This window comes from Chrysoperla carnea, chromosome X, assembly GCF_905475395.1.
Source record: "Chrysoperla carnea chromosome X, inChrCarn1.1, whole genome shotgun sequence".
Lineage (NCBI taxonomy): Eukaryota > Metazoa > Arthropoda > Insecta > Neuroptera > Chrysopidae > Chrysoperla > Chrysoperla carnea.
The window spans coordinates 20,934,074-21,078,252 of record NC_058342.1 but is presented as its reverse complement, the minus strand read 5'-3'; the positions used below and the strand labels follow the sequence as shown (position 1 = coordinate 21,078,252).

The following is a 144,179-nucleotide window of genomic DNA, read 5'->3' as shown; positions in this document are numbered from 1 at the left end:
TATTCAGTTGATTTATTATTTGTTTATTCTTTCTTGGACCTTCAAAAATTCGTCTTTTACTGCGCAGAATAGTCTATATGCATTTTAAGGTCAAGGGCAATAAAAGTGTTAGCCCGCCCAAATAATATATAATCTTATTACAAGTAGTAGCTCTCAAATAAGTTCGCTTGGAATTTTTATTATTCTTGTCAAAGATAATATTTTGTATTGGATTTACTTTAATTTACTTTTGCGAATAAACTGTGCGTTGTTCATTTATTGTTCATTTATCTTTTGTTATCTTGCTCAATTTTTTTTATTTTGGTTTTAAGTCTCAAAATTCTATTAAATTCAAAATAAATATCTAAAGTCCTCAATTTATTTAAAATAACCATGCCTTATTTATATTATTAATGAATTTTGGCCACTGGATTGTCGTAGGTGGATGTAAAACTAATCATAAATATTTTATCCTTTTCCTAAACATAATAAAATGATTGTCTGTGTTTTGTATAAATGCCATAAAACTCAGGGTACATCCTTTTCGTAAAAAATTTTTATTTTACAAATTATTATTGGTTTAAGAATGATGTATTAATTATTATTGGATATTAAATAAACCCCCCACTCAATTTCATTTTTCGGCCATATCCTGCGCTTGGGACCGACATTTTTTTTATCACTATACCTCTGTTCACGTATTATATGTATATGGTTTCTACTCGTATTTTTCATGATGAATTTTCAAATAATTTTTAGATTTTAAAGATTACGAAAAGTCAATTTGTTTAATTCATTTAAAATTTTTCTCAAATTTCTATTATCTATTTTCAAAGACTTTTTAAAAAACCACTTCGAAAATTTCCAATTTTCAACTGTAATTGATTCTTTATGTCTCTTCAAAACGTTCATATTAAAATACTTGTACAAAGCTCGCATTTTTCCTTATTTTTACAAAATTTTCACTTTATAGAAATAATGCTGATGAGATTTCTTCAAATTTTTGTCGATCCTATCAAATAAATGTCACAAATTCGACAATCGTTAACTTAAAAGTGCCTTCGAAATTATTTTTACAGTAAACGCCTATTTTTCGATATATTAATTGATAAATACAGAAAAATCTAATTACTTCGCTTGCGTTTGTCAAATAACTATCGAAACTTTCAAATAAATGTCAAAAAAGGCCATTCGTCACTTTATTGCTATTTTCTTTAACAAAAAACGTAAGTGATGATTAAAAAAAAATCTGAAAATTTTAGATAATTTTGAGATTCTGGAAAATTCGTGAATCTTAGTACCATTCAAGGATAAGAAAACATTTCGAGTTTCTAGAATTGAATTCTGCATCAATTTTCAACCATAAATCTCCATTTTTATGTTGAATTTACCCTAGTCAATGATTTTTATTTCAATACAGTTCAAAATCTGGGCTTCCCAGTCTGGGAATTTCATAAGAACAATTCACATGCGAAAAATATCCAATTTTTCACTTAAAATTTAATAGAATATAGAGGTCATATGATGTTTCACACCAGATTAATTTTTTTTTTTTTTTTGGTGAAGGTCGTTCAAGAGGAATAATGTAATTAGAAAGAAAAAAAAGTTTAATTAGTAAAGTAACTCAATTAGATATGAACGATGCTAATAATTATAATTTGTTGTAACACATAGCCATAACACCATATAGAATGCAATAGAATCTATCAATACATACATGTAGTTACCTATCTACCTACCTAGCTAGTATGTATGTGATCTCACATATGTGATGTGTGCATATACATGTTGTGAGTATATTTAAAATATTCATCATTCAATGGGTTAGTAGGACAACGAACTAATAACTTGGTTCTGCTAAAGATATTACTATGTATGTATAACTAACTATAAATATGTATATAACATATACATTCACTGGTGTTGTGTATCGGTACTATGTGGTAACATGTATGTATGCTTGAATATGTATGTGGTACCCTATGTTTACTATTTATAATTACTTGAGTATATAATCATTATTTATATTGACGGTAATATACAGTGTGTCGCCGCATTTAAACTGATCACATCTGGATTTTAATGCTAAGAAAGACTCTATCTAGCGATAGAAAAAATAACTATTGTCAGAACGCCCATAGAAACATAAATCTAAAGGAAATGTTTGTTTACAATCTTGAAACTATTCGCATATAATAAAGGTTATTGCAACAATTTTTATTAACACAACTATGAACTTAAAAGTCAAAAAGTATACAAATTTAAAAGTTCAAAATGTAAATCAAAACCAAAAAGGTTTTAAAATAAGGTCCAAAATTTGTATTAAAAAATTTATATAACAACACAAACTACTTTTAGTTTTAGTTTAAATAAAAAAGTAGGGATGTATAATAAAGCATATATCTCCTGCCTTTTTAATAATTAATAATCAGCTGATTGTAACGAGAATGGTTTACATTTTCAATAAGATTATCGATTTAAAATTTTTCACAGCCATACAAGGTGATGGATGACATTTTTTATTATTCTTAACCGAAATCATAATTTTAAGCCCAGTCTACAAAAAATTAACAAATAGGGTCCTAAAATATACTTTAACTAGTGTGCTATGGAATGTAGAAACTGGATAAATTGATAATTTAATAGTGTTATGTATGCAAATATTTCAATAAACTTGTAATAATTATGATTGTGGACCAAAATAATGAAATAATACGAATTTTGTCATGAAAATGGGTATATGGGTATAAAAAAATATTCTAAGCATCTTTTTCTCATAGTTTAGACGCTAGGCAAAATATTAACAATTGGCCTTATTTGTCAAGTTGTTATAGGCTGAGTTTAAAACATTAAAAAATGTGACCTATCACTTTGTGTGACGCAAAATTTCAAATCAATATGGCTATAAATAACGAAAATACAAAAGTGTCTATCTTAAATGTGACACACTGTATGTAATAGATAGAATAAATATATTATATATGAAAAAATAAATATTTGATTTTTTTTATATAATATAGAGAGAAGTCAGCATTGATTTGTTGAAATTATTTATATGAGATTGGAGTGATTTGGAATGATTGATGTTTAAGAAATAGTTAAGATGGAATTTTTTTTACTAACCTTGAAAAATAAGAAATGGTAGAAAAGAGAGATTTTTTAAAAAATACTAAAATTCTTTTCAACATACTGTTCTGTATCTAGACTTCACGAATATAGTAAAACCTCGATAAGTTAAGGATGCGAGCACGTGATTAACTTTCCTTATTTTGCATATATAACTAAATTTCGTTTCTTATCATAAACTTTATTCACCAGAAAAGAGTAAACAGACCAAGAGTGATCCAAAAGGATCAATTCTGATTTTTCATCTGATTTACAAAATCGGCGTAAATTATCAGCTCAAAAATGAAAACAACGACTTATGAATCTGTAAAATCTTAATTCGAGGGACCTGAAACATTCAGTTTCTTTTCTCTCTTAAAATAGATTTTGTATGTGCATTACAGAACCTGGTATTTATCGCCTTCTTCTATCTCCAATCTAATCAAGGCTTGGATAAGCTATTGTTGCTGATCCTGGTTTTACTATGAGCGGAGGACGAATTATTTTATGATCCGAAGAAGAATAGTGGAAGCTTAAACACTTTATCTAAAAAAATTAACACTTTGTTTATCTTCTTGTTTAAAAGCTAATTGCAATTTTTTATTACTACGTTACCTTCAATGTTTTGTAATCTCTCGGTATAGATAAATGTTTTTACTGTTAGGTAAAGAACCTGAGGACTGACCAATTTCAAAAATTATCACCAATTACAAACAAATATGAACTTAGGGACCTAATCAAAAATTAGAACTTAGGAATATATTTCATGAAATAATCGAAAATATGTTAGATATTAAAAAAAAAAATTGTCCATCTTAATTTTACACCTTTCTGATATTAAATCCACCCCTGTAAGTAATATAACAGTACACTTAAAACATTTGATATATATTTAACTCTTTCCTGACCAAATTTAAATGACACGCATCTGCCTGATGATATCTGAAAGTATCATCAGTTTGAAAGTCGTTATTTCTTTTTCAAATTATTATTTTTTTAGACAACCACAGACTTAACGGTACTTTAAGGGCTAGTTCACGATTCACATAATACATTTTGGTAATATTGAGTTTTGTTTTGTTTTGTTTTTTTTTTTCATACATTAAATCGTTACGAAACTTATACAGCTTTGCACATAGTAGTCACGTGTATAACGACAAAGACTGTTTTAAATGACTCGGAAATAAATTTTTTGTTTGGAGTTTTCCTTAAGAAGCGATTTTCAGATAAGCACCCGGTTTGAATCAAGAGTAAAATCTAGTGATCAAAAGACTTCGTAGCTTTTTTGGTGCGCAACTTATCACGCGCTCCTTTTACTTCTTAGTAATACGTGTGCAAGCGTGACAAAGCATCTATTGTTTGAAACTGGCAATAACCTGACGAACACATCCCACAGTGTAGTTGTTACCCACCAATACAGAACCTGACACTTGGTCTAAACTACCGAATGACTGCATAGCTACTCAGCCAACGTATATCGTATCTCTTCGAGTTTTTTTGGGTTACCATGTATAAATTATACTACATAGTACGTATAATAAACAAAGCATCTATTGTTTGAAACTATTATATTATATTGTTTGACAATAATCTGCCGGGCATTTAAGAAGTAAACTACAGTCGTGGGTCGGACCTGAAACACACAATTTTTGTTTAATACCTTGAATGAGTAATTGAGAGAGTCAAAATATTTGTATACAAGAAAATTTGAAAGGAAAAACAATTTTTTATAATAATCAAACACAAATGATAGCTACACTGTAAAAAAGAGTACTTGTTGCAATAAAATATGTTCTTAAGATTAACAGGAAATAATTAAGGCAATGCACAGCTAAAATTTTTTGATATATCATTAATTACTAACTTTTGACTTGAAATTTTTGAAAAGGGGGATAATTTTATAAGCCTCATGTCCAGCCTCATGTCCCCAAAATTTTATTTACATACAAAAGTAAATACTATTACAAACATTTTAATGGTAACAAATTTGAGACTAAACTTATAATATCCATTACACCATGTATACAAAATTTCTATAAGAGAAATTTTTAACAAAATCACTCTGATTAAAAATAATTGAGGGGGGGGCGAGAAGGGGAGGGGTATTATGCATGTTGAAGAAAAAAAAGTGGAGTATTTTCTGTTCAGTTCAGGGACAGGAAAGGAAGTGTAAATATAAATAATATATAATAACAATCAAGTATTTTGCACTTGAAAATACACTATGCGAATAAAAAGAGTATGTGATATGTGTAGTGTATAGTGTGTAGTGAGTATGTAGTGGTCTAGTGAGTAGTTTATGGTTTAGGTTACTTAGGTATGTTCAAATGGTCAATCAATCAATACAATGAACATTGATGTCAATGAATGTATGCTCTATATATATGTATATATATAATATATATATGCAGTGCAACCTCGATATAATAAATCGGAAAGGAACAAGTAAATATTCCTTATATTAAGGAGATATGCAAGGATTGAATAATACTAGGGATTTCAATAAAACTTTATAAATACATTTTTTGATTAACAAAGTTTACAAAAACTACAAAAAATTTCTAGGTCATCGGGCTTATTATTATTATTTGAATCGTTCAAAGTTGGCTGAAAAAATCATATAGGTTACCCTTTTCAATTGGATATTTCTATATCAAAAAATCTAGAGAGTGTGAAAAAAAAACTATCTAAAATATTTAGACAATCTTGTAGTTTATAATAATACCATTAAAATATAAGGTTGCCGATGATATAAAAAAAAATTTCGAAGGTCCATGATAAACAGAGACGCATGTAGTTAGAGTATTGATCATTGAAGAGCCATATCTATATTATCAAATTTACAAGCATCATTTGTGTACAATATATTATATATTTTTGTAGTTTCGTGGTATTGTAAAGCTAAAAATAACACATTATTTGACTACAAAGCATGTATTTGGTTTATATGCATGTACCGTTCAATAAAGTAAAACTTTTTTACAATACTGTAGGTTTACCATCATCTTAAAGTAATTCGTTAAACTGAGGCTTGTTAAATTGAGGTTAGGTTGGTCGAATATTTGTTATAAATAGGTAATTAACGATTTTTCACCTTTTACGTTTCCGAGCCATTGCAACTAGAATTTTTAACCATAGTGATTGTTTTACGACCATCAATGTTTGTTTTACGAAAAAAGCGTGTCGGAGCCTGTCGCGACATGAATCACTTACTATGGGATTAAGGGTCATATATTGGTGGGAACGGTATATAAAGGTTTGGGTTGACAACATTCGGTAATTAGAGGTATTTACACTTTTTTTTGATAGTAAATAGTTAGTTTTTTTGAAGTTAAAGGTATATTTTACGTTGACCCTTATGGACAATTCAAGGGTATTACGAAAAATTTGTTAAATCTAGGAATTCGTTATATTGAGGTACGTTATATTAGGGTTGCACTGTATATATATATATAAATATATATAAAGGTATATTAGTAATTAGTATAAAAAGATTGTATATTTTAAATTAATTTATTATATAAAATGTTTATAATTAAATAATTAATATGGTAATTAACAAATTAAAATCTAACATTTTAATACTTACTATTAAATTAAGTGATAAAAACCTTTTTTGACATCTGAAATTTGATACTTTTCTCTCAAGGTCATCTTCAGTTTTGTATGTTTAATACATTGTTAATGTTCATTAAAGAAATTCTTAAAAAATTCATCGATTTTATACTACTAGATGTCAAAAATAACCATCGTTAAAATGGACATAATTTATAAAAAATCGGATTTAAGCTTGATACTTGGATCTTTTTTTGGTGTTTTTTAGACCAAATGGACTTTTGAACAATAAAAACAAATTTAAGCTCGATATCTCTTTTTGTTTTTGAGTTATTGTGTTGATGAGCAGACAAACGAAAATGGACTAATTAGGTTAATTTTACGAATACCTATATCAAAATTTTGTTTCTAGCATCAATATATCTAAGCGTTACAAACTTGGGACTCAGCTTAATATACTGTGATATATTTCACATATAGCAGGCATGGGCGAGTTATTTTAAGTCGAAGTCACCATAGTTTTAACTTTATTATGTGCCATAAACTTTATTGTGTGTTTCTTTATCCAAGACCGCATTGCTCATAGATGAAGAAGCGAGGCGGGTATACGACTTTTCTACCTATCTCAGTTTCTCTGTAACTGGTTAGATTGTCACTGTCTTACTCGTATTTTAGATACAGAAGTTTGAGGGACTCCTCTAAGCCACGTTTACCCATTTCTGATACATAGGGTATAAAAACTAAATAAAATCATTCTTAAAAACAAGTTTTTAGTATAAGATGAAAGGGGAACAAAAGAAATAGCAGAAAAATAAATTTTTAGGTAAACGATTTGAAACCCCAAAATTTAACTCTAGATCCATACCTGTTTTCTGATAAATTTATGGTTAAATAAGTCTAATTTTAAAATAAAAATAAATTTTGCATTTTTCTCCTAATTTGTACTTGAACATACCTAGAATTGTATGATAAATCTTATTGCCCCCCTATTTGCCATCGGCTGGCGGCGCCCTTGGTTGGCAACCGTTTAATTAATGTTTAAAAAAGAGTAAATTTTTAATTTAAATATCTAACGATTATTTTTTTTATTTATTTACAGATTTTGTTTTAAGAAATTAAGTGGACTCAATCAACATCAAAAGAAGTTTGGAATGTTATTTTGATACAACAAATATTATTTATTATTATTATTTTATTTAATACAACAATTATTTATATTAACAAATCATATTAATAATAATAATAATAATAATTTCAAGAACAAGTACATATCAAAACAAGTATACAGCAAAGTAAACAAGATAAAGAGAAAGTTGTGTTGTCAATCCATCGGCATACTAATCCAAAAATGATTAAATTTCTACATCTGGTATTTAATTCATTAATTATATATGGCGTTATATTACAAGTAAGGAAATCAATAAATTATTAATATTTATGTATAATAAATATGTGTTTTATATAGTGCGGACAGGGTGTGCAAAGATTTGTACTAGCTTTCAGGAAATCCCATTTATATTTTATATCCGGTATTCTGTGTTCAAAGTATTGTGGTCATACTTAATTTTTCTTAACTTTAGAAATTATTTATGTACGATTTTTTTAACCCATCAGCACTCCCGTTATGGCCATTTTGCTCACGTTCGATTTAAAACATCAATAACATTTATTTTTCAATATCGTATGTAGTTGAAACTTTTTTTATTTTCATATAATTTTATCTATTTTCGAATTAGAAATTTTTCAGATTTTTTCAACCTATCTACAATTTTTTTTAAACATATTTTTTTTCAAGTCGTTCCGAAATTGTGAGAATTTCTCTCATCACGAGAGTACCTAAAGGTGTAAGCGAAAAAATATTAACTTCGGAAATTTTCGGTCCTGTTTGTGTACTTTCGTTAGTTTAATATAAATCGTACTCAGTAAATTTGTGATAGAAATATGATGAAATTATTTAAAATGAATTTAATAATCAATAATCACGTAATCATTTTTAATTAGCTAGTGCATTAAAAATAAATTTATATAAAATTAGGTAGAGGTTATGATTTACAAAGTAAAAGGATATTTAACGTACGTAATATTTGTCATCACGCGACTAAAGATTATCGAACGATTAACGCGAGTGCTGACGAATTTACCGGGGCAGGAACTTGATAATGGCACTCCTCTCAAATATAATAATGGGTTAAATAAAAACCCATTTAAGGGTTTTTGTGGGAAAATAAAAACCCGTTAATAACTATTTTCTACTAATTTACATGAAATTAAACATAGGAAACTAGGAAAGACAACTGACTATTAAGATATTTCCTTAATCTTTAGGACCCAGCATTTTTTCCTCTCTAATCTTACTATAGTTTTACTCGACGTGCTTTTATCTCTGCGAAATAATCTATCTACTTTTATATTTAATGGCTAGAAACGTGAGGCCAATTAAACGTTATCGTTGGCAATGTACAGTATATTCTTAAAGCTGTTCTGGCATTAAGAAAAGATCTTTCAAGTCATGATTGCAGAGACGTCGTCAGTTCTTAGTCAAAATCAACTGCATTCAAGTCTTTTGAATATTTTTGTGCTGGGTCGGCTTCATTTTTCTGCGGATCCAACATGTGGTACTTTTATAACTTTGGATATGTTGAAAAACCAACTGGGTTTTGTTAAATCTTTTTGTTCAAACAAATTACATTACGATTTCCGAGACATGTGTAAAAGTTATTTCAATCACTGTCTGAAATTTAGCAAAAACTACCGAAGATATCAAGATAGTTTTTTTTTTATATATTTTTTTAATAATTCAGTGATTATTTTAAGCTTTATTTGATGGAAATAAGACAGCAAAAATTCACTAAATTCTCAAATTGCATATGTATGTGCATTGATCTCCTCGTTTCGATTCTATTTAGATGCGGTTTTTTTTCCATTAGTAAAACTCTAGTCTAAACTTGCCTTGGCGCTCACACTACCTTAATAGGTATGAGTTAGCATTTAATAAGATATCAAAAATTCAGATTTTTATCTATACATTGCTTTAATGCCCGATCAATCCTAAATGTGGATGAAATTTAATGATTTTGACTCCTGAAATTTAAGTGCATTACTGTCGAAACACCCTGTACTTGAATTTATACTACTCTAATTATTTCATTTTTTATTTTATAGAATGTATATTGCGATGCACCTTTAGTCGATTCCGCATCTTTGCCATTAGAACATCGGGGTCTCTATGGTCCACCAGCAGCGTCACTAGGATCCTTGGGATCCTTAGGAGGTACACATTTACAATTACCAGCTGGATTATCTGGTATTGGTGGAGGCGGCGGTGGCGGTATCGGTCCAGATGATCCATGGCCATTAGCCACTCCAGATATGCCCCAAATCAAGAACTTACAAGTCCAATGTGAAAAGACACATATGCGTGTTAACATCGAATTCGATCGACCTTTCTATGGTATGATTTTCTCGAAAGGATTCTACAGCGACTCACATTGTGTGCACTTGAAACCCGGAACTGGTCACTTGAGTGCCACTTTTGAGATATTTTTGAATAGCTGCGGTATGTCTTCATCCGCAAACCATAACGCCGTTGCCGGTAATTACGGTCATGGAAATAGTCCCACTCCAAGTGGAAGTTACGTTGAGAATACAATCATTATCCAATACGATCCATATGTACAAGAAGTTTGGGATCAAGCCAGAAAATTGCGGTGTACTTGGTATGATTTCTACGAAAAAGCCGTTACGTTCCGACCATTCCAAGTGGATATGTTACATGCAGTCACTGCTAACTTTTTGGGTGATAACTTACAATGTTGGATGCAAATTCAAGTGGGTAAAGGACCATGGGCTTCTGAAGTAAGTGGAATTGTTAAAATTGGTCAAACCATGACAATGGTCTTAGCTATCAAAGATGACGAAAATAAATTTGACATGTTAGTACGTAACTGCGTTGCTCATGACGGTAAACGTGCTCCAATTCAATTAGTTGACCAATATGGATGCGTTGTACGACCAAAAATTATGAGCAAATTCCAAAAAATCAAGAACTTTGGACCATCTGCTTCAGTAGTTTCATTCGCTTACTTCCAAGCATTCAAATTCCCTGATTCCATGAACGTACACTTCCAATGTGTGATCCAAGTATGTCGATACAATTGCCCAGAGCCTAAATGCGCCGGACACGGTTTTGGTTTAGTTGGAGAATACGGTCCACCCCCACCTTTGGCTGGAAACTCACTTGGAACAGGCGAATACGGCCCACCACCAGTAGCTAATGAATACGGAGGTGGTGAATATAACTTCCCACAAGGATACCCAGATCCAAGACATCCTTCAGGACCTACAGGAGCATATTCAGAACCAAATGAGAATGTTGTTCCAGCACCACAAGCGCAAATCTCACAATCTTCAGATTCAAAGGATTCAAAATCGTCTTCCTCATCAGATTCAAACACACCAAATCCAAATCAACAACAACAAACAACCGCAGAAGGACAATCAGCATCGTCTTCATCTTCATCCTCAAACTCAGGATCATCGGCGCAACGACAAGAACAACAACAGCAACATGATCATCAACAAAATAGTCAAGAGCGTATCAACAACAACGAAATTCATTTGCCCCCACCACCTCCTCCAGGACATCACGGTCAATATAACACTGTCCAACGGAAGAGTGGTTTAGCCGATGAATTATTAGATAGCCATGGTGGTAATTTAGCAACATTAGGCGGTCGACCACGATCAGTTGAGAATCTTTCCGAAGAATTACGTGGGGCACGAAGACGTCGCCATAGTAACGAACCCTACGAAACAATGACAATTGTAGTAAATCGTGTTTATTCTCGAGAACGACGAGAAACTGCTCAAGAAATGACTGATGTAAATACAAGTAGAACAATTCAAGTAGTCGCACCAGGTGATGTAAATTTCGCCTTAAACTCAGCACCAAATAACGAGACCGTTGTCATTCAATCCGCTTCATCGAATGTCAACGATTCAGAAACAATTTGTATGTCATTGCCAAGTTTCGTAGCTGGATTAGTAATGTTATTGCTAGTACTTATCGTAGCTAGTTTAGTAGCCGCATTTTTGTTTATCCGTGTACGTGCTATCGATCGCAAAGGTGCAGTCACAACATTCGTAAATGCGAGACCTTACGATAATGCCGAATTTGTTAAAGTTACGAATTAGTCATTTTTTACAAATTTTTTAATTCTCAAACAAAATTATTAATTATTTATACATTTACTCAACAAAAAAATAATACGTACTATTAGAGTTCCTCAAGTCAGAGCTGGAACAATATGATACTTGCCCTAACTCTCACTAAAGGAACTCTAATTATTATTTATCTTAATCATCATTCACTTATATAATAAGTACATACTTCTCCAGTCAAACACGGGGTAGCGCAACTAAAAACAAATGCAGATGTCAGCACTGAGAAAGATAGAAATCGATAAAGTGATTTTAATAGTTAGAAAGAGTTAGATTTTTATATCTCGGTTACTTCGATCACAAGATGTCAGTAATTTTAGTTGTTAATTATTAGAATACAAGATCTCCCATAACGGATACATCAGTAATCCATTCTAAGTTTAACTGAAACAGGTTTGACTGTAATTTACTATAATTGTTGGAAAAGAATTACAAGGACTGAAATTGTAAATATAGATGCTCAAACTACGGGCACAATCGTCTTAGGCGAAAAACTTCATTATTAAGAATTATAACATCGAAAATCAACCCTTAATAGCGTTAAAAGTATGAAAACCCACAAGACGAACGTACCCAATTGTAGATTTATCTTTAAAAAGGTCCAATTAAATAAGGTTTGACTGTAATTTTTTATAAGTACTCATAAAAAGATCTATCCAAGATTCAAACCAAAGTAGCTGTTCATTTTAGTTCATAAATACATTACTAGATGGACCTATCCAATAATTATATATGTATTTTCATATATTTATTTTGAATAATATATATTCAAGATAAATATATTAATTCATGAGCGTATTCAATGGGAGCCATGAGTGGACAGCAGTTGTCCTCTTTTAGATCTAGTTTTCCAAAATGCTGATTTGCTCATTTGCCCCCACTTAGGCCAAAAGATGGATACGCTTATGTATTAATTAGTGATTGATTGATTGATTAATTGATGAAAATGTTAATAATATAAGTGTACAGTAAATTTGATAAGATATAATATACATTAATTAACATATATTATATTTTATTAATATGTTTAAAATTATTTATTTAATATTAATGAATGTATGGTTAATGTGTATGTTAAAAAATACAATTAAAAAAAAAAGCAAACATGGCCGTATCTACAAGATGGGCGAGGGGAGAGATCCTTCTTTCTAATCTTCGAATACAAAATAGATACGGTCTTGTTTATGAAAATAATTTGCACATGTCACAATCACACATTCATGTATGCAACACAATTTTTCCAATTTTATTTTTTTTAATTTATAAATTTCCCTTCTTTAATTTAATTTAATATTTTACGTTTAATTTATTTATTTATTTATTTTTAATAATTAATTAATTAATTCTATTGTATATTATTATTAATTATTTTATTATTTTGATCCGTTTGTATTAAGAAAGAAAGATGGAACTCAATATGGTGGGGAGGAATACTGAGATCGAAACATCGTAGTAAAGACTAATTAAAAAGTATTCTAATATTATTGAAAATACATACAAAAAATTAATAATTATAACATTTGTTCTCGAAAAGAAAACCCTCGTTTTTTCTTAGCCAAAGGTCTGGTCACAAGTAGTTCATATTTCACCAATTTATATAATCATTCAGACATTATTGGAGTCTCTAACTCCAATCACATTCACTTTTTTAGCAATTCAGACTGTTGTCTTTCGTACCACAATTACCTCATGCTGTTGCGCAAGCGCCAAGAGCGAAATTTTAAACTTTGTTTACACTATGTTTACGTGTGAAAATACATTTATTCATATGAAAGAATAGTATAATAAATTTACTTTTTATTAAATGTTCTGGATAGATAATGTCATTGATAAAATATATTATTATAATAATAATAATTAGTTATCACATTACGGGGATAGTCGTAGTATAACGAAGCTATTCGAATTGAGTTTTCTTTTTCGTAGTATAACGAAGCTATTCAACGAGTTTATTTAATTGATGAGAAAAAATCTCACAGCTGTTATTAAATTTTTTCTTTTTGCTTTATATTCTTTGTCTGAAATTTTGTAATGGTAAAAAAAAATTTTCAAGTGGTCATTCAACGATAAACTTACCTTACGCTCCTAGACATTAAAATACAATAAAACCGGTTAATACGTGATCACTTTAAATTGGTTGTCGGGGATTTTTCTTATCCTCCTATGTGGTTTTAAGATATTTTGAAAAAAATACATCTTCTTTACGGGCGCTTAAAATCTACCACTTTAAATATCTTTAAGAAGCGTTGCAAAAAAAACTTTATGAATGTGTTTCAAATTCATATAAATCATTTCCCAAACTATATAGGCAATATGTATTATATTTAAGTAATGCATATTGCCTACTCATACTGAAATATGACGTTTTTTAATTTCTTTGAAATATTTGATAGATCTTTTTAGTAACAGTTTTCAATGACAATATGACCAGAGGATAAAGAGAACGCATACTTGGAATTATCCAGTGGGGAACGGGGAACATCAACTGACAGGTACTGGTTAGTAAAATGTTATAATTATGTATTCAAAATAAATAATTTATATGTACATCTTCATGTTGAAGACAATTAATGTATGGCTGTATGGCTAAAAAATATTCGAATTGTATTAGAAAGGACCTCGCATAAATTAAATTTAATCTGCTTTTCGGTCAAATTTTTTCAAATTTTGGGAAATGATAGTTTAAGTCATTCTGAATAAAAGTTGTCATGGTCACAAGTAATGAAAATCACAGGATTTCAAGTTATCGCTAAATTAAAATTGGAAAATGTACTCATTTATATAAAAAAAAAAAAAAAATTATTGTAATTGAATTGTCAAAAATCATGTACGTTTATATGTAGAGGAAAATATTGATCCAACTTTAGCTATAACATGAAATTCTGTCATTTTCATGACTTGTGATCATAAGAACTTTTCTGTAGAATGACTTAAACTATCATTTGCCAAAATTTGAAAAAGTTTGACCGAAATGCAGATATATAACATCTAATTCGTACGAGGTCCTTTATATTTTTTTTTTGTAGAATCTTAGAATAGATATTCATATATTATATGTAATTATATAATTTGATAGAAAATACAAAGAATATCAATTTTTTTATTTAAAAAATCATCCATCAGTAGACAGTCAAAAAAATTAGATTACAGACATATTAAAAAAACTAGTCAAACGGATTGTAAAAAAAATTCAGGGACTCTTTTAATTTTTTTTTGTTTTTTTTCAATTTTTGCACACATATTCACACATACACATATTATGACGAAGTATGCTTGAGAGAAAAATTTGCAAAAACGAATGATTGAATTTTTGAATGTAATTAATTTAAAACAATAAATATTTTTATTTTATTTTTATACAATAATGATATAAATATTTCTAAAACAAACTGAAAACTTACCTATGTTGTTTTTTTTTTACTAACAATTCAATGTTCTGTTCACCTTTAAAATAAAAAAATTCACTCAAACTAAAAAGTACATCTAAAATTCGAATCTATTTTGTTATTATATAAATATTTGTTCAATCAAATAATACATATATTTTATATGAATATAATTACAATAATTAAATTTGTTTTGTTTAATTTATTACCTTTTTTACATCAAACTTGAAAATCAGCCTACAAAGCTTTCTCGTCCATGTGAAGGTAAGATAAATACAGTACCCGATCCAGGGGGTCGGCAAATCCTTAAAATATTGGATGTGTTCCGTAATATTCACCAGTATACTGGTCAGGGCGCATGACGTCCGAAATCGACTCCATATTGTACTGGTAAAACGGGCATGATAGTGTACATATGTTCATTGAGTGTTTGTGCAAGAAATTTATTTAAAGGAATAATGGCGTCTGAAAAAGACTTACTCGTAATTGACGAATACAGTAAGAATATATATACACGCACTAGCCAGTATATTTCGAAAAGATTCACCAGTATGGCGTCGGTTTATGGCGTCAAATTAGCACTGGCCAGTATACTGGTGAATATTACGAAACATACCCATTATTTACAGTAATATCGATAATCTCAATAAGACCAGGCGAGCTATTCCGAAGACTGGGATTGTAAGGAAAAAGTTATTATAATTTATAAATAAAATTAAACACTGATGAATGTTCCAGGGGGTTTAAGGAATACGTACCAATAAGAATTTTTGAAATCGGTGCTTCTATGCAACTTTTCCTGATTTTCCAGCTTATTTACTGCACTACAGGCCTATTCCGAAAACTGGGATTATATGGAAAATTTACAAATAAAATAAAAAACTGGAAAAACACCATTGGTGAAAACATAATAATAAACATAATGGCGAAACTGTATATATACCCTGGTTTTTTTAAGTTAACATTTGCTTAGGTTAGGTTGTTTTATATTGGCTGTCCACGAAGGATACACTTAGGCTATAGAACCCATTGTGATACCATTTATATGTTTTACCACCTTTCCGCTGATAATTTCATTTATCAGCTCTTCAACTTCAGAGGCTGAGTGCACCACCTTCATGCATATACCATGCGCTTCACCTGCAGCCCATCGCAACTATTAATTAAATTAATTTTGTTGTTTTCCGGCAGGAATCGAACCCGCTACCCTAAGCTTACCGCGGACGGCTTTAGTTACGCCTTAACCAACTAACTGAGCTAATAGAGCGACTGGCATATGCTTGAAACTCGAAAAATAGCTTTTTTCGATAAAAAAGCTTCAAACGAAAAATATTGAGTGTGTAGGCACACATCTTACGCAGACATTAAACTTGACCTAGATTTTCAAGCTCACTCTACTCCATAACTGGTAATCGATAAATGAACACTTTAAATTAGAAAGTTGTTATTAATTAAAAAAGTAACTTTTTTTAAAAACATTTCTCCGTACAGTTTTCGCAAACCGTACAGTTTAGGCAAAAATGGAATAAAAATTTTTACACAAAATTGTTATTTCGTATAATTATTTCTTCGAAATCTATAAAGACTTTTCTAGTTCAAATTGAATGAACAATTACATTTTGCATTATAAAAAAATATCTTGAGCGAACTTGCGCCTTTTCTTTTAAGACTAAGGATAAGGATAGAGATTAATAATATAGCTTAAGTCAAAAGTCAAAAAAAGGAGCAAGCTTACGTGGAAACAAAAGCAAACATAGATGAGAAAAAAAGTGGCTCAGAGCAAAAAAACTTTTTTTAAAAAAATGAAGAAGAAAATGGAATAATTGGGTTTGAAGACGAATAATTTTTTATTATTGCCAAATAAAAGGTACTTTTACGTCTAAACAGTCTTTTGAATGAATTTTGACCATAAAAATCCCTTCATTACATTTTGTCCGAAAATTTGGTATCTATCGGTAAAACTATCGACCTCTTTAGATTCTTCATTGTATTACATTTAAGAAACAAACCAACTGTAAATATAACGACTGCATCAAGTGCTGCTAGTGAAAGAAATTAGCAACAAGAAAAAAGAATCAATAAAATGACTCATGATAAATTCAATGAATCATTACTTGAATCCCTAGAGTTCAATCCAACACTAATTAAGATGTACAGTCATATTCACTACGTCATATGCATAATTAATTATTATTTGTAATTATCTTTAAGAATTTGGAACATTTTAAAAAGTAATTAACAAATATTTTTCTCTCTCATTATTATTTTAAAATTTCGTTCAAAGTAACTTTAATAAAACATTTTTCTGCAAATCAAAAAATATATATTTTTTAAATAAAAATAAATTTGATTTTTTAAAAAAACCGGTGTTATAATAGAAAGGTGATGCACACCTTAATTGCCACTCCCTGAAAAAACACTCATTGCTGACCAACGATTCATACCAACGGTTAAAAAACGTCACTAAAATTTTACACCAAAGTGGTTGTGATTCATACAAAAATATACACCTTACATTTAATTTATAACATTTAAAAAAAAATGCTTTTTGTAATTTAAGTACCTAAATTATTTAAAAATTAGATTAAAAATTTTTTTATTGTAACATAAAGCTAAGTGAAGTGTAATTTAAAGTGATAGATCAAGTGATTTCGATATGTAAATAAAAACAAATTCGATGTAAACAATATTAAAATTGTAAATATAGGCGTTGATAGGTGAAGTGGTACCTTGAGTATATAAAAAAGATTTATATACTTTTTATTTTAAATGATGACAAATTCTACAGGTGTGTTTATTTTATTTGTAACGATTTTTACTTTGCTTTATCGAATTATGAAAAATGTTTTCAGATACTTTATTTTCTCTTTACTAGCAATTTATTCGAATTTTTTATTTTTTGGTTAATTAGAGTCTAAAATATATGAAATTTTTATTTTTGCAAGAACAGCCAAAAATGCGATTATAATTCATATAATTGATTACCAATTGAAAAATTTGCGATATTTAGGGTGATTAGTTAACGAAATAGAATTTTATAGATAAATTTATTTGTCGATGATATCGATATCGCATTTATGAGGATTCTACTGTTCATACGGTACTATTATTTGACACAGTGTGGTCTTCAGGGTGCCGATCTGGCGATCGACTTGCAAAATCTAGAAATATCAAAGTATTTCTGGTTTAGTCAGAGAATTTTTGTCTTGGTGAGGGTTGTAGGACCCTACTATTATCGAAGGTTTAACTTTTAAAGACGTTAATTTAATAGGCGAGACAACATAACATTAAAAACGCTTTGAGATCAATTTTGCATTCAATTCAGAAAGTTATTTATAAAATTTATAACCCATTTTGATTCTATACAATCCTTGAACAATTTTTTAGCATCAATAAAAAGGACACAAATTTTAGAATACTTCCCGAATCGAATACAAAAAACCAAATCTCGATTTGTCTTCCCCTATAATGGAAGATTATTTTCTGAAAGTTTCTGTACTTTTATGTAATTTACATGGTGTTCCTTTATTCATGTTTCTTTTTGTTCCAGATAATTAAAATAAACGAGAAGATTTGAATTATTTAAATAAAATGTATGACAAACCCCAATTATTGATATTAATATTATCAATAATAATATTAAACCTAAATATTCGGCAGACTGAGAGTCAGCAACAGCCTAATTATTATGGAAATCCGAATCTAAATGACATAAATCGAGACGGTGATATATACGAAAAACCAAAATGTCCACAAATCTGGACACAATTTGGTTACGACTTATGTTATCGATTTATCAAATCACCTCTCCGAAATTACAATGATGCTAGAAAAGTTTGTCAAGCCTATGAAGCCGATTTGGTTTCGATTAATAGTTTAGAAGAACACGGTTTTATTGTACGGCAGCTAAATAAAATCGATCCGCAACATCGAAAATGGTATATCGGGGTACATCAATCCACCCCTGGATATTGGATGAATGAGGCAGATAATTCCCAACTAATAAGTATGGAAAATGCATTTTTGCCGATTAATTACAATAATTTGGATCGTGATAATCGTCGAGATTCATTTACGTACAATCAAGCAAACCCCCAACAAACGATTCAACAGAATCAACAAAATCAGCAAATTATAACGCGTGATCGTGATTTTCTAGCGTATAGTTTTTCGAAAAATCTCATGAAATGGGGATTCGAACAAATGCACGGAGACGAATTACTGTGTTACATTTGCGAAGCGCCAGCTGGAAAACTTCATTATTTGGATGAAGATGAGCATCGAACATACGAATATGGTGTCGATATCGATAACCCCGAATTAGTACCTCGAGGTCCATACTTTATTCGTCAACCAAAAGATAAAATTTTTGATTTATCTACGAAAACCGAATATGATGTCAAGCTAGGTTGTTTGGCCGGAGGTTATCCAACTCCAGAATACGAATGGTATAGAGAAGATTTCGAAAATGATAAATTCATTTCGAAAAAAATTGATCCATTCCAAGATGATCGAATAACAATCAGTGGTGGTACCTTGATCATATTTAATCCAGATAAGAAGAAAGATCGTGGTTGGTATCATTGTAAAGCAACGAATAAATTCGGAACGATTATTTCGGAGAGTGTACAATTAAATTTTGGTTTTATAATGGAGTTTAATATGATGCGAGCGGCTGAAAGTGGTAATCAAAATTGGGGTAAAGCTATTTATTGTGATCCGCCAACTCATTATCCCGGTGTTAAATTCTATTGGGCTCGTGAATACTTCCCGAATTTAGTTGAGGAAGATAAGCGTGTGTTTGTGTCCTATGATGGTGCACTGTATTTCTCAGCTTTGGAGACGATTGATCGGGGAAACTACAGTTGTAATGTTCAATCGAAAATTTCTGTTACTGGACGTAATGGACCTACATTTGCACTTCGTGTAAATCCGCACTGTAAGTATTTTATGAAAATTTTCATCTGCCAAAATTCTTAATGAATCAATCAAATTAAACATGCAAAGAGCGTGAACGTTGCATTAATTCAGGTATGTTTGTTATTTAGACAACATTGCAATGGATCATACCGAAAATAAGAAAAACCTCGAAAATTTTGATCTTATTTCAGTTTTTACCGTTTTTGATCTAGAAGGGCTGGTTTCATGTCATCAAACACTGTAGTATTTATTTTTTAAAAAGGTTAATTTTGCAACAATTTAAGATCATTCCTGTTTTTATATGATGGATAATTTCGGAGATACATCTTTTCAAAATTTGTCTATTTTTTTCCAGTTAAACGATTTTTCGCAAAATTTTATTCTGTAAACCGTTAGAGATAGAACAAAAGTTTAAATGTAAAAAATGTTCCGTATGAAAAAATAAACAGCATTTGTTTAAAATATTTTTTCGTAAACTTGAAAATTCAAAGATCGAGTTTATTTAGCGATTAGATGAATAGTTTCCGAGATATCACGAAAAATTTGATGTTAAAATCAGTATCTTGAATCTATTTCCGAAGATTTCACAGAAATTACTCATCCAATAGCCGAATTATTTAGGTATTTGTGTCTTTTCTGTCTTAATTACTCTATATAATAGAAAAAACAGAAACAAAAGTTATTTGAAGATTCAAGGAGTAAGCTCCGAGAAATCGTTAATTGACTGTATTTAAGTTGTATTTGTTTTTAATTATTTAATTTTAATGGTTTTGTATTTAATTTTAGCCAATTACCAACAACTGAAGTTTCCGAATTCATTCCCAAAAATATTCCCAGAAGCACCAATTGTTGGACAAGAAGTTCGATTTGAATGTATAGCATTTGGATAGTAAGTATCAAAATTTTCGGCTACTTTAAGCCCACATCTATCATAATAATAATTCCTAAATTAGAGAGAAACTACCAAAACCCTGCCCTCTTTGTACATAGCCCATCTTTGGAAACTTAGGATAATTCCTGATGATGACGGATTCCATTGAGTAATTGAGTCCCCATTCGCTTTTCACGTTTCTTTCAGCCCTAATATGCACTTTCAAAAACAATTAAAATTAAATTTTAAATTTGAATTATTTTAGCCCAGTTGCAAATTACAATTGGACCCGTAAGGATGGAGTCTTACCCCGAGGTTCTTATCAAATGAATTACAACCGAGTCTTAATTATACCCCGCGTTCAAGTTGAAGATCAAGGCGAATATGTTTGTCGTGCATTCAATGATCGTAGTCAATTAACACATTCGGTGGTGTTAACCGTTCAAGCCGAACCAAACTTTACAATTCCATTAGTGGACAAACATGTGGACCAAAAAGCTGATGTAACTTGGACTTGTGAAGCTTTTGGTATACCCGATGTCAATTATACGTGGTATCGAAACGGGGTTGAATTAAAAATGGAAACACTTGAAGAGGAAGATCGAGATCGATACAAGATCCAGGATAATGTGTTAACAATTCGATACTTGGATGATAAACGGGACCCTGGAATGTACCAGTGTAAGGCGAAAAATCAATTAAAAGCCCGATATTCCTCCGCCCAACTGCGAGTGTTATCGTTGAAACCATCATTTAAAAAGTTCCCTCTAGAATCAGAAACATACGCGGCCGAACAAGGTAACGTAACGATTAAATGTAATCCCGAAGCTGCCCCAAAACCAAAGTTTGTGTGGAAGAAAGATAATAATGTGATTGGTTCCGGTGGAAGACGGATTATCTTACCGAATGGTAATCTTGTAATTCGACCTGTATCTCGAGACGACGCTGGAATCTACACTTGTTCAGCATCGAATGTTTACGGAGTTGGCGAATCTAGAGGGCGTCTTATTGTATTACATTCTCCAAGACTTGTTGAATCGTTACAACCCCAAATACAAATGTCAGTACGAAATAATTTAGCTTTACGATGTCAAGCTGATACGGAGAATTTATTGGATGTCGCATATATTTGGAAACATAATGGAATTCGAATTCGAGATGTCGATGTTTATAATTCAAATAACCGTATTGTAAGTATATTTGAAATCTGTAAAGAAACTTTTTAGATGAAAATTTTGATTAAAAAGTGCCGAGCACCTTCGAGGACTTTCAAAGAAAGACATATTTAAAAAGGTTTCACTGTAAATTATCAATAAAATTTTCTTGTTTTTTTTCTTCTAGAAAATGGATCGTGGCTTTTTAGATATCGAAAACGCAACATTCGCCGAAGGTGGTGAATATGAGTGTATTGTAAAATCCGCAGTCGGATTAATATCCTCAAAATCTCATGTCATCGTTGAAGGACCACCAGGTCCTCCAGGCGGTGTCCAAGTCTTAACTGTTCAACACCGATCAGCTACATTGCAATGGACAGATGGATCCGCTAACGGTCGTCCAGTTGAATATTACATAATAACTGCGAAAACAAATTGGAATCAAACATGGCATACAATTTCCCAAAATGTACACGCACGGGAAATCGATCGTTATACTGGACGGAAGGAAGTGAAATTGGAAGCAGAATTTGTTCCATGGTCGACATACGAATTCCGTGTGGCAGCTGTGAATGCATTAGGAGTAGGTCCAGCTTCGTTACCATCCCCAAGACATGCAATTCCACCAGATCGTCCATACAAAGCACCAGATAACATTGGAGGAGGTGGCGGTAAGATCGGTGATTTAACAATCACATGGAAGCCGCTAGTTCCAGCTGAACAACATGGACCTGGAATTTACTATAAAATCTTCTGGAAACGAGATCATCCTCAAGAATTGGAATATCAACAACTCGATTTGAAAAGTTTTGGAAACACTGGCATGCATGTCGTCCACATTCCAATTACCTACTATTACACGAAATACTTAGTCAAAGTTCAAGCGTTCAATGAAATTGGTTCAGGTCCAGAATCGAACCCCGTTGGAATTTATAGCGCAGAAGACATGCCCCAAGTTGCACCACAACAGGTTTCTGCCCGATCATTCAATTCAACCTCGTTGAATGTTACTTGGCAACCAATCTTAGAGACTCGAGAACGCGTTCGAGGTAAATTAATAGGACATCGTTTGAAATATTGGAAGAAAGATAACGATGAACAAGATTCCATTTACTATTTATCTCGAACACGTCGTCCATGGGCCTTAATCGTGGGTCTACAACCAGATACCTACTATTTTGTAAAAGTAATGGCCTATAATTCAGCTGGAGAAGGACCTGAGAGTGAACGATATCTAGAACGTACTTACAGAAAACCACCACAAAAACCTCCGTCAGCGGTTCATGTATCTCCAGTCAATCCATCAACTGTAAAGGTTGTATGGCGATATGTCTCACCATCGGCCGAAGAAGAACCACTCTCTGGTTATAAGATTCGTGTATGGGAAGCAGATCGAGATATGAGTACGGCAAATGATACAATCATACCTACAGGAGTTGATCTGCAAGCGTATATTGATTATTTATCTCCGGGTAAAACTTATCACCTTCGTGTTCTAGCCTTCTCAAATGGTGGAGATGGTCATATGAGTTCACCAGCTCTAACCTTCCAAATGGGTTTGTAAATATTTTATTCTTATTAATTTTTTTTTTATAGCAAAATGTACGATTAAGGATGTACGAGCGCCAGGGCAATTTTGGACTAAATCAATTCTGAAAATTTTAGGGGAGGAGGTTAGCCTATCTCGATAACTGGGCTTGCGACAGGCTAAACTGTGTATAAACACAGCTAGGTCATTCAACTTTACTTGCCTGAAACTCACTAGAGCACAGTTGTGAAGGGTGATAGAATTCTTGACAAGACACTGTCAATTCAACTACCACCTTCATAATTTGGGGATGTGATGGTTCCACTTGAAGGAATCCCCCCCTAAAATTTTCAGAATTAAGATTTTTATTAAAAATTGCCTTGGTGCTTGTACATCCTTAATGGAGTCTGAGATAATTTCTATATATAAATTTTTGCCAAAATCGTGGAAAGTCAAGAAATTTTCAATTCAGTGGCCACCTTGATATCGCTTTTTTAGCTTTTTCTTTTATTTTATATAATTTTTTTATTTTAATTTGTAGGTGATGCTGCACAATTTAAAAGTACTGCCGCAGTAACGCATCAAACATCAGTCACATTGTTATTATCATCATTTTTATTAATTATTTATTTTTTAATTAATAAATAATTAATTTATTTAGATGATTTAAAATTAAATTAAATTTTTGAACGCATGTACAATTGTTTTTAAAAAGTAGTTCTATTTTTTTAATTTTGATACATGATTTTTAAGTATAGGGATTTTTAATTTAGGTTTTTTATAATAATTACAGTTAAACTTCACTGTGTCGAATCTCATTGTTTAATACTCATTTTAAAAGGCATTTATCTTTGCCAATTTTGTAAATAATGTTTTTCGTATTAAATTTTATTTTATTTTTTTTATGTGGAAATTTCCTACTAAAGGTAGTTTTTCATGACATTTTACTTTTAGATAACAATTTTGAGTAATTAATGACAAATTAAGTTTTAAAGATCTTATTTACATATTATCTCCCTCAGAGCCGGACTAACCATGTCGGAATCCTTTGTCAATGTAATTTTTAATCAACTGACAGCATGCGTCGAAATAATATCTATTGTTATTGAGAATCCAAATTAAACATTTTCAATTTCTTTTGTACGCATGATGGGCCTTAATTCGAGTTAATTCGACTTTGATCTCCATGTATTTTTATATTTACAATGTTTCATGTGCGGCCTGAAAAAAAGAATTGTATCTGATTGTTGCCACCAAAAATACAGTCTTTGATTTCCACTCTCTATAATATAGTGTCTCTAAACAATTGATCGCAGTAAAAAGAACAAGTTTTAAAAATCGCAATTATAAAAATAATTTTAAAGAAGTTTAACTGTAATTATTGATTGATTTAGTTACAAAACTATTACGTACAAGTCTCACCTATAACAAACACCTCTGCTGACATCAATCAATTGATTTTAGATTTTTTGATATATTTAATTTTGTAATAATAATTTTATTTTTAATAATATTTGTATCAAATATATTTATTATAAAAAAATGATATGAATCAATTGATTTGATTTAGAGAATCTCATTGGGTCTGTTTGACAGATTATCTGCGGACATTTTCAAGTTATACGTTTGTAATAAACATCCGGCATTTTTTATGCGAGCTAATGTTAAATTCAATGAATTTTCCACAAATTTAAGCTCAATTTAGTATCAACAAGATATTAAAATTTTTACCATATTTTATTCTGGTTTCGTGAGAACATTTTGCTAAAAGTTGGAAGGGCTAATTATAAAAATTAACTCATAGAGAAAGAGTGACAGAGAAGACCCGGGTTCGACTCCCGGCTTCTGTGTAATTTTTTCGATTCTTTCTATATGTTCAAACGGAATGCATTGATAACTTAAACGAACGTGTATGTAATGCGCTTATGATCTGGCAAAAAGACCCAAAATATAATTACCATTGACACACAATCATTGACAATAACAAAATGTATATTTAGTATTTTTGTTTTTAATTTAGTTCGTCTTTTGTTTTTATGTTTTTTTTTATTAATTTTTTTTTTAAATATTTTGAACATATTAAATGATGACTGTAATATATAAATAATATATATAAAAATTTATAAATTTTTTATAAAATCCGTCCAATTATAAGATTTACTTAGACTTTACAATATTACTACTGACAATTTTATATTTAAAAAATAGAGTTCAGTTATTAAATTAAATTAAATAAAAAAATTTTAAGAAAATATTGTATTCTTTTAAAAATAAACAAAATAAATATATAACATTTTATATTTTAAATTTATTTTATTTATTATCAAGGTTTTCATTCAATATTAATTCTTAGCATACTTGGAAAACTCCTTAAAACCTGAAAATATCCTGAAATTTCATATTTATATTGAAGTTGTCCTGGTATAACACACATATGGGTCAAGAAAAGAATAAAGGAATCAATTTTTCTTGGTCAATACGCCACGCCATTACGGGTTTTCAAGCAGAAATCTGTAACACGAAAGATTACAGTCGAATAGTTAGGCCATATTTCGGGCTCTTGAGGCGTCAAGATTCCAATCAAGGATATTTAATGAATGCTTGGAGGAACTGAATCGCTCTGAATAATACAGTCAAACTGATCTGGGTACCAGGTCTCTTTGGTGTTTAAGAGAACGAATATACCAAATCAAGTGGCTACGACAAGCCCGTTTGATTACTGGAATTTTTCTCAGGATATGCGACAGGCTAAACTATGGATAACTACAACTAGGGTATTTAATTGTGTTCGGTCCTAAGATTTTTCTAAAACTTCCACTCATTTGGCCAATGGCGGATTTAGGCTTAGGTCTCTGAGGACTGGGCTCGCATCCACTTACAGGCTAGCGTTCTCTATCTATATTACGATTACATCTATGTTTGTTGTTACTTTCATAGTAATTGTAGGTTATGTTACCATCAACTTTATTTATACAGTCAAACCTGAGTTAGCGAGAAAACTATAAGTGAGAATATTTCTCAGATCTCGGACTTTGACCTCTCAAAAACCTCCATAAGTAAGAAACGAAAACCTGTATAAGTGACAGTCGTTTTTCTTACCCTAGCCTCTATAACTGAGAGTCACTCTTGCCTGTACCTCTATAAGCGATAATTCAACATTTACTATGTATGACTCATTCTTTATTTTCCAGGAACTGCGTGTGTTTTTATTTACTAAATATTTTGAATATTATTTATAGACCTCTGTAAGAGAGATAGATCTCTCCCCTGTATCTATATAAGCTAGAAACTCGAATTAGTGAAAAACCTCTATATACGAAAATAAAAACTTCACGGTTCCTTCAACTCTCTCTTAACCAGGTTTGACTGTATATATAATACTGCATACACGACTGTTGTTTGACAGCGTTTTTGCAAGCATAAAAAAATTTTAAAATTTAAATTAATTTTATAGCAAAAAAGCGTGTTTATTTTGCTAAAATATATTTTTTCTGGCTTTTTATTAGCAAAATCAAAATTTGGAGATACTTTTTCAAACATAGTAGAATATCCTATTCGGAGAAACGTCACCATTGCTTATTATACACTTTAATGGAATAATAATTTTCCCGATATCTACTAAAACAATCGCAATATTTAAATTTCGTTTTAGAACATTTGCTAATAACCCATAAAGTTCACGCAATGAAACTGCGGGTACAATTATTACCGCCAATGTATATTCAAAAAAAAAAAAACAAAAGCACCAACTTATAACAAACAAATCACCCTACCACTACAAATAAAAACCAAATTATTTGTTCAGTGTTGGTATCTATTTCAGTGTATTGATTGTTGTGATTTTAAAGTGTTGAACGTCAAGGTAATACAATAAATACCTACATATGTAAATGTTGATTGACATAAATTTTGTAAATTCACTTTTACTTTATATATTACAAATAAGTAACAATGTTTAATTATTATCTAACATCTAATCATCAACATACACACTAGATACTAATTAGATAATAAGTATCAAGAAAAAACAACTAATTAAAAACAAAATTGAATTAAATGTTATAAAATAATAGTTAATATATCAAGTGCTTGGTACTAGTCAAATTTAATATAACTAGTCACTTTTAATTATTTAATGAATTCCATTATACACATTTTTATATTTATTATTAATATATTTAAAATTAATAATATTGATTAGTCATAATTAATTATTAACAAAACAAGGTATTTAAAATGAAAACAGTTGAGAGTTGTGAGAATAATACGATAGAACATAAACCAATTGTAAGTATAACTTTTTGAATTTTGTTTTATTTAAATTAAATGTTTCCTGTTTTTACTCCAGTAGAAATTCCTTACCAAATAAATATATCCTATCTCGATTTGTTTCTACTTGATTACTTGACAGGGTGTTCAAATGATTATTGTGCAATTGGCTGTTTTTTATCCCGATTATTCCTGTATATAAACAATAATTTTAATCCTTTTAGATAAATTTAATGAATTTTAGATATCTAAAATCGCTTTAATATTCAATTATGTCTATTTTCTAGAACAAGCAGGAAATTTTTGGTTAATTACTTTCATCTGTGTATAAATTTCATAATTGACAGGGTGTAACAAGTGATTGTTGTGTAATTCATGTATTTATCCCGACAATTCCTAAATAAAAACAGTATTAAATTTCTATTAGATAAATCTACTAAATTTTTGATTTATGAAATATGAACATTAGCGACTTTCCTTTAAAGCTCATAGAACGTCAGGGTAAAGCTAAATTAAAGCATTTTTTACGTAGATTACGAATTCGTTGTCTAGCTAGTGAAAATTTAACAATTTTTCTTTCATTAACGAAATTTACAAATTTTATTGTCAATAAGTTAATTAAAAATAGGTTGTTAATTACTTAATTAATTATAACATGTTACTATAAAATGTACAAAAAATGGTCGCGGAAAATTAATGCTTCAAATTTTGAGGTTATGGTGTCTAATTTTGAAGCATTTCAAGCATCTTGAATCTTCACTATGAGTGTGTCTATCCTCTGATCCACGAGTTGGTCATGCCTTTATCTGATGGGGTCGAGTTAGCACGGGTCTGCGTGTTTTTGGCCCTTGCGTTCATCCTGTGATCTACGAACTTATTTATTAATGGAAAAACACTCTAGGAAAATGCGGTATTTTCGTTAATTAAAGAAAAGCTATTATTTTTTCACTAGCTCCGACGACGGATTTGTAATCTACGTAAAAATGCTTTATTTTGAAGTTCTAAGAGTATTTATAAGTCGCTAAAGTGCAAATTTACCTTGATTTGACTGAAATTCGAAAATGTTGTATTTTGCTCATAAATGGTTTTCACATCCGATAAAAAATTTCATGATTGACAGGGTGCCAAAGGATTGCGGTGTTATTTTTAATTGTATCCCCATTAAATTTTAGGTATCCAAAATCTTTTTAATAACAAACTTTTTCCTTCCAGTTTTCAATGAACAATAACATAAATTCCCGGTTTCAAAGAAAAATATTTTTTGATTAAGTGAATTTTCGGTTAATCAAAATTTTAAGGCTCCTTTGACATTTCGTGTCTGTAGCAACGGAAGGTTTTTATTGGGTGATGAGTTCTCTCCTACTCTAAACCTACGACGTAGGGACTTCCGTGCGTGATAGCAAAAATTTTCGCCTTATATTATCAAGTTAAAACATAATTCACCATCAAAAATGAAAAAAAATAATTTTTTTAAATTGTGTCCACACTACCGTGCTCATACAACCTTAACTAATCGCACACAACGGGTTTTTTTGTTTTCAATAATTAATTTAGATTTTAACTTAATTTCAATAGTATTTTTTAAATTTTCACCGACTAGTTTTGGAGAAATCTATGAAACCAATAAGTATGCGCGGACAATACCCTCGCCCTAAAATTTTCAGAATTGATTTAGACTTAGTCAAACTTTATATATAAAAAAAAAAAATCAAGCCTTTTATCCAAAATTACCCTGGCGCTCGTACACCCTTAAAGTCCCTGCTTATCTGAAGTTATAAATTAAAAAAAAAAAAAAAATATCTTTTAGATTAAGAAACGAAAGAATTCCTTAAATGAATCAGTACAAGTTGTGGTACGATGTCGTCCAATGTCCACAAAAGAAACTCAAAATGGGAACAAAAATGTCGTGGAAGTATATCCAAAACGTGGTGTTATAGAAATCAAAAATCCAAAGGATAATCATCATGGCGAACAATTAAAAAGTTTTACATATGATGCCGTTTACGATTGGAAGTAAGTTAAACTGTTTAATAATAATAATAAAACAAAAGAGAGGTACCGCAAGTGGGTCTCTAGCACCTAGACCAAGAGTCCTCTGTGCCCTCCTTGAGAACAACGTGTCACCCGAAGACGAGACGTCTTCGGATAGGAGGCGCTATTAAAATCGAATGAAGCTAAAGGATTTTGTCGAGGCCAGACGCCGAGCAGAAAACCCACAGCTTCTCCGTCGGGATCTCTCCCAGGATATATGGATCCAAAAGTATACTGACTCTTTATTAACGCTTTGTTTTTTTGTTAATTTAGCTCGACGCAACAAGATATTTACGACACGACAATTCGTCCATTAGTTACGTCTGTGTTAGAAGGTTTTAATGGCTGTGTTTTTGCATATGGACAAACTGGTACCGGTAAAACGTACACGATGGAGGGAACTCAACAATCTTCAGAGCATATTGGTATCATTCCAAAAACATTTGGACAAATATGGTCACATATTAATCGTACCAAAGATATGGAATATTTAGTATCTGTTAGCTACTTAGAAATTCATTTAGAAGAAATTAAGTAAGTATTCATTTAGAATTTAACGATTCTAATTCAGAAATTGATTCATTAACTTAATTCACAAGGGGACTTTCTCATTTAGAATTAAAGTTTATAAAAACAAGTGATAATAAACAATTAACTGAGTTAATTGTTGAAATACCCTGCATAGAAAGTGGTGAATACCAGGCCTTGTATTATTTTATAAAATATGTGACCTTCTGGACGTCTTTTCGAAATTTCGATAAATCGATCTGTCGCATGTTTTCAGGAAAGTCTCAGTAATCAAGATGGGTTTGTCGTAGTCATTCTTTGATTCGTGTAATTACGGAATATCTGGCTATAGCAATGGCAGGCTCAGGTGAAAGGGGCGCTTAAGACGACCTCGTTCGTGCCAACAAGCCCGCTGCTTGATTATCTTTAACTTCAGAGTGGTCCGGTACCCAGATCAGTCCTACTATGTAATTCAATGTCACGCGATTCAGTTCCTTGAAGCATTCATAGACTCATTTCTCGGGGGACTACGATTACTTGTAGTAAAATGCCCGGTGATATTCAGGCTTCAACCTTATTCAACTATGTTAAGGCTAACCAGGAAACTTGAAAGAGAGGCTTTGTAATTTTTTTTTTGCGATTCGTGAAAATCAATTCTTGATTCAAAATTATACAATTCAACATCACTAATATTATTGATTTTGATTAATTTTTAGGGATTTATTAAAACGTGACCATACCCATAAATTAGAAATTCGGGAATATATTGGGAAAGGTGTAATAATTCCCGATTTACATACAATCACGTGTAAAAGTGCTGAAGATATGTTGTACGTTATGAATATGGGTAACAAAAATCGGACTGTCGGGTGTACCAATATGAACGAACATAGTTCCCGTTCTCATGCGATTTTCTGTGTTACCATTGAAATGTGCAACACTGCGGATGATACTTTTAAAGTAGGTAAATTAAATTTAATCGATTTAGCTGGTAGTGAACGACAATCGAAAACCGGAGCAACAGCAGAACGTTTAAAGGAAGCTTCGAAAATTAATCGTGCTTTGTCAGCATTAGGAAACGTTATCTCCGCTTTAGCGGAAAATTCACCTCACATACCGTATCGAGACTCGAAATTAACACGATTGTTACAAGATTCCCTTGGAGGTAATTCGAAAACGATTATGATCGCTAATATTTCACCTTCTTCATATAATTACGATGAATCGTTAACGACTTTACGATATGCCCATCGGGCCAAAACAATCAAAAATCGTCCGATTAAAAATGAAGATCCTAAGGATGTTAAACTTCGTGAATATCAAGATGAAATCAAGCGATTAAAGTTGTTGATCGAACAGCGGAAACAACAAGAGAAAACGATTATTATAAAGAAGGTTAAAAAAGTTAAAAAGGAAACTGAAGCTTCTTCACCATCACCCGGTGCTAGCGAGGATATAAATAAATCCACGACAAGTATAAATAACGAAGAGAATATCGAGGTACAACTGAAATACGAACGCGAAAAAACTGACGAATTAGCAAAACGATTACAATCATTAGAATCCCAATTAATTCGAGGTGGGAAAAATATTCTAGATGAAATGAATGAGAAGCAAATTCAATTAGAACAACAATTAAATGAGATTGCAGAACGTAAAAAGCGAGAAACAGAAATGCAACAAATGTTAGAGCTCGAGGAAGAAACGAATATCGAATTTCGTAGTGGTTTCTCAAACTTACAACAAGAAGCCGAATTAAAATCACGTAAATTAAAAAAATTATTTCAACGTTTACAAAACATGAAACAAGAAATAAGTGATTTAAAGTTAGAACATAATCGAGATTGTCGGGAAATGGAAATCACACAAGAATCATTAGTTAAGGAATTAAAATTGAAAATTATGATAATCGATAACTTTGTACCGATCGACGATAAGCAATATATGTTGAATAACGCACGTTACGATGATAATTTAGACGAGTGGATCCTACCAACCCAGCAAAATAATTTACAAAACACCACTAACGATCAAGTTATCAAAATAACACATCGTCCGTTAGCGAGACCTGAACTAGATCGACCTTACTCGGAGTACGCACTTAATAAGATGCGTTCCTTCGATTGCCCTTACCGATTCAAATCGGAGAACATATTAAACTTAAATCTAGACATGCCTCAAAAGACGACTTCTGTTTATAAGCGACCTGATGTGTCGCCAGCACTTCGAGCGGTTTTAGATGAAGCAATGCAAGTGGAAAGTGATTTAGAAATCGATGATAAAGATCACAGTCAAGCTTTGATTAATAACCAGGTGAATAACGACTTGAACAACAGTTTGCATCACATTCGAATTAAAAGTGGAACGGTTGGAACGGGTTCGGCTCGAACACAAGCACAAATGGATACAATTGCACATAATTTAGCGATGAAAAAAGATACAACTCAACGGCATAATAATCCAACGTTGCGTAAATCGCTGTCTGCACACGGCACGAGCAGTACTGGAGGTAGTAGCAACAATTTAAAGTATAGTAATTATAAAAAGGCGGCGTCGTTAAATAGTCATTATTCATCAAATAGTAGTATTGCGAGCACTAGTAGCAATACATCGACGAAATCGAAAGCTAGTGATCATTTTACTAATGAATATCAACGTCACCATTTTTATCATAAGTAACAATTTTTACTTATTTACCTATTTATATTCAAATATTAGTGGTGGGATAGAGTGATAGAGTGGAGGCTTTTCTAAAACTTCGCCCATTGCGTGGCGCCGCATTAAAATTTTTTTTTTTAAATCTATGAAATAACCATGAACTCCAAAAGCTTGTCTTTCTTGAAAAGGTATATTGAAAGCTATAACTTCACCCGGTTGCCTTATGGATAAAGTTGGTATCCCAATATAGTATTACAAATTTCCCCCCTGCTCCCCCAATCAGGTAGGGTTGCCATTGTCCATTGCTTTTACTGGCTTAATTGCCGCTTAATTACAAAGTTTAAGCCGGTTACCGGTCTAGTGATTTTGCAGTTCGCTCCCAAATCATAAGAATCGTGAGGAACGGTGCCGTATTTACCAAAAAAAGGGCATCCAACACTCTCGTGTGAAGCTCCTGGTAGATTTATGAGGATTATAAAAAAGAAAAAAGTTGGCAAATAAAGGGAAAGTGTAAACGAAGTAGGCATACTTTTAATCAAACTGTCTAGGAAAAAGCTAAGCCCGACTTTGCTAAAGTGGGTCTCAACATTTGCAAATGCGACACTGCTGTGGAATTCTTTAAGAGCTTCGTTTATATGTTCAAAAAAAACTTGATCGCTTGATCCACTCAAAAAAAAAAAAAATTAACCAGGTGCTGGATGATTTGAGGACAATGCGAGTCACTGGGTGCGCCCTGGAGTTGTGGAGGAGGCCAAGGCCCACGTCGGGCTGTAGCGCCTATTGTTGTTGCTTGATCCACTCATGCGCAAAATAAGAAAAAATGCATACATCATACCGGTTCACCTTGTTTTCTCATCCATGAATTGGGACTAACATTGTATACAATAAGTTTCATAGAAATCGACCAAATTATAATATACAGGGAGTTTCATTAAAATTAAGAGTCGATTTTTTTTAGAAAAATAACCAGATCCTATTTTGCAAGGGTGTTTTAGATCAAATATTTATTTTTTAAATAGCTATAATCAAACTTCCAAAGACTAAAATAAACTTTCTTGCCCCCACCACTGATGTCAAATATATAATTAATATTGTGATCAATTATTATTAAATTTTTTTTTTAAATCTACATTCCATTTTTTGTTATGTTTTTTTTTTGATATGTTACCAATTTGTTATTTATTTAATTTTTTTATTTATTATATTAAAAAAATATTAATTCATATTTTAATTTTGATTTAAATATAGGCGAAATATCATTTAAAGCCAGTGTATATACTCTTTTATTCTCAAAACAAAAAAGGCAGGATCTCGTTGAAAACATGCTCCTTAACATAAAAGTATAGGTTGCCGGTGGGTAACCCGGTAGGATATTGTCCAAATATAAATTATAATCAGATGCAACGAACAAAAATGGCGACTATTGTGAAAACTTTTCTCAATAGACCTTCATACAGAGTATACTAACTCAAAAGAATTATTGATAGTGAATTTTTTAGAGTATTTTTAATATATCCATTGGTTTTGAATAATTTAAAATTACAGCGCCAATATGGTTATCAAACGAACTAAAGGAAGTCATCTCATTTTAATATATTTTTTACAATCAATTTTTAACGTGTTTCAGTTCTTGGTTGTATGCAATTTTTTGGAGCTTACTTCTTAAAACTCGATTTTCATAAAAGGCGTCCGGTAAAAAAAAATATGAGTAATATAACTTTTTAGTAATATAACTTTTATACTTGTGTGCTGTCGACAAAGCATCTATTGTTTGAAGCTGACAATAGCTTGACGGACACAGCGCACAATGTAGTTTTTACCCACCGGTACAGCTTTTCTGGCAACCATATATAAATTATACATAGTACGTATAACAGTCAAAGCATCTATTGTTTGAAACTGACAATCACCTGAAGAACACAGCACACTATACAACACTTAAGGAGTAAACTCCAGTCGTGCGTCCGAGCTGAAACACAATTTTTTTTTTATTCAGCTTTTCAATAATGTATAAAGTATGCAAATTTGGTGAATTACACAAGTAAACAAAGTCAATGTTTAGAAATCGCACTCTTTTTAACACGAATTCTATACTCATTTCAGACATTTGAAGGCAATTTAGCTTTCCTTGAAGTGATTTTTGGATTCGGCATCCATATCAGGGTGTTATTGATATTTTTGGCAAATTATTTAGAGAAGATAATTAGTCTCGACCTTTCTAAAAACTTATCTACCGAGTAAAAAAAGACTTGGATATTTATGTAAAATTACATATTCAAAATTAGGTTAGATTGAATCAATTAAAAAGGTATTTTTTTACGTTTTAAATGTGCATTCCATTGTGACTTACTTTAGTTCGAAAAATTATTTCGAAAATGATACAGATACAAGCAAAGCGGGGCGGTGAATAGAGAGATGTCGCGTTTATTTTAGGACAGATCTTGCCAGTAACATAATTCTCATATCTTCAACTTGCTGAACCAGCAACTTGTTTCCATCTTTTTTCTCGAAATAATTCGAGGATTTTGGCTTTTTATTATCTCAGAAGTCAAAATCGTTAGCATAACCATCCAAAGCGTCTCCCATAGCTTTTATTTTTTCGCCTATATAATAATTGTACTAGTCAATCATCAGCTAATTTAATTTACTACTAATTATTATCAATAAATAACATCATTTACTAATTAATATAAATATATTACTATTAATACTAATTAATTACAATTAATAAATAAATAATTATAATAATTCCGTCCTATATTTCATACGCAAACAATTTATTTACTTATTTTTGCAACTCATATATTTTTCAATATATAAAATCAATTTTTTTTACTAATTTATTAATTTCATTATTTTCATTTCTTATATATTAATTATTTATTTATATTAATTAATAATAAATAGTAATATATTTTATATTAATAAATATTATATAGTTATAATATGTAGATGATTTAATAATCAATACCCAATATTAATGATTTTGATTAATTATTCAAAGAATGCATACTATATTAATTAATATATGATTAATTAATTAATTAATTAATTAATTAAAAACAACAACAAAACAAATGAATTAATAATATTGTAGTTTAGTTTGTTATAACAAAAAAAAATTAATAATAATGTAATTACTTTCATTATATATATTATTGTGATTATTTTTATTTCATATGAGTTGATACTTTCTCCCTTCCCTCTGTGTTTTACCAGGCGTGGATTCAACTCTCAAAAAAGGTTGTGGTCACAGCCATCCGAAAATTGGCCAAATTAGATTGATAACGAAGGAGATGTTTACATAATATTTGACGCCCTAATCAGAATTTTGCACAATGTATAGTTCCACATGGATAAAACCATGGGGCGAACACTAGTAAATAAATAAACCTGTAAAATGTAAGTTGCTTCGCTCACGAAAATTACAAAAGTAAACGTGTGTTTGTACTTTGCTTGCACTCTAGCTGATGGCAAAGAGAGGTGCAAGTTACTTTATAGAGAATCAGGCGTGGATCTAAAGTAAAATTTGGGGGGGGGGCACAGACACTGGAATCCGGATGTATACTTCTGAGAACCATGGACTTTTTTTTGTGTTTTCGTGTGGAGGTTCTACTATTCGCGCCCTCCTTTCATCGTATGAGCGCCCTTTTCCTAAAAACTTGTTGTCAAAAATAATTTTATTTAGTTTTTGTTCCCCATATATATGAAATATATCAAAGTGTAATAAGTTTAATCCCAAGTTTGTAACGATTAGAAATATTGATGCTATAAACAAAATTTGGATATAGGTAAGTATTCATAAAATTAACCTAATTAGTCCATTTACTTTTGTCTGTCCGTTAACACGATGAGAGTCTAAATTAGGGCAAAAATTGAGTTGCCTTTTTCTCAAAAAATATAAAAGATAGTTGAAAATTTGTAACAACAACTGAAATTTTGAATTCAGTAGAATTTTACTTTTTTAAAAGCAAGTGGGTGCTTTGAATCATTTTTGTGAATCTCTAGAGAGGGGGCAGCTGCTCCCTACCTGCTCCCCCTTGTGTTAAAAAAAGAATATAACACCGAATTGTGTTAGAAACTTTAAAATTGAAGTAATTGAACTTACCAGATACGTACTACTAACATAAAACTAAATTACTTTCCAAAAAATTTACTTATTTTAAAAGATCTCAAGAAACGTTTTAAACTTACTGATTTGTCATAGTCACAATTCTGGAATTTTATATTAGTAGGAAAAATTATATACATGAGGATATTATATACTTTGTTCGGAAAAATGTAGGAGAAAATGACAAATAAGTTTAACAAAGCTGGTCACACTTAATTACTTGTAGCATTAAAACTATGTATTAATGTAGTTAGTTCATTACTATATTATCAGTATTATTTATATTAATTAATTCATATTCTCTTATCATTATCATATAATTCTATAGGTTGTCTCAGAAGCATAATTCTAGAAATAACAGATATACTTTTAAAATAAACATCTAGGGAAGAGTGTACCAAAATGCAAACTGTTCGAGATAACGTCGAAATATTTTTGGTTTCTTTATTCAAGTGTTGCAATATTGCCATTTCAATTTCGTTTGATTTGTTCAAATTTTTAAAACTTCAATATTTCTCAAAAGGAATCGTTTTACCTACCTTGTAAGAAAAGTAGGGTTAAAGAATTTCATTGTGTTTTTTTCAGTTCATATACATTATTAATTTTTCTTTTACTATTGCATCAACGATTGGTAAAAACACAAAAAAATTACTGGTTAAATCATCTAAATCAAGACATTCATGACCCGCGACACATGATGGGGGATCATTTTCACCTATTATAATTTTACACGCAAAATAGGGATCATTTTAACCTATATATAAAGGAGATCATTTTACCCGTAACAACATATTTGAATATCGTCATAAAAACTGACTTTAAATTATACGCCTATCAAAATGTGTTATAATATTATTAAAAGTCAACAAAAAAAAAATAAAACAACCAGCCCGTGAAAACTAACAAAAAAGAAATTTTACATCGAAATTTGTCTAACCATAAATCATAAGCAGTAAAATTAATATTTTTTCTACGAAACACGAAATAGCTTTTACATCGCCAACTGTCGATAAATATAATACATGGGCTTTAATGGTTCACTTAAAACAATGAGCGAATATTTTACCTTCAGGGATCTTTTTTTTTTGTACAAGCTCATTATTATGGAATGTAAAGATAAGGAATACAATCTCTATGTTAAAAAATTGGTGTTCCAGAACAGACCATGCAATACATGATAGACATAGGAAAAGTAGGGACAGAGTATAAAGTTGTATAATACTCTCTCACTCTCTGGTACATAGACAAGATTCATGAAATTTTTTTCCCGTATTTTTTAACAGAATATGAAAATACCGTAAAAGTGATGACAAAAAGTGAATCTTTTTGTTTGTGTGCAATAAATATTTAAATTTCTGACCATCCAGTAAGTACAGAGAATCTTCGTCATTATTAAATTTTCTAAATTTTAGTAAAATTTCTGCTACATTATAATTAGGTTTCAAATAGGTAGATAATGAGCATAGATAAAATCATTGACTTTATAGTATGCATACAAAGACTAGGCATCGCCTATTTTTCCGTACAGTGTGAAGCGTGCCATTATCTGATGTAAATGTTTAGGTCAGCTGTGGAAATCTTTAATTTATCAAAAAAATACATTTATCAAAAGAATATAGAGACATTTATTTAAAAAAATATACATTTGAATGTCAAATTTTCATATCACATCATGATATCACTAAAATTTTCCCTATTTGACTTAAAAAAATTCCTATCACGTAACACTTTACATTTTTTCTTACGAATCTACAATGGATTTGACCTAAGCAATTACCTCAGATGTTGTTTAAAATCGTTTGATAATCAGTCTATGTAACTTATTATGTCAATGATTATATCACAAGCAATAATCAGAGACTATATCAGTAAACTAATAAACTTTTATTATTTTGTATCACAATCTAGTCTAATTTTCAGGAGAAGGATCCCTTTGTAGATTTAGGAAGGCTAAAAGAGAGAAACCAAAAAAACGGATATAATCTCCGGATTTATTCGGATTCGAATTCCGAATTTTCTGAAATTACTAATCTTTTGTATGAATGTTATTTTCAAATCACAAGATTTCCAAGTTATAAATAAGCAATCATCTCTTCTTCAAAAAAATCCAAAATTAAAATTTGTTTATCAAAGATGTTCCCCCGCTTATTGATAATAAAAAAAGAAAAACTTCTCCTACTATTTATAATTCTTATCAAAATTTAAATAACCATAAAGAGGTTGTACTGTTCTTATTATTGTTTATTTTAAAACTTTTATAATCATAAATTTAAATAATTATTATCAACAAAATAATAAGTTAACTCATGGCCTAATGAATATTTTAAAAATAACATTTACAAAACTTTAAAACTTACTTAGAAATATGGCACTGATTACAATCGGCAAATCAATATTTACTAGATCAAATCAATTTTTTATAAAATCTGTAAGTATGGTGAACAAAATAATTGCCTAAAATTAATTATTAATTAATTAATAATTTTATAGAATTTATTAAAAAACAAATTTTTTCAAACAAGTTGTTCAAATAATGCGATTGTACCGTTTAAACTAAGTGATATCGGTGAAGGTATCCGTGAAGTACAAATCAAAGAATGGTAAGGTTAATTAAGTTAAATTCATAAATTTTTTTATTAATTGAGTTAAATTTTAAGGTTCATTAAAGAAGGTGATAAAATATCACAATTTGATAATATTTGTGAAGTACAAAGTGATAAAGCCTCAGTTACAATAACAAGTCGTTATGATGGGGTTGTCCAAAAGATATGTCATGGAATTGACGATATGGTTTTGGTTGGTGATACGTTAATTCAGATTGATACTGATAATGAAAGTACGCAACAAGTTACATCATCTTCAGTGAATGATCAACAAGTTGCATCAGAATTACCACAATCGTTATCTAGTCAATCAACAACAACTTTCTCTACGCCATCTTCGTCGACTATAGAACAGGAAATATTGGCGATACCTAATGTTCGAAAATTAGCTAAAAATATGAAAGTATGTATGCTATTTTTTTATGCTATTACAGAGTTTTCTAGTTAATCAGGAATTGCTGGCTATAAGTATATATAGGTATAATATATTTTGGGCCTTCAATTGCTTAAGGATGTCGACCTTCAAACAGGATTTCGAGCCGTATCGCAGAATCTACTAGCCTTGTCGTCAAATGAATTCGATTTTTGTACTTTTTAGATCAAATTAACCTTATTAAGTGACTTTTATCAAATTCCAAAATAAACAGTTTTTTCCTTATCTTTAAAGAAAACTGTCAAAAGTTGGAGACAATATTTTTGACCCAAGTTTCGATGAAACTGAAGATAAGCTAATTTTAGCCCAAAAATTATGAACATATCGGGTTCAATTTCACATCACGGACAAAATAGGCCAATAAAAAAACAGACCAAGGAAAAATAGATCAAGTAGATACACCCGGAAAAAAACAGCCTTAGAATTAATTAGAATCAGAAAAATGTAAAAAAGATAGAATCAGGAAAATTTGTTTAGTGATTTATTCGATTTCTTTAAAGATTAAGTAATTCAATTTTTGTAAAAGGTTGATCTAACTGCGATTAAAGGGAGTGGAAAAGATGGCCGAATATTAAAAGAAGATATTTTATCAACCTCAAAAATGGTGGACAATTTATTAAAAGAAGATCCAAATCAGACAATAACAATAAAGGGATATCGAAAAGCAATGTTTAAAACAATGACTGAATCCATGGTAGGTTTATTACAGTAAAACTTGGCTAAAAATGATCTGAATGAACACACTTTCTTTTCGATAACATGTAATGGGGTTTAGTAATAATAATAAATAAGAGGGGTACCGCAAATGGGTCCCTAGTACCTACACCAAGGGGTCCTCTGCACCCTTCTTGAGAACAACCTGTAACCCGAAGACAAGACGTATTCGGGTAAGAGATGCTAATTTAAGCAGATGAAGCTATAGGATTCTGTCGAGACTAAACTCCCAGCAGAAAGCTCACAGCTTCTCCGCCGAAGTTTCTCCCAGGATTGATGGATCCAAGGTTTCGAACCCAAACAATCTAAACCTGACGTCCTGCAGGTTCAAATAACATTTACGGAGGTTTTATTGTCCTCTATAATATACAGGTCCTACAAGTGGGGATCATCAGAAACCTCCAAGTTATTAAGGTTGTAGTTTAATCGACAGTGTCCTGTCAAGTGTCAAGAGTGCTTTAGTAATTTTCAGGCGAGCACAGTCGACTAGTCGAACAAAAGTCCCAGTAATCAAGATGGGCTTGAAGTAGCCATTTCTTGATTCAAAAAATTACGAAGCATCTTGCTATGGGAATGACAAGCTCAGGTGAAAAGGGCGTTGAAGACGACCCCTTAGTGGCCCGGTACCCAGATCAGTCTGATTGTGTTATTCAGTGCAGTTCCTCGAAGCATTCATAGATTATCGTATAGATTTAACTGTAATCTATTTTCTTTCAGAAAATACCACATTTTGTATACAGTGATGAAATAAAATTAACAAATTTAGTAAAATTACGTCAACAAATCAAAACTGAATTACTAAACGATAAAAATAAGCTTCAAACAATCGATAAAAATGTGATAAAACAGCTAACATACATGCCTTTTATGCTCAAAGCAATTTCGTTATCGTTACTTGAATATCCAATACTCAATTCATCGATAATCGATGGCGAGAAGATCTTATTAAAATCTGACCACAATATTGGGGTTGCAATGGACACGAAAGAAGGTTTAGTTGTACCAAATATAAAATCAGTTCAAACAAAATCAATTCTGAAAGTTGCTCAAGAATTGATACGGTTGCAAGAATGTGGAGCGAAGACATCGTTTAGTACGCGTGATTTATCGGATGGGACGTTTGCGTTGTCAAATATAGGGGTCGTTGGTGGTACTTACGCAAAACCATGTATTTTGCCACCGAATGTTGCGATTGGAGCTATTGGACAAATACAGGTAAACAAACTTATTTTATTTATTCAGATATTGTAATTTGTGCTCTTAAAAGTTGGGCTAGAGATAGAAGAAAATTATAAAGACAAGCGAGACAACCGTCAGGAACGAAGTTCCTTACAAAGTCTGTAAAAAAACATGTAGTTATAGTTGGCGCTGCAAATGACAAATAGGAGACGTTCACTAAACTACGATAGGCTAACGATTTAAATTGATATATTACAATTTTCTTGAAAAGAATTTCACTGCGAGCTCACCTCACATACAAACGTGACGATTTCTACCTATTCGATCACTCCCTCCAGCCGCGTTAACTTCGTTCCTAATATTATCTCCTTTTTTTAAAGCAAACAACTTTTGCTTCAAAGTTTTTCGAGTTTACTCTTTAAAAATCGATTTTCATATAAGGCACCCGGTATGAAAAAAATCTAACTTGAGAGTTAAGAGTAAAATCTAGTGATCGAATGACCTTGTTACGTTTTTGGTGCACAACCTATCGTGTGCACCTGTCACTTTTAAGTATACAGTGTGAATAACTTGTATACTTTTATGCTGTCGACAAAGCATATATTGTTTGAAACTGACGGACACAACACACATTGTAATTGTTACCCACCGATACAGAATGATTACATAGGTATTCAGCCAACGTACATCGCTGGCAACGTACATTATACTACATAGTATGTATAACAGAAAAAGAATCTATTGTTTGAAACAGACGATAACCTGACGGACAAAACAGACTATACAACACTCAAGGAGTAAACTTCGCCGTGCGTCAAAGCTGACAAACACAATTTTTTTTTAAACTCGATGGCGTTGAAGACATTCAGGGTATTTAAAATGTTATTTTGTTTTAGAAATTACCTCGATTTAATGAAAATAATGAAGTAATTGGTGAACATATAATGCAAGTGAGTTGGGCTGCGGATCACAGAATAATTGATGGTGTAACAATGGCGAAATTCTCAAATCTATTTAAATATTATTTAGAACAACCAAATATTTTATTATTAAATATATAAATTTGTTTTTAAAATTTGTTAACAAGAAAATATATTTTTTTTTTTTCTAAATATATTACACAATTTTTTTAAATTAATTTACAACATAATTTACCTAAATTTATTACAATAAAACCTCGATAAGTTGAGGATTTAGGGCTAAAGTTTAAATTAAAGCTTTAGTTTGTAAATATTATGTAGTTTATGTTACATGTTATCGAGGTTCTACTGTAATTATTAACTACTATGATTAATCATCATCATCTGGCTGTATAGTCATGGTTTGTTGAGGTATTTGATTATCAGCTTTCATTCCTAATGAGTCGTAGATTTCTTTTAATATTAATAAAATTGTGTCTTCGGATTCCCTGTAATTAAAAGATTTATTTATTTATTAAAATGTATTGAAATTAATTATTTTTAGTACAAAATGGTCCACGAAAAATTAAATGGTTTAAAGTTATAAATTGAATTCTAGTTGGATATCTTTTACGGAAACCTTGAATGAACAGAATTGTAATTTGTGCAACATACCAATTTATCCAAAACCTTATTACCCAGGGAATCACAATTTGATATTTAAATATTAATTTATAATTAACGTAAAAATTGTACATTTACATCTGAGTTAAGAGTTTCATAATCATCAGCAGTTTATAATCATCATTAAATTGGTTTTCAGCCAATCGACCTATGTTCCTCCTTCGAAGACATCTCCAGGACACGAGAAAAAATTCTTGGCGATATTATTGATTAATTAAAAGATTAAAAAACCAATACGATTCTCAAAAATTGATTTCGTTATATGTACTCGCAGGGCGTCAGGTTAAGAATGTTTGGGCCCGAAACCTTAGATCCATCAATCCTGGAATAAATCCCTACGGAAAAGCTGTGGTTGCGTTCTGCGTGGCATCTCGCCTCGATAGACACTTATAGCTTCATCTGCTTAAAATTGAATTTCTTACCCGGAGACGTCTCGCTTTCGTGTGACAGGTTGTTCTCAGGGAGAGTACAGTGAACCCCTTGGTCTAGGTACTTGGAACCCATTTGTCATATCCCTCTGTATTATTATTATCACTTTAAATTTATACCATTTTAGTTTTAGAAGGGCCCCCTATATTTCAAGTATATACTTACCAATAACATACATGGCTTTGTAACGCAAACAAATACTCATTAAAGAACTCAACCGGTGCTTCTTGTAAAACATGATCAATCCTTCGCCCCCCATTCAACATTCCTAGATCGATATTCTCCTTATGATGTGCATTATTTCCATCATTATCACTGTTATCAATCACATTTTCATTCTCATTCTCAGGTATCGCTGTCGCCTCAAGATTATACTGACTTAATTTATTCGACGACGACGATTTAAGTACCGGAGCTGTTGGCGCAAAGAACGAATTCCATGTATTTCGTAACGAATACATAAATTTCTGTTTTAAATCGGTCCCAACTCGCAACATCGTTTCTTTTAATTCCAAATGCATCCGTTTACGTCCTTTATGATGTGGTATCAAAACGGGTTGTAACTTAGAAGCCGCCGGATTGACTAAGGATTCAATTCGATACGCAACCGGGTCGTATGGATGAAAAATATGGAAGAATTTTTGACATGTTGGAAATTTAAAATCGACACCCAAAGTATCAATTCCTCGAATTGTAATAAACATAGATATTGGTGATCCTAGCGCAAAGAATGCGAGTGGCTCGAAATTTAGACGGGGATAATTTAATTCCGGTAATTGTACTTTGGTGTTATTATTCGATTCTCCGTTGGTTTGATTCGATAGGATATCGAAAATGATCAGCGTACCAAGACTATGTCCAGCTAAGGATACTCCCCCATTAAAACCTCGATTCCTTGACATGAATAATTTATGTAGCCGATTCATTTCATCTCCTACGCATGAAATAATCGTTTGGGAGTAAATAGGGGACGTATAACAGAGAGCATCCAAGATTGTATCATTCGTGAAGTCTCGAAGTAACGGAATACTTTCTAAAGATATATTTTTCATTTTTTGATCGATACCCGTTTCTTCATCCGAATGTAATTTATCATGCCAACTAATCGGTAAAATTTCAATTCGAGATACACTTCCATTCTCGTACGATGTCTTATAATGAGATTTAATTAATTGGGATAAAATTTGTCGAAAATCATTAACGACTTGAACTAACGATCGAAATTTAAGATCACATCGTGATCCAACGCCATGTACCATAAATATTAAGTGATCTATATTATCATCTTCCCCTACTTCGTCTATGTCAAAAATATCATCGAAAGCACCTCTTTTTACGACCCGGGGTCGCGTGTACGATACGTCTGCATTATTTACGTTACCCGTGTCAATTTCAATATCGTTTATTAAATTTATATTCGCCGTAATCGCTTGATTCGCTTGTTGAGATGGATCAACGTTGATTTGTTTAATAAAATGAACTAAAATATCAGGGCCGTGGAATATAACAACTTCCCCATTAAGTAAATTAACCGTATGATGCCATTCATTTGCCTGATATGCTTTTTTGTATTCGGTTTCGAGTTGGTCACCGATATCTTCGGTGTATGGGATGAAGCGGCCATCTATGTTACCTTTGTAGAACCATGAACAACGCCTCACTTCTGAGACGGCTTCTTTCCAATAAACACTTGTGCGGGTGCGTTCTTTTATGTTTACGTCATAACGACCACCATTTGTTTGAATTATGTGTGTGGAAGAGCCATCTATAAAAAGGACAGACTGATCAGTAAAAAAAAGCCTATTGGGATTGTCAATTTTTTAGTTAAATTTAACTTATCCCTAAAGATGCAAACTCATGTTGACGCTTGATTTGACAAGTTTTTAATGTTGATATCTCAAGATATACATATTAAAAGTTATTTAGTATTCCCACAATATCAGTGCAAAAAATAATTCGTATAGTGCAAATAAAAAAAGTTAGGCGTAAAATAATGTGCTCTGTTATGCAATGAAATAATAATATAGGATTAAATGTCAATTCTGAAAATAAATAGATAAATTATGTTATGCTCTTCACGATGTGACGCTGCCATTTTTTCCCAGATGGCAGTACTGAGCACGTGACCCAATTTGACGGTCAATTTTATAGATTTTGGGAACACTTCTACATTTTCTTTAAGGGCAGCGAATTATTAACATCAAAAATCAAAAATTTAACCCAAAATTAGCGGAATTTTAAAAAAATTTAAAATCGCATACCATTTCGCTAAATTATTCAAAAATTCAATTTTTTATAAGTACTTGATGGCGTCATCAAAAACAAAAAACAAAAACTTTTCTGTCACAAAGTCAAATTGTACTCGATTTTCATGAACCAAATTTGCAATCCTCCTAGCTTTGGTTAATATTTTTTCAATTTAGGAATTAAATTTGACATATCCCTTATGAATTTTGAGAACACTATTACCTTTTTTTAAGTACGCTAATTCAATATTATGTGAATCCTTTTTGGAAAATGCGTCCCATGTAATTTTTCCATCAGTATCTGTTTTATAAAACCAATGATATGTAATTGGTATGAATTCTCTATTATTAATATCCTCCTAGAACAGAAAACAGACAAGTTGAAATGATCGAATTTTGCACTTTGGAAAGGGAAATCGGATTGTGGTACAAGACGAGATATTTCTATTTATAAAATGTAGTATTATTATAGACTTTCGTATGTAAATCGCTATTGCAGCCCATAAGTTTTGTATTGAACACAGAGTTGTCAGTCTATATTTAATATAGGTCTCTGGAATTTCAGTCTTATCTTATTTTATCACTTATATAGTTATATATCTTGTAATCTTTTTCAGGCGCTATAAAAATATTTTCTACAAAAATTTGCGCTCATTTTCAACTTTATTTTAGATTTAACGCTAATTTCGGAAAAATTTTAAAAAACCTTAAAACCTCATTTTTCTCACACGAATTTTTCAAAATATATTTTCTTTGGTGTTATTTCAAAGAAGAAAAAAACTTTAGAAACTCTTAGAGTTTATAAAGAAGTATTATTTCAAACTATATACTTTATATATTATATAAAAAAGTTAATTGTTTAAATATCTTCTTGTATCTTGCATTTAAAAGCGTTTTCCTTAAGTTTAAGAGGTATTGTAGTAGAAAATTAAACTTACAGTTGATGCCGTTATATCACTAGTTAATAAATTACTTTGATTTGATAACATTTTTAATAATTATAATAAAATTTAATACATTCATTAACAAAAATATCACAGTAATTAAATAATAAAAATTATAAATGATATTGAAAAGTTCTCATCTAATCATTCAATCACAAACTTTTATTTCTTTAATCTTACGTTTATTTTTATTCATCTCTTATTATTACTAATTAATAATCAATTTTAATATTTTGTGTTATTATCAATTCTAATAAAATACTAATACATTTCAAAAATAAAATATTTATAAATATTTTAAATAAATCTTATCTATTTTATTATTTATATTTCTAATTTTAAATAAAAATTCATAGTTTGTGTGTTGGTAAAAGAAGGTTAGGATTTTGAAGATTGTTATGTCATATTTTATAATAGCATAATAACACGCCACATGACCTCTATATATAAGAACCTGTTTATAAATTGCATCATTTCGAATTTTTACGTAAACTATTTTCGTGAATTCAATTTAAAGTGACTTAAACAAGTATCTCTTTCATTTTTACGCGATTTTTTTGGATTATAAGTCTATCGTGTAAAAAGATACTTAGATTCATATCTTCATTCCTTAACATTGAAGTAAAAAAACAAGCTATTTCCAAGGTTAATCAGACATGAAACCATTTACACAAATAAATAATTTTTATAAAACAAAGTCCAATTTCAAGAGTTAGTGATGCATTCTATTGATTAGAAAATAGTACGAACGGGTACCAATTTGGAAAATATGGTATAATGCAATGACGTAATTAGAATTCCGATCTAGGAGGGGATCTAAAAACTTCATAATTTGTTTTGCTTTACCTGTTTATAGCTTAACGAAGGTACGGTTATTAATAATATTAAACAACAAGGCGGGTATTGCAGCAATCTACAATCTGGAGGTGTACACATAGACTTCCAGATCACCTGTGTCCTCCTGGAGTTTTTTTTATCTAGTTGAAAGATGCTGTTATAAGTAAATGAAACAAGATTCTTTCGAGATTGGAAGCAACGTAGGAGTCCATAGTTTTTGTAACGGAATTGCTCCCAGAACAAATGACTGCTAAGTGTCGAGCCCAAATATTCTATACCAGACTCCCAATAGGCTTTTACAGGTGCAAATAGCAGTAATGGTTATATCTTCAAATTATGAAGACGCTAATTAAGGGATCCGGTTGAGAGCATCAAAATTATTTAGCTGTGACTAGGCGTAGATTAGAACCCTATGATAGGGTTAAGCGGAAGGAACACTTGAGATAACTGATCCAGTATAATTCAGTATCCAAATCAGTCTTAATGTGTGTTTTCAGTGCTGATAATGCTTCTCAAAGGCAAATTTTAGATTAGTTTTTGAAGAATAAAATGACGCGACCGTGCAATCTCTCTTAAACGGTTTTCTCACTCTTTAAATTCCACTGTTTACGTATTATTAATTTGCTATACATTATATTATTGTTTATCTCGTAAACAATTTTTGTTTTTCTATTTATTCCGTCAAAAAATAAATTTAAATCAATTAATTAATTAATCTTTTAACCTCAATGACGTGTTCAAAATCTATAAAAATGAAACAGTTAATTTGATCTGATTTCAATTTATAAAACGACATCACAGATAACCCCAAAATGTAAAGATTTCATAAACTTTAATATTAAACCCAACACCTCTAAGCTATATACTACGTTATAATCTTATATATTGAGGTAAAAAAGGAAGAGAAAAAGAAGGTTATGTCATTAATAACCAAAACAAACGTCACATTCATGTCATGTCAACCGTTTTATAAATATATTTTAATTTCCCAAAATAAGTTTTTTTGATTTTATACATAATTAATTATGTATAAATATTATATATTAATTGATAGTTAATAATGTTTTATTTAAATACAATATTGTATTTTTTTTTAATTAGTCTATTCATTAATTTTAGTACAAGTTTATTAGATTTTAATAATAATAATAAACATTTGAATACTAAATCAAAATTACAGATTGGTATTAAACATCGCGTTCAAAATTGTACACAAAAAACAAAAAAAGGTGATTTTTTATGTGTTTATTACACGGTATGCATTTATTTTATTATTTATTTAAATTACAGGGTGTAAGAGAAAATGGGATCTTGCATTTTGAGTTACTCAGCCAACGTACATCGTACGTCTTCGGGTTTTTTCGGGCTACCATATATAAATTATACTACATAGTACATATAACAGACAAAACGTCTATTGTTTGAAACTGACTATAATCAGACGGACACAGCACACTATACAGCACTTTTAAGGAGTAAATTCCTCTCGTGCGTCGGAGATGACACACACAATTGATTGTTACTATTCTAGCCGATCAAATCTATGCGCACGTCCCTATATTCAGGGCTGACATTTGGTGGAGGTACTTAATAAAGTTCAAGGAGGGAGGTAGGGAGGGAGACTCTTGGCATGTTAATCTGACGCGATCGAGTTACTTCTCAAATCCTCTTCCCATTGGGCTCTCCTACTATTAAATACAATTTCTTAATATACAATTTTATTTCGAGTATCGTGGTATTTATTTCCATGACTATGATTTTGCTACTTCTGTATTTAGGAATTATTTTTTATGTAATTTCAGGGATATCTTGATAATGGTACAATATTTGATAGCAGTTTACGATCGATAAATAATGAAAATGTCCCATTAACCTTCGCACTGGGATCTGGACAAGTTATTAAAGGATGGGATCAAGGACTTATTGGGTAAATATCTAGCTTAAGATTTTAGTGCACCAACTACCTTAACAATTCTATGACATCAATAGAACCACTTTTTTTTAATCAAATAATGCATAGGATCATTTTATTTTGTAATCAATAATTTTATTATCAAGTAAATTTGATCAACGATCAATATGACGCCATTTCCCCCTACGATGTTTATTTGATCTTTGAACTTTTTTCTACAAAATATTTTTAAATTTTACATGAATTTTGTACTTTGTAATATTTGTACTGAGGGATTTTAAATGATTGATAATTATGAAATAAACAGTATTCTACTTTCGATGTTATTCGAATTTTACTATTTTCAAAAATGAATTATTGCTGCCCCCTTCTCGATAGGGTAGGATTTTTTAACACTATTAATTGCAAACAGAAAACCTATTAACTTCTTTTTATTAACTTTACAAATTGAAATCGAGATATCTCAGATGCCTTAAGAATCGAAAATTAGCTTGGAACGAATAATTATGTGTCTAGAAATAAACTGAGTAATTTCCCAAGCGGAAATCTTTGCTCTATTGAGATGTCGATAAATTTGTAATACAAAAAGATCAATGAGACACGTATTATAATTAAATAACATTCCGAGCCGCCAAGACTTAAAGATTCTGCTGGAATTTTGTCCTCTATCCTTCTTCACGGCACTTAACCGCTTGAAATACAGTCTGATCTAGGTTTCTGCCGCGATGGAAATCGAGGCAACGGACTTGCAGTATAGGAAAGGTCATTCCAAATGCTTTTCATACAGTCTTTGAGTTCGTCAGCAAGATGCAAACATTTCAAACTAAAGTTTAGCTACAACGATATCAGCTTTATTGGGATTTACTTCACAATCAGCTTTTATTAATCACTCTGTACTTATTCATTTGTATATTTTATTTTGCAGCATGTGTGAAGGGGAAAAACGTAAATTGATAATACCATCTGAATTAGCGTATGGGTCAGTTGGAGTTCCATCAAAAATACCACCAGATGCTACATTAATATTTGATGTACATTTAGATAAAATTGAAAGGCGAAAAAAATCTTAATTCTATCTTATTTTTAAACAAATTTTATTTATTGATCATTCCAAAATCATTGCTTTTAATTTTTTGTTACTGAACATACATTTTTTATTTAATTTCGACGTTTTTACTGCCTCAAATCAGGGGAAAATAAAATCTAATTTGGATTTTAATAATTGTTTAAAATATATATTTTTTGAATTCAAATTGATTTTAAGGTGCTAAATAAAATGTGATTTAAATCTAAGGTTTCTTTTGTTTAATATCTCAGAACCCCTTACTTCCTTATTCTTAAAGTATGCTTACACCAGTAGATAATAAAGTAACAGCGCATGCTACACACGAGGAACACAAAGTGACAACGAACTTTGGAAGGAACACAAAGCGACAAAAAATATGCCTCTTTGCCGCATGCTACAAGTTGACTGTTGTTGCGTGTCGATTACGTCATCTCTCGACATGATTCAACGTATCGAACAGTGTGGTACCGACAGTCAACGGATCATTTAGTGGATGAACAGAAAAACTACGCCTTTGATTGACGATTACCATAAGTTGAAACAATTATTGGGTAAATATAATTATTGTAGGGTGATGTAGGTAAAAAAATCAAGAATTTGCGATTAGTATTTCAAGCGATGGATAGTTATTAACCGCAGCCAAATATCTCAATGTCACGGGAGGTGTTATTGCTTCCCAAAAGTTGATATCATATTTTTTTAATCATATTGGCAGATTTTCATAAGTACTGAAAATCTTCTTTACTCATCCGTGTGAAATTTCTGTTTTTAATGACATGATGTACCAAACTGAAGTTACCTAACAACAGCGCTTGAAACTAGAATTTCCGATCAAAGTCATACACACAGGTGAATGTCCTCTATTGCCCTTGACACTTTTTGCTAAATATATTTTCTGTTTTCTTTCGATTAAATGCATTAATAACATAACATTTTTTCCATAACATTTTTTAAGATGCATTTCCTTTGAAATCTTACGATTTTCGAAAAAAATATTAGTTTTTATATGAGGATCAACTTTCTAATTTAAAGTGGTATTCTATCTTTTACCTTTCAGGATCTAAATTTGACTATTAAAGCAACTTGAAGAATCATGTCCAATCTGATGTCAGAAGATGATGTCTCCCATCAAATTCTGCAACTTTTTTTAAAGATATTTTTTGATTGGTTAACTACAAAACGAACTGTTAGCCATAATAGATTAAAATGGTCTACCCTGTATAAATAAAATCAAAAATGAACATTATTATGACAACCAAACAACCTATGGACTAGAAATGACGGATAATTAGTTCTCTTCTTAAACAAATAGACTCTAAGTACGGGTTACAAATCATGTTAACTTCTAAACTGAATATCAGTGCGTCAAAATCAGTGCCACAGATGCATCATAATACCTAAAAATATTGCCTGTGTTTTGACGATCCAAGCACTTGGTACAGAAACAAATACAGACTTTTCGAAAAAAAATAGATTATCGATAACATTAATATGTCTCTCTGGAAAAAACGGAATAAAGAATTAAAAAAATGATAAGTAAGACAGAATTTTTTATGAACAAATATATTTAAAATATTGATATAAAACTATCCCAATAAAATACGAATGAATTTGATCAAACTATATGAAATTTTGCGTCCAAAATCTGAGTGAAAAAACTTCAATTCAAATTCAAAAACAATATTCAATATTCAAATATTAATATTCAAAAATCAAATATCAATATTCAAATTATGTGGTCAGAGGATACTTATTCTTGATTGCTTTGCATTTTTTAAATGTATTTTTTTTAATTTTTTATTTGTTTTTTTTGCTTATTCCACTTTCTTAGCACCACGTGATTTCCAAGCCGTTATCAAATTCCACGCAAAGTACAATGAGAATAAATGGACTTGTATTGCTAATAGTATAAAAGCATACCAAAGCATTCCATATGGATAGCCCTGCAAAAAAAAATCAAATTATAATTTCAGTTTCACCTCTTTAAATTGTAGACTTGTCTATAAAAGCGCAAGAAGTAATTTATTAAAGAGGTCTATAAATCAAAATATAGAATGTCTTACAACTTGAATTAGCCGTAAAAATAAAATTTCTGTACAGGGTGATGATCGAATTTTGAAGTACCATAATTTGAAATTTTTCTTATCGAAAAATATAGAAATATGTATTTGCGTCATATTCCGATAAAAATTGAACCCAAAACTCGGAGATATAAACATTTCGAGATATCGATGAAAAATCAAGTTTTCAGAATATTTATTTATTTATTTTTTTTTATTTATCATTTTCCCTTACTATTTACATGACAATTTATTTTCCCAAAATTATGTGATACTTCCAGATCGATGACCAGATTCTAATGCTTTTTTATTCGATTGACTTCTTCTGTTACAAATTTAGTACAGAAATAGAGGAAAAATCCACATACTTCAATGTCAATCTTCACGAAATTGAGACACATTTATAAATATAAAATCGAAGCTGTAAATTGGAAAACAGTAAGTGGAATCAGTCATGCCATGGTACTTGTATGCCCCGTTTTGGTTTTTGACAACATTATTCCTATGGCAGTGTAATAAGAATGCTTTTTTGTTGACCTCGTGATTCGAAATTCGATAAAATTATAAATGTTTGCGATGTCTTACCTGCCAGAAAACAATTTCATCCCAATCTTCTCCAAATAAATATTCGTAGGAATCTGGTAAATAATAGATGAATGCGTACAATAATGGGCAAATACCAAATAACAAAATGCAAATCACATATCGTTGCATAAATTTAATACGATTTTTCCTAATTGCGGCCAAACCCAAAAATGATACTAATAAACTGATACACCAAATATATTCCCACCAAAGAGGCTATAAAAAAAATGTATATCATTATTTATCGTCGAAATTTTATTATGAAATTAATGCCATACTATCGAAGTTTAAAAAAAGAAATTGTGTGCATCAGTTCCGACGAACAACTGGAGTTTACTCCTTAAATGTTGTGTAGCGTGCTGTCAGTTTCAAACAATAGACACTTTGTCTGCTATACGTACTATGTGTGCTGTGTCCTTACTAAAACGTGAAAGGTGCATCCGATAGATTGCGCACAAAAACGTAACGAAATCATTCGATCACTATATTTTACTACTCATTTTTTTTTTCAAACCGGGCACCTTGAAAATCGATTGTTAAGGAGTAAACTCCAATTATCTGTCTTCATTTGCATTAATTGTTCAAAGTACATAAAATATTGTACTAAAAGGCCTTAAGGCATAGTCTCATAATATCCAATGGAAAAGACGTTTGTCAGATCATTTTAAACAAAGATGGAGTACGTCCTAAGCACAGAAATCAAAGGAGATCTTTTAAAAAACAAACTTCTATATATATTCTATCGAGCAATAACCTTTAATAATTCAGCAGATTTTAGCCCACGCTGAGGAATTTCATATTACAAAAAGTTAACCCATTCGGTTTTTCAACGCGATACTCAGAGCCGTCTTGGTAGGCGCATACCATACCATGCATTATAGACAAAGGAGCGCCAATTAGATTTACGAAGACCAGTTTTAAAAGCATTACGATATAAGTGGCGAGGCCTAACCACAGTAGTAATTTTTTTAAATCTAGTTGGAACGGAACCCCTTTCTGTCTAGAGTCCCTGTTCATTTACCTAGAATGTTTTTCATTTTTAATTATTAATTATGCAGGCTAAACATTTTTTGTCAATAGAATTTTTTAAATTTCGTCTATGTTGGGCTGTTAACAGAAATTTTCCCCCTTTTCATATTGACATTATACACAAATTTCTAGGTCTTATAGAACTCCAGCTAGATTACTTTTTTGGTGGGCTTGAATGAAAAAAGGCGTAAAAATTAGATTCCAAATCAGCAATATATTTCGTAAAATGATTAAATTAAATCTTCGATAATTTGGGCGTAGAATTACTAAAAATTACCTGAGGTATTTCTAATTCTTCTATTTCCAATATAAATATATCCAAACGATCCAGAATATCAGCCGATAATTTTGCTAGCATAGCAAAAAATAGTAAATAATGAAAAAATATACAATATTTAAGTCTTGATTTATTAAGGGCACTACAAAAAATGAAATAAAAATTTAAAAGTAAACTAAAAATTTTGAGGCTATGTTTGAGATGAAAATTACCTAATTTGATATTGTTGAGCAATACGTTGACGATGTGCAAAATCAGTACCGTCCGTACCAAGAGCCATAGGCCCTCTTCTTGATGCCATGATTTCTTATTTAGCTAATTCTATTTATCTAATCCTAGAAATTTTGGCACAGAATTCTTGGTCACTTAACATGTTATTACTATACATATAGACAGCTACACGTTACCTTACAACACATCATGATTATACACATGTCTGTGTACACATGTATAATATGAAATTATCTACAGTCAAAATCAGCTATTGTGACATCGCTTGCACCACAAACCGGTTATTTGTTATTACGACCTGTGAGTGCACAATGAGAAAAGACCCCGCAATATCAGATAAGAAAATCACCTCTAAGAAACTGTTTCTAACTCACTCTAAAATGGTCTTTGAATCATACTGATCAATAGCTCTCACGGCCACAAAAGTTTTTAACTAGTATAGTTTTCGAGCTACGGACGATCAAAGTTACATTTTTATTATATTTATAGTACCTATATGACTTGGAAAATGGCTTTCTGTAAAATTTTTTCAAAAGGCTGCCAAAATATTCTTCAGATCGCTTTGATCGAAAGCTCTCAATGTCACAAAATTTTTAAACAGTAGTTTTTGAACTACGGGCTATATAACTATAATGTATGTGTAGCTTTGATTGCCTGTAACTCGAAAACTACCCGTTACGAATAACTATCCCGGCGCAATGAGAAGGTGACTAAATTCTTGTACGCAAATACAAATGATAAATAAATAAGTTAAGATTGACTAATTATAAAAACAAAAATTCGATGAGTTGAAAAAAATACAGTCTGTGCTTAGTGCTCGTATGACCGAACTGGGCAAGACGCTTGGCATGAATCCACGAGGTCCGGGTTCGATTCCTGGTGCGGGTGTATTTTTTTCAATTTTTGATTTTTTTCAATTTTAAAACTGTTCTACATTAACATAAAATCTATTTAAATGATAAGGTATGACCTCTCTTGAACGCACGTGAATATAGCAGCAAAGTTAATGTGGACGAAGAAGTTTTGTGATAACATCCAAAGCTCTTTTCGAATTTTTCCCATGAGAATGATAGTTGTTGATGTTCTAGTAACCAAAGTAACTCTTAGGGACATTTTTCTCAGAAGATAATTATTCGTAATAACAGATGAAATGTTATTAGTTTATATTGTTTATTATGATCATACTTGTAGGTCTCTTCCTTCAATGTCGTTATAAAATGTTTCAGCTATATATATTAACACATAGGTGCACATGTATGTGATATTAGCTATATATTCCACCTCCTGTCTCCTGAATTTCAGGGTTACCCTTCCTAAAAATAATACATTATGTAATTAAGGTTTACTAATTTACAGTTTTTTTAAATTGACATATGGGAATTTCTATGTCGTCATTGGAATACATCAATGAAAAATTTGTCTATAGGGAATTTTAATTAATAAAAATGAAAAACTAGTGTGAAATTCTCAATTGACCTCTGTATACAAGTATCGTAGAATTGTATTTCTAGATGCTTTGGAACCTTAGTTAAATATTTTCCTGCTAGGATTGCTACCTCTTCAGAATTGACCGGGAGACTCTAGAAATCGTGTTTCTCCCAAGTTCCGATAACAACATAAATCCTCCAGAGTTCAGTAAATACAAAGGTTTTTGGATTATTTATTTCACATTCAGGCTAATTTCACAGTTCGAGTAGATTTTATTTTAAAGTTTTTGAAGGATATTTATTTAAATTTTTAATTATGGAAAAAATGGATTTACAAAACATCAAAAATATCGCACAGTCTTATCATTGTGCCCACTGTTTTTCCAAAATAAAATTCGCTGAATTTTTCAGTTGAATAATTCAAAAAACAAACACATTAAATACTTAAAAAGAAATTAATACTTTGAAAGAAAGCAATAATTTGCTAAAATTGATTTGAAAGTGGAATGAAAATTTTACAAATAACATAGTTACGAAACTAATAAAATTTCCTGACTTTTCTCTTTTTTACAGAATTCCCTGACTTTTCGAATAAAATTTGAATTCCCTGACATTTCCAAGTTTTCTAGAAATGCTTCCGCCATGATTATGATTCGGTCGGTATAATTCGGATATAATTAGATTAATTTCTGTACCTCCCGACTTTATCATTTATTTCCCACTTTCCTTCCCGGAAGTTTTAGGTAGCAACGCTAGTTTATCTTAATGAGTCCGGTGATAATTAATGCAAACTAGCATATTCTTATGATTCAATAATCTCTTTGTCCTTCTGTTTCAATCTTCGACTTTAATTTTCGAGCAATGGTACAATAATCTAGATCCTGGAATAAGAATTAAAAACAGGATGAAAGTTGATGAAAAAGGGGACATCAAAATAAAAAAAATAAAAACATTATTTGATTAAAAATATTTATTTATTTTTCATTTATTTTATAACTAAATTTGATTTTGTTCGAAAATATAAATTTAATTACTCTTTTTTCTTTATTAAAAAATTTATTTAGATTGTTCATTAATTAATTATTTATTTATTTGATCACTATTTATAAAATCACGTCACTCAAAATAAAAATATCTAAAATAATAATATAATTAATTAATATTTTAATAATTAATAATATAATATAATATATATAATATGTATAAAAATAATATTCAATTTACATAATACATGAATATGAATAATTTGAATATGTATATATAAAAATATGTTGTGTTTTTTGAGCGCGTTCGTCAAACTATAATCATGTATTATATTTTATTCAAGTACACATTTTTTTTTAATAATAAAACAAAGGATTTTTTATGAATTCATTCGTTCAATATTATTTCACTTAAAAAAAAAAGCAAAATTATTAACAAATTAGCTTGGAAAATTAATATACAGATTGTAAATTAAATTATTTTATATAGAAATAGGGGATTTTATCAAGGCCGGATTCCAAAAGTATAAAATTTTCTCAACATTTTTCTTCATGCCTAAGATCAAATTCACATATACGTAAAAATATTTTGACCTTTCGGTTAATTTACCGCCAAGGCCATGGCCCATCTAGCCCAATATGTAAATCCAGGCCTAGACATTACACTTAGGGATGGTAGGGAACTTATCTTTGATTAGAATCAAAGTCTTTGTTTACAATTGATTATCGAAAGATTTTCCAATAAACCTTATGAAAATACATTTGAATCATACATTTTTTAATTATTAATCATAATCAAAGACTTTAATTACAATAATAGTGATTACCGAAAGATTTTTCAATAAACTCTATGAAATTACGATTGAATCATATTTTTAAATTATAAATTTTCACATATAAGATGTTCTATTTTCGATGTTATTTTCGAATGTGCTTTTGGTGTTTTGTACTAGAATTTCCTGTATTTCGGTTAACGAAAATGACGGTTTGGAAATCGAATAATCTCTCGTAAAGCAGATGTTATTGATCGCCTAGATCTTGCGATTTAACACCTGTTAACTTTTTTCTTTGGAGTTATTTGAAGACAAAGATATAATTTCTTACTTTATATGCTAAATACTTCCTATACAGTTTGGTTTGGTAACCATCTCGTTACCCATTTAAAATTTATGAGGTAAAAAGAGTTTTTATGGACGTACTTATGTATAAAACAAAGAAGGAGTCTTCAGATAATGTATTGTGTTTGATGCGTAGTCATATCATTTGATATGTAGTTATATATTTGTATACATGAACACATCAGGTCAGTCTCATCACTTGTACATCACTTAAAGTTGTAGGCATACGATAAAGTGCGCATCACACACAGTACATTGTCTGAAGACTATTTTTTCGTCTTACACATACAAACGTCCATAAAAACTCTTCTTACTTTATATATTTTAAATGGCTAACGAGATGGTTGCCAAACTGTATAATAATTTCTATATAAAAATAATTTTATTCATAATGTGTATAAATTGTAAATATATCAAAGGGTTCAGACATATCGAAAAATAACCCACAAGAACCTTTTTCAACCGTGGGTTTTGTTTATATTCTGAATTACATAAAACGGCGAACTAGAGTCTATTCAATTTCTATACGTCTGATAAATTGGGTTCTTTAAAATATGCTCACTTTAAAACGCGTTATGGGTTAAAAAATTTGGACAAATTGTTGAATTCGCGTACTGTGTACAACATATACAAAATTAAATAGAAGTGATTAAACTCCGTTTCGAATCATATTTGAATATCAAATATGACATATAAAATTTTTTTAAGTTGATTATTACATTTAATTTCAAGTCACAATTCACAAGACACTTAATTTTCATTAATGATTCAAAAATCATTACTCATATGACGAATTACAGATAAAGCATCCCTTACATGGTCAAAAAACGTTAACTAAAGCAAGTCGTTTCATCTGATTTTTATCATGAACACAAATATTTTATTTAACAAATTTAAGTTTATTTTCATGTGTTTCAATTTATCACTTTTGTTTACAAAAACCAGTACGTTCAGATGAGCGTTTAGTTAACGCGCGTAGATGGTACGTTTAAAAAACAGTAAATTCGATAAAAATAATACAGTAGATCCTATATTCGTTTCTTACCAAATAAACAAAATTAATAATTCGGAAATTAATGCTACAAAATTACAAAAATTGTTTAAAATTAAATTCAAAATATCCGTCGAGGTACGAAAGGTAGTGCTTTAGCATAATCCTTCATTAAAAAAAGGATACAATAATTAAAACACGATAGGTCTACGGGAAATCTAGCAACACTGACTACATCCTCATGTTTTACATTAACTCGCGTTAACATTTGGACACTTAAAATAAAATCTCGTCTAGTAATAAACACGCGTTCAACGATTATCATGTGAACGCACCCTTAAGATTGCATTGAGACCACCGATCGATTAGTTAGCAATCAAGTTGTATTTTTCTGAAGTTTGAAATGATTCAAACTAGTTTTAAGTGATTTGTTTAAGCCTGTACAAAAAGTATTTACTTTGCTCGTAAATAATAACAAAGCTCAATGATCTGAAAGCATCCATTTAGGATTGCCACCTTTCCAGATTTGATTTCAGAAATCATGTACTTTCGCACGACTCCTGATGTAAAAATTAATTTTAGGTGACAACAATACACCCATTATGAAAATGTAATAACGACTTTCTTTAAATAAATTTTTGTGACCATGTAAGCGCTGCCATCTTAAAACATTTCGCCTATTCTTAAATTAATTTTCATATGAAATATGTATAAATATAAATATTTAAAAAAAAAAGGAGGGATCAAGGGGAAGAAAATGGAATGTTATTTAAGTAAATTACAAAAAAAAATTAATATTATTAATATTTTATATACGAAAAATGGAATGTGGATTAATTATTTGGAAAACTATACATTTTTTTTATTTAGTAGTAGTTGGGACATTCCATCCTTATTTTATTATTTACTATCATTTTTCTTTTTACTATTGGCTATATATTCTAATTGTCTAGTAAGTTGTCTAGTAAACATCATCTTTTGTTTTTTTGATATTAAAATAAATATCTTATTCTCTGTCTTTTTATTAGGAATGTATGATGTTTATCTTTGTTTAAGTGCATAACTATGATTCATGAATTAATTCATTTGATTTAATCAGAGATGGGCATTATTCAACTAATTTTTTATTCGAAGAAACAATAGTTTGCGTAATTTTTAATTTTCAAGTCCGATATATCGATGAAGAAGCAAAACCTCAAAATTCAATTCTATGGACTCTAATTTATCCGCAAATAAATAAACCATTCGACCATTTTTCAAATGACGAACGATTTATTCAGATAAATTCACGAAAAATGATTCTCTTTTCGTTCTAACACATTAAAATATTTTCAGTAAATATTTTTCGAGAAAACTTAATAAGGTATTCCATTTGATAAATTAAGTCGTCATTCAGAAAATCTTTGGTTATTTTTATTCGAATTAATTTTGCCCATCTCTGGATTTAATTCACCCCAATGAGTCATTTAACATTTTAGTCGTAGTAAATTCAAATTTCGATCAAAAGAATCGAAGGAATATTTTTAGTAACGCGGGTTATTTTGATAAAGCAATCTCATATCTCAGAAAATTTAGGTTTATATGAGAGAGAGAGATACATATATTCTCCTGCAAATTTATCTTTCCTGAGAACCGATATTTCGTCTGAGATAAGAGGGCTAAAAAAATTTTAGCTTTGAAATACAAATCTTGAAATATTCGGTAATTACCAGTTTTATCGGCCAATAAATATTAAAAAAACTCACTGTTTTTTTACTGTCTGAAGTAAATTTTCCCCTTAATACAAAATGGTAAATCAATTTAATGATTAATTCTTGAATCGAAGTTATTCAATTTAACAAAACGAATTGAAAATTATTCAAAAAAAACAAAACAAAACAATAACAAAAATGATGAATACAAAAAAAAAGAATGGCTGCGTTTAGCGGATAAAATAGCTCATAAACTTTGACTGAATTATCGGCCACGGTAGACATTTTTAGGAAGCACATATTGATTTTTTTATATTTTGCTTTTTACACTTGGATTTTAATCGGACAATTGACGCAATAGAATATTGGGCTATTGAGTTAATTGTCTATGGTTTAATAACCTTCCTTGTAGATTGTCAATTACTAACTAAATATCAATCGATATCGATTGAGATACGTCATCTCATACCCTTGGTACATGGACCATTCAATCAAATTTTTTGAATTAGAAAAGAATCAGTCGAAACGAATATTCTGTTAAAATCTGCTGATCTACAAGAGGCAGGCTTTTTAATGTAATTTAGCAGCCGCCATTTTGTTAATAAACGCTTTTATCTACAAAACGTAGCCATTATAACAAAAAAAATAATATGTAATGAATATCTATTATCCAAAAAAAATACTAATTTTACTTAATAATATTTACGTGTTATGTGTCATACAGGTTGTATTTGTTAGAACTGTATATACATTTTTCACATATTTGTAGTATACTACAGCAAACAATGAATTCCACGATACTCGAAATAAAATTGTATATTAAGAAATTCTATTTAAAAAAATATAATTAAAATACATACAACAGACTTACATTTCGCTAAATATCGATATTTCGATTGCAACGCAATCATCGTCAGTAGTTAAATTTATTCATATAACACATTACAAACATTATTTTGTTTAACTTTGTAAATAATGTATGTAACGTGTTATATGAATAAATTAACATACTGACGATGATTGCGTTGCAATCGAAATGTCAATATTTAGCGAAATGTGCATCTGTTGTATGTTTTTTAATTATATTTTTTAAATAGAATTTAAATTTATTTCGAGTATCGTGGTATTTATTTCAATAACTATGCCTCAACTTAAAATCAACATTCATTCTTAAATAGTAAGATATTCTTACACATTATGTGTGATCAATATATACAGTTCTAAAAGATACCACCTGTATATTATACAGGGTGTTATTTTTTATATAATATTTACATTTTGAATTAATTCTTGTTTTTTTTTTGTTTATTTTAAAATGAAAAAGGTGGGATTGTTCTTCATTGTAAATATAATTAATTTTTTTGATGTAAACATAGTTGAAGATCCAAGCAAATCATCAAATTCCATTTTATACACATATTGAGATACACTTAAGTCGCACATATATCGATTTTAATCGCTTGTTTCGGTAGTAAAAAAACAGTTTCTATTAATTTTGGATCTACAAAACTCGGAATAGCTTCTAAGGGTTAAAATAAAGTCCATTTTGCATTTGGGAAACTTCTTTGATTTTGTATTGAAATCTACGGAGAACCAAATACTGGATATTTCAAGATCCCATTCGTTTTAAATCTTTTTTCAAGATTGCGATCGAATTTTTCGTATAGACTTTTTCATTATTATAACAAAAATTCCCGACAAACTATCATAATTTGAAATTCATCAATTCGAAAAATATAGAAGAAATGTTTATTTGCATCATTTTCTGATAAAAAAAAACTTCCAAAGGTAAAACGACCCCAAAAATGGATGCTTGCGGGCAATAAAATTGCGACACTTTGCCGTACATCAGCTATATTTAGTGGAATTAAAACGAACATTAAATAATTTATGTTTTTCAACTACCAAATATATCTGATATATAGGTTGGGTTGCAATTTTATTGCCCGCTAGAATACGTTCCAAGATATCGAAGAAGAAGTAGGTCTTCAGAATTCAATTCTATGGAGAATATTTTTTTATCATTTTCCCTGAGCGATAGTAAAATTCCCTGAACTTTCTAGTTTCTCAAAATTCTTTGACATGTAGTTTCGTTTACAGATTGTTTGCCATTCTGAAAAGAAAACTGCAGAATCCAGTTGATGCCAACGACGATAATGAATGAACATTGAGAGTATGTTCTGGACATTGATTCATTCGAAAACTTCAAGTTGTATCGTTTCTGTTTATTTACTACCAAAGGCACTAAACGAAGTATCGTCTGTTTTCAATTTTGAATACGAAAAAACCTTGTACGATTATTCTATCGTGTTCAATGTCTAGAATATATTTTAAAAGCTTTATCTAAAATCAGCAACAGTCGGTCGATTGTCCTGAAAAATCGTTAAGGCGTACATTGAAACATATTCGGCAAATGTTGTTGAAAAAAATGGCAGTGAGATGACAGAAAAATGACGATACTATTGCGGTTATTTAGAAACAATTGAAATCGATATGTGTACAAGTAGCTTGAATTGATCACGATTACAACTAATTATTAAATAAATATAAATTAATTATTGATGATTTAATATACAAACGTAGACACGTAGACGAAACGTAGACTAGTTGTAAACACACATTTACACATTTACAAAAAATACATTTTTTTTTTTTGAAAATAATGCATTTAAGTGTCAAAATGTCGATGATTTTTTGTTACATGGAATGTAAAATGATTGAGTTATTGAAAATATTCTGTCCAAAAAATCGATATGTAATAAGATAACGTAGTTACATAAACCCCTTCAAAAAGACACCATTGTTTACATGGCAGACATTTAATTATTTTATAAGTTTTTATTTCAGAAAAGAGTGACTTTTTTAAGGCGAAAATTAAAATTAGTTCTAGGGAAGAGCACCCCACGAACTTCATGGCATTACATAGCGAGTTTATTTCAAAGGAATATTTTCGATAACCTTTTTTTAATGTTCGAATTATATTTATTTACGATGATTTACTTCAACACATAAATTACAGTAAAACTTCGATAGATCAAGATGTATGCAACTTGAACCAGCAGTCAATTAATTAAACTAAAACCTAAAATTTGGCCTCTGTTATTCGAATTTCTTATCATCTAATAACTTGAAATAAATACCTTATTTTAGTTGCCTGTAAGAATCCACAACCTTTTGTAACTCGAATGAGTATATTTTCAAGGAAAAAGCGTCTTTGTTACCTCTCCTTTTCGCAAACACAACCTTTTTTTATCATAAAAGTTTGGTATCTATAAATCGCATTTCCTTATCGAAGTTTTACTGTAATCATAGACTTCAACAAATAAGTTTTTTTTAAATCTAATTTATAAATAATAATACGGGGGGTTCAAATTTTTTTTTAAAAACTTTTTTAAACAATAAAATAAAACAATTTGAATTCATTGAATACGTTAAAACAATACATATTGCAAGGGTGCGTTCACATGTACATGATGGCATTAAAAAGCGTGATGTGAATTCACCCTTAACTAATATAAAAATAAAAAATTACTCAATTAAAAAAAATTATTCAAAATGAATCCAATATTCTAAATATTTGTCACTTTGTTGTGTGCCTCCAAAGTGGGCGTAGAATTTTACACTCCTAGATAAAACTTCGGGGCTTTTACCACCCTAACTGAAAATACATATAGACAGCGTTTATTAGACAATGTATGCCTGCGTGACCCGGGCACCCGTAAACCATAAAATTAATTGTCGGATAATTAAAATAATTGCGTATGGATGTCGAAAACCATTTGCAAAACTATTGCAAGTCCATTTGTTGTCGATAAATAATTACGATTTTCTTAGCGGTCAACGCGTAATAATTTTATCAATAAATTGTATTCTTGTAGTAGTCTGCGTAACTGCGTTTTTGATTACCGAATTGCCCAGTCACTCTTGTATTATGGAAGGAGAGCAAAAGAGCGCAAAAGAAAATCGAGCCTAAAAAATCGAAAAGCACCCGGATGTTCTTAATTATTTATCGACAACGAATGGATGTGAAATGGACACAAATAATTTTGAAAAAGGGTTTTGGAATGCGGCGTCCATGCGCATATAATTTAATTATTGAAACAATAAAGTTTTTTGTTGGCGGTTGCCCGGATCACGGAGGCCCAATGTAGGCATTTTTGGAGGGAAAATAACCCTAATAAAAGTTGTTCTATTGAAAGTGAAATATCTAACATTGATTTTGAATTTCACTTTTGGCGTTAATTTTAGAGTCAACTCATACTAACTTTTCTATTCTTGACAATCTAGAGACTCAGTATTTTTTAACATTTTCTCTGACCTATATTAAAATTTCCTATTTTTTCTAGAATTTCAAAACTCCATGACATTTCCAGGTCTATTGCCACACCTGTGTAATATTCTGCAAAATCGGTTTTTAAAGTTTTATGTATATTAAATTATCACTAACAAAAAAAAAACAAATAGCTGCCTTGATTTATGGTCTCAAATTTTGTGAAAAAAACGTGAACAATTTTTATCGCATCTTAGGCCTGATCAAAATACCAAACAAAATTGAGAACTTACATCCAAAAAAAACCGAATTCTGGAAAATATTTACGAATAAAATACCATTACAAACTTATCGTATTAGGATTATTACCTGTAAATTTTTATGAAAATACATCATTTAATGACCTTTATTATCACTGGTTAATATATTTTGCACCAATTTCCCCGAACACTGTTTACATTGCTATATCACAATTTCAATTCAATCAAATTTTCGATCTAGGAGTAATAAGATCTCTAAGACCCAAAGATCCAAAATGTATTGTTTACGTATCCAAATGAAATTTTTATGGCATATTATTTGCAATACAAAAAATTAATACCGAGTGATTTTAATTGATTGAAGCCAATAAAAACACTTGATTATAAAATGGATATCAGTTTGTTTATTAAGTTAAAGAGGGGTGGGGAGGCGTTGATGAATGTCATAGCTTCACTCACTTCTTTAAAACACTCTTGTCGCACTGTCCTCACATTCACTTGCACTTTGAAAATAGTTCATTAAAAAAAAAAAATACATAAGTTTTTGTTACGTAAAAAGAAAAGTTAAATTTGTTAACACCAAGATTCTTCCCCACCCTCTTGACTATCAATTTCACTTGAATCTTCGCCGTACATATCAGCCAATTTACGAAATCTTGGTCCGAAATTTGATAAATAGTTAAATTTGAGATCACCGTCGTCTGTACAGGAGGCCAGCGATGACAGCGACCCACTTGTACTTCCATCACCTTCGTATGCGTAATGGCGAACATCGTCGAATGGACTTGTTTCTGGATCTTTATCACAATTGTTCTTTTTGATGGCTAGGAAACCAGGTATGTCGGGTTCTTCATCTATTGGTGGGGCTGTAAATTCATTTCAAATATTATTAATACAGCATCTTTAATAAATACTAGTAAAATAAAGGAATTCGAATTTTTATCAGAAATCTTAAGATATATCCAGAACTGCAACACGAAAGATTACAGCGGGGCACATATCAACATCTTCTCAGATAGTCAAGCCAAACTTCGGGTCCTTGATGCGTCAAGATTTCAATCGAGAATAGTCTATGAATGCTTTGAGAAACTGAACCGCCTAGCACTAACACAATCAGACTGATCTGTTTGTCGGACCACTCTGTCGTTAAAGGGAAAGAAGCAGCGGCCTTTTTGACACGAGAAGGATCGCTTAATTTACCAAATCAAAGAATGGCTACGATAAGCCCATCTTAATTAATGGAACTTCCCAGGGCATGCGACAGGTCAAACTGTGTACAAACACAGCTTGGCCATTCGATCGTGCTGGCTTAAAACTCACTAGAGCACAGTTGAGAAGGGTGGTGGGACTCTTGACATGACCCTGTCGATTGAAACACCTTCATAATATGGGAATCTTTGATGATCCCACTAGTAGGCAGAAGCCTACAGGGCGTCAGGTTTAAAATGCTTGAGTCCGAAACTTTGGATCTGTCAATTCTGGGACAAATACCGGGACAGATCCCCTTATGAATTTCTTTGGACAAGACAAGTCTAAACTTGCCTTGGCGCTCGTACTACCTTAAAAGAGTTGATTTTTTTTTGATGCCAAGTAAATAAATACATGAATTTTTCCGCGAGTCCTAAATTTTCTTAATTACTTATTCTATGACCATTTCAAGCTTTACTTAATGACGCTATGAGCATAGGACAGAGTTAAAATGAATGAAAAAAGAAAAATACCTTTATCTAATAGCTGTTGTTTATTTGTAGTGGGTAATCGATCTGGTTTTGGGAAAACGTTTAGGTCATAGCTGGTATCAACTTCACCGCCTCCTTCATCTTCGTATTTAATAATATTTTCACGAATATCATCCAAATCTTTATCGTGATATGGATCTTGTCGACGTCGATGTACAACCACAGTCAATAATAAAACTATAAGAAAATAAAAACGAAATTAATAAATAAAATAACACTTAGTATTAATTAATTAGAAAACTTACTCAATAATAAGGCGATACAAACTAACAGTGCCACTAAAAAGTTTGAATTGATTCCAAAATGTACACCAGCGGTTCCAACAATTGTTTTACAGAAGGAATTTGCATTTAATGCATATCTTGGTTCTAAATCGTATGTCTGTAAATTGAAAAATATAATTGATTAAGGAATTACTAAAATTAACATCGGTTATTTCAAAACTTTTGTCCGTTTTAATGCCATGTGTTTTTGGGACTATGTTCCTTATAGCACGTATAATTGTTTCCTCGTTGGGAGGAAAATTCAATAAATGTACAACAGTTTAAAACGACCCCAGAATTCGAAGATGCGTTACCAGAAGAAGTTAAACATAACAGAGATAATTTAAAGAACAAGGAAATTTTATGTTTTATCATAATAAATATCTTGATCAATTCAAATGAAGGTAATGTAATGTGTCGTGGTACATACTGATTGATATAAAATTTTGTACTTTATACATTGATCCTGTTCATTTTTTTCCCAAATTTTAATTTTTTGTCTCTTGGATGGTTTAAAATGTATTCGAAAGTTGTTAAAAATTTGTACAATATAACTTTCTGTAACCGGGCCAAATCATCACAGCAGAGTCCTTTTCACATCACAGAAGACGATACTGTCCCACGACAACGCCTGTGCGCACGTTTCAAAAATCACCGTCCGAAAATTAAACAAATTGAGCATTCTGCCTCGCTCACCATAATCCTCAGACCTCTCCCTAACCGACTAACATCTTTTCAAGCATTTCGATAACTTTCTCATCGGTAGAATCTTCGCCAATCAAGATTAGACAAAAAATGATAATTTGATCGAAATAAGCAAAAATAATTGCTTATTTCGATTAAATTGAAGTATTCACTGAGATATTACAGTTTAAAGTAGACACATAAAAGCGGACAAAATACAGGTTGATAAAGGTATATGCAAACTTGGAATTTAATTTCCGTTGAGTGGATATCACCTCTATCAGAAAAGGGTCATGAAGGCAAGCAAAATCAAGAGTTTCGTCCTAGAAATCTGTCTTGCAACTTTAAAATCTTTTTGGGGACGAAATTATAGCTTAAATTTTATGTTTTGAAAAAAACGAAAAATGAGCTTATGAGATGTATAAGGCGTTCAATGAGGGTTGAAATAGCGTCACCCAAACTCATGATGATGATCATTGTTTTCTTCGATATTCGTGGCTTGGTTTATTGGGATTCGTCCCAGAGATTCCGACGTTTAATAAAGAATATTATTTTGCCGACCTGAATAGTATAATTCGTATATGAAATTCGTACAGTGATTCACACTGTATATGAAATAAATTAAACAAACTCACCTTGATATTATTATTCATACTAATCGTCAAATTTCGTAAACATCCAGCAAAATTAATATTCGTTGGTGTTTTTGTCCAATTTAATGATTTACCAATTTCAGCAAATGATGTAATCGAACCACCTAATTGTAAAGGTCCATTCACATTTAAATGATTACCGACAGGTGAGCCAGCCGTAAAACATTCACTTGTTCGACACGAATCCACAATCATATCGACATTATTGATAGCAAAATTGATTTCAATTTTATGCATTTTTCCATCATTTAATTGAATCTGTTTGTGTCGAACTTCGCTGGTCCCAGATCCATAATCGACCATTAACACGGGATAACCATCTTGAAGTTCAAGGGCCAAGAAATCGGAGATTGGTAAAAGTGGATTAAATGCAAGAGGACCCATATATAAAACCAAACCGTAGGATCTTAATGGTAAGATTTCGAAGGATAGTTTAAGATCCGTACATAGTGGAAGTGTTGGATACATAGCCCACCCATCTCCATTGAAAGACACACTTAAAGACTCACAGAAAGGACCTTCATAGCCTCGTCTACATTTACATGTACGATTAGGCAATAGTGTACCATTATTTAAACATACAATTGGAAGATCTTCAATGAAACATTGACATTTAGGAACGACTTCGGCGCGGACACCCACAAATGATGTTAAATTCGTAAACACCGCATATGGACGGGTATCTATATTTAAGAAATTGATGCAAGAATCTTCACAGTATTGTCTTTCCATTACACATTCATCAATTGGGACCATCATGATTTTTGCATTTAATTTCATTTCTAAGCGTTCAAAATTGTCGATGATTAACGCGTTTAATTTTTCTGGTGGGTAGTAGGGTGAACCATGTGCGGAAAACCTTACATCCAAAAGTGTGTCATTGCTATGGATTGAAGAATGTAGAACTGTGAAGATATCAATGTTCTGCGATTTTGCGTTTAATATATCAGATAATTCTTCAAGAAGAATATCTTTCTTACTCTTTCCAATTGCACTTGGATCATCTTCTTCTTTCATTATTTCAACGAATTGTTCAGCTGACATGTCAATAAATCGTATTGATCCCGATTTATCGACAGCTTCCTGTGGGATTTCTCGAACTGTTACATTAACGAGAGCGTAAACTTTATGTCGTGGTATATTTACAGATTCTTCTACTACTTCGAATTCGAGAATGTAGTCATTATTATTTGCACCGTGTAACATTGTAATCATTCCATTTGTTGGATTTAATTCGAATAAAGGATGAGCACCTTTTGATCCCCATGAGAATCTCTTGTCTGGTAGATCCCAATCATCTGGGTCGTCAACATAAACTCGACCTATTTCTACGTTACCAGTTTCACCCTAAAAAAGAATAAAATTGGTTAATTAAAATTTAAGATACAATTTAGGAAAAATAATATTCGTTCTGAATTTTGTCTTGGTGAGATCCTCATGTCATGACGGTGGAAGTTCAATCGACAGTATCCGCTCAAAAGTCCCACCACCCTTCTCAACTGTGCTCTAGTGAGTTGAGTTTCACTCAATCTCAGTCGAATGGCCCAGATGTGGCTATGCACAGTTTGGCCTGCCTCATGCCCTGCGCAAAGTTTCCGTAATCAAGATGGGCTTCTCGAAGCAATTCCTTGATTCGGTGAATTACGGATACTTTGTCGAATGTTAACAATATTTTTGTACCCACCGCCCATTTGTTAACCGTTTTCAAAAAGGGATAAATTTACCTTATAATTGTAGACAAAAATGTTACTCGATCCATTCTTCATAGCATTATCGTTTCGATCTCCAATAATCACTTTGAGTATGCTAACGCCAGTCATCATAGGAGTACCACTATCGCTCACTTTAATCGGAATTAAGTAAAATTTCTTTTCTTCACGGTCGAATACAACATTTGCAAATAATTTGTCATCAATAATGTAAAATTTCTGTTTGATTTCAGGATCAGCATTTTCATCTAAGGCGTACGTGAACGGAGCACCATTTTTATCACTATCAATATCTTTGGCCGTTAAAACAGTGATTACTTTATCGGAAGGTTCATTTTCGTACCAAACCACCGAATACTAAAATTGAAAGATCGAATTAGTCTAGTTAAAGAAAATTTCATTTATTCAAGCCTTTCAATTCGATTTAACCAGGTTTGACTTCAGGTTCGTAAATAGAGTATTAGTTCGGTTATTTTGTGTTTGCAAAAATCTAATCGATTTTGGTAAAGAGCCGTGTTGCCCAAAAATTTATGAAAAGACAATCCCTTATCCAATACTCTATTAACGGACTCTAATTTGATAATAATAATACTTACAATATCCAAATAAGGTGCGTTGTCGTTGATATCATCCAAATAAACATTAAAAACGACACTAGTTTTTAGCGCAGTTGGACCTCCATCATCATCAGCCAAAACAATAATCAGTTGACGTTCTGGCGAATTTGGAGGATCACGATCCAATGGTCGAATCACCCGTAAACATCCAGATTTATCAATTGTAAAATATTCACTCTGTTTTTGATCCCAAATAATAAATAAAATATGCTGTGGAGCATTTATGTCCTTAATATCCGGATCGAATGCATTAAACTGGGCAATACAATCTTGAACAACCATTTCTTCCTGGATCCTAGTATAATTTTTGAAGTTTAATAGCTCCGGTGGATTATCGTTAACATTAGCGATTTGAATTTCGACTCGACATTCATCAGCCCAAGCACCATCAAATGCTCGAACCGTTAACGTGTAATTTGTGATTTGTTCGTAATCGAGTTCTTTATCTGTTCGGATTTTTCCGGTATTGTTTTCGATTTTAAATGCATCTCCTTCGTTGCCATTGATAATACTGTATACTACAGGTGAAGCTGTGTCGTTATCTAAAGCTAAAACTTCGATTACTACGGTATGGATGTTTGCATTTTCTGGTATTGGATTCGATACGTAGACATTCTTTGTAAAACTAGGTTTATTATCGTTCTTATCAGAGATTTCGATTCTGAAGACCTGTTGTCCTTCGTTATGTTCGCCCGTGTCAAAGAAAATACTTGGCGAATTATCCGTGGCGATTACTTTAACACTGTAAACTGATTGTTCCTCACGATCAAACTTTACCAAGGTCGTAATATTACCATTTTGTGGATCGATCGTAAAGAGATCTTTATGGTCATCTAATCGATACGTTACTTGATTATTTGCTGAAGTTCCATCCAAATCGATAGCTCGTACTTGCATCACAGCCGTTCCAATTGGCTCATTTTCTGGAACGCTTCCTGAAATAAGTTCTGGAAACGCTGGTGTATTATCGTTTACATCCAAAACATCAATCAAGATTTTTGTTTCAATTGCCAAATTATTTTTGTTTTGAACACGAATCGTTAACGTATAATCTGTGACTGTTTCATAATCCAACGATTTACCCAATTTCACATAAGCTGTATCCCCAATTGATTCAAGGATAAATGTATTTTGCCGATTCGATTGCTCGATACGTCCAGCAACGATGTGGAAAATTAAATCACTTTGATTTTGCATATTCGATTGAGCCCGTAACACTGCGATTGGTTCTTTGAAGTCGCGATAATTCTCAGCAATTTGAATTGGACCGCTTGGTTTTTCTATGAAGCTTGGTGATTTTTTATTTGAGCCAACAACCGTGATACTGACATCCATTTCAGCCCACAATGGCACTTGACCGTGATCCGTTACGATGGCTTTTAGTAGATAAGTGTAACCAGGTTGTTTTTCGACGGGGGTATTTAAATAGATAACCCCAGTGTACTCATCCATGCGAAAAGTGTGCTCTTCTTCAGGATTTTGAGCGGTTATTTTGAACGATAATAGTGAATTGTTACCATTATCGAAATCGGTGGCTGACATTCGCATTACTTCGTTACCGATTGCTAAATCTTGTGGCATTAATTCTTTATAGGACTGAAAGAGAAACAAAAATATGAAAATACATTAATATGTTAATTTTCTCGAGAAAAATCAGAAATTAAAGAAACAAGCTTAGCAATTACTCAATGAAATGAGTGAAAGTGCTTTGAAAAAAAAAATGCAACAAACGTGTAAAAAGTAACGATTTTGGTACAAAATTTGCTGTGGTACCACTGATCAACCATTTTTTTTAAGCCTCAAATAAAATCTAAGGAAAGTTTAACTATAACTCCAGCCAATTCGACATAGTTGTCGATTTTTATTTCATATTCCCTGAAAATTCCCCGACTATTCTCTCGCATATTCAGGTTTTCAACGATGGAAAGAGAATTAAAAAGCGATGGACATTCTGATACCTTTCCAAAAGAAATATTCTTCGAATTGCAGCTTCAACTTAAACAGATTACGCCTCTAAATGAGAATTCTCAAAAGGTTTTTTCTAAATGGTAAAATAATTCTATGCCGTACATCGTTTTAAAGAATTCGATATTCGAGATTTCAATATCATATAATCTACTCGAAAAGTTCACTTCTAAATCGAGATCTCTCAGGTAATATTAAAATAGAAAAAAAGAGAAAACTAATGCCTTAATTCGATCTTCGTTTTCCCAAAATCATTTCCCTGGACTTCCAGCTTCTAGAATATCTCGAAACGCTCAGTAAATAACGAAATAAAGCTGACAGGATTTAAATTTTTTAAGTAACTAAAATCATGTTGACCAGTGTAAATTAAAACAAACGAAAAATTTTAAAATATGTTCAAAATTTCAAATTTTAGTGTCTGTAAAAAGTGTTTTAATTCAGTCAAATTATACAAGAAAAGGGGGTGAACCTTGCATCAAATCAGGTATTTTTATTTTTTTGATGTTATTTGTAATGAAAAGGCAATGCTACATCCAAATATGCGACCTCAGGAAACGACCGGATCATGTCGAAAAATAAGAAAAACCTCGAAAATTTTCACCTAATTTCAGTTTTTGCCGATTTTGACCCGAAAGGGCTACAAAAACCGGCAGCTTGAATTCAAATTATTGCAAATTTAATCTTCTTTAAAAATAAATAGTACAGATTGTAATGAAAAACCATTCCTTCCAGATTAAAATCGGGAAAAACTGAACTAAGGTCAAAACTCTCGAGGTTTTTCTTATTTTTCGGCATGATCTGGTCGTTTCCAGAGGTCAAAAACTTGGATTTAACATTGCCTTTACATTACAGACAATATATCAAAAAAATAAAAATGCTTGATTTGATGCAAGGTCCAATGTTTAATTTGATTGAATTATTTGGAAAAAAATTTTAAATAAACAAATAATGAATGTTTGGTGATGTGAATTATTTTGCTGATGAGAACACAAACCTTGCAGGTGCTCCTTCCAGAATTAAAGCAAGCTATTGAGACATATGAATTTGTGGTGAAAATTTTGTTGTATAATTTTTAGACATTTTAACACGCTTACTAATATTATTAATATAATTACTAAAAAATTTATGAATATAGACGAAAAATCGCAACACTATTGTGGTCGTAACACTATCTAAAAGAAAGCGTCTTACAGAGAAAATGCTGTTATATGCCCAGTGTAATTATAATAATAAAACAAAAGAGGGGTACCGCAAATGGGTCTCGAGCACCTAGACCAAGAGTTCTATGTGCCCTCCTTGAGAACGACATATCAACCGAAGACGAGACATCTTCGAGTAAAAGGCGCTATTAAAATCGGATGAAGCTAAACGAGGAGAGACGCCACGCAGAAAGCCCACAGCTTCTCTGTCGGGATCGAGGATAGATTGGTCCAATGTTTCGGACCCGAACATTCTGAACCTAACGGCTTACAGATTTCTGCAGGTGCAAAATAACATGGATGGATGTTTCGTCATCCTCCACGCAAACTCTACAAGTGGGATCATTAGATTCCCCTGTTATGAAGGTGATAATTCAATCGACAATGTGTCCTGTCAAGAGTCTCACCACCCTTCTCAACTGATCTCTAGTAAGTTTCAGACGAGCACAGTCGAATGGCCTAGCTGTGGTTATACACAGTTTGGCCTGTCGCATGCCCTGCTCAAAGTCTTAGTAATCAAGATGGACTTGTCGTAGCCATTCTTTGATTCGGTAAATTACAGAGCATTTTGCGATGGAAATGACAGGCTCAGCAAATCTGCTGCTTCATTCCCTTTAACGCCAGAGTGAACCGAAACCCAGATTAGCCTGACTGTGTTGTTCAGTGCCAGGTGATTCAGCTCCTCGAAGCATTCATAAACTATCTTTAATTAGAATCTTGATGCTTCAAGGGGCCGAAGAGCGATCTGACTGTCTGAGAAGATGCTGATATACCATTTCCACAAGTTAGGTCACAGTTTCCAACCTAATCATTATACTCTCATGACCTGTGTTCAATCATTAGTTGAATTGGTGGGATGCCTAAAAGGGCACCCAGAGCAGCGGTAGGTGTTGATGGCATGGCTCCAGTAACACTAAGGCATACCACCCTGGGCAGGTGGTCCAATTTTTTTCTGGGTACGGCCAGAGAGGTTCTTAGCCACCAAACTATACAGTTAAATACGAGCTCCTAAGACGGTTACCTTTAGTTACACTATTTATCCACAAAAAGTGTTTTTATCGATTTTTTCATCGAAATTCGCCTATTATAATAAAAATATAATTCCATATTCACCTGTTTATCAAACCATGGTTCGTTATCGTTAATATCCGTAATCGTCAATTTAATCGTGCATACATCCGATAAAGGTGGTACACCATTATCCGTTGCTTGCACAATAATATAGAAAACTTCTTTACGTGATGGCCAATCTCGATCGATATTATGCACTGTGTAAATATCACCCGTTATATTATCGATTCGAAAAAATATAATTTCGGTGAATGCATTGACGAGCTCGTATGTAACACGACCACCTTTATCGATTGGATCAATATCGTATGCACGCACATTCATAACAAATTTATTTCGTCCTTGTTCTTCGGCAAATTGTGGATTGTATTTGGAACAATTTACAAAACTTGGTTTATGATTTTCTTCACTTGCCACAACTCTATCCAGCGTATTCTAAAAAGCAAAACAAAAAAAAGTTTAATAATGATTGATACAAAAATTCTGATTAATCTAATTATTTTTTTGATCAGGAACTATGAATTAAACAAGTGAAAAGAAACAATTGACTGAGTTAATTGTTGAAATACCATGCATAGTTAGTGATGATTTCTTTATCACGTAACACATACAAACATGTGACACATACATAACTGATAATCAAGTATAGTACATATTATAAAATTTCCGCCTAATTGGCGCCCTCACGGGTAAACAGTGATGTTTACGAAAAAATGTTTCAAACAAAAGTTGTTTAATTTTTGATAAGGAACATTTTTTTTTTACATTTGAACTTTTGTTCTATCTCTAACGGTTTACAAGATGGGTCCTATGTCCCAAGACCCAATTGACCTATGATGCTCATTTACGAACTTGACTTTTTACGTCCTGAGTACGCTGTAAAAATTTCAGCTCGATACCTTTTTTCGTTTTTGAGTTATCGCGTCCACAGACGGACGGACGGACGGACAACCGGAAATGGACTAATTAGGTGATTTTATGAACACCTTTGACAAAATTTTTTTCCTAGCATCATTATTTTTAAGCGTTACAAACTTGGGACTAAACTTAATATACTATGTATATTTCATATATGCATGGTATAAAAAGACAGGGATTTTTCTGTGGGTGTTTGATTTCCTATAAATGGAGTCGAAAATGTTTTGAGTGTTGTTAGTGAGTAATATTGACGTTTCTAGAATTGCCATCGCTCCGGTTTTTAGACCGGAGTCTCTGCTTTCGAAATGTGTCTCCAATCTCCGAATAAAGGTATGGATTCTCCGGATTGAAAAATATAAATTTTGTTCTTTTCAAAATAAATAACTTTTATTATTGTCAATTGGGCGTTTTCTTACGTTAAGCGCTCGCTTACGACTTATAAACTAATAGCGGGCCGTAAAAATGATAAACCTACTGCATAAAACGTATTTTTATGTGCATAACATTAAAATATATACTCAAAACTTTAAAATGAATAACTAAAACTACAAAAATATTATTTATTGGCCAATCTACGGACGTTTCAAACCAAGTGCTGTGCGCCGACCTTAAGTAATATCATTTTTGTTTACAATTTTAACCATGTCTCCAGTTCTATTGGTCGTATCAAAACGAATAAAAAAAAGAAATATGTGTTTTTTCATGTAGAACAAAATGAGACTAAGTTGTTTGCTAAAATTTTCTTAAGTTTAGAAGCTATGACCGTAAAAACAATTAATTTGTTTATAAAAAATTTCTACCATCTCTGAGCAAGTTGAAAATTCGGATTCAGCGGGTCAAAATACACTCCCTGTTCGGTAGGACCTGTAATTGCATACTAAACTTACTCAGCGCCTACACTATATGAGAAAACGGTAGATAAATGATGTTTTCTTAGATTTATCCAAAACTAGTCGTTGGAAATTTAAAAAAAACGATTTATTAAGGATGTATGAGCACGGTAGTGGGGACACAAATTTAAAAAAATATATATTTTCAATTTTGATGGTGAATTATGTTATAACTTGGCAATATAAGATGAAAAGTAAAACTAAAATTGTTCGATATCTGGAGTAATTTTCAAAATATCAAAAATTGGAAATTTAGTTTAATTATTTGGCTTTCATTATTTCGAAAACCAAGGCAGATATCGAAAAATTTTATTCGTATTTTTCGTCTACATTCATGAAATTATAACAAAATTCATCATCAAAGTTGAAAATAAGATACAAATAATCTCAGCCACAAGTGTAAATTTGCCTTGGTGCTCGTACTATCTTAAATATTAAAGCGAGGACTCCGGATTACAAAAATTTTGAAGTTGGCAATCCTTGACGTTTTAAAATTTTTCATGAAGTTCCCGAATCTGCAGGAATATTTCGAAAGGTTTTAGGAAGTTTTTAAAGGCTCCCGACTGTTTAAGAATAATCTCGAATGCCCTAAAAATTTTCAGGCAGGTGTATAGAGTGTACTTAAATGTTCCAAACTGTTCAACAATACAAGATGATTTGAATTTTTTTAAATTTAATAAATTATATTTTACTTACCAATCCAGAGTCATTTGATAGGGATACAGGAGAAGTAAACCTACTACTCATGTCACCTGGAACAAAAAAAAAAAAAAATTATTAATTATTTGTCATTTATTCAAGAAAACAAGATGATCCAAGGATTTAAATTGTGGCATAAATTAATTAAAATAGAATCTCAATACGTTAAAATTTAATGAAAACCTTAAAAAATTTGAAATACAAATATTAACTTTCGAGGTTTTACTGTAATTGGATCTTGTTTGTTATGAATGAAGGTAAAATAAGTTTAGAACTGTTAGCAAATTCATGTGCATACAATAATTTAAATAATATAAATGCATTGTGGCATGAGGCACGCTAAAAAACTCTAGTTATTCGTGTGAAAAGTCTTTCGCAATCAGTCAACCAAATTGTAAGTTGACAAAATATTGTAAAACGCACATGTTCGTGATTAACAACAGTTATTAAAGAAAATTGTGTAATTAATAAAAGACAATAACTTTTTAATAAAAATATACAGTTAAAAAAATTAAATAAAAAAACTTTTAACAAAAACAAAATCGACTTCAAAAAACAAACTATTCCAAAACAAATTAATATGCACCAAAAAGTAAAAAACGAATTTTACAATTACTGTAATTTTTGGAGTCGGTATCAGTCAAGGAAACAACTATGACAGAAAAGTTTGCTACATTAACTTGGCTGACACCGACTACAAAAATAACAATAATTGTTTTTTTATTTTGTGATTTATAGTGAATCTGAAGTACTAAAACTAATTTGTCACTAAAAAAAAAGAATCATCGAAATCGCTTGGTGTGATATTGAGTTATTCGTTACTTTGTCGCACATATACTTAATGCAAATCTAAGACAAATATGGTTTTCTTATGAATGCCATTGTCAAAACTGGACCAAATTGAAATGGGATCAAATGAGAAGCACCAGCTTTGAAATAAAAAAGAATCATCAAAATCGATTCACCCAGTCGAAAGTTTTGAGGACAAACATTAAAAAAATACATCCGAATTGAGTACCTTCTCTTTTTTGAAGTCGGTTAAAACCATAACTGCCTTGCCAAAAAACGAATTAAAAAAATGTATTAATTAATCTGTATATAAATAAAATTTTCATTGCAATCGGGGGAACCATTCTGTGGAACACTTTTAAATCTTAGAGATCCCTCGACTATTCTAACAATATGTCATACTTCCAAATTGGCCAGGCATTATTTTATCTTATATATTAAAATAATACAAGCAGGGATACTCAAATATGTCGTTTTTTGAGATTTCTCCATAAGAGCAATGCATTTGATATCGATTTTCAATGATTTTTTTCTTAAAAAATTTGCAAAGATATATAAGCTGAAATTTTAACCACATATTCTTTGAGTAAAAGTCTATCTATAAAGAAAGGACCCCGCATATAATACATAATTTATTTTTTGATTTCGGTTAAAATTTTTTGAAAACTATGGATTAAGGTAGTTTCGATCAAGCTGATTGAAGGGCTGTAGCTCGGAAGGGAAGGGTTTTGAGGGTTGAATCCATAATAACTTTTGATCAGCCTGATTAAAATTACCTTAATCCATACTTATCAAAAAATTTAAACCGAAACAAAAAATCAATATCTCATATAAGCATAACCTTTGAAAGGCCGTAGCTTGGAAGGGAAGGGTTTTTGAGAGTTGAATCCATAAGAACTTTTGATTTGCATGATCAAAACTACCTTAATCCATAGTTTTCAAAAAATTTTACTCGAATCAAAAATGAATGAATTGTGTGCGGGTTCCTTTTGAGCTTTTAAATTAAACATCCTTAAAAAGACAATAGCACGAAAACAATGCATGCGATTTTTACATTTTTGGTAGTAGAATTCACCCGGTGTAATTATACCATGTATATGAAATATATCAAGGTATACTAAGTTTAATTCCAAATTTGTAATGCATAAAAATATTAATGTTGCCAACAAAATTTTGGTATATTTGTTCATAAAATCGCCTAATAAGTCCATTTCTGGTTGTCTGTGTGTCGCCTGTCATCACGATAACTCAAAAACGAAAAAAGATATCAAGTTTTTGCTCAGGGCGTAAAAAGTGAGGCCGAGTTCGTAAATGAGCACATAGGTCAATGGAGTCTTGGGTCCGTAGAATCCATCTTGTAAACCATTAGAGACAGAAAAAAGTTAAGTAATTAATTAAAGAGTAAAAAATGTTTAATAAAAAAATAAACAATAAAGAAACATTTTTTCGTAAACATCATTGTTTACCCGTGAGGAAGCCAATTAGGCGTAAATTTTATAGTATGTATTATATGGGAATATCAGTTATGAATGTGTGTCATGTATGTATGTGTAATGTGATAGAGTAATCAACACTGTCTATACATGGTATTTCAACAATTAACTCAATCAATTGTTTGTTTTCACTTGTTGATAGTAGAATTCACTCGATGTAATTATTTATAAAATATTATAAAAGGGTAAATCATGTGTAATGAAATGTACGATGAATGTTTATACCAAAATATAACAACCAACAACCCCTTCATTGTGTATCAGTTTTTAAAAAAACTTTAAACACCTGTTGTTATTTGAATAATGTTGGCATATTCATTAATTTTAAAATATGCATTCAACAATATTCACCCTCTCGACCCCTGTCTAGTGTGTACACCCTTCTAACTTGTTGCTGTTTTTATTATAGTTCTTTATTCAGATTTAACTAAGTGATGATTGATGCAGTCTGAAGTGCTTATGTCTGTGATTTCGACTACAATTCCCTTCTTTTCTTGTAAGCCCATATGTTTATTACACATGATACTAAAAAAAAATTCCAATAAAAAATAATTTTTTAAACGTCGAACTTTTATTGTACTAAAAAGTAGAAAATAATTACATGAATATTTGTAAAAGCTAGAGGCGCTCAATTTAAAATATCAAGGATGTATCAGAGAGCTTCAAGCTTTTACAAATAATAATCATGGGGTTTAACCTCCTTTTCTCAGACCATGTCTATAACAGAGGCCACCCACATCATCATTTTTAATCTTTATTTATTTCTTAAACTACAATATTCAATTAATTTTATGATGCGGGTGGAGTCGGTCACTTCGTTCTTATCTAATCGACGACAGTTTGATCAATTTTATGATGTGGGTGGAGTCTGCCACTTTGTTCTTATACAACTCACGACATTGTGATCAACTTACCGCCACATTAACTTTTTTTGTTCATACTGCCGCTGCCTGGATTCGAACCCGCAACATCTCCGTCAATAGTATAAGCAAGTTAAGACGCCTTAACAAGTTCGGCTACTAACCGATTTAGCTTTTACAAATAATCATAAAAGAGTGACTCATAGAAATGATTATAATAAAATATCTGCACAGTTTTCAATCTTTTAAATGTAAAATAATTCATTAAGTATCAGCATAGATGACCATGATTTTTTTACATTTGCTATTTTAAATTTTTACAGAAATCTTTAATTTATGATTCAAAATGATGATCATAGATGGAGTAGTAAAATGTCAAACTATGGAGTAGTAAAATGTCAAACTAAATAAAAATTTTTTTAAATATATCTTTATAAATTATAGAGCATGTGTTATTCTGATGTATGAGCTATTGTTGTACAGTTTCATCCAATTCCATTCGGTAGTTTTTGCGTGAAAGCATAACAAAAAAAAAACCCCTTACTTTCACATTTATAATATATAGGGATATATCAAGGTATACTAATTTTAGTCCCAAGTTTGTAACATTTCGTTTATTTTTTTTATAAAGAACATTTTTTACATTTAAAGTTTTGTTCTATCTCTAACGGTTTACAAGATGGCTCCTACGGACCCAAGACCCAGTTAACCTATGTTGCTCATTTACGAACTCGACCTCACTTTTTACGTTCTAAACACACTATAAAATTGTCAGCTTGATATCTCTTTTCGTTTTTGAGTTATCGTGATGGCAGACAGATAGACAGACGGAAATGGACTAATTAGGTGATTCTATGAACACCTATACCAAAATTTTTTTCGTAGCATCAATATTTTTAAGCGTTACAAACTTGGGAGTAAAATTAGTATACCTTGGTATAATAATGCAAGCACTGACATTCAACACTTTCTATACGGAGTATTTCAACAATTAACTCAGTCAATTTTTTATCGATATATTATAGAATTAAAATTATCATGTCTATAATTTCCAAGATAATGAACTTAATTACCTTGAAAATAAATAAATAATTCCTCATAATAAAAAGGTTTGTTATGGAAAAATTCTTTAGGTTTGTCCTTAATTATCACAATAAATTATTAATAGAATGTCAAAATCGATTAGTTTAAAATAAATCAAAAGAAATGACTCATTATTGATTATAAAAATTCAATTAGAAATGAATCAGAAGTATTCAAACTAAGACGTGTGAGGTATTTCTTTTACTTTTACTTTTTTTTTTGACTCATCAAATTCAAATGAAAGCCAGATAAAATAGAAATGTGTCAATGTGTGCCCATTTCATGAACCGTTATTACTTACACGTGAAATATTGAATTTGTGGCGTCTAAAAAATTTGACTCATGTCAACTTACATAACATTCAATTATTTCTTTTGTTCCGTTCGTTTTAAGGTATGAGATTATTTTTTTTTGTTAATAAAGGGTACTTGATTTTTTTCTTTTAACCAAGCGACTGTTTTCGAAACAAAAATAAAAACAATTTTGTTAGACAAGGATATAAAAACAAATTTTGTTAGACAAGGATGAGACTATCTTCTCACCTTCTCTTGCGAGATGTTATCGCAAATTTTTTGAAGAGAACCATTCTCTTTTGCATGGAAATTTTGTCGAGTCAACTGCTCATCATTAAACTTGAGATGTATTAAATTTTGTTTGGATTTTTATTTGCCTAAAGTTTGGGAGACGGTCCGCTATGTGGTTTAATCTATTTAAAAGGAAAAAATCAGGTATTTTTTGAATCAAATAATGTAACACAAGGTAATATTTTCTTTTTAATACAAAATAGTAATTATAATATAATTTAATAATTATACAATTATATGTAGATGATGTTTTTTTTTAATTTAGGGTCGTTTTTGTTGCTTTGGGCAAATCAATATTAATTTAAAAAAAAAAAAAGGGTTTTCTAAGTTGCCTGTGTTTTGAACTTGAGTTGATAAATTTGTTGTTTCCATTGTTTTAATGTATTATGAAGAATCTTTCATGATCCTTCCAAACATGGACACTATGCTCCTCATGGCAGTATTTTTTGAGTGTCAGTTAATCCATTTTGAATTATTTAACGGTTTATTCACAGTAATTTAATATTTTGTATATTTTTATATTTTTCCAAAGTATACACTGTTCTGTGGTACAAACCTTTTAGGTTAATTAATTTTTGATACCTCTAAACATAAAAAGTATCACTAACTGTGGTGACATTTTGTTTGAATGTATTATTTTCTACATTTTATTTATTTTTCTTGAAAACAGTGGAAGTACGGTTTATCACTTCAATTTTCAAAATACTACGCATATTTTTCAATTGATTTGACATTTGATGTTCATAGAGGTATTTTAAAAAAAATAATAGACTTATATATATTTATTGGCAGAATTATGCTTAAAGTATTGTACGAGAGTTTATTTTCAAAATGATAATAAATTTTCTATTGTGATAAAGATAGATTTTTTTTTGTATGTAGTGATAATAAACTATTTGTAATAATAGTATTTATATTTGTAATAGTATTTTTGATGTAATAATAGTAAGACTGTTTAATTCAGATTTTTGAAGTTATTAAATAAGACTGAACTTTTTATGATATTTTTTTTTTGATCATTCCCTGATTGACAGGATTTCAGGAACGCATAGACAGCCTAAAACGATCTACTTAATTCAAGGGCCCAGCATCTCTCCATATTTTTGAGTTTTAAAATATATTTTCACATTCTAATAAAATCCTTTTATGTAATATAATTTTATATTATATTTTGAAATTTTATTTTCATAAAATATAATTTTCACATATTTTCAAATTTATTAAATAATATTATTTTTTATCATATTTTTAATTTTATTTTCACATGGTAGCAAGTAAAAAGGCTTCATGTAATTTCCTTTCATTAAAGTTATCTTGTCAATTGGGAATTAAATCAAACTCTATTATATCTTTTATTTATTAATAATATTTATTTACAGATTTAATATATATATTTTTTTTTACATATTTGGTCAAATATTTCTATCTGTCTTTACATTTTATTAAAACACCATGCCAACGACAAGAAGAGGTGCTGATACTGCTGGCACTCCGCAACCTTTACCAGGTGGTCAAGGTGGTAATCAACCAGGTCCTTCACCAACACGGGATGACTTGTTCACAACACCAAGTGCTGCGTCAGCAATCAACATAGCAGCAATTTCGACTCAAGTGGCGGCTACATCGCACATACTGAATACTTCGGCAAACCAAATGACAGTGATGCAAGACCAAATTCTTCAACAAAATTCACAGATAAGTCTATTAACTCAAACTTTATCCAATTTAACGATCAGTTTATCAAACAATGCTTTACCTTTAAGACCAGACCAAGCTAGTCATCAAACTAATTTTTTTGCTAAGCCGAGTATTGACTCGTTCATTAATAAAGTTACTATTCTAGATATATCGATTCCAGAAAAAGTTGTGGAATTCATAGTTGATACACAACATTTAATCGACATTAATTTTTTACCGTTAGAAATGCTCTTAAAATCATTAATAAATAGATGTGCGTTAAATGCACAAGCTTTCTGGGCATCTTGCATAGCTCGTTCATTAGACTGGGAAGCAATTAAAAACAACTTACTCGAAATTTATATCCCACCTTTGACGAGGCAACTATTGGTTGATAAACTGGTACGGCGAACTCAACCTGATACAGAAAAGTTCTCCACTTTTGCTGCATCCATTATAAAATTCAGTAAAATACTACTAAAAGAATTATCTGAAGCACAGATAATTGAAATTATTTTTGCTCATGCCAATACGGCTATCTTGACAATTATGGGTTTAAATCAAATACCCGAAACTTATAATGATTTGTCAAGGCTGATCACAAAAATGGAAGAAATTCAATCTAGAATGTTGCCACCAATTCAAATTGCAAATGCTTCAACTCAACAAAAAACTAATTCTACAAACAAATACTTTTGTACATATTGCAAAGGCACTAATCACGATTTTAGGCATTGTTTTAAACGGATCAACAAAGATAATGGATCACCAAATATTTCAAAACCAAAAAACTAATAATAGACCCTAAATTTTATTTATTTAATTTAAATTTAAATTCATCTTCTTTACCTTTACAAACTATTTTTATTCTAGGTTATCCCATTTTAACACTGTTTGATTCAGGGGCTTCTATTAACGCGATTAAAACCGCAACCCTAAAAAAATTACAACTTATTGATAAAAATATAATCACTAAATCAACTAATAAAACAATTTCATTACCTGGTAATAATTTTTTAAAATGTTCCTATTTGGTCAATCTACACTTTAAAATTGACAAATTCTCTTGGAACCAAAACTTTTACATTATCGACAGTCTCCCCTTTGACGCGATTTTGGGTGTTACATCGCTAAAACATTGTAATATTATTCTCGATTTTTTCAAATCAGTTATTAAATTTTATTTTGAGCCTAATATCGAAATTCCCTTTGCTGGTTTTAACAGTAATAATCGAATTATTAACACGATTTGTGAAGCCAAAATTAATATGAGTGCCAAACAAACTAAAATGTTAGATTCTTTAATAAAAAAATATAAATGTATTTTTTCAGAAATCCCTGGCCTTGCTAAGGATTATGAATATAAAATTAAGTTGAAAGATAACATTCCGGTTTGTAAAGCACCATATTATTTAGCACCTGATAAAGCTAAACTTTTGGATCAACATATACAGCAGCTAGTGAAACAAGGAATTCTTTCTGTTTCAAATTCAAATTATAGCTCACCTGTATTTTTTGTTAAAAAAAAAGATGACTCTTATCGTTTAGTCGCAGATTACAGATTCCTTAACAAACATATTGAATTTGATCCAATGAGTTCAGCTAATATTAACCATATCTTTGCCAGTTTAGGTAATTCGAAGGTTTTCACGCTTTTGGACATGAAAAGCGCGTTTCACCAAATTAAATTGTCAGAGGACACGAAACATGTTACTGCAATCGTCACGCAATACGGTACTTGGCATTATAATCGCTGCCCTTTCGGTTTATCTGTCTCAAGCCAGGCCTTATCAAGATTTTTGAACTCTAGTTTAGCCGAATTTCGGCATAATTTTCTTTTAATATATTATGATGACTTGATTGTTCATTCTTCGGACGTCGAATCTCATCTAAATCATTTAAATTTGTTATTCACTAAAATTAAAACACTCGGTATCACAATTAATTTAGACAAAGCTCGTTTCTGCATGTCTAGAGTACGTTTACTAGGTAGCGTTATATCCGCTGAAGGTCGTTTTATTGACCCTTTAAAAGTTCAGGCTATTAATGAAATGCCTATACCTAAAAACGTTAAAGAAGTTATGAGGCTCGTAGGAGCGGCTGCGTTTTATGCCAGATATATTCCTATGTTCAGTCAGATTGTAGCACCACTGAATGATTTAAAGAAAAAGAACATCAAATTCAAAATTACGAATGTGCATCTGGAAGCTATTTCAACACTAAAAAAAGCTCTAACTAATGCTCCAGTTTTAAAACATCCGGATTTTGAAAGAACTTTTGTGTTACAAACTGACGGTTCATCGACTGGACTGGGGGCAGTTTTACTTCAGAAATATGAGGATGGTTTACATCCAATTATGTACTGCTCTAGAAAATTGAATTCTGCAGAATTAAGGTATAATAGTCACGAGTTGGAAATGTTAGCAGTTATAACCGCTTTAGATAAATTTAAAGATTTTTTAACAGATCGCCACTTCATTCTCCAAACTGATTGTCGTTCTCTTCTTTGGATATTTAATACACCAAATAAATTCAATAAGCTGTCCAGGTGGATTCTTAAAATATCCCGATATGATTTCACTCCGGAACATATCAAAGGAGAGCATAATAAAATGGCGGATTTCCTCTCTAGACTATACGAATCAAATGATACAATAGTGAATAGCGAGAATAAATTAGAGCAAGAATCAAATGATAAATTTGTTAAAATTAAAGAATTGCATAGCGCGGACCCAGGTTATGCAATTCTAATTAAAAAGATAACCTCTTCTCTGGATTCATCTGATTTAGATTTGCTTAGTGAACAAATTCGGAATGATGTTCAATTGGACTCTTTGAACGTTATAAACAATACGAATTTTGATTTTCTATCCATCAAACAAGAACAACGAAATTCACCTGAATGTGAAATCATTTATCGCAACCTTAAGGCTAAGATGAATGTCCCTAATTTTTGCATCAAGGATGGATTAGTTTTCAAACTTGTGGGTAGGAATCACCTAAAACGAATTTTATTACCCGAGTCATTATTGAATTATGTGTTGAGATATTTTCACGACTCTAAATATGCAGCGCATTGTTCGGTTATTAAAACGTTCCGTGAAATTAGTAAAATCTTTTATTATAAAAACTTGTATGCAAAGGTTAGGGATTATGTCAGAACCTGTAAAGTCTGTCAGGCGATTAGACCTTATACACGTAATGATAAGGTCCAATTGAGCAGTTCCATTCCCGAATTTACCTTTCATACTCTTTACGTTGACTTTATCGGTCCTATTATTAAATCTCCCGAAAATTACAAATATATTTTTTCTGTTGTAGATGGGTACAGTAAATACGCTTTTGCATATCCGTGCAAGAAACAGACGACGGATACGGCTATTTCGATGATGCAGAAGATATTTCTACAAAATGGATACGCAACGGTGGTGGTATCTGACAACGGTCCTGCGTTTTCGTCTGTGAAATGGAAGACCTTCCTATTCAACAATGGAATCAGAGCGTCCTATTGTTCGAGTTATACGCCATCATCCAACAAAAGCGAATGTCTTAATAAGCAAATTAAGTACAACCTGGGGTGCATTCTTAAAGAGTATTCGATTCAACACAAAAATTGGTCGAAATTTCTCAACTTTGTAATATTTAACTACAACAATTCATTTAAGAATACTATAAACACTACACCAGCAGAAGTTTATTTCGGAAGAAAATTAATAACGCCATTTATTATCATCAACGAGCTAACAAATTTAGTCACAAGCTCTGTTAAACCGTCGCAACAGCAAATTAACGATGCATTAAAACTCGCCCATCAACAACGTCTTAACAGAACTTTGAACAGACCATCAGTTTCAAAGTACAGAATTGGACAATTGGTGATGGTTAAAAATTTGGCGCCGAACATCAACAAAAATAAATCAGCCAAATTTACAGCGAAATACAACGGACCGTATAAGATACAGAAATTCACATCTCCAACATCGGTTAGATTAAAACCCACTAACAGCAATAAGTCAACTTTTGGAATGTCAATCTACAATCTTCGGCCATATTATAAATGAGGTCATCATCGAAGTGGTTGTATTCGTTGACGGGTAATTTCTCATATTTCTAGTTTTCTAACTGCCTTATTTCACTAAGCTAATTTAATTTCTATTTAGTTTCATTAATAATTAGCATCTCGCTAATTTTTTTTTTGCCCCCTGGGGTGAGATTATTTTTTTTTGTTAATAAAGGGTACTTGATTTTTTTCTTTTAACCAAGCGACTGTTTTCGAAACAAAAATAAAAACAATTTTGTTAGACAAGGATATAAAAACAAATTTTGTTAGACAAGGATGAGACTATCTTCTCACCTTCTCTTGCGAGATGTTATCGCAAATTTTTTGAAGAGAACCATTCTCTTTTGCATGGAAATTTTGTCGAGTCAACTGCTCATCATTAAACTTGAGATGTATTAAATTTTGTTTGGATTTTTATTTGCCTAAAGTTTGGGAGACGGTCCGCTATGTGGTTTAATCTATTTAAAAGGAAAAAATCAGGTATTTTTTGAATCAAATAATGTAACACAAGGTAATATTTTCTTTTTAATACAAAATAGTAATTATAATATAATTTAATAATTATACAATTATATGTAGATGATGTTTTTTTTTAATTTAGGGTCGTTTTTGTTGCTTTGGGCAAATCAATATTAATTTAAAAAAAAAAAAAGGGTTTTCTAAGTTGCCTGTGTTTTGAACTTGAGTTGATAAATTTGTTGTTTCCATTGTTTTAATGTATTATGAAGAATCTTTCATGATCCTTCCAAACATGGACACTATGCTCCTCATGGCAGTATTTTTTGAGTGTCAGTTAATCCATTTTGAATTATTTAACGGTTTATTCACAGTAATTTAATATTTTGTATATTTTTATATTTTTCCAAAGTATACACTGTTCTGTGGTACAAACCTTTTAGGTTAATTAATTTTTGATACCTCTAAACATAAAAAGTATCACTAACTGTGGTGACATTTTGTTTGAATGTATTATTTTCTACATTTTATTTATTTTTCTTGAAAACAGTGGAAGTACGGTTTATCACTTCAATTTTCAAAATACTACGCATATTTTTCAATTGATTTGACATTTGATGTTCATAGAGGTATTTTAAAAAAAATAATAGACTTATATATATTTATTGGCAGAATTATGCTTAAAGTATTGTACGAGAGTTTATTTTCAAAATGATAATAAATTTTCTATTGTGATAAAGATAGATTTTTTTTTGTATGTAGTGATAATAAACTATTTGTAATAATAGTATTTATATTTGTAATAGTATTTTTGATGTAATAATAGTAAGACTGTTTAATTCAGATTTTTGAAGTTATTAAATAAGACTGAACTTTTTATGATATTTTTTTTTTGATCATTCCCTGATTGACAGGATTTCAGGAACGCATAGACAGCCTAAAACGATCTACTTAATTCAAGGGCCCAGCATCTCTCCATATTTTTGAGTTTTAAAATATATTTTCACATTCTAATAAAATCCTTTTATGTAATATAATTTTATATTATATTTTGAAATTTTATTTTCATAAAATATAATTTTCACATATTTTCAAATTTATTAAATAATATTATTTTTTATCATATTTTTAATTTTATTTTCAGGTAGTATGGGTCGTTAACAAACAATCTTTTTTTTTCAAAATTTTAAATAGCGTACAAAATTTAATACACACATTACTATAATTTATCATAATAATTAAACTAATTTTATAACAAATATACATAAAATTCTATTACAAAAACAATAAGTACTATTTTGACCATTCATTTGATTAGTTATTGTAGTTATAATTTTTATATTATCGACATATTATACTCTAGAAATCTTCTGTATCATAATGAAAATAATAGATTTGGCAACGTTACAGCGGTTTAAAGCGCCGAGTTATGGTTCTTTAAAATTTTCGGAGCCGATTGTCTATTTTATAAAAACAATTTTTTGTGGCATATTAATTAAACTTGTCAACCGATGTCAACGACATCTGTTAATAATTTTATGATTTTTAAAGTTATCATACTCATAATGAAACTCACCCTAATACAAATAGGGCCGAATCTCAACATTTTAGTTAGCGTCATCTGTTAATAATTTTATGATTTTTAAAGTTATCATATTCATAATGAAACATACGTAAATTACAATGTGAATTATGATTAACCGTTAAAACCAAAAAAAAGCTTTTTTTTGGTGCATTATTATGTGAACACAGTTTTTTGGAAATATGAGAGAATTTTGGTCTTGTATAAAGAATAACGCACGGGATCCCATTTAGTCAATGTAAAAACTGCGATTTTTAATTTTCAATATTTCATTCAAAAAGTCGATAAGGCATCCTCAAACTTGAATAAAACATTATTTAAATGTTTTTCTTTAATATAATAAAAGACTAATTGTTCTAAGTTTATTTTTATATTTTACCCATACTACCTTAAAGATGCAGAATCATTAAAGAAGAAAATTTATGTTATGATGATTCATTTGTTTATTTCAGTCATGAGGAAAAAACACGTATTATAAATGTGAAAATGATTCATTTTATTTAGAAATTTATTCTGGTTTTTCCTGAAAAGCTTATGAGAAAATCACGTTTGTGAATAAAATTGAGTGTTGGAATGCAAATGCGGGTGTGTCTTCAAAAAAGGTTGACAGCGAATAAAATAACGTGAGTCGGCAACCAGAGGCAGATTATCGATAAGGCTAAGTTGGCACATTTGACGTTGACACGCGCGTGGAAGTTTTTAAGCAGCATAAAGTTAATAAAAGCACCTGTACAGTTATTCAAATATACAGTGTGTCACATTTAAGATGAAGACACCCTCATATTTTCGTTATTTATAGAAATATATATCGATTTGAAATTTTGTACAGTCATACAGGGTGATGGGTCACATTTTTTAAAATACTTAACCGAAATCTAAACTTTAAACTCACTCTAATACAAATAGGGCCGATTCTCAAGATTTTACCTAGCGTCAGAGATGGCTAGAGATATCGAAAAAAAAACTATTAGAAAAAGTTCTTAGAATATTTGTTTATACCCATATATTGACTTTTATGACAAAATTCACATTTATAATTTTGTCAAATTATCCAATAGAAGCACTGGCGTCGATCTGATTCTCCCTAGCATGGCTACACTGGGAGTGAATACGTACACTGAAAAAACATTTGTTAATATCAACCGATATGAGGTTGTCTCAACCTCATCGCGAGATCAAATATGGCAATTGGAGCCATGAATGTGATACAACTACCGGACGCGGTTGAGTGCTGAAGTTGACACAAACGCATAAATTGTTTGTATAAAAGTAATATAATAATTTTGTTTATTTAATTTTAACTTCAATGATTTTGTATCAAGGAATTCATATTTTAAATTAAATCCCATTCTATTGTAAGTACAAACATTTTAACTGTAATTGTTCCAAACATTAGGAAATTGTTTGAAAGTATTTTTACTTTATTTCAACATGTAACGGCCAACTTCGGGATGAGGTGTTCATTATTTTAATTTTTTTTCTTCAGTGTTTAATCTCATTCAACACAATGAATCACAACCTCTACATTGTTTCATAACTACCAATTATTTATACGGTTTCCGTACATAGATATTATGTTTTTATGATATTTAGGTTCAATTAATAAAAACAAAATGCATTAAGTTATTTAAATTTTTTTTTTAAATAGCCTAGAAAAATAAGAAAAAAAACCGCCGATCTGCTTATAAAATCCAAGTGATATTTTTTCACCGGGATTATCTTTATTTGGATTTAAGAAATGCACTAAAAAAATTATAAGGTCAATGGACGCGAAAATAATTTTTTTCTTCATATATCTCGTAAATTATCAAGTTTATGGCAGCTACAATAGGGTATTCTACTATATTTGAAAAAGTACTTCAAAATGTTGATTTTGCTAATGAAAAGCCACAAAAAATTTATTTTGGAAAAGTACACACGCTTTCTTGCCAAAAACTTAAATTAAATTTTAATCCGTTTTTAAACTGTAAGAAACGCGCGCATCCAATTTGGTGACGTAATATCGGTATCATTACACGAAATAACACAGGCAAGTTTGACAGATATATTCATAGACAACTAATTATAATAAATATAAATACTTATTATCTATGGATATATTATACCCAGCTGTCTACACTGAACTAACTGATGGTCTATGGTTCATACCGATATGACATCACATCAGGGCTTGCCCGCGTTTTATGTCACGTGATATACAGTTTAAAAATTACGATTTTTAATTTTAATATTATAAAAGAAAAATTTGCTTTTATGACTCGAAATCAGAATATTTAAGTTTATTTTTACATAAATTTTAACTTTTTGAAATTTCATAATTTATTTTTCACTACCGAAAGTACCCTATCGCCATAAACCTAATTTTTTAAACAGAAAAACTTTGTTTTTTCCTGGGCTAAAAGTATAATAACTAAGTAATTTTAAATATAATTAAGTATGCTAAAAAGATCAAACACAATGAAAACAAGTGACTTAGCTCAGTGGACGCAGACGGATGGACGCTGGTACAAGTGAGTGATTACTAAAGCGTAACCAAAAAAATTATTTCATTTCTGTGAGAAATGCACTCATAAAAAAACAAACACTTTTACAAAGTATACAGTTGATGTTTTTAATAAATTTTTTTATGAATTAAAAATGAGTACAGTAGCTAATCTATGGGAAAACGCGGAGGGGAGATTATTATTGAATTCTAGGCCATTCCTATAAAAAAAGATTGCAAAAATATGATAGTCTTTATTACACATGGGGCGTGTTCCGTAATATTCACCAGTATACTGGCCAGTACCGATAACGACATAAACCGACGCCATGCTGATGAATCGTTTCGAAATATACTGGCCAGTGCGTGTATGAATATATATTCTTATTGTATTCCGAAATTTGAGTAAGTCTTTTTCAGTCAGTCTTTCACAATCACCCGGTGAACTCATGTACACTGTCATGCCCGTTTTACCAGTACAATATGGCGCCGATTTCTGACGTCATGAGCACTGGGCAGTATACTGGTGAATATTACGGAACACACCCGAGATAAGTGTACGTTCGTATTAAGGTATTTTTAACGATATGATAATATTTTTGCATGAAAAATTGCAAATTGTGTTCGTTTTTGCCTCAGCGTATCCACCTTCGTATAATGTAATTCTTCTTTTCGAAAATTGTTTAAGCTAGCAGACATTTCTAGCAGAAAAATTTATTCTCCTCTCATGAATATACAAAACTTCCTGTACATCAATATAATTTTGAAAAAAAAAACCCAATATTATTGAAATAAGAAATTTTTTTGAGTTTATACTAGGTTAGGTTATATTGGCTGTGCACGAAGGACACACTTAGGTTATAGAGCCCATTACCACCTTTCCGCTGATAATTTCATTTATCAGCTCCTCAAATTCAGGGGCTGAGTGAACCTCCTTCATGCATATACCATGTACTACACCATCCCATCCCAACTATTAATTCAATTAATTTTGTTGCGACGGCGGGAATCGAACCCGCTACCCTAAGCATACCGCGGACGGAATTGGTTACGCCTTAAGCAACTGGTTAATAGGGCGACCAGTTTTAAGTAAAAAAGTAGTCTTCTTGAAAAATTAAAAATGCTATATTCGATTTTAAGAAAAATTTGTTATTTTTTTTCAATCTCTTAAGGAATTCACTTAGCTGGCGCAGCTCCTGTGCTACGAATATTTATGGTTCTACAGTCGTCACTGATGTATTGCATTGCATCAAATGTCATTGATACATTTTAATTAAGCTTGATTAATTAATCAAGTGATAAAGTGATCTCAAATGATCAAACAAGATGATTAGTAGCCCACATAAATAAAACAAACAAAACAAGAACATAATACACAATTGAATTGATTCTCTATAAATAATATTTAAAACAAATAAATATATATATTTAAGGATGTACGAGCGCCAGGGTAATTTCGGATAAAAGGCTTGATTTTTTTTATATAAAGTTGGAGTAAGTCTAAATTAATACTGAAAATTTTAGGGGTGATTGTCAGATTATTTAAATAGTAAATGACTTCAAAAATAGGCATATTTAACATTGGTTTTATGGAAAAATGGTAGATGGATGATAAGTTTTCATAGATTTCTCATATATTTAGAATTTTTACTGAATTAATAAAAATGGGTAATCAACTAGTGCAAATTTTGTGACGCAGAGATTTTTTGTATGGATATTTTGCCACCCTCTTTAATCCCATTGATTTCTAAGTATCCGGGCGCTCAACCAATAATGATTTTGTTATGTTTACTCATATTAGATTGAAAGATAAAAGCAGGCATTCTTTATTTTTTCTTACTTTATAGAACCATTTGTTTAATACTTCTAAACTACAGATGGCACAGTCCCAGTATTTATAGTCCTTGGACCAAATCCTTAAACCTGACCCTATCTAACCTAACCTAAATATGAAAGATGTGTTTGTTTACTATACAGACATGAAGTCATAAATATTTTTAAATAATCTTTATTCTTAATTTTTTCTAAATATTTATTATAAAAAAAGTTATAAACTTGCCTTGGCGCTTGTACTACCTTCAAAGAATAATATTCATATTCATGAATTTAAGTTATTGAGTGATGATTCATCATAAAAATATTAAAACTTATTATTATTGTATTTATAATTCTTACATAAAAATTGTATGTGTATTTTATTTATTATTAATAATAAACATAATACTTGAGACGAACATTTTAGAAATATGACTATATTAGGTACTAGATAGTTTAGTCCTGGTATGTGGAATATACATTTTTATTAGGAGATCGGTGCTCTATCTCGTTAATTTTCATGCTATTTTATCAAAGGACCCCGGACACAATACATTGATTTTTGATTTCGGTTAAAATTTTTGAAAACTATGGATGAAGGTAGTTTTGATTACCCATATGGGGTGACCGAGCATTTTGCCGAAGACCGAACCTTGGGCGATCCTCGGTTACCTCTCTATATTTTCTAATTTTCTCTATAGAGAGTATACTCGAGTCACGGCTGACGTTCGTATGCCTAACCTTACTTTATTTTTTATTTTTTAAATGTCATCAAATGTAAGTTTTCAAATGTCAAGATATGTTTAAAAAAAGGACCATAAAAGTGAGGTTAAAGCGAATAAGTGCACTTATCAATGATAATAATAATATTAATATTAATAATAATAATAATAATAACGTCAAAATTTATATATTAAAAAATAACGTCCGTCAAAATTTATATATTTTTTAAAAATTGGATGTTGTTTTACAAGAAAAATTTTTTCCAATGAATAATAAGAATGACATATTTCTGGAGTTCCTAGGACCTAGATAAGAGTAAAAAAATCAAGTTGTTTAACAAAATTTATGTTTTTTATTTTGCTATTTTAAAATAGCTTATCTTTGGTATCTTTATCTAGTGTATTTAAAACTTCAAAAATAATACAACTGGCAATTTAGGTTAATTCAGTAGATTGGTAATCATACGGTAAATGGACAAAAGAACATCGGCCATAAGCTGCTAATGTGCTCAGCCGGAATTTGGCCGAGGCTCGGAAGCTCGGCCACCGATATTGGCCGATGCACTGCCCAGTGGTAAAACCCCATATGGGTATGCTGATCAAAAATTATAATGGACTCAATCCTCAAATTGAGTGATTGAATCATTTTTCAATTTTTTTTAAAGATCGCTGTATCTGTAAATTTAGACCTATTCAATAATAAATTCATTTTCAATTCAAGAGCCTAAATGACCGAGCGATCTAAAGCGTTTGCCTTTGGCTGTTTATCCATTTAGACTTAGGTTGCGGGTTCGAATCCAGGCAGCGGCAGTGTGAACAATTTATAATTAATGGGAGTGCAAAATTGGTCACATTGTCGTCGCTTGAATAAGAACGAAGTAACCGACTCCACCCACTTCAAAATGTAATTGTAAATATGTTTGTAATTAAATAAATAAAGATTAACAAATAATGATGTGGGTGGCCTCTGTTATAGGCGTTTATGTCAGAGAAACGGAGGTTAAACCCCATTATTATTATAAATTCACTTTCAGTTAGGCATTTGTAATCCAAAACAAGTAAAATTTTGTCAGTTGTTTAAAAAAGTTGCAAATATATTCCCTTGTGTTATTAATAAGGTCCTCGTGTCCTATTCTGTCTAGATCCGAGTACTGAAACGTCTCTGGATAAGAGATGATAATTTAAGGGGATGAAGCTATAAGATTTTGTCGAGACCAGACGCCACGCAAAAGTCCAAAGTTTCAGACCCAAAAATGCTATGCATGTCTGTCTACACTAATTATATAAAGAGAAAAGATTTGATTTTTTGTTTGCTTGTTTGTAATGGATAAACTCTAAAACTACTCGACCGATTTTAAAAATTATTTCGCCAATATAAAGCTACATTATCAGCGAGTACATAATAATAATAATAAATTACTGTATTTAAATCCATTAGATTATTACAGGAGATGACATTTATTATACAAAAAAGATCTATTATTGCTTGATTAAAAAAACCAGCAAAAAGAAAAAAAAGAGAAACACAATCATATATTAATCCTATATATATATATATTTTTATTGCTTGATTTTTTAATCAAGCAATAATAGATCTTTTTTGTATAATAAATGTCATCTCCTGTAATAATCTAATGGATTTAAATACAGTATATATATATATATTTATAAGAATTGCTCGCTTAAATATATAAGATTAATTTCAGACCACCAAAATGTGATATTTTTGGAATAATTCTTTGTATTCTCATAATTCATGAATAAAATATTCTTAGAAACACAAGACATTTTCAAATTTAAAAGCCACAAACTCTTACAAAATCTAGATATATTATTTAATATAGGTTATAGAACATGTAAAAATTAATAATAAGTATTTCTAGGAAATCCTCAGGTAATTGTAAGAGTTTTTAAGACCCCCTTTTAGATATATTTTTATTTCATTGAAAGATATTTCATAGATGTGATGTAGTACCTATGTAGTAGGTAATATATATACTAAATATGTAGTCATAGTAACTGAAATAACTGCTGAGTTCAGCTCTTACATGAACAATGAATGCAATATAAAAATATAAAGGTTGTAGGTAAATGGAAAGACTAAGACGTGACTATGTACCAAATATGAGTCATTTATATATCACCACAATACGTCATCAAATCTCATACATTGCTTATTGCATTCTATACATGCGCGTCTCCATCATTTTTTAAGAATTGGGCAACAATTTTAATTTGATTCTATTGGAATTTTGAAAAATTAGACGAAAATACATAGTAAAATTTTTCGATATTTAAGGTAGTTTAGGTCGTCAACAGACCATCATTTTTTTCAAAATTTTAAATAGCGTATAAAATTTAATACACACATTACCATAATTTATCATAATAATTAAACTGATTTTATAACAATTAATAATACATAAAATTCTATTACAAACAAAAATAATAATATTTTGATTATTCATTTGATTAGTTGTTATAGTTATAATTCAAATATTATCAACATATTATACTCTAGAAATCTTCCTTATCATAGTGAAAATAATATATTTGGCAATGTCACAACGGTTTAAAGCGCCGAGTTATGGTTCTTTTAAATTTTTGGAGTCGATTATCTATTTTATAAAAACAATCTTGCCAACTGCTGGCAACGACATCTGTTAATAATTTTTAAAGTTATCATACTCATAATGAAAAATACGGAAATTTCAATGTGAATTATGATTAATCGTTAATACTTTTTGATAATGATCGATACCATGTACTTTTTCTTATATATAAATATATAAATTCTTTGAACTTTAAGCTTTTTTTTGGTGCATGAATTTGTGAACACAGTTTTTTGGAAATATGAGAATTTTGGTCTTGGATAAAGAATAACGCATGAGATCCCGTTGAGTCAATGTAAAAACTAAGATTTTTAATTTTCAATATTTCATTAAAAAAGTCGATAAAGCATCCTCAAACCTGAGTAAATCATTATTTAGATGCTTATCTTTAATATAATAAAAGGCTAACTGTTATGAGTTTATTTGTATATTTTACCAATACTACCTTAAACCATATTTCAAAAACCTACGCAGATATCGAAAAATTTTATTCCTATTTTTCGTCTACATTCATGAAGTTATAACAAAATGCATTATCAAAGTTCAAAATAAGGTACAAATAATTTCAACCTCAAGTCTAAACTTGCCTTGGCGTTCATACTACCTTAAGAGTCAAAAAATCTGTATAATACCATCCTTCCATGGGAGCATATAGACATTACGCCTATGACTGTATATGTATTACTAGTATATATAACTATGTGAATACGTATTCGTTGTGTGCGTAGTCATGGTAGGGATAATAAAATCGATGCCAGCGCTTTAAGTGAAAAATTTTGGAGATAAAGTGGGCTGTTATGACTAATTTGCAATTCTTTACATGTTAATGATATAGAAACTGTCAAATTAAAATGATTGAAAAACACTAATTAATTAAACTTAATGCATTAAAAATTGTGAAAATAAGAAATCAAATTGTACAAATATTATTTTTCAAATGTTAATTATCGTAATTATTTATTTAAATTTGTGAAACAAGAATATTAAATTTTAAATGTAAGTTTTCAATGCAATCCACACAATTATATATGCATCCATTAATTCTATAATTAAAGTAGTGTATCGTTGTCATGGAAACGAAATTCACGCTCGGAGCGAATACCTCTGTATACGGTTCTCTGTATAGACCGGAAATGCAATAAATATTTTAGTATATGTCAGCTAAACTATAAATATTATTAATTATTAAATTAGTACGCGATTTATTATTACTAATAATTTTATACGATCAATTACAAATTATTATTAATATTTTTATTATAAACATTGTTTAATTACTAAGTATTGTAAGGTACTTTAGTTGAGTCAAGTGTTGTAATATAAAATAAATACACGCAGAAACACTTATCATTCAAACTTAAGTATTCAAAGTGATTATTTTGAAATTTGATTAGTATTTGAAATTAAAAAAAATGATTTCTTAGCAAAAAAATGATTCAAAGGAATTTATTTTATATATAAACAAGTGAAAACAAACAATTGACTGAGTTAATTGTTGAAATACCATGCAAAGACAGTGTTGATTACTCTGTCACATTACACATACATACTTGTCACACATACATAACTGATATTCCCATATATTACATACTATACAATTTACGCCTAATTTGCGCCCTCACGGGTAAACAGTGATGTTTACGACAAAATGTTTCAAACAAAAGTTATTTATTTTTTTATAAGGAACATTTTTTACACTTAAACGATTGTTATATCTTTAACGGTTTACAAGATGGGTCCTACGGACCCAAGATTCAATTGATTTATCATTAAAAAGTAGCCTTTGTTCTTTCTCAGGCTCTACACTATCTCTGTAAATTCATTTAAATCGGTTCAGTAGTTTAGGCGTGATTGCGTAACACACAGACAGGCAGACAGAGTTATTTTTGTATTTATCTTATACTAGCTTGATACCCACCCGCTTCGCTGGGCTTAAAAGTAAAAACCACCGCTTTATTGATCTCACTTATCCCCCCCCCCTCCATAACCCTGGAAGGGATTGTTTTACACAATTAAAATATACGCAGTTTTCAATTGTAAAATAGGCATAATTCATTGAGTATATCAGAAAAGAAGGCCATGAATTGTTTGACGTTTACTATTATAAACTTTTACAGAAATCTTTAATTTATGGTTCAAAATGCCGATCATAGATGGAACAGTAAAATGTCAGATTAAATTTTAATTTTTTTAAATATATTTTTATAAATTATAGGTCATGTGTTATTCTGATGTATGAGCTATATTGTTGTACAGTTTCATTCAAATCCATTCGAAAGTTTTTGCGTGAAAGCGTAACAAACAAACAAACATCCTTACTTTCACATTTATAATATATAGGGATACGTTTTTTATATTTATGTAAAATGAATGGTCTTCCCAAAAAATAAAAACTCATTAAAATACATGTTTTTTGCGCTCGCAACTGGATATAATAACCCCTTAAACGCACGTTTATTAGAACATGCATTTACATAGAGTTAAATAGTTCTCTAGGGTACGCTGACATTTACTTACGAGTAAATAAGTTCATTTAATGCAACGTACTGCTATGAATCAAATCTGTGAAGGTTTAAGATGAAGTTGTTCTCTCTCTGTGAATGAAGTATAGTTCTTTAAGATGAAGTTGTTCTCTCTCTGTGAATGAAGTATAGTTCTATAAAAGTTTTATAAAAAAGTGAACAAATTATAAATAATTGTTCTGTTTGCATACATGCATTTAAGTAATTTAAGTGTTACTGTCACGTTCAGGAAAGAAAAATATACAGTCATGCTCATATTAAAATTCTTAAAATCATTTATTTTGACATTTTTGATAAAGCAAAGAGAAGGAACTGTCTCGTTTTTAAGACAAGAACGTGGTATTTGTTGAAAACATGCATTTGTTTTAATGCTCGTGTGACAGAAGCCTAAAATGTACATTTGAAGCATAGATACTAAACCATGTTCATTTTTAAGAAGCAGGGGCTGCGTTAGCTAAGCGAATTCCTTCAGAGATTGAAAAACACATTTTTCTTAAAATCGAATATTGCATTTTTAATTTTCCAAGAATTTCGAAAACAAAGCGTCTAGGGAAAAAATCATAAGCGTACTTTTTTGCTTAAAACTGAATAAAAAATAATTTTGATTTTGAAAAAATTCAAAATTTTATACTTGGCGCATTCCCCCTTCGGTCGATTTTTCTTATTAACGAACTTACCAAATGCCTCAAGTACCAAATGCCTCCTTTGATAATTTTATTCAAATCGAACTTCAATTGTGAGCGCTTGGGAGCTTACAGACACATTTAATTAAATTTCTGAGGGGTTTTCGTCGAATCTAAATAATCGTGTTTCAAATTAAAAAATATTCCTTGAAAAGTTATTTTCATATTTTTTCACAAAAATTTTTCTGATGGAATTTTAATCAAAAATTTTTTTGGATAATAAAAATATTTTATGGTTTTTAAAATTGATTTTAGATTAAAATAAGTCAAAATGTAACTGAGTTCTAGAAATGATATGAAAAACTAAAAATATATGGGTATTATACAATTGGATGATCTGATATTTGCATTGCAAAGCATTTCAGTTGATATCTTCGCTACACAGATGTTACTTAAGTCTTTTAAAGTCAATGTTTTTGTTGACTTAAATCAATTTAAATTTATTGTGATGAACGAGTGATTCAAAATTAATGATAGTTATAAAACACCATAAATGATAGTTATAAAACATCATATATCTAGTATATACGAAATATATATCAAGGCATTATTAATTTTAGTCCCAAGTTTGTAACGCTTAGAAATAATGATGAAAAGTTAAAAAATAAAATAAAATAATGAACATCTCAATACGAAATTGATCGTTTCATATTGAAATAAAATAAAAATACTTTCTAACAATTTCCTAATGATTGGAACAAGTACAGCTAAAATATTTATATTTACAATAGAATAGGTTTTAATTTAAAATATGAATTTATTGATACAAAATCACTGAAGTTAAATAAACAAAATCATTACTTCTATGAAAGAGATTGATTTTAGTTTAGAGTCATGCATTTTATTGATGAAAAAGAAAATTGTACTTAGTTGGAATATATAATCGTGTAAATAAAGCAGACCAATGAATTAAAAGAAAATTTCTTTGCGTTTGCTTTAAATATAGGATTTGGTTATTAAGAACACATACCTGTCATGCCTAGTCAATATGTGATTGTGTCAACTACATGACGATGGTTGGTACTAACTCACAGAAAGTTTGAAATAAACTTATTGATAATTTTTATAGTATATACCACATTATTTGGTATATATATATAACAAGCATCGGTATTAATCAATAGTAATTCATTTGTCGCTGGTTCAAATTCGACTCGAATAAATCTAAACCTACTCGTGTGGTTGTGACAATCACATATCAGTCTTTTATTATAATATTTATAAATGGTAGAACCAATCAAAAAAAGATTGTTTAAAACTAAGTTTCATTTCAAAACAACAATATTTGAAATTTGTTAGACAGTATATTACTTTCATACAAACAACTCATGCGTTTGAGTCAATTTCACCACTCAAATGCGTACGGTAATTGTATCATATTCGTGGCACCATTCGTCATATTTAATCTCGCGATGAGGTTGAGACAACCTCATATCGGTTGGTATTAATAATTTTTTTTTCAATGCATATTAAGAATATATTTTCTTGAAATTAGTACTTTTTTTTACAGTGCACCCACCGTTCTATAAATATTTAAGTTATATAATAATAATAATTTATTTTATTTATTAGAAATTAATGGTAATTATTGATTGTGGTCCATCTCCATGTACTGTAAAGCAGGAATGGGTGAGTTATTTTAAGTCGAAGTCACCATTGTTATAACTTTATTGTGTGTCATAAGCTTTATTTTTTATCTCTTTATACAAGTCCGCATTGCTCATAGAGGAGGAAGCGAGACGGGTATACGACTCTTTTACTTATCTCAGTTTCTCTAATAGAATGAGATAGGTAGAAAAAAAATGTTGTCTCTCTGTCTTACTCGTATTTTAGGTTGTCACTGTCTTACTCGTATGTTAAGTTAGGAGTTCGAGGGACTTCTGTAACTCACGTTTACCCATGCCTGCTGTAAAGTGTAAGATTTTTAAATTAAGAAAAAACTGTGAAATCCGATATTTTAATGAATTTATGACTAATAAAACAGAAAAAAAAAGAGGGGGGGGGGAATATGCAATGAAATGTCATAAAAAAATATAAGTATTCATAAAAAATATAAATATAAAATGTTTAATTTTTTATTACTAAAGTTTATTTATTATTATTTATAACTTTTTTTTATAATAAACATTTAGAAAAATATCAGAATAAAGTTTTTTTTTTTTAAATATTTATGACTTCATGTCTGTATAGTAAACAAACAAATGTTTCATATTTAGGTTAGGTTAGAAAAGGTCAGGTTTAAGGATTTGGTCCAAGGACTATAAATACTAGATTTGTGCCATTTGTAGTTTATAAGTATCAAATTAATGGTTCTATAAAGTTAGAAAAAATAAAGAATGCCTGTTTTTTATCTTTCAATCAAATATGGGTAAACATAACAAAATCATTTTTGGTTGAGTACCCGGATAATTAGAAATCGATGGGTTCAAAGAGGGTGGTAAATTATCCAAAGAAAAAGTTATCTCTGCGCTACAAAGTTTGCACTAGTTCATTATCCATTTTTATTAATTCAGTAAAAATTCTAAGGTTTCTAAATCATATCAAGGTATACTAAGTTTAGTCCCATAATATACTATTTAGTATATCACGGTATACTAAGTTTAGTCCAAAGTTTGTAACGCTTAAAAATATTGATGCTAGGAACAAAATTTTGGTATAGGTGTTCATAAAATCACCTAATTACTCCATTTCCGGTTGTCTGTCTGTCTGTCCGTCTGTCTGTCAACACGATAACTCAAAAACGAAAAGAGATATCAAGCTGATTTATAGCGTGCTCAGTGCTTAAAAAGTGAGATCGAGTTCGTAAATAAGCAACATGAGTTAATTGAGTCTTGGGTCCGTAGGATTTATCTTGTAAACCGTTAGAGATAGAACAAAAGTTTAAATGTAAAAAATATTCCTTATAAAAAATAAACAACTTTTGTATGAAACACTGATAACCCGTGAGAGCGCAAATTATGCGCAAATTGTATAGTATGTATTATATGAGAAAATCAGTTATGTATGTGTGACATGTATGTATGGTAATGTGATAAAGTAATCAACACTATCTATACATGGTATTTCAACAATTAACTCAGTCAATTGTTTGTTTTCACTTGTTTTTAAATTAATATTTTCAAAACAGTGTTTTTTCGCATTTCTAAATGAGAAAGTCTCCTTAAAAAAATGGCTCCTCAAGGATATAGTCCTGTCTGATATGGTACACAAATATAAAAGCATAAAACAAACAATTGATTGAGTTAATTGTTGAAATACCATGTATAGACAATGTTGATTACTCTGTCACATTACACATTCATACATGTCACACATATATAACTGATATACACATATAATGCATACTATACAATTTGCGCATAATTTGCGCTTTCACGGGTAAACAGTGATGTTTACGAAAAAATATTTCAAACAAAAGCTGTTTATTTTTTTATAAGGAACATTTTTTACCCATATACCTTTGTTCTATCTTTAACGGTTTACAAAATTGGTCCTACGTATCTAAGACCCAATTGACCTATATTGCTCATTTACGAACTTGACCTCACTTTTTACGTCCTAAGCACGTTATAAAAATTTCAGCTTGATATACCTTTTCGTTTCTTAGTAATCTTGATAACAGATGGACAGAAATGGACTAATTAGGTGATTTTATGAACACCTGTACCAAAATTGTTAGTAGTATCAATATTTTTAAACATTACAAACTTGGGACTAAACTTAGTATACCATGGTATATTTCATATACATGGTATAAAAAAAATTATATAAGTTTGAAATGGTATTTAGTAATTATATGAATGATTGATGCATATTACATGTGAGTATGTTAATAGATGTGAGTATGTTAATAGATGAGTATGTTTGCAACACCTAATAATAAATATCATGACATCCGGTCATCATTTATATTACAATATTACAATTTTATACATCACATGGTCATAGAAGCGGGCGGCTTTATGGCGCTGTTTTAAGTAGCGCTATGTCTGTTGTAATAATTATCACTACATATTATAAAACAAAGTCGCTTTTTCTGTCCCTATGTCCCTATGTACGCTTAAATCTTTGAAACTACGCAACGGATTTTGATGCGGTTTTTTTTAATAGATAGAGTGATTCAAGAGGAAGGTTTTTATGTATAATACATCCATATTATAGTAGAGTAAGGGGTTGAAATAGGGGTTGAAAGGGATATGCTTCAAAAACTAAAAAAGTTGTGCATCGATTAAGCTCAAATATTGACACGATATACAACCAGCTTCAAAGATCTATTGTTTTTATCTAATTTTAACCTTCGGAAGGTAGAAAGGTGTAGCGAGAAAGTGGGAAGGAATTATCGAATATTTACAAATATACCTAAGTGGGGTATCAAATAAAAGAGCATGACGTGTACATTACAAAACTGTTATCCCACGCAAGGAAATGTGGAGGGAGGGGTGCAAGTGGGGATGTTGCCCAGCAAAGCGGGTAGTTCACAGCTAGTTATTCATAAAATAAAAATATTTATAAATATAGTAAAAATAGTAATTTAAAATTTAAATGAAAATAGTAACAAAGTAATGAAAGTACTCAATGAAATGTTTTTTACAATAATTACTTCGAAATTCAGGTTTTTCGATACCGAAAAAATAAAAATGATTTCTCAAAAACCGTACAGAGAATTGATATGAATTTTTTTACAAAAGATCTATATTAAATATAAATACTCTTTAAGGAAGTTCCCTCACCAGTAATAGAAAAAAATAAATTAGTAGAAAATGATCCAAATTTTTAGTATGTTGTAGTTAACGATACATATTATTAAATCAAAAAAAAATTTGGGTATCTTATCGATCAATTAAGAGAGTAATTAATTAATTAAAAATACACTAAATAACATAGCATGATATGAGGATGGTATGTTATTTAGTGTATTTTTAATAAATAAGAACTCTCTTAATTGATCGATAAGATACCCAAATTTTTTTTTCATTTAATAATATGTATCGTTAACTACAACATACTAAAAATTTGGATCATTTTCTACAAATTTATTTTTTCTATTACTGGTGAGGGACCCTCCTTAATTGACACACAAAATTTTAGTTTTTACGTAGCACTTTCGTTTTGATATCGAAACGCCTTGAATGATAGATTTTCTGAAAAACGGCGAACTAATATTTTATCGTTTTTTATAAAGCATTTTAAAGATTGCTGTTAATCGATCGGAAGTTAAAGATGTTTTAGTAAATAAAATTTAACCAAAACTAAAATTGTTAGTACGCTAAATCAATAAACTAATATTATAAAGCTGAAGAGTTTGTTTGTTTGTTTGTTTGTTTGAACGTACTTATCTCAGGAACTACTCGTTCGAATTGAAAAATTCTTTTAGTGTAGGATTGTTCATTTGTCGTGGAAGACTATAGGCTAAATGACATCATCCGCTAACAATTACCCACTCGCTTCGTTGGACGATTTCGAAAACTACTAAATGAATTTTAATGAAACTTTACAATAATGTAGCTCATACCTCAGAATAAAATACAGGCTAAAATTTATAAGGATACTGGCAGTTTCTCGCCTGAATGGATTTCAATGAAACTTTATGACGAAACCTGCATACATGTTATTTGAACCTGCAGAAATCTGCAGGGCGTTAGATTTAGAATGTTCGTGTCCGAAACCTTAGATCCATCTATCCTGGGAGAGATTCCGAAGGAGAAGCTGTGGGCTTTCTGTGTGGCGTCTGGCCTCGACAAAATCCTTTAGCTTCATCCGATTTTAATAGCGGCTCCTACCCAAAGACGTCTCGTCTTCGGGAGACAGGTCGTTCTCAAGGAGAGCACAGAAGAACTCTTGATCTAGATGCTAGGGACCCACTAGCGGTACCTCTTTTTTGTTTTATTATCATTATTACCACAGTTTAAAAAAATAATTTCACGAAATTTTAAAATTTAATATAAAATAAATAAATTTTTGGGAGGGGTGCCGCTCTAAACCCCCCTCCCTTCCGCCTACACTCTTTACCATTTTTTAAATGAATAACAACTCAATTTTTTTCAAATTCTTACGGCAAACACTTGCCTTTGTTTATCCCTTTGTAGCTACGTGCTTAAAGTAGACAGATGTTCATTATTTTTATAAAAAATGATAATAAAAAATCAGTAATTAATATATGATTTAAATTAATTAGTTCAATAATAACAACAATAATGCTATTGTTTTGATGATTGAACAAAAGTATTAAGTATCTATTTTATGACCGAGATTGTGACTCTTGGTTATGGTTCTTATTAGTCATTCTATTCAATTTTGTATAACACAGTTACTTAAGGATGTGTAAGATCCAAGGCAATTTTAAATAAAAAACTTAATTTTACTTAATTATGAAGTTGGACTAAGTCTAAATAAGTTCTGAAAATTTTAGGGCGGAGTTGTCTGATTAAAATAAATAAATGACTTCAAAAGTAGGCACATTGGTCTTATGAGAAAACGGTAGATGGATGGTACATATTTCAAAGACTTCTCCAAAACTTATCGGTGGAAATTTAAAACTATTAAAATTAAAGTTAAGTTAGGTTAGGTTATATTGGCTGTCCACGAAGGACACACTTAGGCTTAAGAGCCAATTGTGATACCATATATGTTATTTACCACCTTTCCGCTGATAATTCCATTTAGAAAGCTCCTCAATTTCAGAGGCTCACTCCTTCATGCATATACCATGCACTACACCAGCCCATCACAACTAAGCATACCGTAGACGGAATTGGTTACGCCTTAACCAACTGAGCTAATAGGGCGACAAATTAAAGTAAATACCTAAATAAATTATTGCAAACAAACAAAAAACACAAATGTGGGGACAAAACTTTAAAAAAAATTTTCAATTTAAGAATGATGAAGAATAAAATTTTTCGAATTCTAGAGTAATTTTCAAAATATCGAAAATTGAAAATTTTCTGTAATTATTCAGCTTTCGATATTTCGAATACCAAGGCAGGCAGATATCGAAAGTATTTTTTAGAATTTCTTTTTCGGTTTTCGAGGGTCTTTCATAATACCACTATAGTTGAAGACACCTGAATATTTTCAACTGCCTTATCTTTTACAATTTCAGATAAAATTTTGTATCGAACCCAAGACACTATTGATCTATGTTACTCATTTACGAACTCAAACTCACTTTTTACATTCTGAGCACGCTATTAAAATTTCGGCTTGAAATCTCTCTTCGTTTTTGAAAGGCAGACAGATGGACATCCGGAAATGAACTAATTAGGTGATTTTATTAACACCCATACCAAAATTTTTGTTTAAAAATCCTATTTCAAATATATCAATTTTCCTGTTAAGTAATCCAAAGTAAAATACTTGAGACTGCATCAATTTTGAAATAAGACAGTATTTTTAAGAATTCATTCAAAATTCTCATTTACCTCTTTCATGTTCAAATCTCTAAAGGAAACCACCTTTATCAACATTTAATAAAAAATTCTACGAACAAATTTCTGACAAAAATAAATTTCTAAGGAATTGCTCGATAGTTTTAAAAATCAGTCTCATTGTCTCATAATTATCAATTAATTTGCGGTTTTCCTGCCACAGTATTGCTTAATCATTTTGTTTTAATAATGAATACGAGGTTTTGAGGTTTTTAATGATCTATTTCCAGTTAAATAAACAGGGTGTCCTAGGAGTAAAATACGCCCTTGTTGCATCAAGTAGAAAGTAAAATTCGAAGACGAAAAGTCCTTTACCGTTTTTTGATCTGATACACGGATAATTAGCTATTAATGAAAGTAGACATAGAAGTGTGCTACAATGGCAAAACGTGGGGGGGGGGGGGTATTAAGAAACTGAGATATCTTAAATGTTACGTTGGCGTGTAGGTATGCATACTTATGTATGTGCATCGAATCAAAAAATGGAAGAGGGCTTTTCGTCTTTTAATTTTATGTTCTACCTGATGCTACAAAGACGTGCGTTACTCCTGGACCACCCTGTATATTCATTAAAATATAAATCCGAATGAGATCAAGAAAATTTACATAATTTACGTAACTTAAATTTTTTACAAAACAAGTGAAAACAAATAATTGACTGAGTTAATTGTTGAAATACCATATTTAGACACTTTTAGATAGCTAGACATACATACATGTCACACACACATATCATTCCAGTATAACACGTACTATTTTTTAGATTTAGTAAAAAAATGTTTCAAACAAAAGTTGTTTATTTTTTTTAAAACTTACATTTTAACTTTTATTCTATCTCTAACGGCTTACAAGATGAGTCTTACAGATGGGTCCGTAGGACCCATCTTGTAAACTAAGACCCAATTGACCTATGTAACTCATTTAAGAACTCACTCTCACTTTTTACGTCCTTAATACGCTATAAAAATTTCAGCTTGATATCTTTTTTCGTTTTTAAGTTATGGTGTTTACAGACGGACAGGCAGACAACCGGAAATGGACTAATTAAGTGATTTTATGAGCACCTGTACCATAATTTTGTTTGTAGGATCAATATATTTTTAAGCTTCACAAACTTGGGACTAAACTTAGTATACCTTGATATATTTCATATATACATGATATAAACATGACCTTCAAGAAATCTAAACAGAATCTTTGGACGTTTTTTATCACCCCTAGCTTTGATAGAATCCTTCGTTTCCACGAGTAATCGATTCCGAAATCGCTTTTAATAAAACCTACCTTTGGGAAGCGCCTACAGTGCGGGTATCGAATTTTTCTAATAATATTCCCTGACTTTTCTATAATTCTAGCAAAAATTCACATGAAAATAAAAATTATTCACTTCAATCGAACCCCAAAAAAGATTTTGCGGTGGAAATTGACGCAGAATTAATACATTCGGGAATACTAATAAAAAATCAGGTCTTTTAAATTCAATTCTAGAGGCTCAAAATTTTTTTTATTATTTTCCCTTATCGATATTAAAATTCACTGATTTTTCCAGAATTTCCAGGACGATATGAAAGAAGTAAAGAATCCGGTTGAGACATTTAAGAAATTAATTTTCCAAAAAAAAATATAATTTTCAATAAGGAATATTTTTTCTTATAATCCTGATTCCTTAAAAACAAATTTTCGTTCTTAAAAAGTTAATTTTTGATGAAGATAAATTTGGCAACCACGAATTTTTGCATGCCTTGTCAATTGAACTAATATTTTAGATAAAAATATTGCAAAAAAAAACATGAACAGGTACAAAACTACTCCAGGTTCTACAATATAGGTGCTCACTAATCAATAATACTGATAAGTAAATAAAATTTCAAACTAAAATAAATATTCATAGCAGTTATCACCGACTCACATGATTGGTTCAAGATAGCTTATTTATTTTAGAATAACTGAAAAAATATAAGTAAACCTAAGCGAGAATAAATTGGAAGTCAATGAAATGCGGATGATTCATCACACAAAAATACCTGGCTATCATTTTTCTAAGAAAAATGCATGAATCAAACAAATTGTGATGAAATAATTTTTGGAAAAAGTTTTTGGAAGTGCTTACCTTTATTATTCCCATACAAAGAAGACGTGTTTTCAATAAAAAAATCACAGCTACAAAGTGCAATACAAAATGCACTTATTATATAAATAAAATTCATTTTGAAGAAAATTTTAAATATTTTGGAATAAAATAAATAATACTTTTATTTTCAGGAGTTTATTAATTTTCAGGAATGTTTTTTTTTTTACTTTTAATAAAAAGATTTCATTTTTTTTTTTTATGTAAATTCATAAATCTTTTCACTCTTCAATTTTTTACAATCACAAATTTTAATTAAATAAACACAAATTTTGAACATCGTTAATCACAAACTTAGAGAAAACTTTTCTTTTGTTTCGATTTTCATTTGTTTCTTTTTTTTCACTTAAAAATCACTCACGACCACACCAATATAACTCTTGTGTACAGTCATATTTAACTTTTTAAATTACACTTAAAAAAACTCTCACGAGTACCTGTATGAAGAAAAAAAACTATATGTTAAGTGAAATGTTTAATTGAAAACTTTCAAGTTAATACTGGATGGTAATGTGATGAAAACTGAAGAAAAGTTTTGTGGATACAGACGCCGAATTTGTTGAACACAAAAAAAAAATTGTTATGAGAACAACGGACTGAAGTTTACTGCAATTAAATAACACATATACATATATAAAGTGTATACACATGGATGGTACACAGTACACTCCACTCCCTGAAGTCCTACCTTAGTGACGGACAACGGGTAACCAATAACCATAGACTTATATACACTAACACTACACAGATATCAAACTATTATCTATAGAGTTTTATACCTACCTAGATTTCTTGTCATCTATTGTGTAATTACTTTTTTGTACATAGATATTCAAAATGATTGATTTCAGCGTAGTAGATTCATATATTCGCAGGATACAACTGGAAAACTTCTTGAATTTATTTGAAATCCTTAATAATCAAGAATGGTATGGTATGGTATGGTATGGTATGGAGGTTAGCGGGCCATGCTCGAGCATCGCTCCTGGAAGCAATGGTTCAGAGCACCTAGCCAAGTAGACCCTTGTACTCCATCCCCGCTATACTTTTCAGTGGCTATTATAACCAACTGGTGTACTGAAACCCAGGATTTGCCTAGCGTCGAGTTTCCTAATTTCTTCTGGTTCGACTATGGCCGGACCAAACCATTTCCTTCGCTGCTGTATGAGCACCGGGCAGTAACAGAGAAAGTGGATCTTTGCTTCTGAATTTTCTCCGCATCTGTCACACGCGGGAGATTGTCTTTTTAAAATCTGATGTTGGAACTTGTTCAGGTTATCATACCCTGTAATAATCAAGAAACTTCATTAAATTTCCACTTTAGCGACCTTCCTTAAAAAAGCACCTAGAAGCTGGCCAAAAACTACAAAAATCATCCTAAATAAGTACACCAAAATGACTCATCTCTGAGCTCGTGACTAAAAATCATCTAGTCAATGTGATTTTCAGATTCTTATGAGCTCAAGGTTGTCCGAAAATGTATACGGAAAAGGTATACATTTAAAACAATCTTATCAATCAGGAAATCTATTGAATTTTGTGTTTCATGAGCTCAGGGGTAGAGAACGACTGAATGGTAATTGTTTCCCTCATCAGAGCTGGATTGATCATGTCGGGTCCATTTTCATCCGTTGGAAGATCATCAGTTCTTTTCAAATAGATGAAGGGATATAAGTAAAATGAGATGCAGATGTTTTAATTTTAACTTCATACTTATTAAATGTAATAAAAAACAATAAATTAATTTTGTCTTGCCACGTAGCGTAACGCATCCATCTTATTAGTTCTACTACTCGATACTAGATGGTTCTGTTCTGTAAGTATAAAGTATTTCATCAAACTAACAGCATGTGTCGAAAAAAAGCAATAATAACTTTTTATCACTAAGGATCCGAATTTTCCAATAAAATTTTCTCTCTAAACACGTGGGTCCTTCCAGGATCCCTAAGCAGTTGCCTACTCTGCGTAATGGTATATCTGGCCTTAGGTCAGATTTTATGAGGTAGAAAAATTACTTTATACTTTTTGTGATTAAGTTTTTCTTACTCAAACTCTATCTAGACCTATATTATAATCCTAAATGCTCATCGATGACCATTTTCAGTTTGATTACAGACTCATTGTGCAAATTTTGGATTCATAAAACGATTTTTTCAATTTTATTAAAATATTGGAAATTTTAGAAAGTTTCGGTAAATTTGGAATTTAGTTATCTTTTCGTTGTCGGATCTGGGGAAAAATTAATAGTTTTTCTTTAATTGGCGGATATGCCGTATTTTCCTATTCTGTTTTGGCATTAATAAATAAATTTTCACTGATTTAAAATTTTTTTAAATCACAGGTAGAAGTTCAGGGCTAAAAACATAGAGACTCGTGCTATCTCGAAGGTAAATTAGACAAAAAAAAATATCGAAGTCGTGTTCACTTAACGGTTTGTTGAATATTTTTTGAAATATTCTCAAAATTTTGTAGAGACTTTTCTAAATAAATACGGATTTAAAAATTTTTCATCAAGTCAAAATTTATTTTAAATATTGAAAAAATTAATTGTAGAAGAATGCAAATCAGCACTGAGAGAATCTGCGCAATTTTCTTTTAAAAATTTAATATGAAAAATAGCAAAAAATCAACATAATTTTAATCTTTATATTTTTGTCGGTTTAAGTAATGATAATCAACAATTTAAAATGACTCGGTACTTGATTTTGAATTTGAACTGTTCTAACTGATGAGTGCTGTTATTTTTCTGTTAGTTCATAGTTGGTTCAATGGCATTCACTTAAGTTAAAGTATCGTAGCCATATTTATTTACTAATTTGAATTCACTGAACTGTATTAGATAATGCAACTTCCTTAAATAATACTTTTAAATAGAATTATTTGAAGACAATTTCCAATAAAGTTTTAAGAAAATGTACTCCTAATACTTCATTTATTGTTAACAGATTTTAGTATATGAAAATTCCGACTAAACATTTCAATATTTTCTATTTTCACCGTTTAAGTATATTCTTGTATAAAGAATTAAATCTAGCGTTCAAAGGATTCAAACTAAATAATTAACTCATTTCAAAATATTTGGTTTAAACAGTGGAATAGCAAATTAATTACTAAAATATTTATTTATTTATATCCTTTTATAAACATTATTCAAGATTTGTTTTGATTAAATTTTAAATGTTTAATCATACATTATTTAAATGTAACGATTAGTAATATTTAAACGATTAAATAACATACGATTTCCTATCCGCATTATTCAATACTGATAAACATTTCGTTTCCTATCGGCAATTTAAACAGCAATATGAATAATTAAAACTATTTAATAATTTAATAAATTTTAAATATTCCCTCTTTCGCAAACATAAATAAATAATAAAACCATAGACCTTATCTTATGTGATATAAGATGTAGCATTAAACATAGTTAAATACAGTCCTGTTATAATTATTCTAGTTAGATTATGATTAAGCTCCGTTATTTTTTATTGAAACGGAAAAAAGGTTTTAATTACCAATAATACTTGGAAACAAATCAAATTTGGAATTAAAGAAATCGAAATAATGTTATATTTTGTATGTTTGAAACAGTTTGACAATTTACAAAAAATTCAAATTAATGCGTGCATTAACTTTGCTGCTTTATTAACGAGCGTTCGAGAGGCGTCATACCTAGCCATTTAAATAGATTTCATGTTTAAGTAGAAAAAGTTAGTTTTACAATTTAAAATATCCAATTTTGATATTACTTTTGTTAATTGTTTTACAATAAAAAAAAATTAAATTTTCACATTTTTTTTACCTGTGACAACCAGCGGTGGTTGTGATGGTTTCAGTATTGAACTTCTAATCTATAAGGGTTAGGGTATAATCGCCTTGGCCAGGTCGTTCAATTTCAACAGTTCGCAACATAAAATGCGAAAATTTATTTTTATTTTAAAATTAGACCTATTTTACCATTAATTTACCTGAAAATAGGCGTGGATCTAAAGTTAAATTTTGCGGAATCCCAGACACTAGAATCCGAATTTACTGGTGAAAAGCCAAGTCTTTTTTTGTCTATATATGAAGTATATCAGAGTATATTAAGTTTAATCCCAAGTTTGTAACGCTTAGAAATATTGATGCTACAAACCAAATTTTGATATAGGGATTCATAAAGTTAACCTAATTAGTCCATTTCCGTTTGTCTGTCCGTTAACACGATAACTCAAAAACGAAAAGAGATATTGAGCTGAGTCTTTTTTATATCGTGCTCCGGACCCAAAAAGTGAGTTTGAGCTCGTAAATTGGCAACATACATATGCAGAGAGCCCGGTTGTGACATCGTTGTAGCATAAACTATAATCAGTCTATGAATGTTATAATACAAATATATTTGACTCTATGGTTTTGATTACGTCCTCTAATCACTACCATAGACATAAAAACACTACAAACCTCACTAACTAGTAACTGGAGAATCAGTCATGTATGCAGTGAAGTTACGTGATGCAGTCTAATATACACAAATAGGTATATTTTTGTAAAAGATATACCTTGTAGGCATTAGATATATGTCATATGCGTGTTATTGCTACAGTTTTTTTTTTTACGAAGTTACGTTCAAATGTCATTTTTAACAAGTGTTTTGATCTTTTGTATTTATGACGTACAAAAATAAATCATAAAAAAAAATACACATCTTAGAGAAAACAATTACGAAAACATTAAAATAGAAAAATGTATACCTAATTACATAAAAGTGATAAGCGATTAGAAAATTTATTTACACTTGTGATTACAAAGTATCACAATATTGTTTATGAAGAATGGATTATTGAATCGAAAATCCATCGACGCTGATGTGGGAAAAAAGTGATTAATGTGCAAAATAAATTTTTTGAATAATTAAAAAATATGTTTTCACGATTTCGTAATGTTATTTACAATGCGGTCGGTGGTATTGATGCACCACCGAATCAAGGAAATACGAAAGTATTTGAGGAGCGACAAGAACCGAAATTTTTATATTCACGTCCACATTTTTTGGGTTTAAATACTAGTGAAGAGATTAAAGCGTCAGCGGATCATCGTATGCGTCCGATTATTGTACCAAGAGATTCGAATGTTTTACCATGGAATACAGGTAAATAATTTGAAGTGACAGTGATTTTCAGTTATTAATAACTATAAAATATAATGGTCTCCGAAATATATCTTTTAGTTGTATTTTCAGGCGATATCACGTAAAACATATCACCAAGCAAATATTTTTATTTTAAGGGTTCGCCGGTCTAATTTATTTGACGATTGGCTCAGTAGTTTCCGAGATATCGGCTGAAATGGCTTTAAAATTAGCGATAACTTAAAAACCACTCGCCCTATTATAAAACGAATTCGATTTTTGCATTTTTTGGGTCAAAGTCACTTTATAAACCGTTTTCTCAAATTTGGAAAAAAAATCTCGTAAGTCTGTAAAAAGAACAAATTTCTCGGATCGATTTCAGACAGCTTCTTTGAAAATATTTATCTAGTAAACAAATGAACGAAATTTTCAAACAAAAAATAGTTTTGAATTTGTTTTGATAATATTTCAATTTTTCTAGGATATGCTGAATGTGTGAATGCGGGAAAATCTGTATGGAATGAAGATCAAGCTGTAAATATGGTCCAGTTATTAAGTCGTATTAAAGAATCACCCAGTACTAGTAATCCAAGCGAAAAAGAACAATCACGTGTTTTTAATATCCCTTACGTTTATTTTGGGATTTTCGATGGACATGCGGGAGTTGGTGCTGCCCTATCGGCTGCTAATCAACTACATCATATTATACATGAAAAATTAGTTGATATTTTAGATGAATTATTACCAGATGCGACATTTACTTCGAATAATATTACCAGGGATTCATTGATTATTGGTGCATTAGAAACAGCATTTGCTGAAATGGTAATCAATATTTTCTTTATTTATACAGTTAAGGTAGTACGAGCATCAAGGAAATTTTAGATTTAGGGTTGAAATTATTTGTACCTTATTTTCAACTTTGAGGATGAATTTTCTTATAACATCATGAATGTAGACGATATTCGTGGCTAAAAACAGGCTAGAGCAAGCGTTCATCCAACATTTTCTTCAGATTTTTGTCTATACATTGTTTTAATGTCCGATCAACCTTAACATTTACTCAATTCACAAAAAAATTTCAATCCGCTCTACTTTTTTAACACCCCAAGTTGTGATATTTGGAGTCTAAATAGGTCAGCCCAATTGATCAATTGGTCAGCATAATCGAAGGTGGAGGGTCGAAAGAAGGTCTAGCTTAATTCTATTACGTAGCAGCAAGCAACGTCCACATCTTCTCCCCTGGATTTGCTCCCAGGATTGATGGGACAAAGGTTTTAAACCCAAATATTCTACACCCTGTAGGTTCCTGAGGGTATAAATGACATGTATGATGGTTACATTCCCATCCCCATCCCCAAGCTATGAAGGTGGTAGTTCATTCAAAAGTGTCCTCTTAAGAGTCCCACTATCATTTTAAATTGTGCTATAGTGAGTTTCAAAGGTTTTATTGTATATTTTATAATTTTAAATTATTCATTTCAGGATCAATTAATTGAAGGAGATCGTGAAAAATATCTAGCACCAGGAGGTTGTACCGCTCTTGTATTATTAATGTTATTAGGAAAATTGTATGTAGCAAATGCTGGCGATTCACGTGGAGTTTGTTGTATGAGTTCATCAAATTTAGTGATACCACTATCAAATGATTTCACCCCCGAATCCGAACGTACACGAATTCGACAACTCGCCGCACATCAACCACATCTAATGGGTAATGAATTTACAGCACGTGAATTCACTAAACGGCATACTCGACAAGACTTGGGTAAACGAGTTTTGTATCGTGATCCATTTATGCAAGGTTGGTCATTCCGTACACTGACTTTGGATGATTTAAAAATGCCTGTGGTGTCCGGGGAAGGTAAACGTAGTCGTGTAATGGGAACAATTGGTGTGACCCGTGGATTCGGTGACCATGACCTAAAAGCAATGAACACTAAAATATTACTCAAACCATTCCTGTCATGCCACCCAGAAGTAATAATCGTCAATTTAGAAGAGTATGACATGACCGTTGACGATGTTGTCATACTTGGTACAGATGGATTATGGGACGTAACCAGCAATCAACAGGCATACGATGTTGTCAATAATAGTTTTAAACAATTTACAATTGAAAAACATCGTTATATGTCAGCCGCACAAGCTTTGGTAGCCCATGCGCGTGGTAAAATGACAAATGAATGTGCATGGAAACAGTCAGATCAGAAGGCAGCAACAATTGATGATATTTCTGTGTTTGTGATACCAATTTTACCATATCATATGGAACATTTAACTTGGATTGAAACATTTAAACCATCCACGTCCGATAGATAGAGAATTTATTTTATTATTTTTTATATTAATTATTGATTAATTATTATTATTGACTAATTAGACCGAGAGTGAGTTATGTCAAGTGTGCCACTACATAAATTTAGCTACCTAAAATCATGTTCTCCTAGGGGCCGTAGTCAGGCTGCTGCTAATCAGAGCAGACCCAGGAAAAGTCAGAGTAGAAATGTGTGAGAGAGATAAAGCGTTTGTGTGGCCAGTTTATCCTTCTCTATGTCTATGCTACAGACTTACGCAAAAGAGACAATTTTTGGCTACACGATCGCTTCTTCTTTTTCTAGAGATTGATCAATTTCTTGAGGATATTGCAACATAATATTTGTAAAAGAATAAATCCTATGATATATAGTCAGAAATACACAATTGCAACAAAAATGGCAGCCATACAAAGATCTATCTAATATATTTAATAACCATCTACGGACCTTTACAAGAATATAGCAGTAAATATGAGTGGTTTGAAAGGTCAAAGCTTGTCGAAGGATTATTACTTAAAACTTCACCTTCTGCTAGAAGATATTTAGTTTTGTTTGAGAGAATAACAACTCCTAGTTAAATCATTTTTAAACCCCAGTGATATAAAGTGATTTGAGGTATATTTTTAGTACAGTCTGAGATTTAACTTTTCGAGCAATTTTGGTTGGCTACTTGGCTTCCAATAATGTTAGGTTGTTGGCATAGACCTCTTAGACACTGATTTTCAGCTTTCCTTTGATAAATTAAGTTTGACATCCGATTTGTTGTATGTTCTGTCATTTTGCTAAAACCAAAGCAAGTTATCTCCTATCGAAACCAATGTACCTCTTGTTTCCTAAAGGGCACTCCGTTAAACCGTAAAAATAGTTCATAAATCTAAATAAGAGCACATTTGATGTCATTGTCTCTCAGTCTATAACTATTCCATTGAACATTGTCTATTTTTCATAGTCTTTTTTTTATATTTGCTCAACAATTTTCAGTTGAAGTTTTTTTGTTTTTGTTCTTTGTTTAGTTTTGTATTGAAAAAATTTGATTCTGGAATTAATTCATTTTAATTCAACTCATTAAAATAATTCATTCTTTTTATTCTTGGCTTGTATAATTCATTCCACGATGGGTATAAGTTGATTTTTTTGGAGCATTTTTTTTTTTTATAAAAAGTTGATTCATTTAATTGCATTTATTATTAGAGTGCTTTATTTTGATTTTTTTTTGTACTTATTAGATTAAGATCTTGCTGAGGCAAGCAAAAGACTGGTTAAGACTGTAATGATGAATTCATACCAGAGCGACACGCGATTAGCTAGAAAACTTTCCAATACATTAATAAATGAGTTCATTGGAAAAAAAATATATGGATAATCGCGTACCGCTTGTCGCTCATTGCTGTAATGTGAATTCAACGTAAGAGCACAATTTAACGAATTTTCAATTCTGAAAAATGAATGTAATTTATTTCATTGAATCGAATTTCATTTTATATGGATGGGTTTTCTGTCAGTTTGAATGTTCTGTATTTAAATCCATATTCTCTTAGTTAAAATTTGTCTGTGGCGTCTGACCCTCATAGAATCCTGTAGCTTCATCTGATTAAAATAGCATCACGGGACGTCTTTGAGTGAGACATTGTTCTCAAGGTGGGCACAGAGTACCCCTTGGTCTAGGTGCTAGGGACTCATTTGCGGTACTCCTCTTACGTTTAATTATTATTATTATTTTCCCCATCGACAATAGGCTTTTGTCCACTAAGAATAAATCGGTTTGATAAAAGTTTCTAATGATTAATCATGTTATATAGATAACAAAACACAAAATTATTTTTCATAAAAAATAAGGATTATTATTATTTTTAGAAAATAACTTTATTAAAACGCTATGTAAACAATACATTTTAAAAGAACGAAGCAGGTTGCTTGATAACAACTGCTTATAACATGAATACACTAAAATCATTATATGCAATCGTGATGTGCGTTCAAGACGCCATGACACTACACTGTTTTCGAAGTAAATTTGAAATGAATTATGCAAATTCAAAATACATAATGTAAAATAGTGTTTTTTTTTTTTAAATAATACTTTCTTGGTGTAAATCAGATCAAAAATTTAACGTATAAACCAATTTTTTAAATTTAAGACAAAAGCCTATTTTGTGAAGAAATAGATGAATGAATTCCAAAATGAATGAATTCCAAATGAATCCAAATTATTCAATCCAATACTATAATTTTTTTATAATTTTTTATATAAAATACAAACACTTCTACGCTAGTACTATTGTTCAAATTTTCTAATATATATATAAAAAACAATAAGAATTGATTATTATAATATATTTATTACGTAATTCAGAGTTCCATATTTCATTTAATAAAAAATATACGAATTCAGAATCAAAAATTTTCGGAATTAAAATTCAGAATTAAAAAAAAAAAGACAAAATTCAAAATATTGTATGTAGTATTTATTGAATTATTGTATACTTGACTTTGTACATAAATAATTATTTATTTTTCAGAATAGGCAAAACCCTTTTAGAGACCCTGTAATCAAAAACGGTGTACCGAAGTTTTGTTAAAAGTATATTAAGATAGTACAAGCAAGCACCGACGCAATTTTAAATTTAGGGTGGAAATTATTTGTATCTTATTTTCAACTTTGATGATGAATTTTGTTATAACCTCATAAATGTAGACGAAAAATAACAACAAAATATTTCGATATCATCCTTGGTTGTCGAAATATCGAAAGCTAAATAATTAAACAAAATTTTCGATATATTTAAAATTACTACAGATACCGAAAAATTTTCTTTTCATCTTATATTATCAAGTTGTAACATAATTCACCATCAAAATTGATAAAATATATTTTTTAAATTTGTGTCCCCACTACCGTGCTTATACATCCTTAATTAGTCGGACACAACGGTTTTTTTTTTGTTTTCAATAATTTATTAAGGTTTTAACTTTAATTTAAATAGTTTTTTTTTTTTTTAGTTTTCACCGACTAATTTTAGAGGAATCTATAGAAACATAAAACCAATGTTAAATATGCCTACTTTTGAAGTCATTTATTTAAACAATCGAGCAAACCCCCCACCCCCCCTAAACTTTTCATAATCAGGCTTTTTATTTAAAATTGCCTTGGTGCTTGTACATCGATAAGAAATCAGTTTCATTATGAATATCTTATACTTTGACTAAACATTGCGACTTTATGCCGTCCAACTCTGGTTAAAGGGTCTCTAAATCCGATACGATTAACACGCCTCTGACGGTTAAATAATATAATTAAAGAAAGTCGTCTTTGATATAAAAAGTTTCTTCTGCATAAATATTAAATGTCATTGATGAATGACAGCAAATAATGCGACATTCTTTAGTTTTTCTTTCCACTATTATTGGCGCTGTGGACGTTATAGTTTTGCCTTCTATTTGCACTCATTCATTTTGTTCATTGGACTGATCACTTGTTAATGCTGTCACGGGGAGTAACATGAATCATTTGCGCATTGTCTTAAATGTTTTTCACTGTTAAGAAAGCGCTGAAGTATTCACTTAACCCCTGATGATGGTAACCATAAAAATATTCTTCAAATAAACACAAAATATGAAACGCAGTAATCAATCATACAAAGAAAAATGTTCTTGTACAAAATTATTCATTACGTTTTCAAATAAATGACTAAGTACTTTTAGGAGTTTTAAACATTCATCTTTCCCCTTACTATCCTAATTAATTATAACAATTTAGGAGTTATTTCTAAGTTATATAAGAATGCAATTGAGAACTGCCAAAAAATTTTAATGAAGATAAAAACTTATTCGTCTTGGAGGTGAGATATGAAAATGCAAAAGTTGAACGTTCAAGTGAACGTGATTTCCGTTTCATTTTAATTTGTGCTGAAATTTTCTTAGAAAATCAAGAATTGGCAACTTTATATCTCGAAATAGAAAGGTTTGATGTTCATATGAAGCTGATTTTCGTAATTTTTGGGTCATAGTTAGGCAAAATGATTGTAACTAAAATTTGAAACAATATGGGGCACTCCTTTAACAAAAAAAAATCATAAAAGTGGATAAAAATAAGTTTTTTTTGAAATTTACAAAAATTTCGATTTGAACTGATGGGGAATGTATTCACGATGAGGGACAGGCGACATGAGAAACCTTTGAAAACACTTCAATATATATTTTACATGTTAAAAGCACAAATTTTAACAGCTGTTTATAAAGGGCATTAATGAGAAAGCAGATATACGATTTAAAGATGATTCTTAAATATAATTGTTAATTTTCAAATTTAAATCTACTTCATTTCGATTCCAACAGATAGAGTATCGTTCCACACTATTTTCCCAAAATAAAAACAAATTATTTATTCCCTTAGACCATTAAGTACATAGACTGGGCCATGACTGGGCATTGCCTATCTTCCGTACAGTGAGAGGTGTGCCAACATCTGAAGTAATTGCTTGGATCAGCTAGGGGTATTTATCAATAAGATACATTTATCAAAAGAATATCGGGACATTTATCAAAAAAATATACATTGAATACACGGACATTTATCAAAAAAAACTTATATTTTGAATGTCAAATTTTCATATAACAAAATGTTTTACATAAAACATAGTGATTTCACTTAAGTTTTTCCCTTTTTGACTTCAAAAAAATACTTATCACGTAACACTTTACATTTTTTTGACATTTCTACATTTTATTTTTGACATTTCTACACCCCCTCCATGATGGATTTGACCCAAGCAATTACCTCAGTTGTTGGCACACTTTAAATCGTTTGATGCCCACTCTATGTAACTAATGGTCTAAGCCTATTCACCTAATCTTAGAAACTAACTATACGGCAAAAAACTTATAAATTTAGTTCCCCCAAATTAGATAAATAGAAACAAAAGTGATTATCTCTGTTAAAATTAATCCATTTATAAATTAAAAAAAGGTGATTTATGTTTTGTAAATATCGTAAAAAATTTAAAATGATTAGATAAAAATATTATGTTATTTATATTTTAAAAAATAACTAGTTTTCATTTACTACTTTTAGTGTTGTAATAATATTTTTTGTTGGTTAAATTGAATTTTTGAAAATCATCAAAATTTATTATTAAAATTTTCATTTGTTTTTAATAAATAATATAATAATATTTCATTAATTAAAAAATGTTTTTAATAAATTGGTGATATTAATTATAGATGAATCGATTAATTTTTAGCTCAATAGTGAAAATTATTAAATATAATCATAAAAATATTGAACGAAATATTTGTACACAAACTGTTAGGTTTCAAAATTTGAAAAAAATGAAATTTGAATATCCTGTTGCACGAAGAGATGAAACTGTCGTTGATGATTATCATGGTGTCAAGGTAAGTTTTCCTCAAATTTTCGATAATTTAACATTCTTTTCGGCAAGTTATAATTTCAAGAATTTTACAATTTTCCTTCGGCTAGTGAACGGCTCCTATGCCATAATCTGATGGTAGATCCTTGTGGAGCTGGAAAAAATACAACGTAATGCATGAGTAAAATTTTTCGAAATTTCGATTAGTTTTCACGGTGACTGTAGATTCTTTTAATGTTAGAACAATAAATATTTTTGATACTTTCCCTGGTTTTTGAGCTATTGTAAAATATAATATTCCCAATTTGAATTCGGTACACAGTTCTATCGATAGAACTCTTTTCATTAGGGCTATCTAATTAGCGCCTTTTGTCTAGGCAAGAGAAATCATCAAAGAAAATTAAAATTATGAATACAATTTTTCGAGATACTGAGACTAGAAAGATAAAAAATGAAAATTTGTTAGCCAAACTAATATTTTTGTATAGAAAACTAGAAGCGTACTGGTAAGGTTATTATTCGAATTACTTCATTTATATTTTATTCGAATACAATATTTTTACGGTATTTCATATTCGAAGGCAACCCGATATTTTGTGTTCGTTTATGGTAAATTCGACCCAAAAACATTGATTTAATGAATAGTTTTTCAGCTATATTGTTTTAAATTACGATTATCGATATTATTTCGAGAAGAGTTTACAAAAATTGAACCTTTTTTCTAGTTTTTTTTTTTAATGATTAATTTTGAATTTAGGTACCTGATCCATATCGTTGGTTAGAAGATCCTGATGCAGAAGAAACAAAAGAATATGTAACTGCCCAAAATGCTGTGACACGTCCATATTTAGATTCATGTCCATATAGACAAAAAGTTAAGGATCAATTATCAAAATTATGGAATTATCAAAAATATTCGTGTCCTGATAAACATGGGGACAGATATTTCTTTTTAAAAAACACAGGATTGCAAAATCAAAGGTAATATTATTTTGAATGAGACAAAATTTGCATTTCCGAATCGCTATTTAAAATTTTAGAGTCCCGATTTGGACCTTACATATATTTTCAAATTGATAATTAACAGTTATCCAGACCTTCAAAATATGGTTTCGAAACATTGTATAACATCCCGCTACGGAAAGATTTTCAACAGCTTTGATAATTCTACATCACCGTTGGTAAATTGAAACTATTAAGATTCCAAAAATCAGAGTGATCTGGGTACCGATCTCGCTCTTACGAGAGGAGTTGTTTCAAGCACCCCTTTCACCTGATCCTGTCATTTCCATAGCAAGATGTTCCGTAATTTATCGAATCAAGGAATTGAAATGACAAACCCAACTTGATTACTGGAATTTTTTGCATGCGACAGATTAAACTGTGTATAACCACAGCAAGGCTATTTGACTGTGCTCCGCTGAAACTCATTAAAGCACAGTTGAAAAGGGAGGTGGACTTGTTGACAGGACACTGTTGATTGAATTATCACATTTATAATATGGGGATTACTGATGATCCCACTTGTAGGGCCTTTATGGAGGACGATGAAACCTCCATACATGTTGTTTGCACCTCTACAGAGCGTCAAGTTCAGAATATTTGGATCCGAACGCTTGGATCACCAATCCTGGGAGAAATTCCGGCGGAGAAGCCGACTATTTTGAAGAAATCTGCAAAAACATATGATCCATCTACCGTTTTACCATAAGACCAATGTTAAATATGACTACTTTTGAAGTCATTTATTTATTTAAATAATCAAGCAACCGCCTCTAAAATTTTCAGAATTGATTTAGACTTAGTCCAACTTTATATAATAAAAAAATAAAGCTTTTGCCTAGTGCTTGTACATCCTTAAATAACGATTTCAAAATCAAAATTTTCTTAAAAAATTGTAAATTACTAATTTTTTTTTTTGTATTTTGCATGTGTCCAGTGTTTGGTATGTCCAGGATAGTTTAGAAGGTGAAGCTCGAGTATTTTATGATCCAAATACACTATCCAAAGATGGTACAGTAGCTGTTTCAGCCGCTAGTTTTAGTGAGGATGGATCAATATTTGCGTATGGTTTAAGTTCCAGTGGATCTGATTGGATCACAATACATTTTATGAGAGTTGATACCGGTGAAAAATTACCTGAAGTATTAGAAAAAGTCAAATATTCATCAATTTGTTGGACTCATGATAACAAAGGAATATTTTATGGCGTAAGGAAATTTTTTTCTCCAATTTGTAAGCAAATTCTAAGTTGTAATTTTTCTAATATTTGTAAAATTTTTAGTGCTATCCTGAAGCTTCAGAGAGCGCAGATGGAAGTGAAACTGAAAGTAATAGTCATCAAAAATTATACTATCATAGAATTGGTACTTCTCAGGATCAAGATGTTTTAGTTGTAGAATTTCCTGAAGATCCTTTGCTTAGAATGTAAGTAATTATACATATATTTTCCCTTCATAAAATGGTTTTTTTTTTGAAATGGGATTTTTATGTTCATCAGGGACGGGCTGGCCAATTTTTCTTGAGAATCTCACCCAAACTGCTGAAATCAAGCCCCTGCAATGCAACAACATTATTCTGTCTAGTATATAACCCTATATAACGAATTTTAGTCCATTGAAACCAAAAGGGGTCTTTGGAGATAACCAAGTGACTGCACTGCGGAATTCCATACGGATCGAGCTAGTGTTTTTATATTTAAAAAGGGGAAGTAGTCCTCTTCCCCCTTGACACTAACTCAAGTTACTTTTTAAAAATAAGGGGGTTTAACCTCCCTTTCTCAAACCATGTCTATAACAGAGGCCACCCGCATCATTATTTTTAATCTTTATTTGTTTAACTGCATCCGGATATACAATTAATTTTATGATGTGAGTGGAGTCGGTTACTTCGTTCTTATTCAAGCGACGACAGTGTGATCAATTTACCGCTCCATCAAATTTTTTGTTCAGACTGCCGCTGCTTTGATTCAAACCCGCAACCTCTTAGTAGTAAAAGCAAGTTAAGACGCCTTAACAAGATCGGCTACTAGCCGGATACTATCTCAACATACTTACAAATTATCAATCTTCTATCTCAATTTAAAGAATTTATGGAGGTGTGTAAAACATATAAAGCGTCAGAAAAAGCGGTTTTTCCTTGGGAATCTCATCCAAACTGCCAAAATCAAGCCGCGCAACATTATTCCGCCTAGTATATAACCCTTCATAACGAATTTCAGCTAATTTAAACCAAAAAGGGTTATTGGAGATGGCCAAGTCTAGCAACAAACAAATAGGCAGATCTTCAAAACTTTATAAATCGTATTCTAGGAGTTATAAAATAGAATTGTTACACACTACCGCCCCCTTTCAATCGACTTTTGATACAGTGCATAAGTCTATATTTAGGGATAAATATGACTGTTCAAATTACTATAGATTTAAAATTGAAAGGCTAGGTCTCTTAAAACTTAAGGAGTTACACTACCTATAGTCAAGTCCATAAACAATGCTGCATTATTCGTGCACTATTTAAGACAACAGTGTACAATACTAAAACATTGTATCTATACATATATTTAATACACCCATACAACTGCAAATTCATATCAATATCGTTTGGAACCTACTTAAGATCTTAAAATTTAGTTTAGGCGATATACACACTATTCTATTACTTTTTGTTTTTGAAATATTTTTTTCTAAAATTATGAAATTTTGTTTCAGTCATGCCACTGTCAGTGACTGTGGTAATTGGTTAATATTAACGCCATTAAAAGAATGTAAAGATTATTTGTTATATTTTTGTAATTTAAAAGAAGCTGGTGAAATCACTGGTAAATTAAAAATTAAACAAATTGTACATGAATTAGTCGCCGATTATGTAGTAAGTAAATATTACTTAAATTACAGTCAAACTTGTTTAAAAAAAACGAAAATATCTACTTGGAATTTATGAATTGCTAGGAGTGGCTCATATTGCTTACCTAGCAGAAGAGGTCTCATTTTACCTCTTTAGAAGTGAATTTATTTTTTATAGTTCTTCAAAACTATACAAATTGAATTTCAATATTCTTAACGTCAATATCTTGTTGGGAAAATAACTTAAACGACCTCTGACGTTCTGGCTCAGAATTTAATAATTAAATTTTACTTCAGGTTCGACTGTAATCACAAATATTTGATTATTTAATGATAAATTAATGTTTTTTTCGTAGTATATTACAACAATCGATGATATGCACGTATTTCGAACAAATCGTAAAGCACCTAATTACCGATTAATTGGTATTGACGTGAATCAACCAGAAGAAGAAAATTGGAAGACAATCGTACCAGAACATGAAAAAGATGTATTATATTGGGCAATGCCTGTTAATAAAGACCAAATGGTTATCTGTTATATTCAAGATGTTAAAGTGAGTTTTACTACCAAATACACATCAATTGTTACACCATGTAAATTAATTGATTTTTGTTTTATAGAATACGTTACAATTACATAAAATAACGGGTGAACATATACTTAATTTCAAATTAGATGTTGGTACAATTGCCGAATTTTCTGGTAAAAAAAAGAATAGTGAAATGTTTTTCCTGTTTACCTCATTCTTAACACCCGGTACAATATATCATTGTGATTTAGCAAAAACACCAGTTGAACCCACGGTACGTATTAAAATTAATGACTGCGTTTAGCGAAAGTAAACTGGCTGATGAAGGCGCTAATTGAAATTAGTCGTTCTTGGTCGATTATTCTACGCAGCCATTGCAAGCGGTTTTATCATCTGAATACAGCCAATAATAAATTAATCCCACGTGTCAAGCAGGAGTTATTTTAAGATACATAGACCTTTTCATCATGTCATATGCGCAAGTGCAGAGTTTATTTTTTCGTACTGACAGCAATAAGTAGGACTAAGATAGAAGATATTTGTTATGCATTTTATCACATTGGTTATAAATCATTTAGTACGAAACAAATGTGAGTCGTGATTTTAAAATGAAAAGCCCTATTCTGGGAAGGTCCGCCATTTGTGGCTACAGCTCTTTGCAAATTTAGGATAATTGTTTCTTTTCCTGAAGAATGGGATCAAGATGTACCTAACTTATAAACATCTTCTCGATCATATCTTTATACGGATTGATCAAGGGTCAGCGATCTATCTGGTGCGGGGATTTATGGACTTCGAATTAATTCCGATTCTGTTGGTCAATATGTGACGACTTTTCAATCAGAAATCTTCTCCATGCTCAGAGATGCCTAGATCTGTAACTCAAAAGGTTACAGTGAAGCGCATACCTAAAAACTAAAATGAATCGTGGGGCAAACAATGATTTTTTTCCCAAAATGTTTTGATTCCAAGACGTAAAATATCAAGTGGACACGTGGGGCTCAAAAAATATACTTAAAACTTTAAATTACTTCAATTTTTTGTGATAGATTTTCAGAGAAACGAAAGTGGAAGGTTTAGATCGAACAAAATATACAACAGACCAAGTATTTTATCCAAGTAAAGATGGTACGAAAATTCCAATGTTTATTGTACGGAAAAAAGACTCGAAACAAGACGCTTCTCAACCGTGTGTTCTCTATGGTTATGGTGGTTTTAATATAAGTGTTCAACCATTCTTTGGAGTCAATACTTTACTGTTTATGCAACACTTAAATGGTATTGTGGCTATTGCAAATATTAGAGGTGGCGGGTAAGATACTATCTCAAAAAAATATAGGTTGTCCAGCTGGAAAATAGCGAGAATTGTGTACAATATCTTTATATACAGTTTTTCCATATTCGCATAAGATTAGAAAAATCAATTCAATTCGAAGCATTATAGTCCAAGTTGATCCTTAACCAGGATCGTCCTTAGATATTCGGCATCCATGGTTTACCAAAAGTAATGCCTAGCATAATTATTCTTCAGAAAACTGTTAGAAGATAATCTAGGGACTTTTTTCTGATAAAAAATAAAAGTTCTTTCTTCAAAGGGTCGGATTTGGGGCCCCAACCCAAAAAAATGTCGATACCTAAAAAATTTTAATTCATAGTAAGATTCAAATGAAGAAATTAGGCTCTTTTCTCTTTCTTAAGCTTCCCCCGATAAGTTTAATTTCGTTTGAAAATAAAATTCCAAATTTACGGCTTCTTGCTGGACACCCTGAATTATTGTCTCCTTCGGAAATAAATTAATATTCTTTTTTAGAGAGTATGGTGAAGCTTGGCATAATGGCGGACGTTTTGGTAATAAACAAAATGTCTTTGACGATTTCCAATGTGCCGCTGAATATTTAGTAAAAGAAAAATACACCAAGTCGAAGTTATTAGCTATTCAAGGTGGTTCAAACGGTGGACTTTTAGTTGCTGCATGCATTAATCAAAGACCTGACTTATTTGGTGCTGCTCTATGTCAAGTTGGGTAAGTTTTAGATTATAGATAAATTTAATACAGTCAAACCTGGTTAAGGTGGTACAAGCACCAAGGCAATTTTATATTTAGGGTTGAAATTATCTGTACCTTATTTTTAACTTTGATCATGAATTTTGTAGACAGCTTCGTGAATGTATGCGAAAAATAAGATACAATTATTCGATATTTAGCTTGGTTTTCGAAATATCGAAAGATAAATAATTTAAAAAAATTTTCTTGCTTAAATTGCCTTGGCGCTAGTACATCCTTAATTTAGCCTATATTAATAAATAACAGTTCAATTCGGACGTGTTTAACTGACTAATCAAGGTTTTTTTAATTAAAACAATTATTTTATTAATGAAATATTTCTTGTAATTTTGTATAAGCAGGTTTGACTGTAACTAAAATAGTGATTATTTAATAAATGAATGTTATTTACGTTAATTAGTGTACTCGACATGTTACGGTACCATAAATTTACGATTGGATATGCGTGGGTGAGTGATTATGGAAGTTCTGATGATCCAAAACAGTTTGAATACTTGTACAAATATTCACCACTTCATAATACATTTGTGCCTTCTGAAGGTAAGTACAATTTTTAAATATTATCTCAGAACCAACGTAAACTGCTCATAAAATTGTGAAGTGGACACAAATATCGTTTTTTTAGGTCGCAATTACACTATAAATACTACATATCCAGTTAGAATTTTCAAAGAAACGATTTCTTTTTTGCATTTCCGGAATTTAAATATATCTGTGCATTATCTGAAAATTTCAAGTTGATCCGAGAAATATTCGCGAAGATAAACGCATAAAAAAAATTAACTTAAACGTCTTTTGATACTTTAAACGCGTTTTTCTTGAAACAGCGTATTCAAAGACGGTGAGCAAGATTTCTCCGAAACAGGTCCATCGATCGGTTTCAAATTTTTACATAATATTCTTAGACATTTTCCATAGGTATTATTCGAAGGAATAAGATTTCGGAAAATTATTTCGATATTTTAGACCACTTTCAAGTTGGAAATTTTTTGATTTTTTTTTTGGAAGCCGCCATTTTGTTAAAAATAATGATTTTGACTATTCCTTCGATTAATACCTGTATTCATCTATCGACTAAAGACATTTTCTGGATTTTTTCATATTGGATAATACAAACCAGAGATATGAAGCTCACCGCCTTACACCTTTTATGGAGGATCTCAAGGAGATCGCTTACAGAAGCAGTACCATATCAAAATTTTGTAATCGGTAAACGAGATCTTAAAATTAAAGAAATGTCCCGCTCCAAAAAAAATTCTTCAAAAAGTTTCCAAGTTCAAAGAAGACTAAAATATCGAAATAATTTTTAAAAATCTTATTCCTTCGATTAATAACTGGCAAGAATATCTAAGAAGATTGTGTAAAAATTCGAAACCGATCGATCGAGCAGTTTCGGAGAAATCTTGCTCACCGACTTTGAAAAGCCTGTTTCGAAAAAAACGCGTTTAAATTTTCAAAAAACGTTTATTCACTTAAAAAAAATTTTTTAAATGCTTTTATCTTCTTGAATATTTCACGGATCAACTTGAAATTTTCAGGAATCAAACTTAAATATATGTACATTCGGGAAATGCAAAAAGAAATTGATTCTTTGGAAATTCGAATTGGATATAATTAATAATGACTCCGCTCTAAGACGGGCAGGAGAGCTCTTTATATTTCGAGATGGGAGCTCAATATTTCTTAAATCTTCCAGTTAAATTGTCAAATAAATACTATTTCTGGGGTAATTTTGATCTGAAAAAACGAAAGTTGTGCCCATTCCACGATTTCATGAACAGTTTATGTTACATTACTGTCTCCATGTGACAAGTAGTCCTCGAAACAAGCACAGAGGACCTACAGGTCTTGGTTCTAGGAACCCAATTATTAATAATAAATTATTTATTATTTCAGAAAAAGGACAATATCCAGCGACATTATTATTTACGGCCGATCATGATGACCGTGTAGTGCCTTTACATTCATTAAAATTTATTGCTCAACTCCATCATTCAATATCAAAATCCGATTACCAAACCAATCCAGTTATGATACGTGTCGAACAAAACGCTGGGCATGGACGAGGTAAACCTACCATGAAATTGGTAAGTACCTTTTTATACCATGTATATATGAAATATACCAGGGTATATTGAAATAAATTGCGATTTTTCCCCAATTTCCTAGATCAATTTTTAATATTATATAAATACGTATTTCGACTACCAAGTATTCATCATGCTAATCGTTATCTTATTCAGTTCGTTACTGGGGGACAATGAATTTTTAACTTTTTTCTGTGTATTTTCCTATAAGACAGGGGGGTGCAAGTGCATTATCTTGCAGACCCTTCCTCCCCCATGGTATTGATCTAGTTTATGAACGCTTTCGTATGTTTTATTTTATTATTTTAAATTTTGATTGTATTTTTACTCTTTTTTTTTTTTAGATTGATGAAGGTACCGATTCAATGTGTTTCTTAATACAATCATTAGGTTTGAAATTCTACGATTGATTTTGATTGTCTTTGTGTTTTGTATTTAAAATAATATCAAATTAATTGTGTAAATTATTTTTCAATAATTAATATTAATAATGTCATACATAATAATTAGTTATATTTTTTATATTGAATTTATTATAATTGTCTCAACGATTTTTTTTTTGCATAATAATGATGTTTCCTTCAACTTATTTATAATTTAAAAATAAAAAAAACTAATCAACTCAAAAAAAATTATGGTGTTGTTTTTTCCAAAACCTTCAAAACCCATCTAAGTCGATAGAAATAGTGAAAAAACATAATGGGGCTTAGGCGTTAGTAATGGAAAATGTTGTAAATTATATTCGTTCCGTTTCAATTTGGAGGATTTTCGATTCATATATATTCTATCTTACTCTTCATGTCTGGATACTCTAATCCACAAGGTCTTTGTTATTCTTACTTAAAGTCAAAAAGCGATAAAATCGATACAAGGTAACTTGGGATCGTTGATTTTCTTTAAACGAGTTGATGGATAAATCTAATATAAGTAAACTTCGGGAAATTGTACAGCCAATGTGTTGCCTAAAAATGGCACGGAATCATCGAATAAATGCGTTAGTAAACGTTCAGATGTACCCTTTCCGAATTGTAAGCTACTCCTTAATGAAATTATCTGAAGTAGACACTTTTTGAGACAGATATGACCATAGTTTAATTTAGTAATTTACCATTAGTAATTTAATGAATACAGGAATGGCTACGTAATCAAGCTCGCAGGGGAGGCGACAGGCGAAACTTTGTATAACCACAGCTAGACCATTAGACTATGCTCGAAACACACTAGAGATAGTTGCGAAAGGTGGTGGGACTGTTGACAGGATCCTGTCGATTGAAATACGACCTTCATAACATGGGGATCTCTGATGACCCCATTTGTACAGTCTGTTTGGAGGACGATGAAACTTCCATACATGTTATTTGCACCTACAGAAACCTGACCTTGGATCCATCAAATCTCAGCGGAGAACAGGCATTTAAGCAGATGACAGGACTCGACAGGATCCCATAGCTTCATCTGCTTAAAATAGCATCTCTTAACCAAAGACATCTCGCCTTTGGGCGGCCGATTATTCGGTGGGACCCATTTGCGACACTAAGGTTTTATTATTATTAATCTAGCAGCTATTTTAAGGCAATGTTTGAGAAGCAAATGTCCAGTGTATTTGAAACTCAGCCACTTAAGGTAGTACCTACACGAAAGTGATATTCCAAGAATTTCTCAAAACTCAGAATATAAAATATTTAATTCATAATACACTTGCTGTTAAAATTAGAAGATGATTTACCATGCCATACATGAGATATTAGCAATTAAAAGTGACTCAATTTGTACGTGTACATGGGAGAAGTGTATAAAAATACACAAATTTACAAATATTATATTTATTTACCAATGAATGACGTCCACCATCTCTATGAAAAACTAATATAATGTAGAATACTATATTTAGAAAATATATAAATAAAAATAAAAATTATTTACCATATAGTTTCGATAAAAAACTTAAATAAATAACTCGTTTTAGCGATATTTTTTTATGGAGAGGATATAATAACTAATGGTAAAGTTATATATCATAGTGTGTGTGTGTATACGTATAGAAGATATAATTGTGAGTAACTACAGTCTTGTGAAAATAATATATGGTATATGTATAATAGTCATAGCACAGTTAATGCACTGAATGATAGTATTAGTCCAAAACTTTTTGACTGGACGGTCGCGGAGGAACTACCTTAAGTCACCCATTCCTTCACGCCCTGTATTGATTTAAAATCTGTCAGCGTCAAAACTGTTTTGCCATTCTCGATGGCTTTATATGCTGTAATAGTAGTAATTAGAAATGTATAATATGTTATAGGAAAACGTGTCTTCTAGGAAACGTCGACCATGTTTTCCTACCTGTATTCTGAACTACGGTTGGTCAATATTACAGGTTTCGAATTTTAAATTTAAAAGAGTTTCCTGTAGGAAAGGAAATTGTATCAATAAAGGGCTACATTATCGAGGTTCTGTTATATAATCTTTGTGAGTATGAAAATTTCTAAGACGAAATCCTAGCAAAAACTAAATATTAGTTGAAATATGAATTTCACTTGATTTCGATATTGTAGGTATTAATTAAGGATGTACGAGCTCCAGGACAATTTTGGATAAAAGGCTTGATTTTTTATTATATGATGTTGGATTGGACTAAGTCTAAATCAATTCTGAAAATTTTAGGAGGGGTTGCCCGATTATTTTAATAAATAAATGACTTCAAAAGTAGGCATATTTATCATTGGTCTTATGGGAAAACGGTAGATTAGTATGAGCACGGCAGTGGGAAAACAAAATTTAAAAAAATATATTTTCAATTTTGATGGTGATTTTTGTTTTAACTTGACAATATAAGACGAAAAGTAAGAATAAAATTCGATATCTGTAGTAATTTTAAAAATACCGAAAATTGAAAATTTTGCTTAATTATTTAGCTTTCGATATTTCGAAAACCAAGGCAGATATCGGAAAATTTTATTCTTAATTTTCGTCTGCATTCATAAAGTTATAACAAAATTCATCATCAAAGTTAAAATTAAGGTACAATTAATTTCAACCACAAGTCTAAACTTGGCTTGGCGCTCGTACTACCTTAATATAATTAAAATAGATAAAAAGTGTTTATTTGTGGTGAAGTGATTGATTCTATGTTATTGTGAGTAGAGACAGACGGACCACGGACGATACACGATACATAACTATGGTTTTGAAATGTATTGTAATTCGATATCTAACATGCATCTTCATGACTCGAGCACCCGTAGGTAAACAATAAATTCATTGTTTGATGAACGTCGCATTCCAAAGACCTTTGCAAAGTTATTGCGCCTTCATTCGTTGTCGATAAATAATTTTAAAAAACATCCGGTTGCTATACTAGTTGAGTAGTTGACTAGTTACGTAACGGCCGGACTATTTTAATTCATATATTTTCGAGATAATATTAATATCAATGGACGGAACGGTTTGAAAAAGTTTCACAGAAAGTCATTTACTAATACTAAATTATTCGAAAACTACTCGTTAAAAGTTTTTTTTGGCGGTGAAAGCTTTTGACCAGAATGATCCAAAGAACATTTTAGGGTGAGTTAGAAAAATTTTCACAGAAAGCCATTTTCCTATGTAATATTGCGGGGTCCTTTTGTCCATTCTTCCGTTGAATCCTGAGTTGAATCTAATTGTGTAGTCTAAATGTACGAAACAAATTTTATTGCTTACGAGTGCCCGGGTCACGGAGATTAATATACCTATTTAAATAATATATTTACATATCATTACATTTTACATTTGTAACATATTTATTGCTTTTACTGCTTCCTACAAGTACTACATTGCAAAAAACCCTCTGATTTTAATTTTTAAAGCTACTTGTTTTAAATAATTAACTTATTATTATTACAATTATTTATGAATCATTATTAATGAATCATTTGAAATTATTGATGGTTATAAAACAGACTTTTATAACAAACTCAAGCCGACCATTGACTTGGATAATGTCTAGAGCTTCTCATGACACTACGAATTTTTGGTTGCCGACTATGACATATTCTGTGCCATGCATTTAGTATGCTATATTATGGTCTTTACTATGAAGTGCAGATAACTCAGCAGAAGCGTGGCTATTTATTTTGTTATTTTAGTGATTACTTAGTTCGAATCCAGCAGCAGTCTCAACATTTATAAAAAAATGTATTATCAAATGTAACTCTATTGGATTTTTTAAATCTATTTCAGTTTTATCTAAATGTTTTTTTTTTTATCAGAATACGAAGCAAATAGAAATTTCTGTATTTTTCAAGTAGAATAATTTCAAGTTATAATACCTAGAAATAATTATGTAACTTTGGCTAGAATTTTTTTCGGTTGATTCCTAGTTAATAAGACCAAAAAAACACATATATCCAAGCTATTATTTTACGATTGGATGTGTAATTATCGTCTAAAATCGGATCCAGACATAGATTTTTGTATCTTATTTCAAGTGATATCTCAGAAACTATTCGTCTAATCGTTTAATAAACATTATTTTTGAATTTTTTGGGTCAAATATACCTTATAAACTTAATTTTATGGAATTCCGAAACAAAAAAAAATGTTCGATTTTCTCGATTTTTTCAAAGGGGTACCCCTTAAAAAAATTGCCAAAAATCGAAAAAAAAATTTTATTTCCGATTTCGATGAAACTCAGTATAAAAAGTAAGTTTAACCCAAAAAATTCAAAAATCCTGTTCATTTAGCGATAGTGCGAGTATTTTTGGTGGTATCGCCCATTTCAAAGCGATTTTGGTCGATATCTTTGAAACTACTAATCCAATCGTCAAATAAATACGATTTTTGTGCTTTTCGGGTCAAAATTACTTTATAAAATGAGATTTAACGAAATCAGAAACAACAACTTTTTTCCGATTTTTTTGCAATTTTTTTAGGGGTACCCCTTTGAAAAAATCGAGAAAATAAAAAATTTTTGTTTGTTTAGGAATCCCATAAAATTAAGTTTATAAGGTATATTTGACCCAATAAATTAAAATAAAATGTTTATTGAACGATTAGACGAATAGTTTCTGAGATATCACCTGAAATACGATTCAAAAATCCATATCTGGATACGATTTCAGAAGATAGCGAAAATCAAACATTTTTTTGTTTCGGAATCTTATAAAACTTTCTTTATGATATAAATTTTGACTCACAAAGTTCAAAAATTGGGTTCATTTAGTCATTAGGCGAATAGTTTTTCAGATATCGCCTGAAATACAAAATGAAAATCTATATCAGGATCTGATTTCAGACGATATCATGGAAATTACTCATCCAATTTTAAAATGAACTGAATTTTTGTGTTTTTTGCGGTCTTAATTAGTCTATTTAATTCAAAAATAGGCCAAACATTTTTTTTGAAATATTTTCTCAATTTTTATGAATAAAATCACAAATTTTCTATTAATCGCGAACCATAAGTAAATTTTATACGACTCCCACTTTGGAAGCAGTTGACTTACAGTATTTCAAATATAAGTAACCTAAAGAATCGTCTTTACTTCGTCACAATCAATTATTCATAACATCTCTGAACAAATTTACAGTTGTATTTTGTATTTATTAGTTAGTCTATAGTGACTAGTTAGTTAGACTAGTCACTATAGAGGAGCATATACGGGTGCACCCGCTGGGAAAAAATTTCAGATACGATTTCTTTTCATATTCATATTTTCAGGATCAAGTGTTTACCAGAGAAAAATCCAATTAAAAAAAAAACTTTTCTTTTTGATCGCTGTAAAATGTCAATTTTTTAAACAAAGTAATGCTATTTTTGACTTTTTGGATTATTTTACTCCAAAAAAGTCTCATGACTTTTTTTATATAGTTCACCGTTTCCGAGATATTAAAAATTTAATATTTGGAAAAACTTGAAAAAGGTTACTTTGAAAGCTGAAAAACATTGCTAAAAAATTAAATTCTTCCGCTTACCTAAATTCTTAAAAAAATCTTTGAAATTTTCTTAACAATATCTGGGAGAGAAATAACAAATTATTTCATTTTAAAGGCTCACTTTTTCATTGCTAAAAAGCTATTTTAATATTTCCCATTACAAGAAACCTATAGAATGAAGTTTTATATTAAAGATATGCAAATAATTTTATAATAATTTTATATTCAAGATATGTAAATTTTATATTAAAGACTAGCTGTGAACTACCCGCTTTGCTGGGCAACATCCCCACTTGCACCCCTCCCTCCACATTTCCTTGCGTGAGATAACAGTTTTGTAATGTACACGTCATGCTCTTTTATTTTATACCCCACTTAGGTATATTTGTAAATATTCGATAATTCCTTCCCACTTTCTCGCTACACCTTTCTACCCTCCGAAGGTTAAAAGTAGATAAAAACAATAGATCTTTGAAGCTGGTTGTATATCGTGTCAATATTTGAGCTTAATCGATGCACAACTTTTTTAGTTTTTGAAGCATATCCCTTTCAACCCCTATTTCAACCCCTTACTCTACTATAATATGGATGTATTATACATAAAAACCTTCCTCTTGAATCACTCTATCTATTAAAAAAAACCGCATCAAAATCCGTTGCGTATTTTCAAAGATTTAAGCATACAAAGGATATCCCTTTCAACCTTTATTTCAACCCCTTACTCTACTATAATATGGATGTATTATACATAAAAACCTTCCTCTTGAATCACTCTATCTATTAAAAAAAAACCGTATCAAAATCCGTTGCGTAGTTTCAAAGATTTAAGCGTACAAAGGGACATAGGGACATAGGGACAGAAAAAGCGACTTTGTTTTATAATATGTAGTGATATGCAAATTATTAAAGATATGCAAAATATATACAAGAATGAATTGAAGTTGTATCATTTCTATCTCATATACAATTACATCTTTTTAATAATTAAAAATCAAGGCTTTAGAGAAAAGAAAGCTTCAAATAGTCGACTGGAGAATTTTGTTAAGTATTGTTTATAATTTTGTTAATATAGATATCTCTCTTCAACCACCAATACTCTGACTTTAGTCGTTTCTGTTCAACGATAAAATTAATTGAGTTTGCGCTATTATAGTTCAATAATGAAACGGTCAATAATTTTGGTTTTATTTTTAAATTAAGAATATCTCTCCATGCTAATTATCCGAACTATAATTAAATTTATCTCGAGTTAGAGAGACGGTCAGTCAACTTCAAAGGACCTCGCACACAATACATTGGTTTTTGGTTTCGGTTAAAATTTTTTAAAAACTGACCATTTTTTAGACTAGCAAAATTTTGATCTTTATTAAGGAACGTCTTTCAGGTGGAAATATGAAAAGAAAACAAATTGGAATTTTTTTCCCGACGAATGCGCTTGTATGTGCTCTACTACTAATCACTAATACTAGGTTAGACATACTTATGTTTAGATCTATTCAGATGTGCAATCAATCATCAGCAACCACTATTTGAAAACATACCTCCATACCTACACTCATTTATATTGATTTATTGACTATTATCAAGACCTACATCAATTATTGATCGAACATCGAACAACATCTAACTTAAGTATCATATCAATAAACTAATCTAATAGTACAGTCAAAGATGTTACAACAATCGGCTAATAAAGGAAAATGAAAGAAATCGCTCGCATTTTGCTAAAACCTCATGGAATGTGTTTCTTAGGGTCAAATATTATTAGTAATGCATGAGTTAATGAAACGATCAATCTTAAAGCTCACTTATAAAATTAGTAAATAGGCAACTTGTATGAAGTAAATGTTAAGCGTTTTTCAAATAATCGAAAACTATTATACATGTATAACGTATACGTAATTCAAGTTGCCTATTTACTAATTTTTTAAATCAACTTTAACCGTTCTATTGTATTAACAATTTATTGTTTATTAACAAATAGAAACATTTGCGCCACTAACTCATGCCTAACTAATAATATTTGACACCTAAGAAACTCACGGCATTTAGTTTTAACAAAATGTGAGCGGTTTCTTTCATTTTTTTTTTTTAATTTGTAACATCTTTAACTGTACTATAATATCATTGACTGATTACATCTGCTAATCATTTGTTCCTGTTTATACTCACAATAAAACAATAAAATTATAATGAAAATTAATTGTATTGATGTCTGCTAAATCTAATTATATGTTTATTGATCGATAATCACTGATATATTTGATAGCAATTGTTATATAACAGACGACTGTGACCTGATGACGATTCTGATGATTCGAACGTAAAATGTTGATGTTCGTAACTTATATTAGATAATATTTGATCTCATTTTAAGTAGTTCTAATCATAATCTAATCATTTGATTTAATTGTAAGAATCAGTGGCGTTTCTATACAAGAAAAAATGAGGTAGTAATTTGAGATATGAAAATCATTCTGTTTATTATTACTTATATATATGTCTTGTAATTATACCATGTATATATGAAATATATCACGGTATAAATATTGATGATGATAAATATATTAAAAATATTGATGCTATGATCAAAATTTTGGTTATTAGTCCATTTCCGGTTGTCTGCTTGTCTGTGATCACAATAACTAAAAAAAAAAGAAGATATATATTTTTATATTTATGTCCTATGATCCCGAGGGGGACGTAGGGCCTCAACAAATGCTCGCCAACGAACTCGATTCTGTGCCATGGACTTGACTTCTCCCCAGGATTTGCCTTCTTCAGTAATTTCTTGCTCCAGGGTTCTTCGCCAGGTATGACGAGGTCGGCCCACCCTTCTTTTTCCTTGGGGGTTCCACTCAAGTGCTTCTTTGGCAATGCTGTTGTTTCGCCTGAGTGTGTGACCAATCCAACCATATTTGCGTTGCTTGATGGTGTGTGGTACTGGAGTTTGGTGACAGGTGTCCAGCAGGTTTTTATTGGAAATCGTGTTGGGCCAATAAATGTTGAGGATGTGTCTGATACAAATGTTGATAAAGACTTGCAGTTGTCTGGTGATGCTTTGCGAGACTTTCCAGGTTTGACATCCATACAGAAGAACACTTTTGACGTTAGTCTCGAATATTTTCAAACATGAAAAAGATATACCAAGCTAAAATTTTGATAGCATGCTCAAGACATAAAAAGTAAGGTTCAATTCGTAAATGAATAACATAGGGCATGGTCTTGCGTCCGTAGGACCCATCTTGTAAACCGTTAGGGATTAAAACAAAACCTTAAATGTAAAATAATGTTCCTTATAAAAAAAATCAAGCACTTCGATTATACTCTTTACTCTATATCGATTTGAAATTTGGACATAGTATAAGTATTCATATTCTACCTGCCCTGGGTACTTTTGTTTTTCGAAAATCCTGTTAATTTTCCCAATTTTCATTGTTCACATCTAGGTACTTTTTCTTATTCCTAAAAATTGGAAAAAAAAATACCTAGGGCAGGTAGAATATGAATACTTATACTATGTCCAAATTTCAAATCGATAGAGTAATGGCTATAATCGTAGTGCATGAAATTTAAATGTAACTTTAACCATTCTTATTTGGAAAACCGCTTTTCTTTATAAATTTTTTTTTCCACCAATATTTAAGAGGATTTTTTAAAAATTATAAAGTTTCACGCCAATCAAAAATGTGTAAAGAACAGCCTTATCTTCCCTAATAAATTTACGAATCCTTTGTACCTGATTTATATTAGATGCAATTCAAGTTTTTCAAATACTCATCATTTTTATAAAATGAATCATTTTGACTTCTTGTTTATAAATATTTATTGAATCAAATACAGTCAAACCTGATTAAGTGAATTTTGAATAATAGTGAAATCTCTGTTTCTGAGCATCTCTAACACCGAAGAAATCTGTAATGCATACTTTGGCGTCAAGTTGACGCCAATTCGACAATTTGACGACACACATCGAACTGGGATTGCCAACTCAAAATTCATTAAAACAGGAGTTTCAATAAAATTTGTAAGTTACCAAAATTCTTAAATAATGTTTCAAAATTTTTAACAGAATCTTAGGCGGAATAGACAATTGCCTAAGGGCTCTAGATTGGCTAGGGGCTCCGGCAAAGGCCAAAAGAATAATAACAAATTTGTAGGAGAAAGGCGCCAAAAGGCGGTGGCAAGTTGATTTTCGAAGAAAAAAAAAGAAGGAAAACAAATTGTCCAGTTGATTTATTTTCATGAGAAGAGCCCGAAGTTGATTAAGGAATAAAAAAAAAAGGGAGGAAAGACAAATTTTTATGGGAAAGGCCTTACACAAGGCGATGGACCTCAAGTTGGTTTAAAAAGACTAAAGATGAGTCAGTCTTGGGATTATCGAAGGAAGTAAAACTTAAAATTTTGGAATATCTTTTGGAATTTTCCACGATAAATAAATTTAATCGAGGAAAATGCATCAAACGAAAAATATTAGTTTCAAAGAGACACAACTTATACCGATATCGAATTCGAAGTTTTCAGGTGCAATTAAAATCTAACTCTGATTCATAACTAGCAAACAGATGAACACTTTAGAAAGTTGTTCTTTATAAATACGTTAATTTGTTTTGCTTGAAACTTTTTTTTGTAAACCGAATAGTTTAGATAGTATTTGATATAGCTTTTTGTGCGTGTGTTCATTCAATTTTGAACTAAAACGGTTATTACAGAAAAACGAACCACTTCTATTGGATTTATTGGGCATTTTTTTTCGAAAAGTTCTTAGATTTCGCAAAAACAATAATACGAAATAACAATTTCGATACGAAAATACAATTTTGGGTAAAAGTTTTCTGTCCATTTTTGATACTTTTTAATCAAGAACAACTTTCTAATTTAAGGTGTTCATCTATCGATCACCAGTTATGGAGTAGAGTGAGCTTGAAAACCTTCGTCTCGTTTAATGTCTGCGTAAAATGTACGCTTATACATCCAACATTTTTGTTTTTTTTTGAAGCATTTTTATCGATAAAAGTTATGTTTCGATTTTCAGCAAATGTCAACTTAAAAAAGATATCCTATACAATAACATTTCGCAGTTCCTTTTCAAATGAGTACTTCCTATCAGAGGCGGATTCAGAAATTTTGCACTCGGCGGCAGTTTCAATAATTGTCGCCCCTTGTAATAAAAATCTATCAATAAAGACAGAGTATATGCACAGATTATAATGAATTTGTCCAAACTATCCCAGTTTTCAGAATAGCCCTGGTCTTATTGAGTCCCGATTATCGAGGTTACTGTATATCATATTTTAAGGATTTGCCACCCCAAATTATGGTTGCTCCTGGTTTCCCCGCTCGCCCCCCTCCTGGATCGGGCCCTGCATTGCCTATAGGCCCCGGTATGCATAGAATT

At 30.6% G+C, this 144,179-nt stretch overlaps 11 protein-coding genes across 12 annotated transcripts; 8 read left to right on the top strand and 3 right to left on the bottom strand.

Annotated features, from left to right (window-relative positions):
• The first annotated feature begins 9,955 nt into the window (after positions 1 to 9,955).
• Positions 9,956 to 11,832, top strand: LOC123302220. Its single transcript, XM_044885063.1, has 2 exons — positions 9,956 to 11,105; positions 11,238 to 11,832. Exons 1-2 carry the CDS (start codon positions 10,009 to 10,011, stop codon positions 11,830 to 11,832), a joined length of 1,692 nt encoding a protein of 563 aa, XP_044740998.1. The 5' UTR covers positions 9,956 to 10,008.
• Positions 11,833 to 18,795: 6,963 nt separating this feature from the next.
• Positions 18,796 to 24,339, top strand: LOC123302999 (contactin; the record flags this gene model as incomplete). Its single annotated transcript, XM_044886094.1, has 5 exons — positions 18,796 to 20,184; positions 20,952 to 21,054; positions 21,302 to 22,226; positions 22,378 to 23,746; positions 24,260 to 24,339. Coding segments are annotated over exons 1-5 (3,825 nt in total), but the record flags the coding sequence as incomplete, so codon positions are not given.
• Positions 24,340 to 27,944: 3,605 nt separating this feature from the next.
• LOC123302199 (kinesin-like protein Klp68D) lies at positions 27,945 to 34,242 on the top strand. The gene is made up of 4 exons (XM_044885037.1): positions 27,945 to 28,005; positions 29,795 to 30,000; positions 30,292 to 30,552; positions 31,242 to 34,242. The coding sequence occupies exons 1-4, from the start codon at positions 27,955 to 27,957 to the stop codon at positions 33,202 to 33,204; spliced, it is 2,481 nt and encodes an 826-aa protein (XP_044740972.1). The 5' UTR covers positions 27,945 to 27,954; the 3' UTR covers positions 33,205 to 34,242.
• Positions 34,243 to 39,581: 5,339 nt separating this feature from the next.
• On the top strand, positions 39,582 to 43,284 carry LOC123302214 (lipoamide acyltransferase component of branched-chain alpha-keto acid dehydrogenase complex, mitochondrial). Its single transcript, XM_044885056.1, has 6 exons — positions 39,582 to 39,722; positions 39,785 to 39,894; positions 39,952 to 40,300; positions 40,857 to 41,024; positions 41,762 to 42,259; positions 43,120 to 43,284. The coding sequence occupies exons 1-6, from the start codon at positions 39,660 to 39,662 to the stop codon at positions 43,282 to 43,284; spliced, it is 1,353 nt and encodes a 450-aa protein (XP_044740991.1). The 5' UTR covers positions 39,582 to 39,659.
• A 68-nt stretch (positions 43,285 to 43,352) lies between these two features.
• LOC123302205 (phospholipase DDHD2) lies at positions 43,353 to 47,565 on the bottom strand. Its single transcript, XM_044885044.1, has 4 exons — positions 47,420 to 47,565; positions 46,705 to 46,840; positions 44,401 to 46,000; positions 43,353 to 43,631 (listed from the first exon to the last, which is right to left on the bottom strand). Exons 1-4 carry the CDS (start codon positions 47,468 to 47,470, stop codon positions 43,514 to 43,516), a joined length of 1,905 nt encoding a protein of 634 aa, XP_044740979.1. The 5' UTR covers positions 47,471 to 47,565; the 3' UTR covers positions 43,353 to 43,513.
• Positions 47,566 to 48,081: 516 nt separating this feature from the next.
• LOC123302998 (peptidyl-prolyl cis-trans isomerase FKBP2-like) lies at positions 48,082 to 51,361 on the top strand. Its single transcript, XM_044886093.1, has 4 exons — positions 48,082 to 48,136; positions 49,387 to 49,517; positions 50,065 to 50,189; positions 51,100 to 51,361. Exons 1-4 carry the CDS (start codon positions 48,082 to 48,084, stop codon positions 51,242 to 51,244), a joined length of 456 nt encoding a protein of 151 aa, XP_044742028.1. The 3' UTR covers positions 51,245 to 51,361.
• Positions 51,362 to 53,010: 1,649 nt separating this feature from the next.
• LOC123302226 (protein jagunal) lies at positions 53,011 to 55,632 on the bottom strand. The gene is made up of 4 exons (XM_044885069.1): positions 55,404 to 55,632; positions 55,192 to 55,333; positions 53,886 to 54,101; positions 53,011 to 53,183 (listed from the first exon to the last, which is right to left on the bottom strand). Exons 1-4 carry the CDS (start codon positions 55,490 to 55,492, stop codon positions 53,055 to 53,057), a joined length of 576 nt encoding a protein of 191 aa, XP_044741004.1. The 5' UTR covers positions 55,493 to 55,632; the 3' UTR covers positions 53,011 to 53,054.
• A 10,431-nt stretch (positions 55,633 to 66,063) lies between these two features.
• Positions 66,064 to 111,607, bottom strand: LOC123302195 (DE-cadherin). Its single transcript, XM_044885031.1, has 9 exons — positions 111,527 to 111,607; positions 78,567 to 78,622; positions 76,105 to 76,497; positions 71,807 to 73,423; positions 71,226 to 71,567; positions 69,484 to 70,848; positions 68,147 to 68,282; positions 67,884 to 68,078; positions 66,064 to 67,028 (listed from the first exon to the last, which is right to left on the bottom strand). Exons 2-9 carry the CDS (start codon positions 78,615 to 78,617, stop codon positions 66,736 to 66,738), a joined length of 4,392 nt encoding a protein of 1,463 aa, XP_044740966.1. The 5' UTR covers positions 78,618 to 78,622; positions 111,527 to 111,607; the 3' UTR covers positions 66,064 to 66,735.
• On the top strand, positions 84,784 to 89,252 carry LOC123302224 (uncharacterized protein K02A2.6-like). The gene is made up of 2 exons (XM_044885067.1): positions 84,784 to 85,077; positions 88,377 to 89,252. The coding sequence occupies exons 1-2, from the start codon at positions 84,831 to 84,833 to the stop codon at positions 89,114 to 89,116; spliced, it is 987 nt and encodes a 328-aa protein (XP_044741002.1). The 5' UTR covers positions 84,784 to 84,830; the 3' UTR covers positions 89,117 to 89,252.
• Positions 111,608 to 116,229: 4,622 nt separating the features above from the next.
• On the top strand, positions 116,230 to 119,957 carry LOC123302211 (protein phosphatase 1H). Its single transcript, XM_044885053.1, has 3 exons — positions 116,230 to 116,675; positions 117,136 to 117,479; positions 118,140 to 119,957. The coding sequence occupies exons 1-3, from the start codon at positions 116,447 to 116,449 to the stop codon at positions 118,974 to 118,976; spliced, it is 1,410 nt and encodes a 469-aa protein (XP_044740988.1). The 5' UTR covers positions 116,230 to 116,446; the 3' UTR covers positions 118,977 to 119,957.
• Positions 119,958 to 123,867: 3,910 nt separating this feature from the next.
• Positions 123,868 to 133,328, top strand: LOC123302201 (prolyl endopeptidase). 2 transcript variants are annotated; one of them, XM_044885040.1, is made up of 13 exons: positions 123,868 to 123,938; positions 124,213 to 124,366; positions 125,099 to 125,322; positions 126,281 to 126,551; positions 126,626 to 126,768; positions 128,049 to 128,208; positions 128,540 to 128,740; positions 128,808 to 128,990; positions 129,766 to 130,028; positions 130,527 to 130,739; positions 131,182 to 131,321; positions 132,678 to 132,868; positions 133,213 to 133,328. In XM_044885040.1, the coding sequence occupies exons 2-13, from the start codon at positions 124,301 to 124,303 to the stop codon at positions 133,276 to 133,278; spliced, it is 2,121 nt and encodes a 706-aa protein (XP_044740975.1). In that variant the 5' UTR covers positions 123,868 to 123,938; positions 124,213 to 124,300; the 3' UTR covers positions 133,279 to 133,328. The 2 variants fall into 2 exon arrangements, with proteins under 2 accessions (XP_044740975.1, XP_044740974.1); XM_044885039.1 differs by lacking the exon at positions 123,868 to 123,938 and having other exon boundaries at positions 124,156 to 124,366.
• Positions 133,329 to 144,179: the final 10,851 nt, after the last annotated feature.

What these genes read in the sequence shown, in the direction of transcription:
- LOC123302220 (XM_044885063.1), top strand. Translation starts at nt 10,009, where the DNA reads ATGCCCCAAATCAAGAACTTACAAGTCCAATGTGAAAAGACACATATG. An exon ending in TCAAACACACCAAATCCAAA is followed by an intron (nt 11,106 to 11,237) that starts TCAACAACAACA and finishes TCAAGAGCGTAT; the next exon opens with CAACAACAACGAAATTCATT.
- LOC123302199 (XM_044885037.1), top strand. Translation starts at nt 27,955, where the DNA reads ATGAAAACAGTTGAGAGTTGTGAGAATAATACGATAGAACATAAACCA. An exon ending in CGATAGAACATAAACCAATT is followed by an intron (nt 28,006 to 29,794) that starts GTAAGTATAACT and finishes AATATCTTTTAG; the next exon opens with ATTAAGAAACGAAAGAATTC. An exon ending in ATTCATTTAGAAGAAATTAA is followed by an intron (nt 30,553 to 31,241) that starts GTAAGTATTCAT and finishes ATTAATTTTTAG; the next exon opens with GGATTTATTAAAACGTGACC.
- LOC123302214 (XM_044885056.1), top strand. Translation starts at nt 39,660, where the DNA reads ATGGCACTGATTACAATCGGCAAATCAATATTTACTAGATCAAATCAA. An exon ending in GAAGTACAAATCAAAGAATG is followed by an intron (nt 39,895 to 39,951) that starts GTAAGGTTAATT and finishes TTAAATTTTAAG; the next exon opens with GTTCATTAAAGAAGGTGATA. An exon ending in GAGCTATTGGACAAATACAG is followed by an intron (nt 42,260 to 43,119) that starts GTAAACAAACTT and finishes ATTTTGTTTTAG; the next exon opens with AAATTACCTCGATTTAATGA.
- LOC123302205 (XM_044885044.1), bottom strand. Translation starts at nt 47,470, where the DNA reads ATGTTATCAAATCAAAGTAATTTATTAACTAGTGATATAACGGCATCA. An exon ending in GTGATATAACGGCATCAACT is followed by an intron (nt 46,841 to 47,419) that starts GTAAGTTTAATT and finishes TTTCTGTTCTAG; the next exon opens with GAGGATATTAATAATAGAGA. An exon ending in CAAAGCCATGTATGTTATTG is followed by an intron (nt 43,632 to 44,400) that starts GTAAGTATATAC and finishes TTTTAATTACAG; the next exon opens with GGAATCCGAAGACACAATTT.
- LOC123302998 (XM_044886093.1), top strand. Translation starts at nt 48,082, where the DNA reads ATGAAACCATTTACACAAATAAATAATTTTTATAAAACAAAGTCCAAT. An exon ending in AACAAAGTCCAATTTCAAGA is followed by an intron (nt 48,137 to 49,386) that starts GTTAGTGATGCA and finishes ATTTTAGTACAA; the next exon opens with GTTTATTAGATTTTAATAAT. An exon ending in TGGGATCAAGGACTTATTGG is followed by an intron (nt 50,190 to 51,099) that starts GTAAATATCTAG and finishes TTTATTTTGCAG; the next exon opens with CATGTGTGAAGGGGAAAAAC.
- LOC123302226 (XM_044885069.1), bottom strand. Translation starts at nt 55,492, where the DNA reads ATGGCATCAAGAAGAGGGCCTATGGCTCTTGGTACGGACGGTACTGAT. An exon ending in GCTCAACAATATCAAATTAG is followed by an intron (nt 55,334 to 55,403) that starts GTAATTTTCATC and finishes CATTTTTTGTAG; the next exon opens with TGCCCTTAATAAATCAAGAC. An exon ending in ATGAAATTGTTTTCTGGCAG is followed by an intron (nt 53,184 to 53,885) that starts GTAAGACATCGC and finishes TTTTTTTTGCAG; the next exon opens with GGCTATCCATATGGAATGCT.
- LOC123302195 (XM_044885031.1), bottom strand. Translation starts at nt 78,617, where the DNA reads ATGAGTAGTAGGTTTACTTCTCCTGTATCCCTATCAAATGACTCTGGA. An exon ending in TTTTTGTCTACAATTATAAG is followed by an intron (nt 70,849 to 71,225) that starts GTAAATTTATCC and finishes ATTCTTTTTTAG; the next exon opens with GGTGAAACTGGTAACGTAGA. An exon ending in ACAACAGCTATTAGATAAAG is followed by an intron (nt 67,029 to 67,883) that starts GTATTTTTCTTT and finishes ATGAATTTACAG; the next exon opens with CCCCACCAATAGATGAAGAA.
- LOC123302224 (XM_044885067.1), top strand. Translation starts at nt 84,831, where the DNA reads ATGCCAACGACAAGAAGAGGTGCTGATACTGCTGGCACTCCGCAACCT. An exon ending in TCAACAAAATTCACAGATAA is followed by an intron (nt 85,078 to 88,376) that starts GTCTATTAACTC and finishes TTTCTGTTGTAG; the next exon opens with ATGGGTACAGTAAATACGCT.
- LOC123302211 (XM_044885053.1), top strand. Translation starts at nt 116,447, where the DNA reads ATGTTTTCACGATTTCGTAATGTTATTTACAATGCGGTCGGTGGTATT. An exon ending in TGTTTTACCATGGAATACAG is followed by an intron (nt 116,676 to 117,135) that starts GTAAATAATTTG and finishes CAATTTTTCTAG; the next exon opens with GATATGCTGAATGTGTGAAT. An exon ending in AAACAGCATTTGCTGAAATG is followed by an intron (nt 117,480 to 118,139) that starts GTAATCAATATT and finishes TATTCATTTCAG; the next exon opens with GATCAATTAATTGAAGGAGA.
- LOC123302201 (XM_044885039.1), top strand. Translation starts at nt 124,193, where the DNA reads ATGAATCGATTAATTTTTAGCTCAATAGTGAAAATTATTAAATATAAT. An exon ending in AAACACCAGTTGAACCCACG is followed by an intron (nt 128,991 to 129,765) that starts GTACGTATTAAA and finishes TTTTTGTGATAG; the next exon opens with ATTTTCAGAGAAACGAAAGT. An exon ending in GCTGCTCTATGTCAAGTTGG is followed by an intron (nt 130,740 to 131,181) that starts GTAAGTTTTAGA and finishes TACGTTAATTAG; the next exon opens with TGTACTCGACATGTTACGGT.